This window comes from Arvicola amphibius, chromosome 13, assembly GCF_903992535.2.
Source record: "Arvicola amphibius chromosome 13, mArvAmp1.2, whole genome shotgun sequence".
Taxonomy (NCBI): Eukaryota; Metazoa; Chordata; class Mammalia; order Rodentia; family Cricetidae; genus Arvicola; species Arvicola amphibius.
The window spans coordinates 60,084,888-60,224,828 of record NC_052059.1 but is presented as its reverse complement, the minus strand read 5'-3'; the positions used below and the strand labels follow the sequence as shown (position 1 = coordinate 60,224,828).

At 49.2% G+C, this 139,941-nt stretch overlaps 5 protein-coding genes across 17 annotated transcripts; 2 read left to right on the top strand and 3 right to left on the bottom strand.

The window, feature by feature from the left end:
• Positions 1 to 10,860: 10,860 nt before the first annotated feature.
• Ngdn (neuroguidin) lies at positions 10,861 to 20,343 on the top strand. 2 transcript variants are annotated; one of them, XM_038310040.1, is made up of 11 exons: positions 10,861 to 10,949; positions 11,484 to 11,543; positions 12,233 to 12,304; positions 17,364 to 17,501; positions 17,733 to 17,817; positions 18,030 to 18,082; positions 18,261 to 18,384; positions 18,558 to 18,726; positions 19,388 to 19,544; positions 19,654 to 19,711; positions 20,195 to 20,343. In XM_038310040.1, exons 1-11 carry the CDS (start codon positions 10,938 to 10,940, stop codon positions 20,212 to 20,214), a joined length of 948 nt encoding a protein of 315 aa, XP_038165968.1. In that variant the 5' UTR covers positions 10,861 to 10,937; the 3' UTR covers positions 20,215 to 20,343. The 2 variants fall into 2 exon arrangements, with proteins under 2 accessions (XP_038165968.1, XP_038165969.1); XM_038310041.1 differs by lacking the exon at positions 10,861 to 10,949 and adding an exon at positions 12,956 to 13,049 and having other exon boundaries at positions 11,483 to 11,543.
• A 36,201-nt stretch (positions 20,344 to 56,544) lies between these two features.
• Zfhx2 (zinc finger homeobox 2) lies at positions 56,545 to 89,788 on the bottom strand. The gene is made up of 10 exons (XM_038310590.1): positions 89,424 to 89,788; positions 68,296 to 70,382; positions 67,667 to 68,184; positions 66,989 to 67,229; positions 65,747 to 65,818; positions 65,330 to 65,388; positions 62,824 to 63,024; positions 62,212 to 62,338; positions 58,588 to 62,064; positions 56,545 to 58,353 (listed from the first exon to the last, which is right to left on the bottom strand). The coding sequence occupies exons 2-10, from the start codon at positions 70,331 to 70,333 to the stop codon at positions 57,386 to 57,388; spliced, it is 7,701 nt and encodes a 2,566-aa protein (XP_038166518.1). The 5' UTR covers positions 70,334 to 70,382; positions 89,424 to 89,788; the 3' UTR covers positions 56,545 to 57,385.
• Positions 89,789 to 92,515: 2,727 nt separating this feature from the next.
• Thtpa (thiamine triphosphatase) lies at positions 92,516 to 96,703 on the top strand. Of its 11 annotated transcripts, none has more exons than XM_038310250.2 (4): positions 92,516 to 92,602; positions 93,046 to 93,101; positions 93,211 to 93,686; positions 95,122 to 96,703. In XM_038310250.2, the coding sequence occupies exons 3-4, from the start codon at positions 93,216 to 93,218 to the stop codon at positions 95,518 to 95,520; spliced, it is 870 nt and encodes a 289-aa protein (XP_038166178.1). In that variant the 5' UTR covers positions 92,516 to 92,602; positions 93,046 to 93,101; positions 93,211 to 93,215; the 3' UTR covers positions 95,521 to 96,703. The 11 variants fall into 11 exon arrangements, with proteins under 11 accessions (XP_038166178.1, XP_038166172.1, XP_038166170.1 ...); XM_038310244.2 differs by having other exon boundaries at positions 92,521 to 92,625; XM_038310242.2 differs by having other exon boundaries at positions 92,522 to 92,625; positions 93,046 to 93,105.
• On the bottom strand, positions 96,695 to 104,292 carry Ap1g2 (adaptor related protein complex 1 subunit gamma 2). 2 transcript variants are annotated; one of them, XM_038310240.1, is made up of 22 exons: positions 104,194 to 104,292; positions 103,620 to 103,821; positions 103,004 to 103,128; positions 102,726 to 102,867; positions 102,515 to 102,611; positions 102,282 to 102,358; positions 102,061 to 102,156; positions 101,461 to 101,541; positions 101,077 to 101,175; positions 100,886 to 100,941; positions 100,617 to 100,730; positions 100,318 to 100,458; positions 100,183 to 100,237; positions 99,980 to 100,102; positions 99,326 to 99,415; positions 99,110 to 99,237; positions 98,779 to 98,883; positions 98,350 to 98,476; positions 98,132 to 98,267; positions 97,378 to 97,541; positions 96,968 to 97,066; positions 96,695 to 96,887 (listed from the first exon to the last, which is right to left on the bottom strand). In XM_038310240.1, the coding sequence occupies exons 2-22, from the start codon at positions 103,818 to 103,820 to the stop codon at positions 96,786 to 96,788; spliced, it is 2,358 nt and encodes a 785-aa protein (XP_038166168.1). In that variant the 5' UTR covers position 103,821; positions 104,194 to 104,292; the 3' UTR covers positions 96,695 to 96,785. The 2 variants fall into 2 exon arrangements, with proteins under 2 accessions (XP_038166168.1, XP_038166169.1); XM_038310241.1 differs by lacking the exons at positions 102,282 to 102,358; positions 103,004 to 103,128; positions 103,620 to 103,821; positions 104,194 to 104,292 and having other exon boundaries at positions 102,726 to 102,768.
• A 1,712-nt stretch (positions 104,293 to 106,004) lies between these two features.
• Positions 106,005 to 112,682, bottom strand: Jph4 (junctophilin 4). The gene is given in 6 exon segments (XM_038310580.2): positions 106,005 to 106,088; positions 106,965 to 107,497; positions 107,779 to 107,897; positions 110,811 to 111,582; positions 112,300 to 112,670; positions 112,672 to 112,682. Coding segments are annotated over 6 exon segments (1,890 nt in total).
• Positions 112,683 to 139,941: the final 27,259 nt, after the last annotated feature.

Genomic DNA, 139,941 nt, shown 5'->3' with positions numbered 1-139,941 from the left:
CTTGCTCTATGGGGGCTGAAAGAGTTTTAAGGTGGGAACGTGGACCTGGAGTTTAAAAGGAGGAGAGACCTTTGAAAGCATTGTGTGGCCAGCTGTGCTCCCAGCAGTGAGAATCAGTATGGCCCAAAATGTGGATGGGGAACGGCACGGTGAGCTAGAAAGGACTCAAGGGAAACCTCTCTTGCTATGTGTTTTTGGAGATGTCAGGAGCAAAGAAAAAGACATGAGGTCCCACAGTCTATGTGAGTACCTCTCTACACAGAGTTAGACACACCTCAGTCAATACAACCTTTTGCAACTCAAATTACAGTCTATGCATAAGCAGTGGGTTCAGAGGGAATAAGGCGTTTGCCCAAAGTCAAGCAGGGAATGTGGCGTTAGGATTCAAGTTCGGGGCCGCTTTGTTCTGGAGTGCTTTTTACTGATCTGCTGTATTTCTCAGACATGCAAAATGGATGCTGTTGTGGGAGCAATGGAGAGTGGCTGCAGCCCTAGACTATGGCAGGCAGTGTGATAGTTTGAAAGCACAGCTTGAGGGGCTTGCTGGTACTGAGAGGGGAGAGGCTAGAGGCAAGGAGACTTCAGCAGAGGTTAAAGCTGCCATCACAGTTGAGAGGTAGGAAAAGGAAGTGAGCAGACTGGGAGGCATTCCCACGGAGGGGATAAGATGCCCTTCTACAGACTGGCTCTGGGAAGCTGGGAAGGAGAGATCACGACTGTGGGACGTCAGCAAAATCTGGGTACAAAGGAAGCAAGTCTCCAGACCGGCAGGGTAGAGACTCGGTGTGAGTGAGCAAGGCGAGAATTGTGGGCTGGCAGGGAGGGCTGGTGGGTGAGAACCGGCAACCTTATAGGACTGTAAGATGCCATGAGCTTGGAGACCAGAGGAAAGACTGGAGAGACAGCATGGCCCAAGAAAGGAGGAAAGGAAAGAAGCTCACAGAGAACGGAAGATGGCCCAGTGAGCAAAAGTGCTTACCATGATGTCTGATGACCTCCGCTTGACCCCAGAACCCACGCTAAGAAGCTGGGTGTGGGCTAGAGATGGCTCCATGGTACTCTTGCCGAGGACTCAGGTTCAGCTCCCAGCGCCCACATGGCCACTCACAACCATTGATAGCTTCATTTCCAGCCACCATCACTGTCTTCTGGCTTTCACGGGCACTCATGCCTGCGGTGCACTGACATATGTGCAGGACACACACACACAGCCCTAACATAAAAGTAAATCTTTAAGGGGCTGGAGAGATGGCTCAGTGGTTAAGAGCATTGCCTGCTCTTCTAAAGGTCCTGAGTTCAATTCCCAGCAACCGCAGGGTGGCTCACAATCATCTGTAATGAGATCTGGTGCCATCTTCTGGCCTGCAGGCATACATTCAGACAGAATACTGAGAATACTGTATACATAATAAATACATCTTTTTTAATATTTATTTATTTATTATATATACAATATTCTGTTTGTTAATTAATGCTCTTAACCTCAGAGCCATCTCTCTAGCCCCTAAATAAATAAATCTTTTTTTTTTGTTTTGTTTTGTTTTGTTTTGTTTTGTTTTTCGAGACAGGGTTTCTCTGTGGCTTTGGAGCCTGTCCTGGAACTAGCTCTTGTAGACCAGGCTGGTCTCGAACTCACAGAGATCCGCCTGCCTCTGCCTCCCGAGTGCTGGGATTAAAGGCGTGCGCCACCACCGCCCAGCTAAATAAATCTTAAAAAAAATAAATTTTTAAAAAAATGCTGGGTGTGGTAACAAACATATGTTAATTCCAGCAGGCCTATTGCAAAATGGGAAGAGAAGACAGGAGAATTATTGGGACCAGGCAGACTGGAAAATGCAATAGAGCAGAAAAAAAGGCCTTGCCTCAAAATTATGTGGAAGAAAGGAACCAATTCTGAAAAGTTGTGCTCTGCCCTCCATAGGTGTACTGTGGCATGAGAATGTTTATACACATGCTTGTGCACACACACACACACACACACACACACACTAAAGCTTAGAATGCTTAACACACGTCATACATGTACACACACACTAAAGACTGAGTGTTTACACATGTCATATATGTGCACACACTAAAGATTAGAGTATTTACACGTGTCTTGTATGTACAAACACACACATTAAAGATTAGAATGTTTACACATGTTATGTACACACATGCACCACACACACGAAAGATCGGGAAGAGAAAAAAAAAAGAGCCAAAGAGAATAAGGAGAGAGAAGTTTCCTAGAAATCCCAGAAGTATTTCAAGAGGAGCAGGTGGCCGGCAGTGTCAGATTCCAAAGAAAGGCCAAGTGACCGAAGGACAGAGAAGAGAACTGGGTTCATCTTCAGGAAGCAGCTTCCGGCCAGCCACAGGGCAGAGCCTGCTGCTGGGATTTAATTAAGAAAAAGGATGGGGTAGATGAGGTTAATAAGGAGAAGGATAGGAAGTGTGGGCCGTGGGGGTTACGCCTTCCAGCTGAGTAATTTGGCAATGGAAAGAATGAGACTAAACATCGACCAAAGGGAAGCAGGCCAGACTGCATGGTTTATTTTGTTGAAGATAAGGCAGCCCTGAGCACGTGGAGTAGGAGGTGAAGAACCTTGTCCTTGCTTTGTTCTCTGTTCCCTTTTGTCTTCTCTGGTACTGTTTTCTCATTTCCAGCTCTCTTTCTGGAACCTAGGAGGGTGACTTGTAACTACTCAGAGAACACAAGCTGGACTTGCAGATGCAAAGGCCCTGGGGCTCCTTCCTGACTTCCACAGGTCCATGGAAGGGAGCTTGCTGCAGCCCTCACTCTGTCTTCGGCTCTCACTGATCTCACTGATCAACTACCTCAGCCCCCAGAGCTCTTTGCTCTCAAGGCAGAGTGGGAAGTACATAGAGGTCTGGAAATAAGTTGTGCCCAGAGGCCCAGGGTTAGCCTTTGCTCAGGCTTTGTTGTCTGTGAATTATTCTAGAATTACAATGTTCATAGGTCTAGAAGTTCAGCCTATAGCCCAGGCCTGGAATGACTTCCTTATCTCTGGGATGGGCCCTTGCTGTTCTCTAAGAACTTGATAGAATGTTCTCTGGTGTTCCTGTACTGCACAAACATCTAGCCCACCACTGAGAGTCCATATTTCTGAACAAGAATTAGAAACAGAGTCACATATACCGGCTTTTCTGAGCATAGGAGAAGACAGTAAGTCACTCCCTGATCTGAGGCTCCCAGGTCACATTTGGAAGAAGGGACCTTAGAGTCTGGCTGCTGTTTCCTCGTGGATGCCTCCCTTTCAGGAGCTGCGGGCAGCCTAGAATTAGAGAGACACCTGGACCTGTGGACAGACAGAACTCAGAGCCGGGCAGACTCCCTGAAGTTTGAAGAGATGAGGCTTTATAAAGGGGCTCAGAACTCACTAGGCTAGAAGAGCTGACCCATTCTGAGCAAGAAGAAAGAGAAAGGAGGAGAATATGGTGGTTGCTTTTTCTGGAGAGTGGGAGAGAGGAGCAGATGATGCCTTTGTTGTTGTTGTTGCTAAATTGTAAGGGTGGGGCAGCCAAAGGTAAGCCCAACTGGGGTCTAAGATAGGCCAAGACTGTAGAGAGAATGTCAGAGTTTTGCCACTGTATGTGTTTGTCACAGAGGAGGTGACCTTCCCCAAGGGCAGTGCCTCATGGTGGAGAGAAACCAGGACTAAGGGTTGGGCTTGTGCAAGGGGCCCGTGCTGGGCCCCTCATCTGTGAGATTACAGTCTTGGCTGCCAAGAGCAACTCTGTGGGGGTGGAGTGAAACAAAGCAAAGGCCCTTTTGTGGTGCTGGGTTTCTAAGAATAGCCATGGCTGGGCTCCACAAGGCACCTCCACAGCCAGCCATGTCCCGAGCCTTGTGCTCAAAGGTGTTCCTATCATGGCACCGATTGCGAGATGCTGAGGAAGTGGAGCTGATGAACCCCACCTCAGACTCTGCTACCTGTGTTTAGCCAGCTCTGCTGTGACAGGAGGCAGAGGAGAGAAAGAGTGGGCACGAAGTTGGCACACACGTGTTCGGGAGGGCCACAAAGGTCGGAGCCACAGCTGGAAACGGTGATGCTCCCAGGAGGAAAGAAGGTGGAACCGAAGGAGCCGGAATTGGTCGGACGTGGGAGCAAGAGCCACCAGGAATGGGAAGACTTGTGGGAAGCAGTGGAAGGAAGTGCATGAAGGAAGAAAAGCAGAGAAGTGGGTTCAGGAGACCAGACACGGAAAGAAAACTTGGGGTGGAGGGCCAGGAGCCCATGGGGGTGGAGCAGATAAGGACGAAGCGACAGTGGTCCTCAGACACACAGGACCAGGGGGTGGCACAGCTCTTAGGGAAGCTTGGGAAAGGCTCTTGAAGGCCATTCCTGTGAGATAACGCTGCACTTCAAATCCTTTCCTAATCTCCCCGCCTATTATTAGCCCGGAGCCCTCCCGGCAGAGCAGCCACAGGCCCCTGGGTGCTGTCCTTTCCCCCACGCCCTTGGCTAGAATTAGCAGTTGTGTTGTGAGCATGAATGCAAGGTCGTTCTGGCTTCTGGGTAGAGGGTAGAGAGATGGTGGGAGGGGTTGGAAGGTCACTGAACACCCCTCTGGACATGGCAACACCCCACATGAAGAGGGGTAGAGGTTCAGGCCTATACCGAGTCCTCATATCAGTAAATAAACCCATCTTCAATGTGGTAACAGTGTTGGGGGCAGCCTCTAATCGGCAAGATGACTGGAACCCTAAGCAGGGAAGCAGCAGTGCAGAAGCGGCTTTGCTGGAGGGCGGGGGAGGGGGGCTCCTGGCAGGTGAGCCTGAGGAGGGGTCTTTAAGGGACTGGGTGTCCCCAGCTGCTGGCCAGTGCTGTGACAAAGACCCAGGACAGTGACTTCTGTGTCAAGTCTTGGGGCCTAAACTCTACAGGACTAGATCCCGTAAGATTAGACAGACAAGGGGCAGCAGTCTGCATGTCTTCCGGGTAGGATTAGACGGGGAGCAGTAGGCTGCACGTCTTCCGGGCAGGCATGGGACTTGCTGAGTTTCCCTCAGAGGTACTCTTGTCTTTGTCCATTTTGCTCCTTTTGTGTTTTCCCTCTTGCCTTTGGTACCCTCGAGTGTTGCTCACTGTTTTGGGGTGGGGGGGGGGTAGTTTGTTTTTTAATAAAAAAAAGATGTTGCTTGTATTTTATTTGGAGCTCTGACAAATCTCAGTAAAATAAATGCATGATGAATAAGGTACCAAAGAAGGCCAGCAGCTGCTGTCCTTGTGACACTGCAAGCTGCTGCCTGATGGGACATAGATGGGATTCCCCAGACTTTATCTGGGATTGGATGGAGAGGGCACAGCTTGCATTTCCTTGTCTTTCCCTTGGTCTTCATTTCTCCTCTGTCTCTCCCTTCTTCCTTCCTTCACACCTTCGTTACTTTTTCTCAGATCATAAAACCAGTGCTCATTTTCAAAGTGAATGGATTTCTATGATGCAGAGAAGTTAAGCCTTTCCACTGTGCCATTCCAAAGGAGGCGTGGTTAGCAGTTCAGTGTATCCGTCTGAACCTGATGTCTCATTGATTTGTTTTCAGTTGGGGTCTCATTGTGTTACCCAGGCTGGCCTTGAGTTCCTGCCTCAAGAGATCTCGAATCAGCCTCCAAAGTAGCTGGACCTACAGACATGTGCCACCCTGTATGGCATGAGATGGCTATTAACTAGAAGAAACAAAAGTAAAAGTTCTTTTTGGTTTTTGAGGGGCTTCTCCTGTCATGATGCTCCGGGAAGATATGTAATAGTCACTTGCATTTGAGCAGTGGCCAAAGATCCAAAGACTCAAGGACAATCAGTTCTCAGAACAGAATCAAACTGGGCAGTGGTGATGCACTTGGGAGGCAGAGGCAGGTGGATCTCTGTGAGTCTGGGGCCAGCCTGGTCTACAGAGCAAGTTCCAGGACAGCTAGGGCTCCACAGTAACACGCTGGGATGAAGCTTGACTGTTTACACTGTGTCACTCTGGGAACTTCCTGAGCTCTAGGCTGTCTCCATGGCAAGTATGGATTCCTCTAGTTAGCATCTAAAGGTATTCCTTACGTTGACAGGTTGCATCCTGTCCCCTTTTCCACCTGCAGATTGGATCTGACTACAGCAATACCAGTGCTAGCTTGGGCTCCCCCATACCCTGGTTACAACAGAACTTCTGCCTGCCTCTCCAGGCCCAGGTCCATGGCTCATCATTAAAGTGGCTTCCGGTCTGCTACCACCAATCCGTGGAAACTGATAAGAGCTCAGCTCTGCTCAGTCACACTATTTCTGTGTCTCCAGGGTTTTTCAAGAGAGGCACACCTGAGAGGAACGCTGGAGAGCATCACCTGTCCCTTTAGTGACTGTTAGATGTAGATAGGTGTGTACACAACCTTACAGTCTCTCAATCACCAGTCCCACGCTGCTACAACCGTACACTTTGTATAACTTCAAATGTTGCACTAGGAACTACAAAAAGAGGATTGAGAGAAGGGGCTCCATGCTGGGTGTAGCTCAGTGGACCAAGCATGAGGGCTAGACTTTGAATCCCCAGAACCTATGTAAAAGCAGGCAGATGTAGTGGCCCGTGTGTCACTACAGAGTTTGAAAGCCCAGGACAGGGGATTCCTGGAGCAAGCTGGCTATTTGTATCAAGATGCTGCAAATGAGCTCTGGGCTCAATTAAGAGACCCTGCCTCAGTGAACATGGATAGAGAGCAGCTAGGAAACAGTCCAGATGTCAACCTCAGGTCTGTGCATACCCCTGTGCAAAAGTGCTCATATACTCACACACACACACACACAAACACACACACACACCACAGACATACACACACACACACCACAGACACACACACACACACACCACACACACACACACCACACACACACCACAGACATATACACACTGGGGAAAATGGGAAAGTACTAATAAAAAGTGGTTCTGGAAACTGTGACTCTTTGTCAAGACACAGAAAGAGATGAAGAAACTGAGGAACCCTCTATTCCAGTGTATGTTTTTATAAGAAACTTGTTTTTGAGCAGGGTGGTGGTGACGCATGCCTTTAATCCCAGCACTCAGAAGGCAGAGGCAGGTGGACCTCTGTGAGTTCGAGGCTACCCTGGCCTACAGAGTGAGTTTCAGAATAACTAGGACTGTTACACAGAGAAACCCTGTCTCAAAAAATCAAACCAAAACAAACCAAAAAAAGAAAGAAAGAAAGAAAAAGAAAGAGAAGAAAAAAAAGAAAGAAGAAGAAAAAGAAAAACTTGTTTTTAAAAAGGGAAGCTGGAGAGGTGGCAGAGTGGCTAGATCACTGGCAGCTCTTCCAGAGAAGCCAGGTTTGATTCCTGGCACTAGTGTGGCAGCTCACAACCATCTGTAAGTCCAGTTCAAGGAAATCTGACGCCTTCTCTGTCCTCCACAGGCAGTGAATGCACCTAGTACACAGACATCCATGCAGGCAAAACTCCCATACATGTAAAATAAATATGTAAATAAAAATAAAATCTTTAAAACAAATAAGAATTTTTTTCTTAAAGACACAGATAAAACCAAAGTGAGAGGACGGGTCTGGGTGTGATGGTGTGTGCCAATAATCCTGGTTTTCAGGAGGTAGAAACCGAAGGGAAAAGATCCAGAATTCAAGATCAGTTTAGGCAGAAATAAAGAAAAAAATAAAAGGATGAAGAAAAATAAACCATACTAACGCTGACCAAAACAGAGATAGAGTAACCATGTTGATTTTAGACCACAGGAACCTTGAAGGAAAGGAAACTCTCCGGGCTAAAGAGTGGCATTCGACAAAGACAAAGAGGTCAGTTTCCCCAGAAGACACACTGCCTCTTGCTCTTGGCAACTGCAGCCCTAGGAAACAGCCTCACCTGCGCTACACATCCTGCTAGGCTGATGAACTGATCAGAAGTTCCGTGTTTGGGGAGAGTTTGGAATGCTGCAGGTCTAGAGCCGACTTATCTTGCCTATCATTAGCCCTATTAATAGCCATTCATAGGCCACTTCTGAGTCTGGTCTAGCATCCTTATGACTCTCAGGTGACATCTTTTGGAATACAGTTTCCACCAACCCAGAGCTGAGACTATCAGCTAGCATCTGCCGCCCACGCTGAGGCTTCTTTCTGGGCCTGCCTACCCTGGGGTCTTAGCAATGGACTTAAGAGTGTCCTGATTTGTGATTTCCTTTTGTTCTGTCATTATAACAATTTCATCAAACTATTATTGTGTTGAAACACAGTATTGGGGTAACTTGAATCCATGTTCCCAGCTCAGTCACTCATAATGGTTCCAGAACGAACCATCCCTTATTCCCTTTGACGTGAGTGTTAGCACCTAACAAGAAAAGGTCAAAATATATAATGCTAAAACTTCCAGAAATTCAAGGAGATCTAAATAAATCCACAATCACTATCATAGTTGATGATTTCAACTTCCCTCTACTAAATGATCGATCTCAGAAGCGGAAAGTCTCAAAGACATAATTAAACCCAAAAGATATCAATCAATTGGATCTAACTGGTTGGTAAAAATACTTTTTCCAACCAGGTGGTGGCGGTGCATTACTTTAATTCCAACTCTTAGGAGTTCAAGGTCAACCTGGTCTACAGAGCTAGTTTCAGTACAGCCAGGGTTACACAGAGAAACTTTGTCTCAAAAAATCAAAACCAAATAAGCCCAAAACAAAACAAAGTCAAAAATCAAAAACAACCAAACAAACAAAATAAGCAAAACTGAATAAACTCAGCATGTTGCATTTATAGATACATATGTATCTATCTATACACTTGTATCTGTACCTATGTATAGATACATACATAGCTCTGTGTGTGCAGAACAATAACAAAGAAGAAAGCATGAAGTTGAGTTAGAGAGGGGAGGACTCAAGAGGAACTGGAGGAAGGAAAAGGTGGGGAAGAAATTATGTAAATATGTACACATACGAAATTTTCAAAAATGATAAAGAAATGCTAACAATTAAAATCACAAGTAAATTTAAATTCTTAAAACATGTGTCCTTGCTCAGTATATACTTGGAAATTTTATGAGTACTTACTAGGGTATGGAGCTGTTGAAAGAAACAAAAGACAAAAAAACTTCAACTCTCATGACCCTGTGTTTCTTGCTTGCTAGTTGAATCTGAGATAATTTTATAAAGATTTATTGCATTCTTAACGCTAATGTTTCTTGTGACACACAGGCGCTTGGTATCTTAATGACAAAAATAAGGTAGTATTATTTATTTTCTTGGATATTGCAATAGTTTGTTAATAACACATATGAGCAAACTTCAAGCTTCAAATAAAGCAAAATCTTAACTTACGTTGCAAAGGAACGTTTTATATGTCAGTCGGGTTGTTTCACAAGCAAATCCTGATTGACATATAAAAAGTGCTGGCAAGCTGACTCCAGGTCAAGGCTCTTGCCCACTACTCTGACCAACTGAATTCTATTTCCAGGACCATATGGTGGAAGGAGATCCAACTCCCATTCGCTATCTTCCAAAGACCTCCCCATGCGCACCACACAAGTACAATAAACAAATCCATTTTCGAAAAGACAGAACAATACAAAAACTCTTAATTTGACTAAGTAGGCTGTTACAGTGCTAGAGCCTCCCAGGGAACCTTAAACTGTAATTAATATCAGAGGCAAATCCTCTGTCCCATTTGATGAAATTCCCAAATGTGGAAACAAGGATATTCCTTCCATCCAGAATGAGAAACACAAGAGGACTATTCTTTTTTGATTAAAAAAAAAAAATCACTTATGTGTGCTCAGTGTGTGTGTGTGTGTGTGTGTGTGTGTGTGTGTGTAAGGAAGGGTCTAAGATTCCCCTGGAACTGGAGTTACAGGTAGTTGTGAGCTGCCTGATGTGGAATGGAACTCTGGTCCTCTGCAAGAATAGTATGTTCTCTTAACCATTGAGCGAGGGCTCTGGCCCTGTGTTGTTGTTTGAGAACAAGGCCTCACAATGCAGACCAAACTGGCTTCGAATCCACGGAGATTTGTCTGTTGACTAACAGAGAGCTGGGATTAAAGGTGACAGCCCCACCTCAGACTAGATTTCCAGTCCGAGGTCTGCTTTTCAGTTTTGATGGAAAAATTCAAGGCCAGCACCTCCCTTCTCGTACCTTATCCTGAGAGGGGAGGGAGAGCGCATGTTGGAAGATACTGAGAAAAGATGAGGGGGACAAAGGAAATATGCGCAGCCTGGGTTTGAACCAATTCCTGCAGTGGACTAGTGGAGCCCGGAGGAAGGAAGGCTTTCAGATTGACCGGTTTCCCTAAGTGCATGGCGCACTGCAGCCTTTGCGCAGCGTCCTGCGTACACACGGAGAGGACCGGCCAGAGATGCGGCCGGCAGTCTGAACCATGGCTCCGGGCTCCTCTATCCCAGCCGTACAATTCATGGACGAAAAGGGCTTCATTGTCGTACAAGGACGATCACAGACGCAGGAAAGGGACACTTGCAAGTTCAGGGGGCAACGGCGGCCGCCGCCGGGCAAAGCCGCAGACCGCCACCCAGTGGCCCTTCTGGGTACTACACGGAAAACGCCGCGGAAAGACTGGCACTGCGGCATCTGGGAGCCAATCAGCTCTCGGGTCGCTCAGCTAGCTTCTTTTTTCCATTAGTTGTTTTAGCTGTCAATCAATCATTTACGCAATCTTTATTGGAGGTGGCTTCAATCATTCTCGGTAAACCACGAATCACATGTTTCTGTCCCAGCCTATCTTTGGCGCCTTTAACTCGCCTCTGCGTCTGACGAGTTTAGTCAGTTTTAGCCCATTGGTTAGATGAAGTCCTGCCGGTCTGTTTAGCGGAAATGAAAAATCTCCTATTTCCATTGGCTGAAATTTACAAGCAGTGGTTGTCTATCAAATTTATGAACTCACGGTAGCACCCAGGAAGTTCGGCCCCGGAAAGGGTGGGCTTTGCAAAGATGGCGGCTCCGGTGAGTTCTGTCTCCTTACTTCTTCCCGTAGCTACTGTGGGCGCTTCTTTTCTCCCGCTTCTGGTCGAGGCAAACCGTTGTCACCGTGCAAGAGTGGTGATGGGGATTGTCTCAGGGATGTGCTCGCCCTGACACAGCAGTGTTCTAAGTCAGATGAGAGAGAGGCGGGGTGGATGCTGCATGTTGGCTGGTTCCGGAAAAGAAGCTAACACAAAATTATCCTTCAAAATGAGCTTTATTGACCATGGCAGGGCCGGGATCCCACTTTGTGGTGGGAGAATGTTACGAGAACATTAGGATAGCGGTCATGTACAATAAAGCATCCGTGAGGTTTAGCTCTGAAGTCTTCGGTCTTCCAGTAAAGGGGAGTGTGGCGGGAGGACTGGCTTTGAGCCGAGGCTGCCTGTACCCGGGAAGAACGGCTCAACGTCTCAAACATATTGATGGAAAGGAGGGAATTTAGTAGGCAGTGCGTTCTGCCATCTCATCGCCTAAAGTAAGAACTTCCTTTTCCTGTCTCCTATCTATCTGTAGGAAGTGCTGGAGTCAGACGTATCAAGTTCGGTGACACTTTTGAAAAACCTCCAGGAGCAGGTGAGTTGTGTCTCCTTTTAAAATAAAAATTACTTGGGGATTAGCTGTGTCTTTGTATATCTGATCCACACACATTGATGATTTAGGGACAGATATTTGAATACTACATAAGTACATTAAGTGTCAAATAAAGGTCTTTCAAGGTAATTCATTTCTGCACCCAGAGAAGTACAGGAATTTTTTTTTAAGTTATACCCAAACTCCTGTTAAACAACACACACACACACTCACTAAGAAAACAGATATTGCCAGTGGCGACATATCACTCTAAGTGCCACTTACTGTAAATGCCTTTACATAGTTTGATGTTTTGTAAGTTCTGTTAGTGCAGATAGAATTACATTCCTCAGCCTTCGTGGATGATGGCCCACGCCTCTAAACTCGGCACTCAGGGGCAGAGGCAGGTGGATCATGGTGAGTTCGAGGACAGCCTGGTCTGTAAAGTGGGTTCTAAGACAGCCAGGGCTGCACAGAGAAACCCTGTCTTAATAAAGAGATTACGCTCACCTTCTTCTCTCCTCATCCCCTTCTTTGGTTTCTTAACGATCCCCTCTCCCAGCTTTAGAAAGCAATATGAAGCTTTCCTTTAGAGAATGCTAGAAACCCTGTGTTGAGCACCAACATTTCAGATAAAGCTTAGGTGGCATTTATCCTTCACAGCTATTTGAATTTCATTTGATTAATTCCAGGTAATGGCTGTAACTGCACAGGTACAAGCCCTGACAAAAAAAGTTCAAGCTGGAGCATATTCTACAGAGAAGGTAAGAGTTATTGAAGAGGGGCTGGGGCGGCGGCTCAGGGGCTATGACAGCTCGCCACTCTTCCCAGCATTCAAGTTGTGTAGCTCAGAGCTCCAGCTCCAGGGAAGCCCCTATGTCTTTTAGCCTCCAAAGGCACCCTACACATGTGGCATGTACACACACACACACACACACGTCTTTTTTTAAAAAGGTACTTGAAGAGGGAGTACCCCTCATATGTGCGCGGTTTTTTTTTGTTTGTTTGTTTTGTTTGTTTTTTCTGAAGATTTGTTGTGTGGCATGTGTCCTAAGTGTTAGGACTTCATATAAGAGGAGTAATGTGTGGCTTCCATGCGTGTACGAATGCACAGCAGAGAACCAGATGTGAGTGTGGCATGGGGATGTGCCAGCCAAGCAGAGTCCAGAAAGGTATCTTAGAGTAGCAGGATTTTGAAGGATAAATATGAGTCAGGGATACTCACGATTGCAGTGTTCTGGGGAGTAAATGGTTTTGTAGATGGACATACAGTGTGTGTGTGTGTATGTGTGTGTGTGTGTGTGTGTGTGTGCGCGCGCGGGGGGGTGGGTGGATAAGAAGTCTGACTGGAGTAGTCACTCGGGGAACCGTGTTGGATGACTGAGACGTTGCTCTTTTGTTTCTTATAATATTAGGTTACTGACTGGGGCATGATGGCTTTGTATACAGATGTCCCCAGTTTCACTTTCTGTGATTTCAGTTACATGAAATTCACTGCAGTCTGAAAATGTAAGTGTAAAATTTCAGTTACACCTCTTAAGTTTTATTTTATTTTATTTATTTTGGATTTTCGAGGCAGGGTTTTGCTTTAACTTTGGAGCCTGTCCTGGAACTAGCTCTTGTGACCAGGCTGGCCTTGAACTCACAAAGATCCACCTGCCTCTGTCTACCAAGTGCTGGGCTTAAAGGTGCGCACCACCACCGCCTGGCACCTCTTAAATTGTAAATAACTTATTTTTAATATATAGTTAACAATTATTAATATTGCTAGTTATTGTTAATCTCTTACTCTATGTTTGTAAGTTAAAATTTATCATTGGCATGAGTGTTAGGAAGAACAGTGTGTCTGATTCAGGTCTCTGCCATTGCAAGCATCCATTTGTTTAGGCAGGACCTTGCTATGAAACACAGGCTGGCTTTGAACTCATGACCTTCCACCTTTCAAATGCTAGGGTTGTAGGGTCCCTGATGTGTAGTAAAATAGCTGGTTTTCAAATTAAAATTTCAAGAGGAAGAAATCAGAATTTTATAGTACTCTATTGGTGTCAGCAGAGGGTGATGCTCAGCGTCTTTACGTGTTTGAACTGGGCAGGTGCGCTGTCTATTCTGTTTCATTTGGGCTCTTGATAGGGTCTCGCCGTGGTGACGGTGCTTAGATGAGCCCAATTCGTGTTCTCACTGTTTTTTCCTGGGTACGATTCTTTGTTGTGTTTTGGTGCTAGCTAGGCTTCTAGCATACTTCAGTATGTATTTGTTTATTTGTATTAACTTAGCTTTTATGACCAGTACATTTATAAAGTTCCTTACAGGTTATAGAATACTTTCATGTTATCTTATTTGTTTCAAGATTTTTCTTAGGGCCAGACAGAAATACTGTTTTTTATTTACTTTGAGGAGAATACAGTCTCAAGTTCAAGTGACTTAACCAATGTTTGACTACCAAATGCATAAGTCAGAATTTAAACTCAGCTTGTGAGCTTTTAAATTTATTACCCATCCACTGGTGCACACTAGAACTGGTGTGAAGAGCCTGTCCTCTGATGCACACTAGGGCTGGTGTGAAGAGCCCGTCCTCTGACACACACACTGGGGCTGGTGTGAAGAGCTCGTCCTCTGACACACACACTGGGGCTGGCGTGAAGAGCCCGTCCTCTGACACACACACTGGGGCTGGTGTGAAGAGCCCGTCCTCTGACACACATACTGGGGCTGGTGTGAAGAGCCCGTCCTCTGACACACACACTGGGGCTGGTGTGAAGAGCCCGTCCTCTGACACACACTGGGGCTGGTGTGAAGAGCCCGTCCTCTGACACACACAGTGGGGCTGGTGTGAAGAACCCGTCCTCTGATGTGCACACTAGGGCTGGTGTGAAGAGCTAAGTTTGTTGTTTAAAGGGCACCCAGGACTCGGGCTTTGGATTCACACTGAATATGACAAACAGGTACTCTTGCTATGTAATTTTGGTCAAAGCATTTAACCTGTCAGAAGTAAATTTTCCCAGGTCTTGGACTGTCATTATCATTTCTATGCAAGGGTAAGACCTTGTCTTATTTAATAGCCACAAATGTAAATGTATTTAATAACCATGCTTGTCCATATTACTATATTTTGTTGGAAAATCAACATGTTTGCTTTTTTAACTATAAATATAAAACATTTGGGATTAGAGATTGAATTGTTCCACATTGTAGATAAGCACTCTATTGCTGGCTACAGCTTCCAGCCCCATAACACAGTTTTAATATGGGGAACTTTGGAAGATATAAAATTTAGCACAAAAAAAGAAAGATATTTTAATGATTTTCAATTTGTGTGCATTTGTGTTTTGCCTGCATGTATGTCGGTGTGGTGGTGTCTGATCCCCTGCAGCTGGAGATACAGACCGTTTGAGCAGCCATATGGGTGCTGGTAATTAAACCCAGGTCCTCTGGAAGTGCAGCCAGTGCTCTTAACCCAACTGCTGAGCTATCTCTCCAGTCCCCCTTCCCAAAAAAATATTTTTTAAAAGCAGTATAATTACCTTTTTGAGATAACAAATAGGGTATGTGCTTGGTTTATTTTTCTTTCTTCTTTTTTGTTTTGTTTTGGGGGTTTTGTTTTGGTTTTTCAAGACAGGGTTTCTCTGTGTAGCTCTGGCTGTCCTGGAACTTGCCCTGTAGAGCAGGGTGGCCTTGAACTCAAAGACTCCCCTGTCCTTGCCTTCTCAAGTGCTGGGATTAAAGACTTGTGCACCCTCCACCCCCACTCTTTCTGGATTTTTGAGATGGTCTCTCAAGTAGCCTAGGCTGGCCTGGAATTTGCTGTGATGCTGGTCTTGAACTCCTGAAGTTCCTGCTTCCACTTTCCAGGTGTTGGAATTACCCGTGCAGTGCTGCACCCAGGTTTTGTTTCCTTTAATAGAGTAATCTATGCTTGTTGAGAAGGTACCTTTTCATAGTACAAGCACTCCATTTATTATCCTCATCTCTCTAAACTTTTTTTAGTGCATAAAAAATGCACACAGCCGGCAAGATGGCTGAGGAGTAACAGCAGCTGTGCACAAACTTGATGGCTCCTTCCTGAAGCCCACCTAATGATGGAAGGAGAAAATTGACTCCACAAGCTGTCCTCTGACCTCCATGCATGTGGGGTTGGATGCATGTGCTCACATATGCATACACATTCTACATAATAATTTTTTAAAAAAATTATGTGTAGGGCTGGAGAGGTGGCTCAGTGGTTAAGAGCATTGCCTGCTCTTCCTAAAGGTCCTGAGTTCAATTCCCAGCAACCACATGGTGGCTCACAACCATCTGAAATGAGATCTGATGCCCTCTTCTGGCCTGCAGGCAGACAGACAGAATATTGTATACATAATAAATAAATAAATAAATAAATAAATAAATAAATAAATAAATAAATAAATAAAATTATGTGTATATGCACCACACAACCCCACTTGGAGCCATATTATAACCACTTTTTACAACTTTTGTTGACGTTGATTTAGTTCCATGACAGTGTATATAAACCATTTGTCTTATCCGTTTTGTATTGGGGATAAAATCGGTAATTATTTTGGATAATTTAAAAATCAGTATTATATAGAGGCTTTTTTGGTTCACACGGGAGGGTCTGTCAGTGAGATGAGGCGAGGGTTCTGCTGAAGTGCAGAACACAGTGGTCCTTTTTCCCAGAGAATCATGTGGACTCAGGCGTCAGCAGCCATGAGCCTGCAGCTTTGAACAGCTTCTTCTCAGGTAGCCAGCCCTTATCCTGGGGCTGCACCTTGGAGCTCGCAGCGTGCCCTGAGACCGTGTGCCATCTTGTCCCCCTGTGGTCTGCAGTCTTCTGCACAGCACCAGGCTTTATCCTTTCTCCCTCGGTTTCCTCTTGCTGCGTTTTGCCCCTACTCTCAGAGTGTGTTGGAGTAAAGTAGGGGTTTCTAGGACAGTAGCTCGCTGGGACTTTGACAGTTGAACTGAGGTGGCTGCTGAGTGACTGATAGCGTTTGCATTGTGGATTCATGTGCCAGGGATGGGATAAGGTGGCACAAGACTTCATTACCACGGTAAAGCAATACACAATTTAAAGCATGAGTTGTAGTGGGTGTGGTGGCTCAAACACCTTCCCAGCACTTGGGAGCTGAAGCAGAGGGCTTGTGATTTCAGCGTCATCATTGGCTACACACAGAGTTCCAAGCCAGCCTGGGATTGTCGGAGACCTGAAATAATCACACAGAAACTGTATTAATTAAAGCACTGCTTGGCCAGTCACTTAAGCATATTGCTAGCTAGCTCTTATATCTTAAATTAACTCATTTCCATTATTGTGTATTTTACCACGAGGCTCGTAGTTTACTGGTAAGGTCCTGGGCATCTGTCTCCTTCAGCTACATGGCGTCTCTGACTTCATCTCCTCTCTCCTCCTCTGTCTGCTTGGAATTTCAGCCTTGCCCTATTCTACACTGCAATAGGCACAAAACAGCTTCTCTCTTAACCAGTGTTATTCACGGCATACAGAAGGGACTCCCACATCAAGCCTGGGATACATGGAATGGATCTTGATAGCTCTGACTGCCTTTGAACTTGTGGCAGTCTTGCTTCAACTCCCCATGTGCTGAGCTATAGGCATGAGCCTTATACTCACCTAGCATTTGGACTGCAGCTCCCGGGGTGACCCAGAAATTGCAGATGAGAAGGAACACATTTCACATACTTACATGGACTAACTGGGAAAAATTTGGGCTTGGAAAAACATTATCCTGATATTTGCCCTGGGTGCTCCTCCTGATTCTTTGGTTAAAACTAAGAGTCTGCCTCTTACTGTTTTGTTTGAGTTAGGGTCTGAGCTTTTTGGAAGTGAAAGACCAACTGCTGCTCATGTACCTAATGGATCTGAGCCACCTCATCCTGGACAAAGCCTCGGGAGGATCGCTGCAGGGACATCCCGCAGTTTTGAGGCTGGTGGAAATCCGCACGGTATGAGCCTTTTGCATGTTGGAGTCTCGTTTCTAAGCCCTGCTCCAGGGCTGTCACCTTCACGCTCACATAAGTGAGTGTTCTCCTGTTTAACTAAGGAAAGGGTGCTCTTGTCTGCATCTGCTCCACCTTGTGAATGTTTTTGTTGCCTTTTCTGGAACATCAGATGGACCCTGGTGTGTACCTCAGTTAGGGGAGAAAATGTAATCTTTATAAATTCCTATATTGTAGGTTTTAGAAAAAATTCGCCCCTTGGACCAAAAATTGAAGTATCAGATTGACAAACTGGTCAAGACTGCGGTGACAGGCAGCCTCAGTAAGTGGGCGGGCCGCCTGAAGGGTGGGCGGGCCGCCTGAAGGGTGGGCGGGCCGTCTGAAGGGTGGGCGGGCCGCCTGAAGGGTGGGCGGGCCGTCTGAAGGGTGGGCGGGCCGTCTGAAGGGTGGGCGGGCCGTCTGAAGGGTGGGCGGGCCGTCTGAAGGGTGGGGTCATTATGAAGCGCCAGATCTTACCAACTCTTCCTCTTTCAGGTGAAAGTGACCCACTTCGATTTAAACCCCATCCCAGCAATATGATAAGCAAGGTAAGGTTTCTATCCTCCTGACCCTGGTGACCCTGGTCTTCTAGGATGCTTGACTGAGTCTCCTTTCCCTTGTTCATGGTTCCATCTTCTTAGGGGGCGCTCCAGCGGTGACCTTTTCTTCTCACTTGTCTGATTAAGACTTCTGGTTTGTAGAAACGTTTCCCTTCTTCTTTTATAGTTGAGCTCTGAGGATGAAGAGGAGGATGGCGCAGAGGAGGGCGAGTCTGAGGCTTCAGGGAAGAAGTCTGTGAAGGGCTCATCCAAGAAATATGTCCCACCACGCCTGGTCCCAGTGCATTATGGTATGAGTTGTGGCTGTGGCCTCCCTGGTGGGAGTTTTTTTTTTGTTTTGTTTTGTTTTGTTTTGTTTTTGGTTTTTCGAGACAGGGTTTCTCTGTGGCTTTGGAGCCTGTCCTGGAACTAGCTCTTGTTCCCTGCGCTGACTCGAGAATAACCCTGTGGACTCTTGTCTCAGATGAAACAGAAGCAGAACGCGAGCAGAAGCGCCTGGACCGGGCCAAGAGGCGAGCGCTGAGCAGCTCTGTGATCCGCGAGCTGAAGGAGCAGTACTCAGACGCCCCCGAGGAAATCCGTGACTCCCGGCATCCTCATGTCACTCGCCAGAGTCAGGAGGATCAGCACAGGTCTGAGCTCTGGCCTTGGGGATTCTTTCAAGTCTGGCACAGGAGCACAGCGCTGTATAGAAAGTGGAGTGAGAGCTTGTGGTGGCGGTTGAAGATGGATGAGTTTGGAGCACAAATAAGAGCTGGGGGAAAAGCTGGTTTTGTTTTAATTATTAAAATCGTTTCATTTCCGACTGCCTGCTTAGGCTCCAGCAAATGCTGTATAGAGAAGAATGTGTTCCTTCTCATGGTAGGGCTTTAATAGGCTCCTTGTCGCCAGTCACTGTTCTTACCTTGCAATAGAAAGCAGTAAAGACAGATTTTGTGTTGGTACTGAAGTCTTCTGTACATTTAGGAAAACAGAAAAACAACTAACCTGAATGCAGGCTCATTAGCTTTGAGCAGGTAGCGTCTTTGTAGCTGATGGTTTCTACAATAGAGCCCTTACAGGGAGGCCTGTTTCACAGCGCCGAGATGTGAGGATTTTCCCTGATAAGTCATTGTGTGGTTGGGCTGTGGGAGGATCCAGCAGAGAGCGTTTCAGTGAGAAGTTTGGTACTAAGCATGCCACAATCCTCCTTAGCTAAATACTGTATGATCTGTGAATGTCCTGAGGACTCTAAGTGAGAATGAGTAGATACTGGGGCCAGGTCATGTCTGAACCTTCTGGAAACTCTGGCAGGATTAACTATGAAGAGAGCATGATGGTGCGTTTAAGTGTGAGCAAGCGCGAGAAAGGACGACGAAAGCGAGCGAGTGTTATGAGCTCGCAGCTTCATTCCCTCACACACTTCAGCGACATCAGTGCTTTGACAGAAGGGGCCCCCCATCTTGACGAGGTGAGACTGGGGCCCGGTGGTGGCAGGCAGCTGTGTGGGGCTTTGTGCAGTGAACTTGAGAGGGGCTGGTGCTGAAGAACTACCCTTTCTTCACTCTGCTTATCTCCAGAGCCAGGGTCCTGTCAAAAAGCGGAAGAAGATGCCAAAGAAAGGCCGGAAGAAGAAAGGTCAGTGAGCTGGAATCCCACCTCTCAGGAGTTGTCATCTCGGGTCTCTCCTATTTCTTCCATACTAGTCATTGCTCTTTAGGTGGGCTTTTGTTTATTTATTTTCCCAATCTTGAAATCCATGTCACTCACAAGGGTCTCTGTCTCTGGATTATATCTCTGTGACCCCACAGCTCACATCCAGGTGTCTGTAAATAGACATATAAAACATCACCTGGCCGGGCGGTGGTGGCATTCGCCTTTAATCCCAGCACTTGGGAGGCAGAGGCAGGGTTTGAGGCCAGCCTGTTCTACAGAGTGAGTTCCAGGACAGCCAGGGCTACACAGAGACCCTGTCTGGGGTGGGGTGGAGGGACGTGAAGGGACTGCTCACCTTAACTGTGTTCCTGCTGTGAGTCCTAGGCAGATGGAGAGTGCTGCCCCTTTCCCGGCCTCCAGCGCTCCAACTGTCCCTTGTCATTCACGCTTTTCCTTCCATTTCAGGCTTCCGGAGGCGCCGGTGACATGCTTCTGCACTCTGTCAGCCCGGGTGCTCCACCATATGCAAATGGCCTTGGAAATGTGGATAGATCTTTACTAAATAAAATTGCTTTACTTTTAAATAAAAGCCCTCTTTGCCATGTGTTGTATGACTGGAATTGCGGGTGTGGTTCTTCCAGTGAGCAGCAGCGGGAAAGCAAAGATGTTCTGGGGGACATGTGAGAAGTTTGCTTTGCCTCCTTTGGTAGTATATGTTTCCTAGAAATGGGGAACTGATTATTTTACAAAAACAGTGGTAGAATACCACAATCAGCTCTCCCTAATCCACCTTCCTGCACGATTTGGTAAGTCTAGAAATCTAAAGTAACATTGGTTTTAGGTTTTATTGATCTATCCATCTTGGCCACCAGGTGGCACTAGTGGCTCAGAAAACCTGTGTTTGCTTGATAAACTGAAAGGCCATCTAGGTTGACTCCCTGTCAGCAAGAGTTCTATGTGTCCCCGTTTTTGTGGATGCTTCTTTCTAAAATCTCGTGCCCAGAAGAGCTGATCTTTGCTCGGTTTTGAGATGAATTTGTAGCTGAAGTGGTGGATGAAGAGTCGGTGTAGTCTTGTGGTCTAGCCTCTGCCTCTCCTTCCTCAGTTTACCTGGGTCAGGAAAGTCCAGCCCTTTGCAGGAGAATGTCAGCAAGTAGGGAACGGAATTCCTAGTGTGACAGCCAGGAGAATGAATAACGTACAGGACGTGGAGCCATCTTGGGCTCAGATCTGTGCTCTCGGTGGGAGCTTCCAGAAACCTTGAGTGATGTAAGCTAACATTTAAAGTGAGAAGCTGGGTCTATAGTTCTAATTTACTGGAGTTTTAAAGACTGGGTCTCAGGAACATCTGATACTAGTTTCTGCTTTCCGTGACAGGCATCATGGGTAGGAATATAATTTGGGTCATTACATCACTAAAACTTTAATGAATTTTTTTCTTTTGTGTTTTGTGTTTTGTTCTTCAAGGCAGGGTTTCTGTATGTAGCCTTGGCTGTTCTGGAACCCACTCTGTAGACCAGGCTAGACTCAGTGATCCTAAGTGCTGGTATCACCTTTGAGTGAGCTCTTTTTTACACAGATTCAAACTCACATACCCCAGGGTGGCCAGGAACTCAGAGATCCGTCTACCTCTGTCTTCTGAGTGCTAGAATTAAAGGCATGCATCACCATTGCCTTGCTTGAATTCAGATCTCTCCTGGTCATCCTGATTGAAGCAAGAATCAGCCGACTATAAGCTGTAGAAATTAATAGGCTGGATCGATGGTTACTCTATTCCCTGTGATCATGGTCATGTGACTTAATATCTTGGTCCTTAGTTTTTCTAAGCTAGGAATGTAAGTATGCTCTAGCCTAGGGCTACACCTCAGTGGTAGAGCAATTATATTGAAGCCGTAGGTTCAACCCCCAGTATTGGGGGTGGGGAGGAAACTGGGGAGATGGCTCGTTGGGTAAGAGTACATGCTATGTGGGCACGAACTTGACTTCAAGACCCCAACACCCACAAAAAAAAAGTCAGGGGTTAAGGGCTGGCAAGAAGACTTAGTGGGTTCCTAAGGACCTGAACTTTATCCCTAGGACCCAGAGGAGAACTGAACTGATTCTTAAAAATTGTTCTCTAAGCTTCACAGGCCCGTGTCCTCTCCCCACAGAATTTGAAAATAAGAATAAGTTAGGTATGGCTGTACATACCAGTAAGCTCCCCAGCACCAGCAGGCAGAGACAGGAGGATGGATGAGGCTTGCTGACTGCCAGCTTAGCTCCAAGTCCTATAGACTTCAGAGGAGTAATGTGGAGGGTCACAGAAGAACAGAGCACATTTGGTTTCTGGTGTGCACATGTTTGCACACACCATATGCAAACAATTAAAAATATATATACCTGAATCCTTTAAGAGTCCCTCTGTATCAAGGAGTCCTGAGTTTTTGTGGCTTACCCCTGGATGGCTAGCTTCTGGGGCAGCTTAGTTCCTGTCTAGTCTGAGGGAGCCTGTGTGTTCTGAGACCTTATACTAATATTTGCTCAAGCAAGTCTAAGCAAAGAGTCACAAGGGCAGATTTAGAGCTTGTGCCTTTCCTGCTGAACAACCTAGACAAGTTAGCTCAAGTATACTTTGGAAGCCAGATGAGGTGGCACATGCCTGTGTGTCCAGACTCTCAGGAAGGAGGCAGGGGCAGAAGGAATGCGAGACTAAGGTCTGCCTGCACTACACAGTGAGTTCAAAGCCAGCCTGGGAAACGGCCAGAGCCTGGCTTTAACTCGGAGATGGTACAGCACTTGTTCAGCATATATACAAGACCCTGGTTTCGTCCCTAGTGCCACGGGGTGCAGTGCGGCGTAACAAAGATGCTTTGGTTAGAGCCGTCACATTTATCCAGTAATCGGTGAACTCTAATTTTGCTCTTTTGGGACAGGATCCCAAGATGGTCTATGCTGGTCTTGATTTCGTTACTATTGAGGACAACCTTGAGCTCTTGATTTTCTGCCTCCGCCGCTTTAGTGCTGGGATCATAGGCAAGCAGCACCATGCTTGGCTGCTGTTTCTAATTTATTAAAAGATTACTTATTGCCCCATTTCTGCTAGAGGTCTTTTCCTTCAGAGACTACAGTCTGTGTACTCTAGGTCTTCTTGGTATACCAGTCAGTAAACAGAACAAGCCTCAGTCTTTGTGGGCCTTATTATTATTCTAAATGAGTCTTTAGTTCCGGGATGTTCTTTCTGGCCTTTTGGCACTACTAGAAAAAACTTTCAACAATTTTTTGGCATTTTTTCCTGAGGGGATATATATATATATATATATATATATATATATATATATATATATATATATAATGATTTATTTATCTTTATTTTATGAGCATTGGTGTGAAGGTGTCAGATCCCCTGGAACTGGATTTTCAGACAGTTGTGAGCTGCCATGTGGGTGCTGGCAATTGAACCCGGGTCCTCTGGAAGAGCAGTTAGTGCTCTTCACCGCTGAGCAATTTCTCCAGCCCTCCTGAGGATATTTGTATCAGCATCATTAGGTTATGTCATTTGATGGGATTTTATGTAGATGTCAATGTAAACCGCCTAAGTGGGGTTAATTTTACTGGGGTGGGGAAGAAGCATCCTCCTCATTGCTAGAGCCTGCTCTCCCTAACTTTCAGAAGAGCCCATGATCCTTTAGTCCCCATGGGACATTTTGAGAGCCGCTGTTAACATAGTGGAACCACAGAATTAAGGATCAGAGCTGCAAGGTTTAGGCCTGTTCTCTTCACTTCTGTTCTATATTTCTGTTTTCTGTTCAGGCTGAATTCTTTTTCTTTCTTTTTTTTTTTTTTTTTTTTTAACCTGGCAAACTAATGTAGCTTCTCCCTTAGTTTTTTCATCTTAGGGAGTAGGGAAAAAGAGAGTTTGACAAAAATCCCATTTTTATCCTCCAGATCTTTGTTTGTTAGGGATTTATGGAGGTTTGGGGGAAATAGCTATCAAAGGTTACCAAGTCTTTCTGGATACCTTCTTTGGAAAATGAAGTTTGTCAGATGAGGAAGGGACGATCGGGTTGCGGCAGACCAGGTTTCAGCACCGCGGAGAGCTCAAGCTGCCCTCATCCCTTGCCTTGGGGCGTGGAAGGCACAAAACTAACCCTTAGAATGGCACGGGGTAGGGTGTCTTCGGCGCTGTGTCTCCTCATCTCCACTTTTGACTGGTACAGATTGAATGAGGCATGACGCAGTCTCAAATGTCCCTGCGATCGGTTTGCTCTGTAAATACCAGATTCCTGCCAATGCGATGAAGGGCTAGTGAAATACTACCTTTTGCTCAGAGCTAACCTCATTTATATTGTTATGCACAATATTTTTACCATTGCCTGAGAAAAATTCTACCCCTACTTTCCTTACAGGTCCTCGAGGAGACAAGGCCGTTTTCATTCCTTGGCCCTCTTGCTGCCTGTGCGTGCAGAAAGGCTTGCGCTGGCTCCCTGCCCAGTCTTGCTTTTGTGTTCCTTTGATCTCATTGTTCCGAGGGTCTCAGAAAAGCCCCAAGAGCCATGCCTTTGCATGTTTAAGCTATTGATGCCCTGTGAGAAGTGTATTAAAGGCCCATCTTGAACAAATTTGGGTCAATAGGTGGCAGTAGTCACTGAGTCCTGAGGCCCTGACACCCCTTGAAAGACAAGCAAATTTGATAGCCCTTATATTTAAGGATGTGATAAAGGAAGTCACATTGAAATAAAAATGGAGAGGAAAGCAGTCCCTTACAGTGAGGTCCAGGAAATGCTGAAATAGGCTAGATGACTTCTGAGGAGTGTTGTGTTGGGGGAGAATTGAGTTCAGCTAGTAAAGGGTAGGAAAAGCCTGGGCTTTGGGATTAGGGGAGCAGGTCTAAGATGTGGGTGTTCGGGTTTCTCCCCGCTGGGATGAGGCGGTCGTAAATGAGGACCAGAGCCGAAAGGATAGAGTAGTGCGGGGAACTAGAGGGAGGGAGAGGGCGGGGGAGCTGTGTGAAGGGACGGTGGAAGGGTGGGCTGTGGAGGACTGCAGTTGGAGGGGGAGGGGAGACCGCTGCAGTATGGAATCTGTCTAATGGGGGAGGGGAGGGGAGGGGAAGATATTGGTCTTTGCTGCAGCTGCATTGGCTCCCCTCCCCCACCCTTCCCAAGGAGCCAGAGCAGTGCTGGCAAATCTGTCTTCATGTATTTATTATTATTAAAAATGTGACGGCTCCTTCCTCGCTGGAAGCACAACAAATACTGCTGATCCCATTCCCGCCCCCCCCCCCCCCGTACAGCTTTTGCACCCTCTCTCTCCCATCTCTCCCTGTCCTCCACCTTGGTTTTTCCGACTGGTGGGTGGGGGAACCCTTCCTTTCCTTTTCAAAGCTTGGTGGCTCCCTGGGGCTTTCTAATGGTGGTTGAGAGCTTCAAGGCAACGCTGGGTTGGGAGAGGGAGGAGGGGGGCAGCTGAGTGAGGGGCATCCATTGCCCAGGGAGGGAGCTGTGTTCTTCGCTGTCCAGTGAGGAAAGGGACTTACTTGGGAACACAGATAAGACCCTTTGGCCAGCCAGTGAAGGGAGAATCAGACACGTGTTTGCCATAGTTGGCATCCCACCCCTTTTAGACCTTTCTATTTCAACCACCTGCTTTCTGAGAGGGAAATCTCCCTGGGCTGGGGAAATCAGTTCTCTCCTTTCCCTGGGCCGCCTCTCCAGCTTCTCTCTTCCCACAAGAGAAACACGCAGTTTGTTCCCTCTCCCCACCTGCGCCCAGACTCCTGTGTCCAGGTAGGGGGCCTCTTTGTTGCTATCGTAACCCTCCACTGGACCCATAGGTGGCGCTACTGTTGCTCCACCGGCAAGGCCCTCCTCACCGTATCCTCCCTTCCACCAGTAGCTCCCCCCCCAGCCCTCTACTGCCTGATTGTTATTCTACCAACGTCTCCTTTACTGTTCTCTTCCTTAAATTAATTTTGTACGCCCCCCCCACGGTGCCATCTTCTTACCCTCCCCCACTCAGCCGTCTTACATTCTCTGTCCTTACTCCTCCCGTGCCATCTTCTTATCCTCCCCCCAGTCAGCTACCCCCCCAGTGCCATCATCTTCTCTCCCCCCAACTCAGCCGTCTTGCATTCTCTGTCCTCGCCCCCTCCCCCGCTGGCTTTCTCTGTCCTCTTTCCGTCTGGCTGCAGGAGCCCCATCTCACTCCCCTAATCTGCAATCTACACTCCACCTCACCTCTCTTCCTCCTCCTTATCTCTTAGGCCCAGGGCATCCAACCGATGGCTCTCCCATTGTGAGGGAGCTATAGAGGAGAGTGGCTTAGGAGGGAACAGGGGAGGAAAACCAAGGGGTCAGCCTTGAAGATTAGGTTGAGAAAATCATGACTCCCTATGATAAATGGATGGAGATGAGGGAGGACAGGTCCCCTTCCAGATGTATTCAGTTCCTGGATGTGGGTAGTGGACGTTTTAGCTGGCAGAAAGTCCCAGGTATACAGAATTAGGTTCCAAATGACGAGGGAAGGGAAATAGGGAGGATTCGGATACAGGCCAGCAAGGTGGCCCAGTTGGAAAGGACTTGGCTCGCAACCCTGATAGCTTGAGGTTGAGCCCTGGAACCACTTTCGGGGAGAAGGACTGAACTGACTTTACAGAGCTGTCCTCTGACCTTCACGTGTGTGCTGTGGCATGTGCACACCTCCGCACACATGGTAAAAATAATGTTTTAAAAGAATTAAGATATTAAGGGCCCTTTTCATTCAGAACCTTTGAATTTGGATTGTTTAGGAGGGCTGTAATTTTGGGTTTGTTATCCATTCTATAAAACTGGAGAGATTCTAGGCTCTAAAGCCTGTGTGGCCTCAGGAACATCCGGTTACTGAACTTTGGAGTCCTCAGAAGGCGCCTGTGAGGGAAGCCATGACAACCCGAACGATGGGCACTTGGCTCTTTGATCTCTGCCCGGTATGAACCTGGCTGAATGACATGGGCCCACTCCTGCAGTCTGCTTTTTCTAGCCCATATCTCTCCTTTGCCCAGCTGAATTTATGTGCACCCCATTCAGCTCTCTATTGTTTTACTTTCCCACAGTAAACCCTAAACTTATCAGACTATTAATCCAGCTCTTCCTCATCTTCCTATCTGGAGAACTCTCATTGGCTAGTACCCTAAATGCCTCAGCTCAGACAGAGCTGTTGTTTATTATAAAGTTATCCAGTTTCTCAGATGGCTAATTTTCTTCTTATCAGATCTTCCATTGTGAACCAATAGCTTCCTAGTCACTCCTTGGACAGTACTGTCTTTGTGCAAGCCCTAGGAATTGCCCACAGCATGGACTGTGGTCTTTTCCTGTGATGGTGAGAGGAAGTCCTTCTTAGTTTGAGTGGCAGTTCTGGGATGACTGCTTCTGTTCTCAGATGTGTGAGTCCAAGCTACGTGCTGAACTAAGAAGAAAGGCCGAAAGCCACAGCACTGGGAAGATCTATAGTGCACAGAGGGGTTAGAGCACCACATGTTTGGTTTTATTATTTGAGCCTTGGAAGTTCTGGGCTCTTCTTGCTTCCTGCCAGTCCCGCCTTCCTCAGGTATACTGATTGAGGTCTTCCTCAGCTGCCCCAACTTCTCTTGTTCTATTTGGATACTCTAAGTTGGCATTGTAGTCTTCTGTAACAGAGATCCCTGTTAAGGTGTCTGTTCTCTCTCTCTCTCTCTCTCTCTCTCTCTCTCTCTCTCTCTCTCTCTCTCTCTCTCTCTCTCTCTCTGATTCACTTTGTTGCTCTTGCAAGCCTAGTTTGCTAATGAAAGACCCCTGGAGTTGGGAGACTCTCACTCAGGTCTTGGGATAACATGACCCCCCAAGAACTCATGAGAGACCATCCTTGCTGTAATCGCATGAAGTTTATTGGCAGGAACCAGCACGCTGGGGTTGAGACTGATACCCCACGCAGGGGTAGAGGAGTTGGACCCAGAGTAGCTGGGAGAAGGGGTATTTAAGGGAAGAAACCACAACCCAAAGTGGGTAGGGAGAGCGTCATTGGAAGATTCCGAAAATACCAGTGATAATCACAAGGGGGTAACTCCCCGTTTCTCAAGATTGTTCTCAAGATTATAATCTAACTTTGTGGTCAGCCAGTTCCTGGAACAAAGTCACTGAACCAGCTAACCTAGATTTTTGGCTCTACTCTTCCTGCTAGGGGGTCTGGATTTATCCTGGTCTTTCACTATGTAGATCATGCTAGCCTTGAACTCACAGAGATCTGCCTGCCTCTGCCTACCTTTGCCTCCTGAGTGCTGGGATTTAAGGCATGTGCCACCATACCAAGCAATGTCTTTCTCTTAAAGCAAAGCAAAGCAAAGATCATTAAAATTTTTGTTGCAATGAATGATAGAGACTTTTCAACTTTAGAGCATTCTGGAACAGTTATTTCAGTTTTAATAACTTCTCTACGTGCTTTGGGTAACTAGAAACTGAGTGGAATTTGTTTTCCTCCGCTCCTTGGCCACACAGCTGAGCTGGCATCTGCTCCTAGTCCTCTGGTCTCTAAGTCTGTTTTCCTTTACTCCGTAGAAACCAATATGTTCATTTCATCCTCTTGGTCACTGAAAGCCTTGCAAATAGCAGCATGATCAAGATGTCATACAAATGTGTGTGTGTGTCTCCACGAGCTAATCTAACTGTTATAGAAAGCATCATTGTGGCCATGTTATTAAACATTCTTATGTTTTTTTTTATTACTAGTTAAAACCCAGCATACAATATAGACTTAGGAAGCACTTGTGTGTTTCTTAGTCAGTTTCTCTGACTAAGCCAGTGGTAGCTTGCTGGGAACTGCGTTGTTAACCCCACGGGTGAGCTCTGGAGAGCAGAGAGCACCCCTGCATTCTTACTTCCTCTCTTCTGATTTTGATCTGCTCACTGCTGGCTCTTATAGGAAGCCCTAGGTGGCAAAGAGATCAAACCAAAATTCCTACTCAGAAGACCCTGTCTCTTCAGTACAGAGACTTCCTCTGCTGCTGCGTTTAGCTGTGTGACAGTTAACAAGAGGAAACCTTCGTCTGGTGTCAGTCCTCAGTGTCCTTTCGATGAGTCTCAGGTGATCTGTCTCCCAAGGCTTTGAGTCCCGTTTCTTGAATCCAATCTGCTACCCAAGTATCATCAGGTGTTATTTGGGACCAAGTACTTCCGCTTCCTTACCCATCAAACTCTCAGATCAATTCCCTAAGGTTGTGTTTCCCTCCAGAGGATCAGGGGACACCTGGAGAGCCAGGGGTTGCTGCTAAGAATCTCATTGCTCCTGGAGGCAGACTCTGCCTTGTCCTTTCACTGGGAAGCTTCCCTCGATGGCATTTGACAGATTCTTGGTTTGCTAGAAATGCCCAGTATCTAGTAAGATCCTTGAGTTGAGTGCCCAGTCTCCTGCAGTTTGATTGGCTCCCTGCAGGCTCTGCCTCTGCCCTCTTCCAGCAGCGCTGCCTCCCCCGGGGCCTGGCATGGAAGTCCCCTGCACAGATAGCCCATTCCTCTATAGATCTTGGCAAAGAAAGCCTGACTCTGCCCCAACGACCCCTTCCTTCTCTATTAGTTCTTCTTTACCTCCCCCACTTCTGCCTTCTCTATACCCTTCATTTTTCTTTCTTTAAATCTCTCCCCTTTGCATCTATCTATCCATTGTTGCCCGTCCATACCCTCTCCCTCCCACTCCCACCCATTCTTCACCAGCTGCCCTCTACATTGCCCACCCATGCTGAGGAATCAGCATGGTTCAGAAAGAACGACAGAAAAGCTTCCCGACTGCCAAAGTAAACGATCCCTTTCCTCCATGGGACCAGTGGCTGTGTTTTTCATCTTGTCTTCTTTGGTCCTTGGGTGCTAGCAACCCCCAAGATGCTGTTAATCTTCTGAACAGGCCTTGCTCTTGACTACTTCCAGTGTTGAAGAAGACAGGCTGACTTGGCTCGGAGGCCCTTCATTAGCTCTTCCTGCATGTGGGGCTGTCTGTGTGCACCCTTCGGGTCTCTCCTAGCACAAAGCAACAGCAGGACTGAATGAGTCTGTCAGTGGAGGCCCCACCAGACATGCCCCTTATTTTTGCTCCTCCCCACTTGCTATATGAGTAGCTGGGGGTGGTGGAGGAGGGCAGTGGCATGGTGCCAGCCAACCCAGAGCCATCTGCAGTGCCTTCTGCACGGAAGTAGGATCCATCTCTCCTACCCTCCTCCTCTTCTACTCTGGTTCTCCCATTTTAATTAGCTGCTGAATTAATTAAATCCCATGTGCTGATTAACATTCCAGCAGGAAAGAATACAATGGGAACACTAACGAAGACTCCTTGTCCATTCAGGCAAAGAGATTCAAGGATGAGAAGCCAGGGGTGGAGAGAGACTAAAGGGTAGACCAGGAAACCAATTTAAAGAGTGGACTGAAACTCGAGTCGTGTGAAAAGACAGGAGAATTCATGGACATTGTTCGAAAGGAAAATAATACACATTGTTAGCAGCGCAGACGTGAGAGTCCCTGGAAGCCTCCAAAGGTCAGGAGGCAGAGCTGTGACTGAGCATCAGCATGAACTGACAGCCTGGGCTAAGGATCGGAGCTAAGGTCGGAGAACGCTAGCTGGCTGCCTTGATCTCTTCTCAGAAAGTAGGTTTAGTGTTCAGAGAACTGCTTTAGGCTGGAAATGGAAGGTGAAGTTCCCCTTTGCAAGACAGTGGGGCACTCTACTGAAAGAGCTTTTTAGGAGTCTCTTTCGATCTGCTCAGAATGGTTAAGGTTTGTTCAAGGCAAGAAGAATGGATTCTTGAGAAGAATTTTCCTAGATGGGCAAATACTGGCTTTGTATTATATATTGTATTCTAGAGGACTCAGGAAAATGGAGAATGGGAAAATTCAGGATTTGCCTTTAGTCTTTCTGTTGTATCCAGGGTGTGCTTTGAGCTTGGTCTGGATTTGAGCATGTCAAATTTTAGGGCTGAATCCTCTCTTCAAACCAGATAATCCTTTCCCGAGAGGGTTAGAGCGCTGGTTCCCAGTATGGACTCCAGAAGATTGGTTGCCTAGTGGCTGGCATGCCCTTAAGGGAGGAACAGCCGGAGTTCCAGCCTCTTGGGGCCTGACTGGTCTGAACGGCACAGAGGCCTGAACTAGGGTCCCCACTGTGGCCCAGTCTGGAGAGGGTAGCGACAGGACTGGAGAGATGGCTCCCATCTGCGTCACAGGCCAGAGTTCGGATCCCAGCACACACAATATCTGCAGTTCTAGCTCCAAGAGGTCCAGCACCTTATCCTGGCCTCCAGAGGCAGACACACATACCCATTTACTCATTTACTTACTTACTTTTGGTCTTTTGAGACAGGGTTTCTCTATGCAACAGTCCCAGCTGTCCTGGAATTCCCTCTTGTACACCAGGCTGGCCTCAAACTCAGAGAGATCCGTGTGCCTCTGCCTCCCTAGTGCTGGGATTAAAGGCGTGCGCCATCACCGCCCGGCTCACATTTTATTTTAAGTGTTTCAAGTGTGGACAACTTATTTGTCTTTGCTTTTCTCTTCTAAGAAATAAAATTATATTCAATACAAATCTGAATTTCCCCTGCCTGGCCCATTTCTCATCTAAACCTGAGACCTGGGTGACTTCCTGATGGCTGCTGTCTAACCTTTCTCGGGGTTATACCTGTGCCTTTAGCTACCATTCACATGGTCAGATGGCATTCTCCACCACTGTCCATGCTGCAGCAGCCTCTTGGAGAAGGGCTGTCTATTAGCTGTGGGAACAGAGTATCATTAACCCTTCCAGCACTGCACTGGATGTTGGTCTAGTTTCCCTCACCTGAGACTTGAGTGCTCCAGATCAGGCTGAAAAAGGCACAAACCAAAGAGCAGCAGCTCTGTAGGAAATCCCGTGTCAATTGCTGCCGCTGCTTCTTTTTATCGCCTTTTCCTCAGACGTGGACGGCTGGCCGCTTGAAGTCAGAAACCTGCTTCCTTAGAAAGATACAAATTGGTCGGGTATGACGGTATATGCCTTTCATCCCAGGTGGAGCTCTGTGAGTTCAAGGCCAGCTTGGTCTACAAAGAGAATGCCAGGCCAGTCAGAGCTACACAGTGAGACCTCAAAAAACAAAGAACGAAACAAACAAACAAAAAAAAAAAGCAAGCAAGCACACAAAACATAAATAGCAGTACCCTAATGATTAGATACTAGCCACAAGTTAGTAAATGTATTGGCTGCTATACAACCCCACATGAGGCTGGCACCACTGCTCTAGAAATTGTGGTAAATAGCTTCTGAGGAGAGTTTGTTTGCTGGGCTAGGTTTTGTTTTTGTCCTGTGCTGGGGATCAAACCCACAGCCTTGTGTACTCTAAGCAGATGCTCTACCCTTGAGCTGAACCTGCATTCCCCACCTTGGCCTTGCTTAATTTTTTAATGGCGTAAAAGTATGGTGATATATAAGGTATAATTGTGTTGAGTGAATTCAGCAAGTAGGGAAATACTTCTCCTAAAGAGGGACAGACAGGCCTGAGGAGACGGGGAGTGGGTGGAGAGGAGGACAGGCCTGAAGTGATGGGGAGTGGGTGGAAAGGGGAGCACTATCTGCGTGGCCCAGTTTCCTCGGGCTTTCACTTCAGGGCAGGCTTTTGCTGTCTGGTCAGGGCATCTTCTGAAGTGAGTTCTGCCTTCGCTCTGTTGGGAACGTGGGAGTGGGTGCTGCACCCTACTTTCCTTTTCAGTTTCTGCCATCTTACACTCTGAATTTATGATTAGGACATGGGCACAGATGGCCTTTAATTCATTTAGCATGCTGTTCTTTCCTATACTGTTAAAAAGGTAAGATTAAAAAACATACTTCATAGGCTGAGGCAAGATTACCAGAAATTTGAAGCCAGCTGGAGCCTCATGTGAGGCCTTGTCTCAAAAAAAAAAAAAAAGGAAAAGAAACCCCAAAATAAACATGTAAAAATAAGCTATTTTGAATGAACATATATTATTTAATCAGGAATATATAATGATTACACATTTATTTATTTATTAGACATTAGAATGTTTGGTTTTGTTGTTGGTCGATTGTTTTCAGATAGGGTCTCACTATGTAGGCCAGGCTGGCTTGAACTCAAATCTTGCCTAAGTCTCCCACCTGACTGAGTCTGACTTATTTCTAGTTTTTTTTAATTGTTGTTTGGCTAGAATTTTTTTCTGTCTGTGATGAACATGTGCATCTTTATGTGTAAACTTTTTCAGTGTCCTGAACTGGGATTTCTGATGTGTGGATTGACAGCAGCATACTGACCTGGGAAGGGGGGCTGGGGGGTGGCTTCCTAGTATTAGTTTTGAATAAATGCAAATCTTAGACACTACAAAGGGAGTACACTGAATCTCTTTTGTGAGTTTCCCCCCATTCTCTGTAGAGTTCCCTGCATGTCTATACATATGCGTTTTTATACAGAAAGAGGCTGAGCTCACTCTCTCAAAGCTGTGATCCAGTCTAGAGTAGATTTGGGAATATTGTTATGAGATAGATTCATAACAATAGTGTTAGGATATTATTATTATCCACAAGAGAAGACCGTTCAGACACGGGTTCAAGCCAATATAGGTATTTTATTAGCCAAAAAATTTTATTAGGGTGTTCGGGACCCCAGTGCAGTCTGAGCCTTTCTCAGGGTGAGCAAAACCACTTCCTGGGTTGAGAGACTTCAGTCAGCAAGAACAGTTATCCAGAATCGGGGCTACAGAAGCCACAAAGTGAGGCCTTTCCACTTAGGGACTTTCCTAGAGTATGGACTTTGATGGATGAGGTCTTTGTTCTCACCTGGCAGGTGGTGATGTCTCAGTGCTGGCTCTTAGGTCGGAATGCTCCCTCAGCACCTCTAACATGGCACCAGCTGTGCCATGCTCAATGGCACCTCAGTGACCCTAACACGGCACCAGGAAGCCTGGCACAGTGTCTTTTCCAGGACTTGAGAAACATTTGGTTAGAGGAGCTCTTAGGATCCTTTTCAACTCTAACAGTTAATGACTAAAATTTACAGAACTGGTAATGTAAGAAAGAATAAGTAGCCAGGCCTAGTGACGCACACTTTTAATCCCAGCACCCGGGAGGCAGAGGCAGGCAGATCTCTGAATTCAAGGCCAGCCTGGGCTATAGAACAAGTTCCAGGACATCCAGAGCTACACAGAGAAACCCTGTCTTGAAAAACCCAAACAAGAAAAAGGGAAAAAAGAGAGAATAAGAAGACGGAGACTAAATTACCATTAAATATAACAATGTGGTCCCCAGATTTGTTTTTTGGGGTTGTATATGTGTGTGCACATGTGCAAATATGTGTGCTCAGATTGGTAATAATCTCAGCACCAGGAGGCAGAAGGAAGGACGTTGCTGGGAGTCTGAGCCCAGTTCAGGCTACATGGGTGGTTCTGTGGTAGCCTGAGCTACTGTGTGAGTCCTTGCCTCAGAAATTTAAAGGAAAAGCAGCCCAGAGCATTGGCAGAGAAAGGCAGTTTGGAGAGTGTATACACTGGTGCCGCAGGGCAGTTTCGGAGAGCTGAGAAGAGTGACCCGGGGGCTCAACCGCTGCTGCATAGTTCACACAGAAGGCAAGCTATAGGCTGCCACAGCCAGAGCCTTCATTCCCGTTAGCAGAAAGGGAAGTGGCCAAGTCTGAGGTCACAGAGCTCGGGACACAAGGAGCAGCCAGGCCAAGGACTGAAGTTTTTAAGTTTTTAGTCTAGTTTCCTTCAGGCCACTTAACAATGTAGTTGGCTTTAATTTTTAAGTTATTTTACATGCTATAGACACATAAGTGTTTGTGTGGGTGCAGGTGCCCACAGAGATCAGAGGGGCTGGATCCCCAGGACTTGAAGGTCCTGGCGGTTGTGATCCAGCTGATACGGATGCTTGAAATCAAACTCCAGCTCTCTGGAAAATCAGTGAGTGCTCCTAACCGTGCCATCTCTCCACCCCGGTTGGCCTTCCCTTCCCGTTTCTTTCTTTCTTTCTTCCTTCCTTCCATCCTTCCTTCCTTCCTTCCTTCCTTTCTTTCCTTCTTTTTTTCTTTCCTTCATTTTGTTCTTGCTTGTTTTTCTTTTGGTTTTTTGGTTTGCTTGTTTGTTTTGATTTTTTTTTTTTTTTTTTAGAAAGGATTTCTCGGTGTGTCTCTGACTGTCCTGGAACTTGCTCTGTAGACCAGGCTGGCCTCAACCTCAGAGATCAGCCTGCCTCTGCCCAGCCCCTTCCCCAAGTGCTAGGATTAAAGGCGTGCACCAACCATGATTCGTCATTTTGTTTTGTTTTAATCCTTTCCTATTCTTTATTTTATTTTTCCCTATTTAGTAAAAACAAAAACCCAGCAACTACTATGACCTGATGGTGCATACCTATAATTCCGACCCTTGGGAAACTGAGGCATGCTGATGAGAAAATGTAATTCTCACCTCAAAGAGGATGAAAGACTTTTTTTTTTTCCTGAAGCTAAATATGTGACCATATTCTGGGAGCACAGATTTTTTTTTTAGGTCACCCCAAATTCCATGTTTTACTATGGAGGCTACTAATAGAACAAAGAAAGTCATAAATCAAGACACTTTCATATGTGTCGGTGGAGACATGAGAAAGGTGGGGACCCTCTGATAAAAGCCTCAGATGGTGTCTGATAACATTCTTAGCCTTGGGGTTGGGGGTCCATGCTGGTCTGGTCAATAAAGACATTCCAAAGAGAAGCCAGAGCTCTATGTGTGATTTCCAAGTGATTTACCCAGTGGGCACAAAGCTGTCTGTCAGCGACAGGAGGCCAGGGAATGACTATTAAGAGGGCTAAAAGTGGCCCAGGATCTTTTCTCTCTGGACTTGCAACATCCCCAGCTCTCTGAAGTCATTGAGATTCTAATCAGTCAATCAGCCTTGTGTGGTCAGAAGGTGCAGCTCCCTCCTGGGAATGCTCTGCGGGCAGGAGAATCTACATTGACAAGGTTCAGGCTAGCCTGGGACACATAGTGAAGCCCTGTCTCTAAAACGAGAAAGTTAGGGGCTGGCGAGATGGCTCAGCAGTTGAGGGTCCTACTGCTCTTTCTGGGTTCAGTTCCCAGCACCCACGTGGTGTCTCACGACTGTTGGTACCTCCACTTTCAGGGAATCCGGGATCTGATGCCCTCTTCTGTCCTCCACTGGGCACCAGACATGCACATGGTACACTCGTGTGCAGGCAGAACACCCACACGCTAAAGTGAAAGCAATAAATCCTATTTTAGAAAGGAAACAGGTTTTGCTTGTTTGTTTGCTTGTTTTCAGAGTGGAAATAAAAGAAGGAAAAACCTTGCCTCCGGCCCCACCACTCCTTTACACGCCCCGCCTTTTCCTTTCTTTAGGGAGGTCCTTGAAATAGGAACTCTACCGGTGCACAGGCAGGAGGAAACACTCAGGAGAGGAGACCTGATGGACTAGTTTACCCATTTGGCTCCAGCTCTGATGCCAAGTGGTAAAGAAAGCATTTTGAATTCCTTGCCTTGAGGCAGGAGAGATGGCTCAGAGGTTAAGAGCCCTGGCTGCTCTCTCCCCAGCACATACATGGAAGCTTGAATCCTCTGTACCTGTGGATCCAGATAACCTGACACCCTGCCCTCTTCTGACTTCCCAAAGGTGCCAGCCATACATGTGCTACACACGAGAACATTTGGGCAAAATGCTCATACATAGAAAATAAATACAATTCTTTTTTTTTTTTTTTTTTTTTTTTTTTTTTTTTTTCATGGTTTATTTTTTTTATATTTAAAAATTTCCATCTCCTTCCCTCCTCCTCCCCCCTCCCTCCCCTCCTTCTCCCCTTTCTCTCCCCTCCTTCTCCCCCTTCCCTCTCCTCCCCTCCACCCATACCTCCCCTCCCTCCCTCTCAAGGCCAAGGAGCCATCAGGGTTCCCATTCTTAAAACAAAACTCCTTGCCGGGCGGTGGTGGCGCATGCCTTTAATCCCAGCACTTGGGAGGCAGAGGCAGGCGGATCTCTGTGAGTTCGAGTCCAGCCTGGTCTACAAGAGCTAGTTCCAGGCCAGGCTCTAAAAAAGCTGCAGAGAAACCCTGTCTCGAAAAACCAAAAAAATAAAAAATAAAAAAATAAAACAAAACTCCTTTCCTGACCTTAAATGCCTACAGTCAAGGTTTGGGCAAAGCTTGTAGCCATTAAAGGACAAAGGATGTACAGGTTAGTAATCACTCTGAAACCACTTGGACTCAGGAATTTAGATACCCAATCCCCTCACTCCAGCGTGCATGCATGTGTGTGTGCGTGCGTGCGTGTATACATGCGTATGTGCGTTCTGGGGATTAAACTCATCAGGCTTGGCCTACAGGTGCCTTTACCTGCTGAATGAATAAAAGGGTTTTCTTATTCAGTGGAATTAAAATAGAGGTCACAAAACATAGCCATGCCCTGAGTCAGTAACCTGTGTGGGGAGAACTAGAAGAGTCATGCAATCTTCAGCCTTTCCTGGAGACCTCCTGTTGGCCTCCTTTCTTGAAATTATTTTCCCATGGTTTCTTCTGTTACTAACACCTTTGTCTTTGTGTCTCTCTTTCTTCCTAGGTTCTCCTTCAGCTGAAGTTCCTTAGATACTTTTTTTTAAGTACTGAGTATCAAATCTAGTGCATTGTAGGCATGTACTCTACCTGCAAAAAAAAAGTCCTCAGGCCTCTTTACTTCATTAAATTACCTAAGGGCTTGGAGAGGCGACTCAGTGGTTAAGAGCAACTGGTTGTTCCAGAGGACCTGGGTTTAATTCACAGCGCCAATATGGCTGCTTACAACTGTCTGCAACTCCAGGCCTAGGGTACAGGGCACTGCTGCCTGGCCTCCATGGCCACTGCATGCATGTGGTACACAAACACACATCCAAACAAAACACTCACACATATAAGTTAAAAATAAGTCTTTTCTAAAAGATACCCAAGAGGGCCTTGAATTCACTCTGTAGTTCAGACAAGTCTTGACCATGCAATCTTCCTGCCTCAACCTCCCCAATAGCTGGGTTTACAAGCCTGAGCCACCAGACCTGGATGATTTTGTTTTGTTTGGTGTTTTATTTATTTATTTTTGGTTTTTCAAGACAGGGTTTCTTTGTAGCTTTTGGGCCTGCCCTGGAACTCACTCTGTAGACCAGGCTGCCTCCCAAGTGCTGAGATTAAAGGCGCATACCCATATACCACTACCGCCTGGCTTGGTTTGGTGTTTTTGACACATGATCTATGTCATCTTGGATGGCCTAGAACTTTACCTCTGCCTCCCCAGTGCTGGGAATTAAGGCATGTACCACCATGCCCCACAAACCTGGCTGGTTCTGGTTCCCAGGCTCATCTAGAACTCATCATGTAGTCCAGGTTGGCCTCAGGCCTGTGATCCTCTGTCCTCTGATGCCTTAAGCCCCTAGACTGTCCCTCACTTCTTTTCTCCCATAGTGACATCTCACTGAGTAATATTATGTATTTCTATAGGTTTTTTAAAAACGACTTATTTTTATCCATGAATATGTGTGTACAAGTGTCTCTGTGAGTGTATGCCGTGTGTGTGTGTGTGTGTGTGTGTGTGTGTATGTGTGTGTGTGTGTGTGTGTGTGTGTGTGTGACTACCAACAGAGGTCAGAAAAGGGTGTTGAATCCCCAGGAGCTGGAGGTTGTGGATACGAGCCTCCTGATGTGGTGCTGGGGTTTGAACTTGGGTCCTCTGGAAGAGCGGTATGTGTTCTTAACCACACAAGCCATCTCTCCAACCTCCACTTCTTCAGTTTTAATGATTTCCCAACAACTCCTAAGATTCTATCGGCTCAGATCTCTTCCTTGAGCTTCCAATATGTCCATCTGCTTCGTGGTTGCTTGCACTTGGGCAATTCAAACACACGTTATCTTAACGTTTTCACGGCCAACTCCACTGTTTTCTTGCGGGACCCACTTCTAGTCTCCTTTGCTAGGCGGCCCATTGTCTTCCTGACGCCTCCAAGCGTAGACCATCATTCGGATTTTTTCTACTTACCCCTTAACATACAAAGCTAAGGAAAGTTACCATTATCATTGTTTCTTTCTTTTTTTAAAATTTATTTATTTATTATGTATACAGTATTCTACCTGCATGTATGCCTGCAGGCTGGAAGACGGTATCAGATCTCCTAACAGATGGTTGTGAGCCGCTATGTGGTTGCTGGGAATTGAACTCAGGACCTCTGGAAGGGCAATCAGTGCTCTTTCCCCTATGCCAGGTGTCATAGTAGCTCATGGAGGCAGCGGCTGTGTGAGAGAGGCTGACGCTCTGCCCATACTGCAGATAGAGAAACCAAGGTAAGAAGAGGTTCTTAGAGAAACAGTTGAGATTCAGACCATGCCGCTCGGGCCCCAGAGCTCACTATTTTAACTTATTTTTTTTTTTTTTTTGAGACAGGTTATCTTGTAGCTCAGGCCATCACAAACTCTATCTTCGTGCCGTAGCCTCCAACGTGTTGATATCGCAGGCACGTGTCATTAGGTGTGGAAAAACTCACTCTCATTTTCAAGATTTATTTTCATTTATATTGTTTTTTAATATTTATTTATTTATTATGTATACAATATTCTGCAGGCCAGAAGAGGGCAGCAGACCTCATTACAGATGGTAGTGAGCCACCATGTGGTTGCAGGGAATTGAACTCAGGACCTCGGGAAGAACACCCAGTGCTCTTAACCACTGAGCCATCTCTCCAGCCCTCATTTATATTGTTTTTTAATCTTATGTGTATAAGTGTTTTGTCTGATGTATGTATATGAGCCATGTGTGTGCCTGGTGCCTTCAGAGGCCAAAGGTGGGGTGTCAGGTCCCCTGGAACTGGAGTTGTGGATGCTGTGTAGGTGCTGAGATTTAAAGCTGGGTCCTGTGCAGCCGCAACAGCAGCAAGTGTTGCTAACCACTGAGCAGTCTCGACAGTCCCCAGCTCTTTTCTTTTTTTTTTTTTGATTTATTTATTTATTATGTATACAACATTCTGCCTCCATGTTTGCCCGCACGCTAGGAGAAGGCGCCGGATCTCATTACAGATGGTTATGAGCCACCATGTGGTTGCTGGGAATTGAACTCAGGAACTCGGGAAGAACAGCCAGTGCTCTTAACCACTGAGCGATCTCTCCAGCCCCCCCCCCCAGCTCTTTTCTTAATGTGCTATATGTACAATTATCTTTTCTGACCTGTCTCCTGAATGTCGTTTCCTTATTCTTTCTGCTGCATAGCAACAGCTTGCTTTTAGCTTTGTGTGTGTGTGTGATCGCTCCTTTGCAGACCTAGTGTAATTCCTTCCCCTATGTAGACACTTATTAAATGTGCATGGAATGACTGTGATACAAACACAAGACCAACTGGACTGGGAGCAGTCTAGGTTAGAGCATCTAGTGTAGGCCACTGGGCTACCACCTTCCCCGGGGGCCTCAAGAGCTTCCGGTTCATCTACCTGAGCAGGTGCATCAGCCCTGCTGACCTCACAATACTCCTTTCTGCTCTTGGAGCAGTGCGGGAGCTCAAGATCCTGCCCAGTCCTGGAGCTAGTCTTGGATTTGCTACCCAGAACAGCAAAGATTCTGTTTATAGACCCAGAATGAGCAAGCAATATAGTTAAGAGTACCTGGCATGGTGCTGCAGACCTGTTAATTCCAACACTTGATAGGCTGAGGCAAGGGGATCTTGAATTTGTGCTAGCCTGGGAGACATATTGAGTACCTGTCTCTAAACAAGCAAACAAGCAAAATTGGGCTCTGAAGCTCAGGCCGCCTAGTCAGAATCCTAGGTATTTCTCTCAGAGGTAAACTCTCGGCCTCAATTTCTCCATCTGTAATATGGGCAGAAGAGTAGCCCCCGTTTCACAGGGCGGTTGACTAGATTAGTTAGCGTGTTCCTGCTGTCGATGAAATGTGAAGGAAAAGGCAGTCGCTACCGTGATTTCTCATGCTGAAGGAAATGAAGCTGGTCTTTGGACACTGCCGGCGACAGGCAGTTATGAAGAGGCAGCTGGGCTCCTTTCCGACCTCTGGTCCTGGGACCTGGCCTTGCTGGTTTCACACCTGAGGGGCTCAGCCATCTCTCTGTGTGGAATGAGCAGGAACACAGGACAAAAGGAGGTCTTCCTGTGTAGCTCTGCCTGCAAGCTTACAGAGCCCGTGTGTGCTGGTAGGCATTGGAACACCTTGATGACCCTGTCTCCTCTGACTTGTTTCCGTTCTTCTAGGCCTCCGTCCTAGAAAGTCCTAGAGACTCTCCACTGACTGAGATCTGATTGATGGATGCGTGTTGTTCTGTTGCTTTGAGAACATCTTCCTAGAAAGGAGCTGTTGACTAGTGTAACAGCAAGCTCCAGGGTTGAAATACTGGATCCCTCTAGCTTTGTCGGGAGGAGAGTCTGTGCGATGCCTGACACTTGGAGAGCTTCCAGCAGAGGCCAGGCCCAGCTCGTTTTCCTCATTTATGCCGGTTTCTTCATATACAATGAATGGAAGAAGGTAACTTCCACTATTTCAGGCATGCTGTTTTTGTGTTGTTGAGACAGGGCTTCTCTGTGTAGCCCTGGCTGTCCTGAAACTCACTCATAGACCAGGCTGGCCTTGAACTCAGAACTCAGAGATCCACCTACCTCTGCCTCCCAAGTGCTGAGATTAAAGGTGTGTGTCACCACCACCCAGCTTTCAAATAATTCTTAAAAAAACTGATATAGATGTGAATAATTTGCATTGGTATGGATCTTGGTTTGTTGATACAAATTTAAGGTCAATTTATATATATATATATATATATATATATATATATATATATATATATATATTTCTGCTCTTGATTAAAATATTGTGTTTGTGTAGTTTATTTAAAAATGTAATGTATAATTAAGAAATATAGGTTAATAGATAGTCATCTATAATAGTCAAGATTGTAGTCATGTTAGTTAGGTTTTCTAGATATATAGAGATATATTTCAGTTATTAGGTATTCCTCAAATCTTTCAGAGACCTTCAGAATATGGCATTTAAATGTTTTAAAACTTTAGGACTTCGAGACCAGCCTGGTCTACAAGAGCTAGCTCCAGGACAGGCTCTAAAGCTGCAGAGAAACCCTGTCTTGAAAAACCAAAAAAAAAAAAAAAAAAAAATTAGGACTTTTCATGACAGTGAGACACATCTACTCCTGGCAGTACCAATTACTTCAAGAGGAAGATGGGCATTGAAGAGACTCCATATGGAGTTGGTTAGCCATTTGGGCAAGAAACTGCTCTTGCCTGGACTGCTTCATGGTATGCTATAAAAACTGTATGCGCAAAACCCACAGAGAAATACTGCTAAACTTGCCTAAAGGTGAGACGGTCCTTCAGGATTCCTGCTTCATGAAAGAGTCTGTGAGACATTCTACAGGATACATTCTCTCCATTCTCCAGCACCTGCTGTTGGCCATATGTTTGAAGCCTCAATGAAGACAGGAGGGTGGGGGACTTCTAGCCACCCACCTTTCTGGAAAACAGAACCCTGAGCCATACCTCATCTCTCTCTTTGCTCCCAATCCCAGATAGTGAACTAAATAGACTGTCTGCCCAAGCAGACACATTACAGTCTGGGGTCTGTTCATTCAGTAAATACTTGTTGGTACCTCCTGTGCAACACTGTTGCTGGCGCTTAGGGTGGGTTACACCAGCAAGCAAAGCCAAAATTCTCACCCTTGTAGTGTGCCTGCCACAGGTGAAACAGGAGGCAGATCGCAAACATAATGATCAAGTTATGTGATATGTCAAGAGGTAATATATGTAATGCGAATTTGGAGCAGATTGCTGTATTAAATAGAGAGATAAGAATAGGCCTCAACCAATGTATTGGGCAGGGTTCTCTAGAGTACAGAATTTATAGAATGAATCTTTCTTTCTTATACATATATGAACGGGATTTATTAGACAGTCTTACAGGCTATGGTCCAACTAATCCAACAATGGCTGGCTATGAACTCCACAAGTTGCTCAGTCCACAAGGCTCGATGCCTTGGTTGGTCTTCAGTAGATGCTGGAATCCTAAATTAGAAGGCTCCAGTACCAGTGAAAGAATAGACTTGCTATCAAAGCAAGAGCAAGCAGGCAAAGAGCAAAGCTTCCTTCTTCCATGGCCTTATATATATAGGCTTCCAGCGGAAGGAGTGGTCCAGATTAAAGGTGTGTCTTCCTAACTCAAGATCTGGGTCAAAGCCGGCTTCCTACTTCAGAGGTCTGGACTAGAGTGGAGAAGTAGATTTACCTACTTCAAACCAAGTCAAAAAAAAAAAAAAAAAAGGAAAAAAGAAAAGAAAAGAAAGAAAAAAGATTACTGGTGTGCCCTCCATTTCTGAATTATATTTCATTCCAAATGTTCTTCCAAAAGTTGACCACGAAGAAAAGCTGTCACGGCCAACCAAGAGCAGGAAGGCAGTTGGCTGGCTGTATAGTTAGTTATATGGGAAATGCCCAGAGAATAGCTAGTGCAAAAACCCTAACATAGGGTGCCCATCTGGGTGTGAGGGTGAAAGCAGGTAGTTCATGCTGGGGATCTCTAGAAGTGATGGGCACTGAGTACTTCCTGCTCATCACTCCCAGTGGCCATCCATCCCTGGCCAGCCTCCCCCTCTTCTTCGCCACTGACAGTAGGAGGCTTAGAGAATACTTGTTAGGCAGAGGGCCGGTTCCAGAAGAGAATGTATACAGTGTATCCATACTGAATTTTGTTAGCGGACTGCCACCGTGGCAGGAAGCTGGCCGGGTTTGGCTGTGTTCATCGGTAACTCAGTTGTCATCAGCTGTCCCGTAGCCCTGTGCTGCCTCTGCTGCTGCAGCTGGCACAGTGCTGAGGTGTCAGAGAGAGAAGCAGGCTCTGGAAGGGAAAGTGAGCTGGGTTGGACCATGATTCTAGCAAGCTGGGCTTTTCCTTCTCAGTGACGGGAGAAGGCATAATTCAGCAAAGATAGCTTTCTTTTAAAAACTGTGGGAGAGAAGCCTTGTCTAAACCAAACAAAACAAGAAAAGAATAAAACAAAACAAAACAAAACAAACCTATGTTCTGAGGGCTGGGCTGTGGTTTTTGGTAGAGCCCTTGACTATCATGCTCTTCACCATTGTGTGTGTGTGTGTGTGTGTAGACCAGATAAGAACATTGGGTATCTACTCTGTCACTTATGACCTTATTCTGTCAAGTGTCGAGACAGGGTCTCTCACTGAATGGGCTAGCATCCAGCAAACCCAGGGGTCCTTCTGTCTCTGCCCACCCACAAGGCTGGGGTGAAAGGTGTGTGTGGCCATGCCTAGCTTCATCTATGGTGACAGAAATAGGAAGCAGAGTCTCATGCTTGTGCAGCAAGTGCTTACCCATCCAGCTGTCTCTGCAGCTCTCCTGTTGTTTTTTTTGGGGGGGGGGAGTTAATAAGGGTTTGAATATTCTAAAGCAAAAGGAAGACTTCTTTTTCCTTCCTTCCTTCCCTCCTTAGAAAAAAGAAAGCCAGACGCACCTTGGGTGTACAGATGTGGGGCTCCTCAAAAAGAGTTGCAGAAAGTGGGGAGTCTCAAGAGGGAGGCTTGGTTTTCTTTCTGTTGTTCTTGCTAGCATGCTCGGGGCTACTAGCATAGAGATGCCGAGGGAGAGAGTGAAAACCGTGTGTATTTGTGTGTGCTCAGAACAAACAACTGTATCCTAGGAAATGTCTAGGTGTTTTCTCTCTCACTTTCTCTGATTGGAAAAGGAACTTTACTTTGTCCCCTTTATCCACGAGTGGGCAAAAAAAAAAAAAGATGGCAGTAGGGAAGTGGGTCTCCGAGAGAGTGATGTTCAGAAGTTCATGGAGGCCTGGTTTAGAGTCTCTTCACGCCAGTGGGTCACACGTCCGAGCTAATGTGAGACAAGGTTTCACTGTGTAGTCCTGCCTGTCCTGGAACTCACTCTGTAGACCAGGCTGGCCTTGAACTCACAGAGATCCGCCCACCTCTGCCTCCCAAGAGTTGAGACAAAAAGTGTGTGCCACCACCACCCAGTCATAAGATGAGACATTTTATCTTGGCCCTGGAGGAATGGCTCTGTGGGTTAGAGCACTTACTGCATTTGCAGAGGACCCAGGTTTGAGTCTCGGCATATATGTGTAGCTCACAACTGTTTGTAGCATGTACACACCACACCACACACACACACACACACACACACACACACACACACACGCAGAGTGGGGGGAGAGAGAGAGGGGAAGAGGGGGAGGGGAAGAGGGAGGGGGAGAGGGAGATTATCCTGAGGTAGAGGTTAAGGGCCTCAGGGATGGGGCAAACCTAATACAGAAGGGGAACTCTCTAGGAATGTCCCTGGAGGTGCTTGAGTCTCGAAACGGCATGGGATTGAGGCTCTGATAGAAGAGGAAGCCAGATTCATAGCATAGCAGAGCTGTGTAATATGAGAACAGTCCAGAAGAGAGGGCAAAGGCAGCTAGAACAAGGTTCTGGACCAGGACATTCAGAAGAGTTGGGGGCAACTGTGTGCTGCGTAGCTCCTGTGATGACTCACTTCCCTACAGGGTGCGGGGTAGTCTCCTGAGGCTCCCAGATGCTGCAGGGCCCAATGGCAGGAGAAGGCCAGGGCAGGAGTGGGAAGACCAGACCAGTAACAGGAGGATGTGTCAAGCTCCATAGAAGCCATGTGTGACTGACAAATCCTCTTCGGGCCTTGTCACAGGAGTGCTGAGATTACTGACATGCCAGAGTCCCAGGTGACTTGCAGTTAGACTTGATGGTTGCTAAGGAGTCTGTCCAAAAGTATTGGTCTGTCTGTGTGTGATCATCTTATCTCAACTTGAGTTATCAGAGAAGAAGGAGCCTCAACTGAGAAAATGCCTCCATAAAATTGGTTTTAGAAGCCAGGCTGTAGTGACGTGTGCCTTTAATCCCAGCACTTGAAAGACAGAGGCAGGCGGATCTCCATGAGTTCAAGGCCATTCTGGTCTACAGAGCAATTTCCAGGACAGTCAGAACTGTTATTCAAAGAAAAACAAAATCAACAAAAATAAAAGCAAAGCAAAGCAAACAGCACCCTCTATAGCCTCTGCATCAGCTCCTGCCTCCAGGTTCCTGCCCTGTTTGAGTTCCTGCCCTGACTTCCTTTGACAATGAACTGCGATGTGGAAGTGTCAGTCAAATAAACCTTCCCTGCCCAAGTTTCTTTGGTTATGGTATTTTATTACAGCAATAGTGACCCTGAGACACGGTGACTCTACAGAGCGATAGGCTTCTCTCCTGGGAGCTGGCTTCATACTTCTGCTTCATATCTGGACATCGGAGCTCTGTGCTGTTCTTCTGTGGACTCGTAGATTCCCCTTCACCAGTCTGGGTGTGGTGGCCCACTTTTAATCCCAGCACTAGGGTGGCAGAGGCTGGTGGATCTCTGTGGGTTTGAGGTCAGCCTGGTCTACATAATTACTTCCAGGAGAGCCAGGGCTACATGGTCAGTCCTTGTCTCAAAAACAAACAAACAAACAAACAAACAAACAAACAAACAAACAAAATCCTCTTTCCTTGAGACGATGGGTCTGTCTGCCAGCTTCTAGACCAAAGCTTCCCCCGATCATCTGGTGCAGGGCTTTCCACTAAGCAGAGAACATTGTGTGAAGAAAGGAAAATGAAGGGCTGCAGGTTGAGCCCATAGTGGAGCATTGGTCTAACTCACACAAGGTCCTGGGTTCCATCTTTTAATCTTAGTGCTCAGGAGAATAGCTGCTCGTTTAAGGACAACCTGGGCTATGCACTGCGTTTGGGGCCAGCCTGGGCTCCATAGCAAGACCCTGTCTCAGGAAAACAAAACAGAGGGTCACTGACCTGGTTCAGCACATAAAGTTACCTGCTGTCAAACCTGACAGCGAAGTTCTACCCCAGGGAACTGCGGTGGAAGAGAACTGGTTTCCACAAGTCGTTCTCTGGTCTCTAAACATGCTCCGCAGCGTACATGTGCCCCTGATAATAAATTAAACACGCACATGACTCCATGGCCTAATGAGTTTGAGAACAGGTAGGCTAAGCAGCGCTAACAGTTTAACAGTTGTTTTCTTTGTTTTAAATGTAATGTTGAATTTTTTAAAGATTTATTTATTTTTATGTGTATGAGTGTTTTGCCTGCATGTATGTATGTGTGCCAAGTGTGTGTCTAGTGCCTGTGGTGTCCAGAAGAGGATGGGTTCCACATGGGCCTTGAGGAGAATCTGCTAACCAGGTCTGCGGGCCAAGGACAGGCAGACATGCCATAGCTGTTGACTCACAGTGCCGGAGTTGGCTTTCTTTCTTTCTTTTTATAGAGGGAACCTTTATTTATTTACTTTTACTACACTTATTTATTTGTGTGCATGCATGCACACGTGTGTGGGCATGTATGCTATGGTGTGTGTGTGTGAAGGCCAGAGGACACCTCCCACCGTGGGGTCCTCAGATTTTGAACTCTGGCGGCTATGTTTGGCACCAAGTGCCTTTGTCCACTGAGCCATGCCATTGGCAGAGTCCCCCATTCCAGTCTCTGAGCTGGCCTACGAGGAGACGGAGGTAAGTTGATCACCTGTGTCTCACTTGGGTGCAAAGGCTGCATCTCTCTAGGTGTTTAACACCCGGCTTTCCATGCCAGTGCCCTCCACCTGCAACCCTGCCCGGTCTGTCCCCACGCCGCATTCCTTCTGTCTGTCTCCTCTGTGTTCTCTCTGCCTCCGGATCCACTTGTCATCTCATCCCCTCTGCCCCTAGCCTGGCAGCCTGCCCTGTAGGAATGTTAATTAGTATTCACGATTTAATTAATTCAGTAGCTAATTAATGATTGGGGACTGGGGGGTGGGGAGCTAGGATGCTGGGGGGTTGTGAGCTGAAGGTGGCAGAGAGAAGTAGCCGGAGCTGCAGAAGGCATCGCAGATGGCAGTGTAGTGGCTGGCACAGTGCCCACTGCCATGGATGCAAGCACACTTGCACGCACGCACACGTACACACACAAAACCGGAAAGGGTGATCGAGGAATAAAATCAAAAGCAGGGAGAGAAGGGCACAGGGGCCCTGGAAACCAGGGCTGGGGGGCTGGGGGTGGGGAAGACTCTAGATATATTTGAATCTACTCCGGAAGTAGAAGAGTAGGGAAAAAAGAAACAACCACAGGCGCAGAATGAAGAGAGCTCTCCCGGTACCCCACCCCACCCCCACCCCACCCCACCCCAGCCACCCCCTCCTCCCTGGCATGGGATTCATGGGCACCAGCTGAGGACAGGGTCCCCTCCCTTTGCCTGCCACATAAATATTGGCAACGAGAACCCAGACTCTGAAGGACAGGACATTCCAAAGAAAATAGTTTTCATTTTAACTTGCCTTTTAATGTATATATATATATGTGTGTGTGTGTGTGTGTGCATATATATATGTGTGTGTATGACATATATATTATATATATTTAAATTGCACCTGTTTTGGCATGAGGGTGAAGGCGAGTGAAAGAAGGTGGCCGAGCCAGGAGGAGAGACAACACAGATGGCTTGGTGGTGGTATGGTGTGGTGAGTTGTGGGAAGGAAGAAGGGGGTGGTACCGAGGTTGGGATGGGTGGAACGAGGACCCTGTCTTCCTCTTTTCATTTTACTATGGTTGAAGGAGAAAGAGAAAGAAAGAGAAGAGAGAAAGGGGGTGGGGAGAGAAGCGAGACAGATGGCAGAGTGGAGAGGCGGCAGCCAGTGCCGGCACTGCCCAGCTTGGGCGGACCCAGCTCTCCCCCCAACCCCGCCTGCCAGCTCTCCAAATGCCACCCTTCCCCCATCTTCCCCTCTCCCCATCCCCCCAGCTTGGCACTGATCTCAGGGAGAGAGAGGGAGGGAGACTGGGCAAAGAGCATCTGTTCCCTCCATTCTCCTAGCTCCATCGGCTGCCAACCTAGGGCCATCGCCTGCCTCCATCACCCCTTCGCCTGCCTGCCTACCACCCAATCCCAAATGGGTACTGGATCAGGTGCCGAATCTGGCTGCCTCCTCGGGTACCAGTCACTGCATTGCTGTGTGTCTGCCACCGCTGCCTGGCACTCATGGGGCCGTGTGTGTGTGTATGTGTGTGTGTGCGCGCATGTACATGTACGCATATGCGTGTGTTGTATGTGAGCCTCCTGGGCATGGGTGGGGGTTGGCATTGCAGTTGCCACTGTAGCATCCAACTAGACGGACAGAAGGACGGAGTGGAAGGAGGGGAGAGGTGTGGGACCTTGGAGGAAAGGAGAGGGTGCATGAGTTGCTTCATGCTGTCTGAATGCAGGCATTGGCACTGCAGCTGCCACCCTTGTGCCCATGGAGATGGGAGGGGATGAATGGAGGGGGCAGTGACAGGAGTCCTTGTGCTCTGGGAGGAAGGTGCGGCACACAAGAGCTGTTGGCATCACAACTGTTGGGCTTGTGCCCAGGTCTGGGGTTATGGGGACCAGACGGGCGAGGCGGTAGAGAGGGGATTGCTGCCGCCGCTGTCCCTCCAGGATGAGCTCTGAGAAGTGTTCAGACTGTGAAGGAGTTCTCTCTGTTCCAGTCTGGGGAGTGAGGTGAAGAGAGTAGATGAGGAAGAGCCAAGAAAGAATGGGAGAGGCAGGAGGAGGCTGTGCCACTACTACCCAGGGAAAACTTGTTTGGGCTGGCAGTGTGGCCTTTTGAGAGAACATTGGGGAAGACAGCAAGGAAGCTGGCACTGCCCATGGAGCCTGGCATGGCTCTGGTGTTGTCAGTGCCCTCTCTGATTTGGTTGAGGGAGTTGCTGTGCCAGGAGTTAGGTGGAGAGATAAAGGATGATTTCTTTGGGAGAATAGACTCCTTTCTGCCAGGCCCTCCTTCCCATTCCCTCTTAGGCATGGAGAGCTGGATGGCAGATGGAGTACCCCGTGAGGACACAATGGAAGAAGCCTGCCATGGCTAAGACCCCCAAGGAAGAAGAGTGGTGAGCTCTGCTGGCCTCCAGCCATTCCCCTGTGGAAGCTGGCCGTATCCTCTAGCCTGGTCTGTATGTACCATTATTACAGGTGTTCATGGAGGGAAGGGGTTGCATGTGACACTGGGCTGTGTGATGGGAAGGGCAGCCTTTTGTGGCTCCCATTTGTACTGTCCACTCTTACAAGTGTGGCGGATTTTTCTCGCTGGTGCCTCCCTCTCCTTCCCCTCTCTCTGCCTCCCCTGTCTTTCATCATCCCCATCTGGGTCCTACTGCTTGGCACCCAACCAAGTAGATGCTGCCACAATTGGCAGTATTGCATTGGCATGTGACCAGTGACTCAGAGTCTGGCACTGCGGCAAACCCAAAGCTGCCAAACTTGTTCAAGATACCGCTTGGCGGCAATGAGGGAGAGGGGCCGTGTGCATGGCAGTGCCAGGCTGGGTGGAGCTCCATGTTGGGAAACGGCATATGAGGTGCCCTTCCCAGACGGACTGAAGCCCCATTCGCTACTTCTCACCTCTGCTGTTCTCTGAACATGACTCTCATGTCTTTCTACCTTCACTAACCCCAAGAAGGGGATGTAAATGGCATTATACTGTTTTTGGGCAGCTAGGCAAAGGAATCTAGAGCACAGAGGGACGAGGACATTGTCTACAGCCACACCTGAAGCCAGTGGCTGTGTACTTCTCTGGGCAGCTAGGACAGGAAAAAAAAAGGCAGGGTAAAAAGGCCTGGACAGAGACTTGGCTGCTAAGTGGTTACTCAGACAGTCCCAAAAAGAGTGGAAGGAGACCTCAGGCTTCGCTGTTAGGGAGTGGCTGGGTTTTACCTGTGCATTTCCTGCTGATCTGTGGTTGAGATGAACTAGTCCCCTGTCCTTTGAAAGAATGAGAAGCACTCTAGAACTGGAGAGGTGAGACATAGGTAGACAGGATACCTGGGACTTCTACAGAGACTGAGATTTTATGTTTAGGGATTTCCCAGTGGTACCCCAAATAGGACCAGACTAACTTCTGTCTTTGAAATCTACTCTTGGAAGGAGGCCAGGGCCCAGCAATGGCAGCGAGAGAGAAGGCATTGCTTTGAAGGACAATCTCCAGCACTTGTGGTGACATGCTCTAGCCCCTGAAAATTTTAACTTTAAGCTGCCCTATGCAAGAGTCTTCAGTAGCACTGGACTTCCCCAATTCCTGGGTAGGCAGAGGCTATAGGCCATCATTCTGGACGATCTGGAGAAAAATGTGGCTTTGGGTAAAGTCAGAGAGACTAGCTGGCTCTAAGAGATAAGGCCTGCTCATAGGAAGTCCGTCCTGGGCGGAGTTGCGCTGGGCTGGGGGAGGTCTGATCTCGACATCTCTGGAAGTGGACAGCTGTTTCAGAAGAAGCAGGGTTTCCACAGGAGAAGAGAAAGCAGGAGGTCTGCGGTCAGCACGGTGAGTGGACAGTGCTTAAGAACTGTTTTCTGCTGTTAAGACAGAAGCCGCCGTAAGCACACGATACCATCAGATTCTAGCAGACTGGAAGGTTGAAGGTGTTTGTCCAGGTAATGAAGATGATATAGCTGAGGAGGAGAAAATCGAATTGGGCAAAGCTTAGTGGTAGAGTGCTTGCCTAGCATGTGTGAGGCCTTAGGCTCAATCTCCAGCACTGAAGGGGAAAAATCTGAAGGGATGGTAGTCGCTCTGTGGGAGCCTCCGGCATGGCAGAGTTGTTCTGGGGACTGGAGAACTGGGACTGAGCGCGCTAGGACAGCATCTCTTAGCCAGCAGCAAAGATCATTTCAGCAGGAGTTTCTGATTCACTTGGCATGGCGATGGGGTTCAGAAATGTACACGTAACTATGACTTGTGGTACTATGACTTGTGCGTGATAGGCGAACACTCTATCATTGAGTTAGGTCCCCTTTTAGCTTTTTATTTTGAGATGGGGTCTTGCTAAGCTCGAGGCTGGCCTCAAACTAACTCTGTAGTCCAGGCTATCTTGACTATGTGAACCTCCTGACTCAGCCACTCTAGAAGGTGGGATTATGGGCTTGTACCCCTAGACTAATCTTAGGATATATTTTAAACAAACACTCAGGTAACCATGGTGTAGGTGGATAAACTACGGGACAGACTGTTCAATGACTTGGCATCCATCTTGGAGGGCAGTCAGTCTCATTTGAATTTTTCTTGTCTTTGAACCTCTGCTTTTCCTTGAACACCGTTCATGGCAAACCGGTGATATATATGGTGTGGAATATGTGCCTATTCGTGCTGAGTGAGGGTAGCTGGCAAACGGCAGAGTTGTGAGGTCCAGTAAGGACGTGTAACTTGTTAGCACGGTGACTGCAATCGACAGAAGTTATTACGGAAGACCCCTGCCCCCACCTTGATAACATTTTCAAAGCCCCACTTCCTTCTCCTCCCAGTTCTAAGTACTGGCTGCCATATGTTTCCATTGAGAACCATGAGATCAGAGCACTGACTGATGTTCATTGTGTCCCCATGAGATCTGTATGGATTTTGTGGGGGGAGAGAGGTCCTGCTCCTCACCTGTCTTTTGGAGACCTGGGTTGTGATGGAGGAGTCAGCAGGGTACAAGGCTGGGCCCACGGCAGTATTGGCAAAGCCCCACATCTTGCAGACAAGTGCCGCTGCCGCCGCCTGAGTCTTTGCTGGGATATGCCCAGTGTGGGCCTTCTTCGGGTTCAGCGAAGACGTTGTGCAGGCTTTGGTATTGTTGGAAAAAAACCATAGATGCACAGATATGAGCAAAGTGAGCTCCTACTGACTGCCTGTTTTTGAAGGTTTTTGTAGGGAAGGCTCTGGATGGCTGGGTAAGGCTGTATTGCTTTCCCCACTCTCCTCGACAGGCCCAGCCTCTTTCTGTTCTACCTAGGAACACTCAGCCTGCTTCTCCACTAACTTCTGGTCAGACCCCTCTGTCACTTTGACGGGGAGTTTCTGGAAACCCATTTCATACTGTCAGGGAATGTTATCTAATTTCTGTTTGTGTTTTGCTTAGAGAATTAGCTGGCTCCTTCTATGTCAAGGAGAGGCACAGGGTGGTCGCACAATTGGGTCACCTAGTTTGTTTTGTCACTCGATGTCATGTGTTTGCGAAGTGTGGTGTCTTCCCCTGGGCCTAGTAGCACAGGCCTGTAACCTCGGCTGAGGCAGGAAGATCTGGACTTAAGAGCTGTTTGAGCTATAGAGCAAGTGCTCTCAATTCAAATTCATCTCAAAAGAATGAAGTTATTAAAAATTAAAAAAGAAAAAAGGGGTCAGCTGTGCTCGCCTGTAATTCAGGCATGGAGGCCAGAAGACCCAGAGTTTCAGGTCATCCTGAGCTACACAGGGAGTTAGTCTAACCTAGTCTACATGAGACCCTATATTTAAAAAAAAAGTGGGGGTGGTGGTGTGTGAAGTGGAGGGGTGTGGTTTAGTGGAAGAGTTCCTGCTTCACATTCCTGGGGCCCTGGATTTGATCCCTACTTCCACAAAAGGTGTAGGCTCTTCCAAGAGGCGTGTTCTCTTGCGTTGTTCTTCTCTTCTTCGAACTTAGCAGACTTGGTCTAGCCTTCCTCAATGGCCCCTCTCAGAGTTTCCTTTCGTCTTTTCATATTGTATCCACGCTCCTCCTGTAGGCTCTGTTCCTGCGGCTACTGCCCTTATGCCGTGGTGACTGCTGCCATAGTACTGTGGTCTTCCTTCCTAATTCAGTCTCCTAGAAACGGTGGCCTTATAGCACCATGTTTCTGACCAGGTTTTGAGATGCATTCCCCGACTTGTCAATTCCAGGCCTTCCTGTAACAGAGCCCCAGCCCAGTCCACCCGATTTCAGGTTGATTTCGGAAAGTTTTCCAAAGTTTCCTTGACTTCACATCAACTTCTCCCAGCTGCAGATGACGATCATTTCTGGCCTTTCCCTCATGAGTTAATGGTTTCAATGCTAATGGACACTGGGTACATTTTTCCTGAGACTTCCTCTTTTGTGAGCTTTTTCCATGTCTATTAACATGAGGATAATTAGCACACATGAAGTGTTTAGAGGCAAGAGCCCTTCTGCTAGCCTACAACCTCAATTCCTAGAAAGTACTGCTTCTTAATGACATGAAGGTTATCTTGGGGCATGTTGTTGTTCAAGTGTAAGCCTCTCTATGTGTATGTGTGTGTGTGTGTGTGTGTGCAAGCGTGCTCATCTCTCTGCAGACCTCGATTGAGGTCCTTCTGCGCATGGACTTGTTTTGTTGGTGGGGTTCTATACACAGAACTCTGCTTCCATTTCATATGTAAATTGTTATTCTGGCTTTTTGAGACAGGGTCTCACTTCATAGCCCTAATTGGCCTGGAATCCTATTTGTACACCAGGCTGATCTTGGGCTCATAGAGATCCATCTGCCTCTGTCTCCTGAGTGCTGGGACAAAAGGTGTCCTCTACCACACCCAGTCTCTTATGCGAATATTTTTATAGGGATGATAAACCAGATGGCAGGGTGATGAGAACTCGGTGATCCTGTCTCACACTAAGGAACAGAAAGAAAGCAGCAGCCGGTGCTATCACGCCTAGATACCGGCTTTTGCTTCTGTAAGTTTACCGCAGGGCTAGAGGTTTCAGGGAAGAACCAGTTTTTTGATAATTTGGCTGCATATCTGTACTATCTGGCTACTAAGGCTTCAGATTTTTCATGTTCATCCAGCAAACCTTGCTTTTTTTTTTTCTGGTTGAGGACTGAGTACCTTGAGCAAAGACGGGCAAGATCATTTGTACCTCCTGCCTCCCAGCAATGACCCTGGAGTAAAAAGGGACCTGGGTTTGGTGTTTCTTTAGAATTGTGTATGTTAGAAATCTGGAGCCATGGTGGACCCGGCTTATGAGGCCCTAGTTCAAGCTTGCTTAGCAGACAGGCAGATGCATTTGTCGGTATTGCCTTGCTTGCCTTTCACAAGATCCTGCTGACTTGATGGTCACCTCCAGTATTCTTCAGACACCAGGCCCCCTGGTGCATACTGGTGTGTAGTAAAGGGGTAGTTTGCAGTTGGTGTGGCCAGAGGAAAGGGCCGAGAAAGACTGCAGACTGGTGCACCCTGGGGATCCTGGTGACTGGCCTATCAACAGCTCCAAGGTTCCTGGGAAAGTGCAGTTACTCAGTAAATTTGTGTCTACTGCTGTGACTACGTGGTGTGTCCCAGGCCACCGTGTTTAGGTGTAAGAAGGCACAAGGAGAAGGAGTTTCTGGCAACAGTAACCCTTGGTAAAACCATTCATAGTTCAAACTTCCTCCAACCTAAACCAGGCTAGAATGCACGACAGGACACCTCTAATTATCCCAAGGCAGAGGTTTACCAAGATTTTCTTTAAAGTTCCTTCTTTTTCTTTTCTTTCTTTTTCTTTTTTATCTTTTATACACAAGTCACATTCCCAGAAAGCAGAGATAAAAAAAACAAAAACAAAACAAAAATCCAAAAAATCCTTTTTCCTCATACACATGCTGCTAAGAAAATACTTTTATACATAGAATTTCAACAAGTGAGAGAGAAGACTGGGGGTGGGTGTGTGTGGCTGTGAGAGAGATACTGGCGGCAGGGACCAGTGGCAGCAGGCGCCAGACCACCACAGGCTAATTTTTCTAGGAACTGCCATTTTTGGTATTAACAGAACTGGTTTCATCCTACCCTCACCTGACTGGAGCTAAGAGTGTCTTAGCTTTCAAAGTGAATGACACAGGAGTTGAAGAATCAGAATATGTGAGAACTAAGGATTTAAGCTGACCCTGCCTACATCTCCCTTTCTGCACATAAACCATTGCTTACTGTTGCTGTGTTGCTGGGGGACCCTGCAAAAGCTTAGTTCTAGGGCGGGCGGACACATATCAGATGGATAAATGATGTATGAAGCCTGGAGGGACTCCTCAGAGTTAAGGGGAGAGACGAAACAGCTGGAGGATGTAGGAGATTTTGCAGGCTTTTCTTTGCTAAAACAAAATATCTAGCATATCTGTGCCATTCGGGTTAGATTTGGGAATTGCCAAAATTACCCCCTGGTGGTCACACACGAAGTAAGACTGGGTGTGGGAAGTGTCCCCGAGGACACTGCCCTCCTGTTGTATCCCCTGGAGAGTATGCTGTGCTTTGGGGACTCCACTTCGTACACATCTTCTCACAGGGCCTTCTGCCCCGCAGACAGGCAGACTCTGAGCAACACCTCCAGTGGGTGCTGACTAATGGGGGGGCCCGACTGAGCTGGAGGAGCAAGGGAGAAGGCGGAGGACTAAGGGGAGGAAAAGCAGATGGGGAGCAGGGGAGCCTGCAAAGGCAAAGGAGGTTCCAGACGATCAGAAACATGCCAGGGGAGGAAGATGGAAAGGAGAGAAAAGGGACAGGCAAAAGGATGTACATCCTGACTTCAGAAACCAGGACTGCCCCCACCCCCTGCCATGCTCATCTTCCTGCCATGCTCATCTTCAGAAGCCAGGACTGCCCCCACCCCCTGCCATGCTCATCTTCCTGGGGTGGCCACGACTCCTACACTGACAATGAGACATAGGTGTCCTGACACACGTTCACCTCAGGGGACAGGGCTCATCTCTGTGTTCCTAGCCCTGTTGAAGCCGGGTACAGCCAGGGGAAGGCTACACTGCCTCTGGTCCGGCAGATCCAGTAAAGACTTAGAGGCATTAGTGCTCAGACTGCAAGAAACTCTCAAATGGGGAGGGAAGGAAGACACAAACAGTAAAACAAAACATAAACAAATGAAACAACAGCAACAAAAAACCAAAAACCAAAAAAAAAAAAAAAACCCAAAAAACCAAAAACCAAATCACTTGTTTGATGGGAGTTTTCTCTCTCTCTCTCTCTCTCTCTCTGTATGTTTTTGTTTTTCTTTACTTCATTCCTCTGGTCTCTCCATCTCTCTCGTGCATGTGCACACTCTCTCTTGCGCTTGTTTATTTGGTGTGTTTCAGTTTTGTTTTTGTTTTTTTTTTTTAAAAAGAACTTTGGATTTGCCATGGGTGGGCAGTGTGATCCCCGGAGGCTGGACTGCCCTCGGCAGGGCTAGGGCACGGGGCAGGCCCACAGCTGCTGAGAGGATCTTTGTGTTTAAAGCCTTTGAGAAAAAGCTACTGCAGTTTCCAGGGTATGGGGTGAGGGTGGGTAGAGGGGTCCCTAGCAGCGGCTTCCCCAGGAGTCCGGGCCGCCAGGGTTCCATCAGGTGAGGAGAGGGTCAGGAGGGAGGGCAATGGGGAGAGTGAACAGGGGTGCTTCTCCCCCTGACAGCCTCCAGTTTGGTTAGTTTTATGGGCTCCCTGCCCATCCTAGGCTCCAACCTTAGGAACCAAGTGGGTTTTTGGAGTTTGTGAGCAGTCTGTGCTCTGGACAAGGGGCAAGAAGAGGGGGGCGGCTAAGTTGATTTTTTTTCCACCGCCCTTCTGTCTTGGGTTTCCATTTTCTTCTTCTTTTCTTTCTTTTGGCATTTTCTCAGTCAGTATAACAGTATGGAAAAGGGATGTGTTTACAGGGGAAGAGGGCTGGGAATTCAATGGGGAAGAGGGAGCACGAAGTAGACATGTATGACAAGGTGGGGTGCATCTGCAAGGGGGTCAGACTGTCTGTGGGATGGGGAGGAGGCAGGACTCTGCTGGAGGTGGGGTGTGTGATGCCCACTGAAGGTGGGAATTGACAACTCCCATGAGGTGGGCAGAGCTGACGGTTGGGGTGAGGGAACCCTAAGGCCCTCTCTTGCCCCATCTTGGTTTATCTGTTTATAAAGCTAGAAGTGTAGAGGTAGTAGTAGTTTTTGGGTTGGGGTCCGTGTGAGGTAATCTTGCTTCCTCTTTGGCAAAAGCCACAGCAGCCGGGACAGCAGTGGCGCTGTTGGTAACGGTGATGGGAGGGCCTCCTGGGGGCGGGGCTGCCTTGCGCCTGTGGGCTGAGGAGCGCAGATGGGAGGCCAGGGCTTCACGCCCACTCAGCAACACCTCACAGGCCAGGCAGTGGTAGGTGCAGATAGGCACCCGCAATGGGGGAGGCATGGAACCCCCAGAACCCCGCCCAAAGAAGCAGAAGGATCTCTGGTGGGCAGTAGCTGGGGCCTCGCTGTCAAATGCCATCTTGCATTGACGGCACAAGTAGCGGTGAGTAACATCCACCGTGGAGATGCCAGCGCTGCCTGTCAGCAGCTCGTCAGCCTCACTGCTGTCCCCTTCCCCAGGAGCCGGCAGCTCAGGAGGCTTTGGGGGTGCTGTGGCTGTAGGCTCAGGGGCTTGGGGTGGTGGCTGGAGGAGGGCATTGGGGAGCAGCCCAATGAGGGTCTGAGGTATCACCGGGTTCATGGGAAATAGCCCCTTCTTCATGCCGTAAAGCTGTTGGAAGTAGGCCCCTTGTAACTGAGGGCCAAAGACAGCTGGTGGTGCTGCCCCGCCTGCAGGGGGCAAGGGGAACGGCAGGAACTGGCCCCCCAACAGGGCTGGGACAGTGGCCTTCAACGCTTTCAGGTTCTTGAGGGCATCAGTGGAGGAGTTGGAAAGGGTTGCAACTGGCTTTCGCTCACCAGAGACTTTGTCTCCTGAGGGCTCAGTAGCTGGGCCAGGGGTAGGGTCAGTAGAGCTGTTGGTTTGGTTGGACACAGGTCTCTGAGGTAAGGGGCGGCCTGGACCAGCAGTCTGGACCACTGTGGTAGCAGGCAGGACTGAAGAGGCGAGGCCAAGGAGGCCTGAGGAGGCTGCAGGGCCTAGGAAGATGAAAGGGGGTGATGAAGGGTTAATCTTTTCCGACCTCCTGCTCCAGACTACTGTAACTGCCATCACCTGTCCCCCTACCCAGCGGCCATAACTCTCTACTCTGCTTTTTCCCAGAGCCTGCAGCAAGATAACTGTGTGGGGAGAGCCAGGCAGAAAGGAGGGGCTTACAGTTAGAGCGCCGCCCTCTCTCTCAAGTCCAGTTCCTCCCAGCCTCCCCAGCTCACCTGAATTGAAAGAAGCCATGCTTCCAAGTGGTGGCTGGGCCAGAGTTGGGCCCGGCAAGAGGACAGGAGCCAGGCGAGGCAGGGTCGCGGAAGGCCCCAGGGGCACAGAGGCAGGTGTGGTGGCGGGCGGCCCGGGTGGCCCTTTGGGAGCCAGTGGGGCCTCGGGTGCTGGGGCTAAGTCGTAGCACTTGCTTTCATTCTTCAGCTGGGCTCGGACGGCCTCCTTAAGCTTGGCCAGGTGCTGACGAGAAAAGAGGTGGCCTCGACAAGAGACATAGAAGTCATACTTGACATCACAGTAGGGGCAGTCCGTGCGCTGGGCTGCCAACGCGCCCTCGCTGCTGCTCCCGCTCCCTGCAAGTGCTGTCCCCTGCAGTTTGGCTTTCTTTTCCTTGGCCCGAGCATTTTGGAACCAGACCTGAATGACTCTCTTGGGCAGTCCAATTTCCTCCCCCAGCACCTCACACTCCTGCATAGTAGGGGTGCGGTAGGCTTCGTAGCAGGCTTTCATGATCTTCAGCTGCAGGCTGCTCATCTGGGTCCTGTATCGCCGCTGCCCCATTCCATCTGGAACTCCAGATCCACTTCCTGGTGCCCCACTGGTCCCTCCAGCCCCCGGGGACTCTGGTTCAGCCAGGCTGGAAGTAGATGAATCACTCAGGTCTCCTGCAGACGGACTGCAAGCCTCACTTTCTGGAGACGCTTTAGACGGTTCCTCTGGGCCCTCGTCCTCACTGAGAGCGGGAACTGGGAGGGCTACAGGGGGCTCTGGTGTTGGTACAGTGGCCTCTTTCCCAGGTGTCCCAGGTGGCAGGAATGATAGAGGCCCAGCTGCGGGGGTGACTGTGGGGTAGGGGAAAGCAGGGGCTTCTCTCTTTGGGGCTTCCTTCCCAGGATCATCTTCTGTCTTGCTCAGCAGGAGGTTGAATTTGGGGAAGGGTGCTGGGGTGGGTGTAACAGTGGGTTTCACCGCTGGCCCTGTTACTCCCCCTGGGGTGCTTCGAAACTGGCCTTTCCTCTCTCTGGCTCTGGTATTCTGGAACCAGACCTGCACTACTCGTTTCTTGAGCCCCACCTCCTCAGAGATGCAGTCCAGCATCTTACGCGTGGGGTTGGAGTCCTGCATGTACCAACGGTACAGGATCTCCAACTGCTCAGGCAGGATGGTCGTGCGTAAGCGCTTGTCTTTGGGGGGTTCACCCTCTCCTCCACCCCCTGCTTCACTGCCTGTGGGAGACAGACTGCCATCGTCATGCTTCCGCTTGAGAGGTGTCCCTGTCACTGATGAGGTGCCTGATACTACGGGGTTCCGCTCCCCGAACACCAGCAGTGGCAGATCGAGGAGCTGTGGAGGAGCGCTAGGCTGCGCACATGGTGGGAAATGCAGTCTGTGGTGAGCAGTCAGGAGGTCCTGGCTGGGGAAGGAAACGGCACACTGGTCACAGGTGTGGGTGGCAGGGGATGGGGGTGCCTTCCCTTCAGGCTCTTTGCCTTCAGGCCTTGTTGGCTCAACTTGGCTTGGATCCTCTACATCTGCATGTTCTGGTGATGGGCCACCTTGCCTAGCAGCAGGTTCGGGGTTCTGCTCTTCCGCCTCTTCTTCTTCTACCTCTTCTTCCTCTTCCCCTCTCTCTGCCTCCTCCTCTTCCTCAGGAGGCTGGTCATCATAGCACTTCTTGAGGTGCCGAACTAACTCAAAAACACAGGCAAAGGTGGTATGGCAGCGCCTACAGCCGGAGGTTCCCCCAGAAGCCCCCCCAGCAGTCACAGACCCGCCCTCACAGGCATTTTTGCGGGCTTTCTGGCGGGCGTTCTGGAACCACACAACCACTACACGGCTAGCCAGACCCAAGAGATTTGCGAGTCGCTCCACCTCTCCATCCTTGGGGTAGGCGCTGGTCTCAAAGAAGGACTGCAGAGCTTGGGTCTGGAATTCAGTGAACTTGGTTCTGGAGAAGCGGCGGCCTGCAGGCACTGTGGGAGGAAGACTGCCTCGAGAGCCGTCATCTTCCTCCAGGGGCCAGTGTCCTCCTGCCAGGCTTCGTTCCTCAGAAGCGTGGATCCCTGCTACTTCAGGTTCTGGGATCATGAAAGGTGGGCCTACCTGGGGAGGTGACTCCAGGGACCCATTTGGAGGTTTGGGGGGCTCTACTGGGGGTGGATACAGGCTGTCATAGCTCTTCCGAAACTGAGCAGCGTAACGGCTCAGAGCCTCGAAGGGCAGAAAGCGGCGGTGAACGTGTTCCTCGTGACTCTTGAGGATAAGCATGTTGGAGAAGAGTTTTCCACAGGCCCCACAGGCCAGCTTGTCTCCGCCCCCCAGAGACTCTGGGGGAGGAGGTGTTGGGGGAGGGGGCACTGCCTGCTTCCCTTCATTGTACTGAATGACTAACTCAAAGCCGAAATTTTCTAGAAGGGCTTTGGCTGCTGTGCGGGCAGCTTCGTTGGGCGATGTGTGGGGTGGTGAAGAGGGTCCTGCTTCATTCCCCTCTTCAGCTATGAGGGGCCGCTCCCATTCCTGCTCAGGCAGCTCAGCCTTGGGGGGTGCGGGAAGAGGAGGTGGGGTGGCAGCCGGTAGGGACAGCATGGGTGTAGGACTGGCTAGTGCCAGCTTGGGCCCCACTTTGAGGTCATGGAGGTAGAAGGGCAGCAGCAGCTGCTGCTGCTGGAGCTTGAGCAGTGATTCTGGAACCAGAGGGAAGGGGGGCAGGACTGGGGGCGTGAAGAGGGGGGCTGGGAACCGGTGCAGGTCCAAGGGAGGGGGTGGTGGAGACAGGAAGGGCAGTCCAGACATGAAGCCACTGGGGTCGGGGCCTTTCTTCTCAGTGCCCACCTCACCCTCAGTCTCGCCTTCCTTGAGTTCTTCTTGGCTGCGCTCCGGTCCTTCAGCCTTGGCATCAGTCTTGGCCCCCCTTGAGCGAGTCTGGTGCAGAACTGATCGCATATGAATCTCCAGTGTGGAGCTCTGGTTGTAGGACACTCGGCAGACCGTGCACTTGAAGGGCTTGTCTGATGTAGTGCTGGTGGGTGGTGGGATGCCAGCCTCTCCTCGGGCAGGACATGATGGGTCAATGGCAGCCTTCTTCATCTTATGAAGGTGGGAGACGGAATTATAATGAACCAAGAGGATGTTCTTCTGGGTGAAGGACTCCTTACACACAGTACACTTATAGGGGCGAGCAGGGTCAAGAAATTTGTCCAGGGCAAAGTTGGTGGTCTTCCGATAGGTCAGAGGGTGGCGAGAGTCAGCTGGGGATGGCTCTGCAGAGCGGGGCTCCCCCATGGCTCCTTCTTCCTCTTCAGCCATAGCAGGTGGAGCAGCCACTTCTTCAATCTGGGCATCAAGCTGAGGGACCGGAGATGAGACCGGAGAAGAGGGCTGCTCAGGGCTTCCTGAGGGCTTCTCTGGGCCCTCGACTGGTGCCGGGAGAGGTTCGGGAGGATCTGGGCTGGCCTCTGGGGTCAGGTTAGAGCTCTCTACAGGAGACAAATGGAGTAAGAACTGTGTTCAAGCTGAGCTACAACCGTTGGATATTCCAAGCCACTGACTTGATGCCAATTGTCTTCAGACCCCTTTGATCCCTTTTTCTGCCATTTTGGGAGGTTTGCTGAACCCTTCCTTACCTGCTACCTGGTCTCTGCTGGGAGTGGGCTCTGGGCCAGGAGTGGGGCGTTCTAGGCCATCCTCCACAGGGGTTGGTGTGAGTCCAGGCAGAATTTTGGTTGCAAAGGTCATCTCTACGGTTGTGGCCTGTAATGTAGGAAATCCTGGTGGTTTTTCAACATTATCCACTGCTCCCCACTGCTATTCCTGATCCATTTATTCTGATCCGTATCTGTGCCAAGCTCTCTTCCCCCAGATCCAATCTCCTGTCTAGACAAATCTCTCCCCCCCAAAAATTGATGCTCTTCTTTGGCTGAGAGACTGGGTAGCTAGCTGCCCTAACTCCCGTCCCCGGGCCCAAAGTATCTTACCTCAAGACTACCTAGTTTTAACAACTCTTTTCAGGGTTTAGTGGAAGTGAGAGTAATACATAGTTGTCTTGCCTAGGAGTAAAGTCAACTAGGTGCTAAGAGCCACGCCACCAACTTTATTTTCCCATGTCAACTCTTTTAGAACGCAATTTTCTTCACATCCTACCCCCAGCACATTGGCCTGGATATTGCTGCCTCTTCCTCTCTTCCCACACTGCCCTGACAGGACCTTAAGACCATTTCCCCTCGGCCTGCACTCACCACAAGCAGCAGCTTCTCAACACACTCGGGCACCACGTTGTGAAGGTGGCTGAGGTGGAAGTGTAGGGCAGGCCGGCCCATCAGCTGTTCCTGGCATAGTGGGCACCTGTACTTGGGCTGCACGGCATGCTGGGAGAGGGTATGAACCCTCACCTGGTCAGACTCTGGGCTCAGGAAGCTGCAGTATGGACAGCAGTATACCTGGGGAATACATATGGGTGGTGGAGGAGTCAGGGAGGGGGACCCACTAGTTCACAGTCACTAGGATTCAGTGCAACACTCTCCCCATCTCCGTACTCAGGGGACAACCAGTCCTGGAGGCTGGCAATTGCACTGGGCTAGGACAAAGGCCTAGCCTAGGTTGCTATTTTGACCCTCTTCTCTGTCAGCTCCCCTCCTTCCACCCCGGGTTCTGCCTTCTTTCTGGTGTGTCTTTCCCCATGTCTGGATATCCTCGCCAATCTTCCAGCTGACAGATGGCCTGATACTAGCCTCTGCCCTGAGTTTGGCTCTCACCCCTACCCCACTGCCTGTCTTTTCTGTGAAATACCTCCTTTCCTCTGAACACTTTCAGACCTGGACGTCCCTTACCCCAGCCTATTTTGCTTCTTCCAGGTTCTGAACATCTACAGAGGGATCCTATCTCTTTACCCTGAAGCTGACTCCTCTCTTTCAGACTCAGCTGCACCCCATTCTCTTTCCCTTTCACCACTTCTTTTTGTTTGCTTGGTTTTGGTTTTCTTTTGTTTGTTTGTTTGTTTTGAGACAGGGTTTCTCTGTGTAGCCTTGGCTGTCCTGGAACTTGCTCTGTAGACCAGGCTGGACTCAAATGCAGAGTTTCACCTGTTTCTGTGTTGGAATTAAGGATGTGCGCCACCAGGGCTGGAGAGATGGCTCAGAGGTTAAGAGCATTGCCTGCTCTTCCAAAGGTCCTGAGTTCAATTCCCAGCAACCACATGGTGGCTCACAACCATCTGTAATGAGGTCTGGTGCCCTCTTCTGGCCAGCAGGAATACACACTGACAGAATATTGTATACATAATAAATAAATAAATATTTAAAAAAAAAAAAAAAAGGATGTGTGCCACCACTGCCCAGCTCACTACCTCTTCTTCTTTGGTTTTTTTTTTTGTTTGTTTTGTTTTGTTTTGTTTTTTGTTTTGTTTTTTGAGATAGGGTTTCTTTGTATAGGCCTTGCTGTCTTGGAGTTCATTCTGTAGATCAGGCTGGCCTCGAAATCACAGAGATACAACTGCCTCTATCTCCCAAGTGCTGGGATTAAAGGTGTGCCACCTTATTTATGTACACTGGTGTTTCACCTTCATGCATGTTTGTATGAGGGTGTCAGATCCCCTGCAACTGGGGTTCTAGAGAGTTGTACCATGTGGGTGCTGGGAATTGAACCTGGGTTCTTTGGAAGAGCAGCCAGTGCTCTTAACTGCTTGAGCCAGCTCTCCAGCCACAGGCTGGCCCAGGGAAATTCTGGTCTGTTGCTCAGCACATCGTGGCCTAGACCTTCGGAGAGATGGAGGCACTAGAGGCCTGCTGTCACCTGAATGGGCATTTTGCCTGCTGCCCCAGACCAAGCTTCTCTCTCTGTCCCACCTCCTCCTGCTGCTCTCCACTTTCCTAGGCCTACACCCAGGCACTCATATTAATGAACCAAGCCTCAGGACAGGTCCTGTAACACACAGGCTGCAAGGAGGAGTTGGGAGGAAGAGAAACTAAAAACTGAGGTATCCCTATATGCTGCAGTGGAGTCTGGGGAGCTGTGAGACCCAGGATGGCATGCAAGACCACAGACTTGGAATCTCCTCAGAACCGACACAGAGATCACAAGGCCAGATTGCTCCTGAGTCCTTTCATGTCCAGGTCCTGAAGCTCAGAGGCTTGTGGGACTTCCTGTCAATGAGCGGTTTGTTGTGTGCCTCTACTCTTAGGAAGGGGGTGCCAGGACGGTTCTTTCCAGCTTACGGCTCCCTGCAGGAAGGAACATCCTCCCAGTTGTCCTATGGGACTGCTCCTGTGTTCTGCATTGCTCTTCCCACCCCACAAGGCTTCCCTCCCCGTCTCCTGCATCCTTCCAGTTGCTCCTACTTTTCCTCAAGTTCCTGCCATTCCTTCCTGTCACACCCTCTGTGTTCACCCTCACAGGCAGGTTTCTGCCTTACGTGCTGAACATACAGAACTGGCCCTCGGTAGAAGTTCCCATGTGAGGTTCTGAAATAAAACAGCCACAAGCGCAATAGAAGCCTTTAGAACAGCGGTTCTCAGCCTTCCCAATGCTGCGATAGTTAATACAGGTCCTCATGCTATGGTTTGCCCCCGACCATAAAACGATTTCTGTTTTACACCATAGCTGTGATTTTGCTACCGTAATGAGTAATAATGGCCTCAGGTGACCCAAGGGGTGGCAACCCACAGGTTGAGAACCACTGCTTTAGAGTACAAGATCTCAGAAAAGCCAGGCCCCCACCTTCATCATCCCAGTTACCCCAGTTCTGACCGTGATCTGGTTGGCACTGTTTGTGGAAGGACCAGTTCTGTCCTCTGTCATTCCAGAAGCTGAGGGTGAGAGGAGAGGAGGTTAAAGGACCCCTTTAGTCCTCCCCCTTCCTGCATAGACCCTACCACCATAGAGCTTTCAGGGTAGGGAGCGGGCTTCAGAGAATGGAGAATGGGCAAGAAACTCAGCAGTCGGGAGAGGCCTGGCAGGGAGGGCTTCTGGGTTAGCCAGGGCTGGGTCTTCCTAAGGGGCAGGGAGATGCCTGGGCCACCACAGCCTGTTTGCCCTTTCTTTCCTCTGATCAATTTTGCTCCTTCTGGGAAGCAGGTCTTTTGGGGTGCCTGGGCTTCTGAAGGACTCCATGAACATCCCAGGATGCACAGCAAACTGGATGGGGGAGACGGGTCAGAGGCTCACCCAGTTGTTCTGTCTTGTTCTGGGCATCTTTCTCAGAGGTGGGCGGCTTAGGTAAGGGGGTGTCAGTCTTCCCTGTGTGGGGTGGAGACAGAGTCAGCACAACGCCGTGAACACTGGGGAAGGAGGGAGGACTCAGGGCAGGGGAAGCAGGACAAGCAGCCAGTGGGTGAAGAAATGGATGAGTAAATCAGGAGGCAGGAAAGGATAAAAAGCCGCCAGGAGAAACAGCGGAACAGCAGGGCAAGCCTAACAACCCATCTCTAGCAACAAGCCCCACAACAGGACTGGACTAAACTTGGCCTCCTGGCCTGCCTGACCCTGGAAAGGGGAAACCCCAAAAATGTAGTGGGAGGGGCCCTGCAAATGCTGAATGAAGCGGCGGCGGCTGTAGTGACCAGGAGCCATGGGCAAGGACATTACCACTCAAGTAAGAACTGACAGATGTGTAGGAATTTATTTTCGGTGGCAGCCTAATTAAAGTGTTAAAAGTTCCTTAACTCCATTCAGCCTTGCGCCAGAATCGTTAGCTATTGATCTGGGCCCCTCCAGCACTTAACTCCAGCCAGCGTATTGGCAATTCAATTAGCACCAGTCAATGCTGCCTGTTCCTGGTTCCTGCTGCCCTGCCCTCGCCCTCACCCACCGCTGGCCTCTCCAAAGCCCAGATGCCCATGCCCACCTCTGACAGCCCCTTCCAGGCTCTTCTCCTGCACCCTCTGGATCAATGGCGCCTGGCTGGCTGTCCCCGGCCTCTGCTGGAACAACCTCTGCTGCCTAAGGGGGTCTCTAAGCCCAGCCTTGGGGCTGAAGACCTCCTAGGAGACAGGAAGAGGCTGGGAAACTTGTTGGGGCCTCTTCCCATCCCTGTTGCCTTTGGACCATGCCCACAGTGCCCCTTTCCTTCCAACAAGACTGGCCTAGCATGAAATATACTTTAGATTTTTCTCTTTGCCTACCATCCCGCACAACCAATAGAGCCACTAGTCGCGACTCAGAAGCACTGCGTCATTTCCTCCTCCTTCCTGGCCTTCACTCAGCAAATCTCTGCCATTCTCTCCATCCTCCAGTAGTCTCTTGCTCCCCTCCTTGCTGGGAAACCCCTGCTCCTGGCACCCCCATCCCTTCCTCCTCGCTGTTGGTGGCTCACAGGCCCCTTGCTGCTTCCTCTGTCACGGCTGCTATGGCCCTGCTTCTGCCCAGCCTCTGCCCAGCCTCTGTCCTTTTCTGTTCCCTCTTCCTCACCAGGAGTTCGGAGCCGCCCATGGCTGAAGCTCAGGATATTCTGAAGAGCCGAGAGGCCTTCTTCAGCGCTTGGGCCATTTTGTAGCAGCTGCAGACGCCTCTGGGCCTGGGCATCGCGGTGGGCGGGTGTGCGCAGGTGTTGTAGCACGGCCAGGCGGGAAGGTGTGTCCCAGGCACACAGCAGACAGCGGTAAAGCCCCAGCTCTGGCCCTGCCTCTGCTCCCTCCATATCCAGGAGAAACTAGAACCGTGGAAGAGGCCGGCTCAGATGTAGAAGGAACACCTCCAGATCTCTGGGGACGCTCCCTCCTCGGACCGTCTTCCTGGCTAACCTCCCTCTCCCCTTCTTGGCCACCTATGTCACTGCTTTCCTTCTCTTTCTCCCACCAATCCTGGGTTCCCGAGTATGCGACTGCGGTCTGCTTCTGCCTCTTGGACTTGTGGGTAACATGATGGGCTGGACTGAGATGGGCCTACATGCCAGAAAAGCTGAATAAAGTCTGTTTTCCTCCTCATGGTCCACTGTCCTTTGGTCTTTCTCCAAGGTCTGCCCAACACTTTGCTACCCTAGTACCTACACGGCCCCGCCCTTCATGTCCATCACCCAGGGTTCCCCCACCACTTCTCTATTCTGCACCTCCTTCCACCCTGGTCCCCCTCCCTCTGCCTGAACTTCACCTTGTAGATCTGGCTGTTTTCTTCATGGGCTGACCCCCGGGCGTGCAGCTGCATCTTCTCCTTGCTGTTGGACTCAAAGTCACAGATGTTGCAGCGCAGGTGGAGCGGGGAGACAGAACCGTAAGAAGCCCCGTCCCCCAGGGGCAGTGGGGAAGGGGTGCCCATGGCTCCACCCCCCTCCCTAAGGTGGGCTGCCAGCTGGTACTTCTGTGTGTGTTTGTCAGTCTTGAGGTGGAGCTGGAAGTTGGCCTTGAGCTGGGTGCCGTAGCAGCAAAGTTTGCAGCGGTGGGTGTCACCGGCCACCTCCTTCCACTCGGCCTCTGGGAGGCTCCGGCCTATGCTGCAGTGGTAAAGCAGCAGCTCCAGGCTGTCTGTGCTGAACGCCTGGCACACCAGGCAGCGGAACACCTTCAGGGGTGGGCTGTCATCTGGGGATGGTGGGGCGGGCAGGCCGTCGGAGGAGGAGCCCAGGAGCTGACTTGGTGGCAGATGGGTCTCAGGGGAGAGGCTGCCAGGGGCTAGGGGACAGAGACAGGTTAGTGACTAAGGAAGAGCGAGTGGGAGGCACTAGAGAGAGCCATGAAGGTGAGCAGGGAGCAGCTGGAGCGAGCGGGAGTCCGGGAACTTACCAGTGGCGGGGAACTTTCGGGCAGGTGCTCCAAGGTGGTGGAGACCATTGAGGAGCAGCTGGGCTTCTAGGGGCTTGTCTGGCCTCAGCCCAGGCCCAGGCAGAGGCGTCTGAGGCTGTCCTAGGGCCTGGGACCCAAAGTACTGGAAGAGTTCGGGGGGGTTGGTGGGGGTAGTTCCCGGTGGGGGAGGAGGTCCTGGCCCCACCAGCCCTGGCGGCAGGCCGAGCGGCAGCCCCTGGTGCAACATGAGGACGTTCTGCATGTGTTTCTCGGAAGTCATGTGGATGCGCAGGTTTCGGGAGATGTTGGTTTCGTAGCTGCACACCTTGCACTGCCAGGATGATTTGGCTTTGGGCTCTTTATCCCCTACAGAGGGGGGCGGGAGGGACGCCTCTGGGGGACTTCCCTGCCCACCAGGTCCTGCCTGGAAGCCCTGCAGGTTGGCCAGGTGCTTGTCAGACTGCATGTGGATGCTGAGGTTGCCTTTGGTGGTGGTGGAGTAGTTGCAGACGTCGCAGCGGTAAGGCTTGTAGCCGCAGTTGTAGCTCTCTCCGCGAGCGAGGCGGGGATGGGCGCCCCCGGCGCTGCAGTAGTTGCAGTGACTGTTGCTCTCCGGATGCTTCTCCCGCATGTGCACGTCTAGGGTCTGCTGGTACTTGTAGTGCCAGTTGCACTTGGGACACTTGAGAGTCTTGCAGGAATTGCGTGAGTGTAGCAGGGACATGTGGCTGGACAGGCTGAGGCCCTGGAAGGCTGCAGGGGCCGGAGTGTAGTCATCAATCAGGCGGCAGGACTGAGGGGGGTCACTGGCGTCTTCAGGAGAGCCTACCGGAGCTGGGAGCGTGGCTGCCTCCTTGGAGGTGGGTGAGCTTTGGTTGAGTGGGAGGCAGAGCCCTCCATCCTCCTCCTGCCCCTCGGGGAACCACTCTGGCCCTGCCTCGCCTCTTGATACTGGCGATTCTTTGGCTTGGGTTGGGCTGGGGTCCCAGTTGGTTAGGGCTGTGGATGGGGATGGTGGACTGAGGGCCATAACTTCTTCGGTGGGGAGAATGAGGGCCTGAATGTCTGCCTCTGGGGGGCCATCCTCAGTCTGGGATCCGTTTGTCACCGCGGTCACTGTGCTGTTGTCAGGGACTTTGGGAGAAGGGCAAGCAAGAAGTTTTGGTTCCAGAAAGCTTAGGAAGGCCACGCCGCCTTCATCACCTTCCTGAAGTATGGCCGGGCTGCCCAGCAGGCCCTGGTGGTGGGCAGGGGTCAGCTTCACTCCATGAGAATGTGTGTGACCTATGAAAGCCCGGAGCTGGCTGAAACCCAGGCGGCACAGAAGGCAGATCCAGAACAGTGCCCTGTGGTCTCCCCATTGGCTCCCCATAGGGCCATCTTTGGGATCTTCGGATGGGTTTGGAACCAGCTGGTAGCTCCAGAAGGATCCATCCCTTCCCTCACAGGCAGCCAGAGATGGCACTGAGGTATCATGGGACAGAATTTGGTCAGAAGAGCTAAAGCCTTGGGTTGGGTCAAAGCCATGTTGGATGTGAAGGGTGGTAAGGTGTGAGGAGGGAAAATGGGCAAGGAGGGGCAGGCTGGGCTCTTCCTGGATGCTTGCCTCATCCCAGGGGAAGCCCTTTGGTAACAAGAGTTCACTGCCACCTGAACAAGAGTTCACTGACAGCTTGGCCAGTAGGTAGGCCTTACCCCCAGCTGCAAAGAATAAGTGGTTGCTTAGGTCCAAAGGAAGGATCGTTTCCTCCTCCTCCTCCTCCTTTTCCACCCCGAGGTCCTTTGGTGGGATGTGACCACAGCCAGGCTCTCCTTGGGGATCTCTAATCTCCTTTGGTGGAACAAGGCCACAGCCTGACTCCAGACGCTCTGCCCCTGGTTCTGAGGACCTTACACTTTCAGAGGTGGCAGGGGCATCAGGGGGATCTTTGGTGACAGGATCAGAGGTGCTAGAGGAGGTGTCCGGAGGTGGGGACGGAGCATCATGCCCAGGGGAAGGAACAGCACTGGAGGAAGAGGCCGAGTTAAGGGTAGCCATGGTAGACGGAGGTCTGCTGAGGGTTCATTTCAGCGTGACAGCCAGGACCCTGCAGGAGGCACGGAGAGAGCAATGTCATGAGATCAGGTTCCCCAAGGCTGAATGTCTGGACTCCCTAGTCCTGTCATGCTCCCGGAGCACCAGACTCAGGTGCCCTCAGGCCAACTTGAAGTCTAACAGGCCTAAAAATTAACGTGTCTAAAATTAGAACTCACTATTGATTTCAGAACTGGCTCTTCTTCTCTGTCTTGCAACCTCAAAGCTGGTACCACTCATCCTTCTGCTTAGGTATGTCCACCCCATCTGCAAATTTCAACAGCGAGCTCCGGGATGCGTCAGACCCTGGCCCCCACCATCTTTCTCCACGGCGCCATCTTGGCCCACGCCACTGTTACCTTTCTACGCTGATCTAACAGGGGGACTGCTCATTTCCACCCCTGCCTTCTCAATCTAGTGTCTCCCTCTAACAGCCATTGCTTCATCTTTAACTGCGAGACCCGCCAAACGTTTGTGAGGGACCCTTCCTCCGCCACCGCTCAAGTCAGGGGCAGTCTCGGTTTCATTTGTCTCCTCACCAATTTCCCACTTTTCAAAATGTGTGTTTGTTTGTTTTTTGAGACAGGGTTTCTCTGTGTAGTTCTGGAGCCTGTCCTGGAACTCACTCTGTAGACCAGGCTGGTCTGGAACTCTGCCTCCGGAGTGCTGGGGTGAAAGGCATGCACCACCACCGCCTGGCTCAGATGTTTTACAATAAACTTTAGGTTATAATTTTCTTTTCTTTTTCCTTTCCTTTCCTGTTTTTCTTTTTAGACAGGCTCTCATGTAACCCAGGCTGATCTTGGACTTGTGATTCTTTTCCACCTCTACTGGGATTACAGGTGTGCACCACCACGCCCAATTCATGCAGTCCTGGGGATTGAACCAGGGCTTTGTGAATTCTAGGAAAACACTCTATCAATTGAGCTATGTCCTTAGCCCTCTCACATAGTTGTCTCAGAAAATTACTTGTGTGTGCGTGTGCGTGTGCTATGGCACACATGTGGAGATGAGAAAACAGCTCTTCTCTACTGTGTGGGTCCTGGGGTTGGAACTCGGGCTGTCATGTTGGGCAGCAACCACCTTTACCCAGTGAGCCAGCTTGTCCGCCCTTTTACTTGTCTTTAAAACATGTAAATCATACTCCATTCTACTTAAAAATCCATCTGTGGTTTCTCATTGCACTCAATAAAATGCAGACCCTTCCCATGCTCTGCAAAGTCCTACCTGCCAGAAAGTCCACTTCTACCGTCTCCCCCAAGCTGCCTTGTTTTAGACCACTGGCCAGCCAGCCAGCCTTCCCGCCTCTCTCTCTCTCCACTACACCCTCTCCCTCTCTTTCTTGGTCCTTCTTTGTCCAAGAGCCTTTGTGAAAAACGTTTCCCGACTTCCTTACTTCCCTTCCGGAGGGTTGGTTCCATGAGGGATTCTATCGGCTTTCTATTTCTCTATGATTACACAGACACAGTCTGGTTCTCATATAGCCCAGACTAGCCTTACATTCAAGTGGCTGAGAATAACTCTGAATCCTCCTACCTCGACTGCCCAAGTGCTGGGGCTACAGGCATGTGCCATCATGCTAATAAATATCTTTGAAATGAATGAATGAATGAATGAATGAATGAACCCTGAGAAAACCCTTCAGGGCTCTTCTCACTTTCCCTAGCACACATCTTTCTCCAGTGCATTCCAGATCTAGACGGGCTGGGACACGCTGAGGCAGAGGAATTTCCTTGGCTCCTTGGGAGACAGTAGCTCCTTTGTAGCTCTCTCCTCTCCAAATTGGAAGTAAACATGTTAGTAGCAAGTCCTCGTAATCATGGTCCTACAGCAGCTATGTAAGACTTTACAGCATCAGTTTGGTACCAGCTAAAGACACGCACCAGTATCTTACCTCATCTCACAGTTAAAGACGAGGAAGCCAAGAAATCCTCAAAGTTTAAAGGCGTCACTGATAGTAACCAGGCTCCAAAATGGTGGGAACAACTTAGCCGCTAGAATGATGGTCTAGCACGCAGGAAGTCCTGGGCTCAATTCCCGGCTCAGGATCAATGGGGTTAGGTTCATGCTTATAGTCCCACTGCTCTGGCAGTAGAGGCAGGCGGATCAGAAGTCCTGGCTACATTGTGAGTTCAAGACCAGCGTAGGATACATGAGACACTGTCCATTCCCCAGCCTCCATAAAAGAAAAAAAAATGGTGCGTGTGTATGTAGACATAAAACAGGTAGAATTAGCAGTCTCCAAGGAGCTAGGCATTAGGAATTGTGGATAAGGTCATGGAGGCTCCTTCCTACCTTCCTCCAAATGAACAGTTCCCTAAGCGTCCACCTAACTCCTCTCCCACATCTGTAAGAGGCAATGTCTCATATTCAGTCCGCACCGCTTCAGAGAAAGGGTGAGGAGGTGGCCTCTTTTCCTTGAGTCATCTTTAACCCCCATCTCCAGGCTCCCAGATTTGATATGGGGCCTTGGTCCAGGTGCCATGCTGCCTTGAAGCCTATTTTCCACTTCCCTTCTCCAACTGGGAGTCCAGCTAGGTACAAGAGTCAGAACCTTCAAGGAATGCTCTTGGGGCAGGATTAGTATGCTAATGAGATGCAAATAAGTACCTGGTAAAAGAGGAGAGATATCAAAAGGGAAGTGAAGAAACGGGGTGGGGTGTAGATTTCTAGTTAAGTAGGAGCCCTGGCGTTGCTGGAGAAAGGCATTCTTCCTAAGGACCCTTAGTGGGACAGAGGAAGGTAAGTCTGTTGGTTTGCGAGGGCTTAGTCACTTCCACAGGTTGGACCCCACCACATTTCACTACCCGACCTGACAGGAGAGCTGAGGGGTATCATGGTGGGTGCTGTGCGCTCTTGCTTTGGCAGCAGGACGGCCCTGCTTACAAGTATTCGCTCCCTCTCGGCTCTCACTCACAACGTTACTTCAGGCGCTGGAGTAGGTCCCAGGATCCCTCTCTCTCCGGCGCTCACCTCTGGAAAAGGCCCACTGACTGCTAAGGACAAATCAGAGGGGCTCTCAGCTTTTGGCCAGCTTCTGGGTGAGACCCGCTAGGGCAGGTCAGCTGGCGGCTGTTTAAAATTGCAAATCTCTCCCCTACCTTCCAACCTACCCCTCCTCTACAGAAGAAGAATTTCAATTGCAAATTTATTTCTGCCTCACACATCCTACCTATCCTCCTCCCTCCCCCTTTCCTCAGTGTTTCTCCCACCACACATTATCAGACTGTTGTGGTCAGGGTGCCCCCCAACTTCTAATCCTTCCATTTCCCTCTCTTTTATCTCCCATCTCCTCTTTCTGGGGCTCCAGGTCCCTGTTTTCCTTTTTCTCTTTTTTTTCTTTTTCTTTTCCCCTTCTTGCCTTGAATTGGATTTGGTACGGAAGCCTCTAAAAGCCCACCTAACCTGCTACCCTCGGGCCAAGATTCGTGTTCACTCTGTCCCTCAGCCATTGGCCATTTCTTCCCGGGGTTCCCAGCATTTCTTAGGAGCAGCTCTCCTGTGGGGCGAGCCTCACAGGAGGGTGAAGGAAGAAGGCAACTGTCCCAGACCCGACACGACGGCTCAGAAGGAATGGGAGAGAAGGCGGCTGTGTTCTGGAGGCCGGGGACAGGGGAGGAAAGGGCCGCGCCTCTGCAGAGCAGAACAGAGGGGCTGCCGAGGAGGCAGCGGCGGCAGTGTGATTAGAGCAGAGATTGATGTGAAGGGGCGCCACAGACGGCAGAGAGAGTCAATAAAACGAGAGGATCACATTAGAGGCGACAGAGAGAGCTTTAAATTACAAGGCTGCTGCCACCACGGGGGTGGGGTGGGGGGTGGAAGGAGGGAGCCCTGGAGCCAAGGGAGGGTGGAGAGTTCTGAGGGCGTAGTTGCCCAGAAAGATGGATCACAAGCTCTAAAATGGCCCTCCCTCCGTCTTGGGAGTTCCCTTGTGGTCCTACCTCTTTAATGCTCCAAGCCCCTCACCAGGTTGAGGTGGAGAGCAAGGGATGAGCCCCAAAGGAATTGTTACCTCCCGGTCCACCTGGTTTTTCGGTCTGCCGGTTCCTTGGGAAGGAAAGCATCATAATGCCTTCAAAGCAAGGCAGGAGCTGGGCGGTGGTGGCACACACCTTTAATCCCAGCTGAGGCAGGCAGATCTCTGTAGTTTGCGGCCAGCCTGGTCTACAGAGTGAGTTCCAGGACAGCCAAGGCTACACAGAGACCCTGTCTCGAAAAACCAACCAACCAAACAAACAAACAAAAAAAGGAAGACAAAAAAGCACGGCAGGAATTAATGTTCCCCAAACGCAAGGCAGTCGCAATTACTGACCTAAAGGGGGAAGGCAGAAGGAGAGAGAGATGGGGCTGGGAGGGCGGGGGTAGCACGTCTCACATTAGGACCCAGAGAGCGGAAGTGAGGCCAGGAGGCAGAAACAGAAAGGCTTAAATTTGAAGTTGCAGAGAACAAGAGGAAGATCTTTAAGGCGAAACTCTGAGACCCCCGCAACTGGAGACCCCTCGAGAATTACTAGTGCTGAGGGTGGGGCGCGGTCCAGTACTGAAATGCAGTCAGAGAAAGGAGAGACTCAGCCCTCACTGACAGGCCAGGGAGCCCAGGCAAGCCGACAGAATTGGGTGCGACTAGGAGGAAAAGAAACACCACTGCTCCCTAGTGGTCACAGAGGGAACATCACCAAGCCTAAGCAAAGCCTGCCCCTCTCCATTTCCTCAGGCTCATTAAAGGACAAAAGGTTTTGTGGAAAAGCCTGTCAGGGAAGCAGTATTACACTTGCTTAAAATCTGCATACCATGATTTTCACATCAGTTTTCCAAACATTTTTGTCTTCGGTTACCCTTCCCTTAGAGTCAATTCATGAAGTGTGTGTGTGTGTGTGTGTGTTGTGCGTGTCCAAGCTGGCTACTTTTTGGTGTGTGGTGCTGAAGGACACACACATACACACACACACACACACAGACACACACACACACACACGGCAACAGCTCAAGCACTGACATATTTACAGTTTAAGGTGGAAGAGCATGGGCTAAGATCCACGCAGACCGCAATCCAGCTGGTTCCACCACTCACTAGCTATCAGCCTTGGTGAGCTGCTTATCCAGACTGTTTCCTCATGTGGGAAAAGGGGAGTAATGTCCAGAAAAGGCAACGTGAAGTGTGCATGGCCTGGGTGTCAGTGAGGTCTGTTCTTTACCTTCTGTGGTGGCTGTCTCTTCCCCTGGGATAGAGCACAGGTCTGAGGTAAGGCTGACATCCCTTCTGCTGTGTCTCTTTAGCAGGTTGGCCGGGTGGGCAGGATTCAAACCCAGGCTCCCAGCCTTACACTTCACTTTTTCCCTCCTTTCCTTTCCTTTCCTTTCCTTTCCTTTCCTTTCCTTTCCTTTCCTTTCCTTTCCTTTCCTTTCCTTCCTCCCTCCCTCCCTCCCTCCCTCCCTCCCTCCTTCCTTTTGAGACAGGATTTTGCTCTAGAGCCCAGGCCGGCAGTGGACTCCTGTCCTCGGCTCCGGTGGGAGCTCCTGTGCAGCTCTTGCCTGGCTGCAGGGTCTAGAGCTCCTCATCTCAGAGCAGGAAGAGGAAGCTTGCCTAAACTCACCCTCTGGCTAGGTGAAGCAGCTAATGCTGAGGTCTGAACTTTTGTTTGCATTTATTGATTTTTATTGAGCTCTACATTTTTCTCTGCTCCCCTCCCTGCCTCTCCCCTCCCCTTCAACCCTCACCCAAAGTCCCCATGCTCCCAATTTACTCAGGAGATCTTGTCTTTATTCTACTTCCCATGTAGATTAGATCTATGTATGTCTGTCTCTCTTAAGGTCCTCATTGTTGTCTAGGTTCTCTGGGACTGTGATTTGTAGGCTGGTTTTCTTTGCTTTATGTTTAAAAACCACTTATGAGTGAGCACATATAATAATTGTCTTCCTGGGTCTGGGTTACCTCGCTCAATATGATGTTTTCTAGCTCCATCCATTTGCCTGCAAATTTCAAGATGTAGTTATTTTTTCCCTGCATTTACTTTTTAATGGATTCCTTTATTTACTTATTTATTTATTTTTTATTTTTCAAGGCAGGGTGTCTCTGTGTAACAACACCGGCAGTCCTGGAACTCACTTTGTAGACCGGACTGGCCTCAAACTCAGAGATCTGCCTGCCTCTGCTTCCCAAGTGCTGGGATTAAAGGTGTGTGTGACCACTGCTGGCCCTACATTCCTTTATTTTTGTGGCTATAGGCACTGAATCTAGGGCCTCGAGAAGGAAGCGCGCTCCCACTGAGCTGCATATGCAGACCTTTTATTTTAAAGGTTTGTTTTTATTAGTTTTAATTCTGTACATGTGTGTGCCCACGTGTGTGAGTGTAGGTGCTGGTGGAGACCAAAGACATGGGATCCCCTTTAGATTTGGAGTTACAGGCAATTGTGAGTCTGCAGACATAGGTGATGGGAACTGGGTCCTCTCCAAAAGCAGTAAGTGCTTAGTACTCTCAATTGCTGAGCCATTCCCTCCTTTTTTTTTTTTCTGAAACATGGTTTCATCATATAGCCCTGGAACTCTCTCTAAAGACCAGGCTGTCCTCAAGTACTAGAATTAAATGTGTGTACCATCATGCCCAGCCAACCCCTCTTTGATTTTTATTATTTTTTAAAAGGAAATTTCAATTTTTAAATATATTCTTTATGTTCTGTCTCAGCTTTATTATTATTATTATTATTTATTTTATGTATATTGGTGTCTTGCCTGCATGTATATCTGTGTGAGGGTGTCGGGTCCCCTGGAACTGGAGTTATAGACAGTTGTAAGCTGCCATGTGGGTGCTGGGAATTGAATCTGGGTCCTCTGGAAAAGCAGTCAGTGCTCTTAACCATTGAGCCATCTCTCTAGCCCCTGAAATTTCAATCTTCTACAAATATTTTTTTATTTACTCTGTGTGTGTATGTCTGTGTCTCAGTGTATCTATGTATGTGCGTGTATCTGTGTCTGTGTTTCTGTGTGTGTGTGTGTGTGTGTGTGTAGATGCAGGCAACCAATGTGGGTCAACAAACCTGGCAACAGGTGCCTTTATGCACTGAACCGCACTACTTGCTGGCCCTCTTTATTTTCTGAGACAAGATCTGACTAGGTTGCTCTGGGTGGTCTTGAATTCACTCTGTGGCCCAGGCAAGCCCCAAACTGTGCTCCTCCCAAGCACAGAGATCACAGGCCTGGATCAGGCAAGGCCCAGCTTCCACCACATTTAAAATGATAATTCCTCTTTCCCAATCATACCTTGAATTTAGAAGGGAAATGAAAGTGCACTATCCCAGCTTCCATTCTGATTCTATCCACCTTCCCACTGATCGCCCATCCTCATGAATATTTAAAAAGTGCTTACTTTGTGTAAGAGAGAATCGAGTGCAGAGGAAAGTGAAGTAAGCAGACAAGGCCACCAAGGCCAAGGTGGGGGGGGGGGGAAAGAGATGAGCTGCAGGTTGATTTGCATATGCAAATACTGCCCTAGTGTGAGGAAGGCTACTGGGAGGCTCTTGTGTACCTAGCAAGAAGCTTAAGGGTGGGTTTGAGGGAAGCCAGGAGAAAAGGGGAAGACTTGGAGGAAGATGGAGGCGGGTGGGAAGGCGACAGGGGTGGAAGACCAGCTGCGGGCTGGTTTTCTGAGGTGTGTTCACCTCTAGTAGGGGTGAGTATCCAGGAGAAGAGCATGCCAACTGGGTGGTAGATGTCCTAGGACAGGGCATGGGGCCGCTCTGGTGCACAGGTCTGTATTTATGTCTATGTATGTGTACGTCTGTGTGTGAGGTGGTAGATGTCCTAGGACAGGGCATGGGGCCGCTCTGGTGCACAGGTCTGTATTTATGTCTATGTGTGTGTCTGTGTGTGAGGTGGTAGATGTCCTAGGACAGGGCATGGGTGCTCTGGTGCACAGGTCTGTATTTATGTCTATGTGTGTGTCTGTGTGTGAGGTGGTAGATGTCCTAGGACAGGGCATGGGGCCGCTCTGGTGCACAGGTCTGTATTTATGTCTATGTGTGTGTCTGTGTGTGAGATTGCTGGGGGAGCGAAAGTGTCAGTTCCCCCAGGGGCTGGAGATGGAGGCGGCTGGCAGCTGCACCAAGGCAGAGACTAGGAACTGAACTCCGGAAGAACTATTACTTATTAGCTTCTGTGCCTTCTCTCGACTCCCTCTGTGTGCGACTCAGAAGGCCACATGTTCCGCATGCCTCAAGCTTGGAAGGCAACACGAAGCCTGCTCAGAAAGAACCCTCTCATAGGAGCACTTAGAAGTGAGGACGCAGAGGCTGGTGACCTTAAATTTAGACTCACCACCATGCTTGATCCAGGCATGAGGTAACTCTGAAAGATTCTTTGAGTTTGGAAGACTATCACTGTAAGGTCTCTTCAAGTTTTTCTGGTTCTTCAATTTGATGTGAGCTTGTGTGTGGCTAACATAGTTTGTGAGGATGTGATTGTTATAGTAATGGAATACTCAGATGAACATTTCCCCAGTCTCAGAAACGAACCATAAATTAACATATGTGTCTGAGGAAAATATTACAAGGTTTTTATCAAGAACAGTCACCTGTCAGATGCAGAGGAAGCAAGATGAGAATTTTGCACTGAGAAAAGGTACTAACTAAGCCATGTGGCAAAACATAGACAAGAATTATGGGTTAATTTAAGTTGTAAGAGCTAGTTAATAATAAGCCTGAGCTAAGAGACCAAACAATTCATAATTAATATAAGCCTCTATGTGTTTCTCTGGGACTGAACAGCTGCGGGACCAGGCAGGACAGAAACTTCTGTCTACATTTGTGTTATGTAATAATGTCATTTAAATACTACTATAACAGCCTTGCCTGTCACCCCAGCTACTCAGAAGACTGAGACAGAAAGATCATAAGTTTGAACCTGTCTGGGCAAAAACTGGGACCCTATCTCAAAATAAAAAAGTGCCAAGCATGGTGGTGTGCGCCTGTAATCCCAGCACTCAGGAGTCAGAAATAAAAGGAAGAGGAGTTCAAGGCCAACCTTGGCTACACAGTTACATAGAAGCCTGGCTCAAAACACCAAAATAAATGCATAAATAAAGAGTATGCACAAAAGGCAGCTATAGGAGGAAGCAGCTCAGTGGTAAAACACTCGCCTGACATGGACGAGGACCTGGTTCAATCCCAACCACTACTAAATAAAAGAATAAATAAGTAGATCATATTACAACTACTACTACAGTTTGGATATCTCTATTCTAAACATCCAAAGTAGGGGTGGGTATATAATATAGGGGGGGTGCTTGCCTTATATGCATGGGGTCTTGGGTAACAGTCAGCAATGAATGACACAAACAAATCAAACTCTCCTGGGCTTGGCCAGCCTGAGCTGGATTGTGAGCTTGGGTCTAGCCTAGGGTTAAGGCTTTGTCTCAAACAAATAAGAAACCAAAAGAGGAAGTCCAAAATGTTTTAAATGAGTTTTTGAGCAGCGCTATGATTCTAGTACCGCCTACACCTACAGTATGTGTATGGATCACGGGCATAACACAGGGACACTCAAGTGCTGTGGAGAACTTCCCTCTTCCTTCTGGGGCTGGGGAGCCGGCCAAGGGGTTAAGAACCCCCTCTGTCCTTGCAGAGGGTCCCAGCATCCACACAGCTGCGTCAATCCTCTGTAACTAGCTCCAGGGGCTCCAATACCAGCATCCACACCCACGTGCACACAGGCATACAGATGGCTATGAGTTCAATGATAGTCTGGTTTAGACCAGCTAGGGCTACGAGAGAACCTATCTCGAAAAACAAAAAGATGAAACAAACTTCCAAAACCTTAAAAACAAAACAAAACAAAACAAAACAAAAACAAAAACAAATTTCCCCCTGGCTAATGTTAGGCACTGGCAGGCTTGCAGGGCTCTAAGACGGACTCCACCTCCCATTACCTTAGGAAAGGGTGGAGGCAGCAAAACTTTGTTAAAGACCACACAGGAAAGCGACTTCTTGTTCAGAGGAATGGAATCTGGGCTCTTCCTCTGGCCCTGGGTGGAGACTAGACATTCTGATTTGCCTTAAATATTAGAACATTGCATACTTTTGCCCTCTCCCTCAAATCCAACTTAGCCTGTCAATCACTTGACCAGGATCCCAACCGTTAGGAGAGCGGATTCACCTGAAGACAAGCTAAGGAAACGGGAGAACTAATTATCCCTTCTAGGCACAACCTTACTTGTAAGCCCCAGAAGCCCCTCCTTTAATGCAGCTGCTTACAGATATTCACTGATGAGCCCGACTGCATTCCTGAGTTCTGGCTCAAAAGTCTAACTTTTCCTTTTTATTTCTTCTTTGGACACCTGCCAACATCCTAAGAGGGCTTGCTCTAACTCCGGGCTTTCCCACTGTTTTCTCTGAAGTCCTCCAACGTCCCCAGTGGCTTGCAGACCTACAGCTGGTCTATAAACCCAAAAGGCACGCTGCTCTTCTTTCCCACCTCCTTTCTCTTAAAGCTCCCAGATTTCCAGCTTGCCTGTCCTCTCATTTTTCTCTCACATTTGAATGAAATGGCCTCAAGCTTTCTTTTAAGACCATTTTGATTTATTTTCCTTTTTGGGCTTTTTGAGACATGGTTTCTCTGTGTAACAGCCCTGGCTATTCTGGAACTCACTTTGTAGACCAGGCTGGCCTCAAACTCCCAGAGATCCACCTGCCTCTGCCTCCGGAGGGCTGAGATTAAAGGCAAGCTCCAACACTGCCCAGCTTATTATTTTTTTTTCCAAAGGCAGAATCTCAAAGCTTTAGTTGACCTGGAACTCCATAGGTAGATCAGGCTGGCCTTGAATTCATGGAGATCCAGCCTGCCTCTGCCTCCTGAGGGCTGGGATTAAAAGGAGTGTGCCAACACACCCAGCTTTGCTTTTAAATTCTTCTGTCAGTAATATCAAGAACCCATCAGTGACACTGTTTTCAAGTTTAGACTGCGGTGCACTGTCTCTCTTGAATTGAGGATGCTCCACCTGTAGCTGTGGTAATTACAATGCTGACATCTTTAGCATAGGGTCTGGCATATGCTAAACAAGCACACAGCCACTAAGATACACTCCTACTCACAACAGCCAACATCTTTAAATGTTTGCTGCGCGACAGGGACTATGTGGCGCCCTGGCAGGCATCACAACCCTGACCGTCCACTACTGTCTGACAGCAGCACAGACACCTCTTCGTCCCAGTCCACAAACACAGACACAAACTGAGAGGTCAGTGATTTTTAAAGTCTCTTTTAGAAAGCAGAATCGAGGGCCAGCAAGATGGCTCAGCGGGTAATGGCATGTGATGCCAAATCTCATGACCCAAGTTCGGTCCTCGGGACCCATATGGTGGAGAGAGAGAACAGATGATTTCAGTGTGTGTTTGTGTGTGTGCACCCCCTTGTGTGCTTATATACATACACACAAATGTTTTTTGTATGTATACATATATACAAATAAATGTATATTTTCTTTTTAAAGGAAGGAGCCAGCATGGTGGCACACACCGTTAATCCTGGCATCCTAACACTAGGGAGGCAGAGGCAGGTGTATCACTGTGAGTTTGAAGCTAGCCAGAGTTACATAGTGAGGCCATTTCAATGATGATAATGATGATGATTACGATGATGATGATGATGATAATGATATAAAATAATAAAGTAGGCTATACTTGGACCTTGGGTGGCCTGGCCACAGGGCCTCTGCTCTTGGCTAGCATGCAGTCTGAAAAGGCCTTTTTTGTTTGTTTTCCTCTGTGTAACAGCCATGACTGTCCTGGAACTAGCTCTGCAGACCAGGCTGGCCTCAGACTCACAGAGATCCGCCTGCCTCTGCCCCCGGAGCGCTGGGATCAAAGGCGTGCGCCACCACTGGCACTGGCCTGTGTGAACTGTTCCACTGCCCTGGTGCATTTGCTGTTGCTCCTCTTTGGGCCTGAGGGTGCAGGGTGGTCACTCTGTCTGTACAGGAAGCTGGGGCTAGGGGAGGGCTCTTTGAATGATGTCTATTTATGTTTCTTTAAATTCAAAGATGGAGAGATGGCTCATCCGATGGTACATGCTAGACAGCCTGAGTTCAATCCCAAGAAACTACACAAAGATGAAAGGAGAAAACTGACTGCAGTCGACCTCTGACCTCCATATACACACAAGAAAAGATAATTTTCAACAAGTGAAAAGTCTACACGTGTATCCATATTAGCACATGAACTCCATCAAGCAGAATGATGTTACTTAAAAACAAAAAACAAAAAAAAAAAAAAACCAAAAAAAGCAGACTTGGGGCTGAAAGTGTAGGAGTGGCAATACCCCCTTTGTAGTCAGACACCTGGTATTGGATTCTGGTTCTAGTCTGTGGTATGAAAAGGACCCAGCCGTGTGGCCTAAAGCCACACGTGCTATGAGGAATGGCAAGTGGTATGTCATGTAGTTTTGTCCCCCTTTAAGACTACCACTTTGGGTGTGATCGATCAGTAAAATAGCTCTCTAGGCACTCTCTAGGCACATACCTTATTTCCTGATGGGGGAATATTGGAAATTATTGCTCTTTGACTGTGTGTGTGTGGCAGGTGGGGTAGGTGGCCTAGGTGTAGGCCTACTGGGGCGCCTCTTTGGGGGCTAGTGAATGTGCTAACTTCAGGCAGGCATGCCCTAAAGTGTGGGGCTCACAGGGCTGTTGGCCCTAGCTTTCCGTTCTGCATCGTGTGGTATGCTGTGTGTGTGTGTGTGTGTGTGTGTGTGTGTGCCTGCAAGTGCTTGGTGGCCGGCTGGCGGCTGGCGCAGAGTGTTTGGGGTGGTGGTAATTACTTGGATGGCCCATCCCTAATGAGTGTGATCTCGTTACACTCTCGCAGCTTCTAATGGAGCTAACCTCATTTCACAGCCATTAGAGATGGAGACGAGGCCCCGCCCACTGGCCCCACCAGCTGCAGCTTTCACAGCTCTGGCCGGGCTAGTCCCTCCTGCTTGCCACCACAGTCCACCTCTCTGGTTGCCCTTTCCCCGGCTTCCTTCAGGCCTATTGTTCTCTCCTCTGTCCATCTCTCTCCTCTCTCCTTGCTTCTTATGTTTCTCTGCTGTCTCCCTTTGCCTTCAGCTCTGGGTTGCGTTACTTCCATTCAGGGCCTTCCGTACGGTGCCTGTCCTTCACATTTCCTTCTCTCTGTCCTCTTTGGCACCCTTCCCTTGCCCTTCACCTCTGATGTCCTTCTCCTCCCCCACACCGCCCTGTCTGGCCAAATCTCCAGGGGAAACCAGCAAAGACAAACAAACAGCAGCGACTTCATTATATTGGTTAATTTCCCACTTCAGTTCCTCCCATAAGGGTCATCACCAGCACGGCTCGAACTCAGGACTGACCTGGAGCTGAGTTAAGGCCCTCCCCCTCCTCTTGGGCTGTCTGGCTTGCATGAGAGGGGTGGGGAAGGGTTCAGACTATCCGCTCGCTCTGAGGTTCTGTTTCTGTCCACACAACCCTCCCCCTCTCATCTCAAAGTCATGTCTTCCATCTTTATCCCACTCTTAGGGCCCAGGCTGTCCAGAACTTTTAAAAGAGTCTCAGGCTGGCCTCAAACTCCCTGCTGTAGCCGGTGACCTTGAACTCTGAGCCCTGCTTCCACTCACAAGTGCTGAGACACAGGCCCGAGTGGCATGCGTCATGGTGGCCACTGTGACTGACTGCTTTTTCTTATCTGCTCTTTTCTTTCACCCTCTCCAGCACATTTCAGTTCCTAAGGCACCAGGATATATCTCTGGGTTTGTAGAAACCACAGAGTCTGAAGAAGCCAGAGGTGGAAGAAGAGTATCTGTGACCTGAGCGGGCCCGGTTTCCAAACACGGATGAAGTAGCTATAAAGCAGGGAAGAGGCCTGGGACAGAAGAGGGGAGACTGGATGAGAGGATTGGAGGGAAGGGGCAGAGGGCCTTTGGCTTGAATAGCCAACAAGGACACTTTTGAGTATGGAAGGAATTGACTCCATGTTTTTCCTCTGACGAAACAATCCAATCCTCTGCCTTCCTTCATTGAGAAGCCAGATGACTGGCAACCAAGGCTTGACCTCTCACTCGAGCCCAGAGAAGGAGAGGGTGAGCGGCGTTAGCTGAGACTAGAGGCTGCGCTGGGGAAATGTCCACACTTACACTACAAACGTATGGCTCACAGCCATGCAGCCCCACCAGCTTGGCGCTTGCGTGCTACAGACCCTCTATGCGCACACCCTGAACGATATGGTCTCCTCATGGTGCACGCCCCCAGGCATACATCATTTTGGTGGATGGCTCTGTTGCGAATTCCAAGGCCTGAACTTTAGTTCTGAACCAATCCTGTATTCCTGCTCAAACACAAGAGGAAACTCCAGTACGCTGAGGGGTGCTGAGCTGCCTTCACGGGACATGGAAAGGAAAGAAGCTGCGCACCATGCTGCTTGCTTGTAACCCTGGGACTTGGGAGGGAGAGGCAGTAAAGAGCAGGAATGCGAGGTCAGCCACTGATATGTAGTGAGTTTGAGGACTACATGAGCCCCCCCCAAAAAAGATAAAGAATCTAGGACTCAGGAGGCTGCAGTAGGAGTATCCCTGTCAGTGAAGGCCAGCCTGGTTTTTGTTGCAAGTGCCAGGATAGTTACAACTAGACAGCAGAGCCTTGTCTCAAGAAAAAGCTAAAAAAAGAAAGAAGACTTCCCCATCCCACCAGTAAAGCGTAACACAGGAGTGGATCCACCGTCTGGACATGATCTCTTTCACCCGCCTCCCAGCCAGGGGTGGGTGGAAAAGGGATTGGTAGGCAGTGAGTTCACCGAGGCTTCCCAGAGAGCACAGGGGCCCTGGGAAAGCGGGTGGTGGGATGCCCGGAGCTTAGTGTGAGGAGTCTGAGAAGAAAGATGGAAAAATCAATGAAATGAGTTTCTAACAGTGAGGTAAAGGACCGCCGTGTCGACAGCTTGTCACCTGCTGCAAAATATGAGCTGCCCAAGTCTGGGGCGGCTGCTGACAGCACACATAGCTGCCACTGTCCTCCCCCTTCACTGCCACCCCCGACCTCCACCCCTTCTGCTGCCAGGGCTTGCTTATTATAAACCAGACTCTCTCTTCCTTGTCTTTTCTGTCAGCTTTCTTATCTCATTCAGGGTCTTCTGCCTCTTTCGTGCAGGAACAGCACAGGTCCTAAGGCCCTGGTTTGAGGCCCCTTTCTCCTAGAAGGCTTCTTTCTGCAGCTTCTGACACTCAAAGTGAGCTCTGTATCTCACGATTTTTCCCAACAATCAGCAGTCAGATGTTAAGGTATTTTCCTACAGGGTTGTTTACACCAAGGTTTGGGCAGCAGTTCATGCCTATCTCTTATCTTCTGACCCACTTGGCCAGTGTTCATGTCCTTGTAACCCCTGTAAGACAGGTGTCTAAGGTGAGTCTGTACTGATTTATGAACTTTTGTGGTCATCGTGTGTGCATGTGTCTGAGTATGGCTGATTTTGTTTTAGCCTCATGACAGGGAATGGGGTGAAGATGCTACTTCGTATTTGCCTGCTCTTTGAAAAACACCCCTGGGCCTTTTCTGGAATCTGCCTCTTTGTCCTCTGTATCCTCCCTGGGCTCCTTGGATGGCTCATTCCCGTTATCTTTATAGACTTCCCAGATCCGCCTTGAGAGTTAGTTTGGCTGCCTTCAGCCCTGAACACCGCCCCGCTTTGGGCTGCTGGCCTTTCCCCATTTCTGATTTCCTGACTTGGCTATGTATGTAGACGGAGGCCTAGGAGACAGGACGGGAGTCAGGACAACTCTCAGACTCTAAACATTTGTTCAACAGGTGTTTATGAGTACCTGTGTGGCAGATACTACGAAATGTTACAAAGCAATTAGAAACCAGAGGTAGGTATGGTGGCTCAGACCCAAAATGTTAGAACCTAGGAGACTGTAGCAGGAGAATCTCAAGTTCCAAGTCAGCCTGGGCTACAGAGTGAGACCTTGTCTCAACCCTCCAACCACTCTCCCCCCATTCTACGCAGGCCTGTTTACACTCTGCTCTGGTCTTCTGAATTTCCAGCTTTGGCTTTCCCTCCTAAACCCTACACCAGTTCCCCGTGATGCTTTCAGCAGCTCTCCTTCTGGCTCACAAAGCCTTCTTTCCTGCTCTGTGGCTGTCATTTTTAGTTCTCTTCCTTTTTTGCCTGCCTCTCTATCCTACCATTTCAACCTCGATGCCCACTGCCTCTTGAGGTCACTTCCTCTTGCTTCTTTCTGTCAGGATTTAGCGAGCCTCAGACACTCACAAAATAGTTTGTGACAATTGTCCTGAGCTAAGAATAGCTACCTCCAGAGAAGCAAAGTCACTGCTACAGACAAGAGTCCTGCAGACATGATTCTATCCAGACCCCAGTGCCACATGTGATGCAGAGGGGCAAGTTGTCCCTATATGGGTCTCAATACGGCAACACCAGCTGCCTCTGACATCATGGAGGAGGGACCCTGTCAGGTTGCCAAGGCAACCCAGCAATTTATGACATCAGAGGCTTGAAGTCTTCGGTTCTCAGGGGGCTGGGAAGATTCAAGTTCCTGTCATCTGAAGTAAATGGGAATTCTGCTCTTTCATCTCTTTGCTATGTTCTCCTGGCTTGGCAATAAAATAAAGAGTGACTGATGGGGCTGACGGAATGAATGCTGGCGAGATTCTCTGTCTCTCTTCATCTCTGTGATTTTTTTCTCCACACAAGCATCTCTCTTTCAGGGCCCAGTGGTAGGCTGCGGAGCCATTTTTTCCAAATTGCTCACCCCCTGCAGGGCTCCCTCTTTGCCTTGGTCTTGCGCACTGGAGGCGTTTGTCTCCTTTGATGCCCCACTCCTTCCTCTTCTCCCTTTCCAGGGCTCTGCGCAGCTCTGATCTGCTCCAGCACGCCTGCCTTCGCCACCCCTCTACCTTCTTTGTACCATACTCTGTGCCACCACATCTTACTCCTCAATTCCTCCCTCCCCCCACTCCACCACTAGACTCCTTTCATATTGCTTTTGTTGACCCCTCCTTAGGAACACTCTATCATCTTTCTTTTTCCTCCTGTACAGCTATCCACTCACTTATTTATTTAATTATCTCAGTTTTTCATTAATCGCTTCTCAGTTCCTCCCTTTTCCTCCTCATCCCGTATAGATTTCTTCATTTCCTCTGGCCATGCATTTCTTTAACCCATGTGTTCTCCCACGTCCATCAGCTGCCCATATCTAACTCATCTTTTTATCCTTTTAAGCGGCTGGAGTCTGGAAAAAACAATGATGGGTTTAAACCCACGAGAAACTCTCCAAGTCCCCTGTCCACGTTTACCACCCTTTAGATGGAATGAACATGGCCCTTGCATAAGGGAGGTTTTCTGAAAATAATAAAACCTGTCTCATAAAGAATGTTGCTAAGTCCAAAGAGAATAATAGCAGCATCCCATGAGAAAAATGAACTAAAAAGTGAAGAAAAGGCCACTGATATCTAGAAGGAACTGAAGGACGGGGGCAGTCAGGTGGGGTGGAGCTAAAGAACATCCCCTTACAAAATTAAAGTTGACAGTTAGCTGACATAATGGAGCTGATTGATGGAGGAGTTACACGCCCCTGGAAGCCCATTAAATTGATTTCTTGGCCTTTTTATGTTCCTTCACAAAACATAACCCCCATCTCTCAGTCGGCCCTTTGCTCATGGCATCTGCTGCTGCTAGGGTTAAAACGCTGGGTGACAGGATAAGGGATAAAAAACAACAAACAACCAAACAAAACCCAACTTTGGTAGACTAAGGAGAACAGGGAACAAAGATGGAGACTGTGCAAGGGAGTTCATCAGATAACAGGCTATGACAACAGGGCGAGACAAACTGGGGATAAAAATATATATATACAATGGTAGAGTGGGGGAAGGGAGGAAAATGAAGTCAGCAAGGAGGCTTGTGGTGGAAAGGCAGAGGACACACTGGAGACCCAAAGGCACATGGCAAACGAGGTGATCAACAATGCCAGAAGTTCCAACGCTTCCCTGCTGAAGGCGAGCAGAAAGCTGTCATGCCCACGCTGAAAGGGCACTGGAGTCATCAGGGGTAGACACATTCCCTCCATCCCCTACTTTTCAGGACCCCCAACCGAAGACTACCACAATCATGGCTGATAAGCAAACTCCAAAGTAGCTGGAAAGGCCACCGTCGTGCAGACCCTGAAGGAGAGCCGTGGATGGCCGACCAGTCAGTCTAGGTGTGACACATAGGGACAGGGGTATGTGGTAAGGATCACTCGGATGAGAAGTGTCACAGTCAAGACAGTAACACACGGAACTGAATATAGATGGGGTGGGGAGCCAAGTGAAAAATGGCACAACCACAGATCAGTGGGGACGCAGGCACAGTGAGAAGCGTGGTCCAGAGCTCAAAAAATGATGAGGGGCATAGGAGAGCGGATGGCGAGTCGGGGTAGCAGGAGAAGCAGGGCAGGCACGCTTCACTGTGAATGGGGCTCCCCTCACCTACTTCAGGCAAAAATGAGCATTAAAGGTATCCACTCCCCCTTCCACCCAGCACCCCGGCGCGCTAGCCCATCCATCAGCCTTCCCGCCCGGGTTTCTCCCCCATCCCGCAGCCAGCTGAGCTCCTCTGCGCCGCAGGCCCCTCCCGGCTATAGCTCAGAGCCCTTGCACTCACCCAGCCTCCCATTCCCTCCAGGAACCCCGCTCCTGGTACAGCTCGGCGCGGTACGTCTAGGCTCTCGCTACCCTCTGTCTGTCCCGCTGGCCCATATCTTTCTCTTCTCCATTTCTCCACCCCTACCTCTCTTCCCCATTCCGGCTCGCACGCCCTTTCTCCCCCACACTCCTGTCCTCTTCGTCCCGGCTGTCTGTCCGTCCGCGTCCCCTCCCCCAGCCCCTTCCCGTCCCTCTCCGTCCCCTCCAGGAGCAGTCTCCCAGAGCCTCCTCTCTCCACGATCTCGAGATTCGGAAGAGCATGGAAGGGAAGGAGAGTGAGAGGCAGAGGAAGAAAAAAAAAGGAAAAGGAAAAAAAAAAAAAAAACCAACCCAGCAGCATCGGAAATCGATGCACTTACACCTCAGCTGGAAGCAGGGACGGGAGTCGAACCGCGGCCGCCAAGCAGCGCGAGGCGGGGAGGGGAGGGGGCGGCTCTTGGAAGGGACTTCTCCGATGTGTTGATTCCTTTTTGCCCCTCCTCCTCCCTCCCTTCAGCGCTCGCTCCGGGGCGTCGGGGACGGAGATGGAAAAATAAATAAATTCACGGCGGTGAGGGAAGTGAAAGAAAATAATCAATGCTATTTGGCTGCGGCTGAAGTGTTTTCCCGGCTTCGTGAGTGGGTTTCCATTGATTCACCCTGGGCACTGGCTTGCTCCCTGTCTCCTCCTCCTCCTCGCCCTCCTCCTTCTAGCCCTCACTCCTCCGCCTCATTCACTGGCTGGAGCCGAGGCGTCCCACACAATGGAATAATCAATACCCAGGCGCCCGGGGCAGCCCCACTGAGCAGGTGCAGCGACCCGCCCGCCGCACTGCATGCCGGGAGCTGTAGTCTACAGGCCTCCGCCCTCTATAGACGGCTAGCGCCAAGTCAGCCTCCGTCCCAGGAGGCAAAGACCTGAGCAGGGGCCAGGATCTTAGGGGCGGGGCCAGCCAACCTTGCCACCCGACTTCCGCCTTGACTCCGGTGCTGGGTCTACCTTATTCCTGCAGAAAGGGCACGCGCGTTCCTTTAAACACTCGTCCCCTCCTCTTTTATCCTGCTTACACAAGCCATAAGTGTGTTGTTTTAAATCACTGTTAGAGCAAGCTGTTTTCTGTAAGCTGCCCAGAACCGTCGGAGATCCGTCATTGTTTCATCCCTTTCTAGCCGTATCGTTTCCCTTTTGACTATGAGAACCTTCTCTTTTATAACAATTACTTTGACGTCTCCCAGGGTGGCTGTCTTCTCAACTCAGTTGCACTCCCCCGATTGGGTAGGGAGAGGGGAGGCTCTGGTTCCTTCTCTTCAGCTTGTCAGCTCATCAGTTTCTAAGATTCTAAAACACAGTATACAGGAGTTCATTTTATAGTAGAGGAAACCAAGTCTTACCAGTTCAAGATTTCATGGCCAAAAAACAATAGTACCATTATGCAAACGTCAGTGGTCTGATTCCAGAGCCTAAACTAGCTGATAGGGCATATTTTTCTTAAAGGACAACAATAGCAGAAACTCCTGAAATTGAGGGTGGGAAAGAAACCATTATCTTGAGTTTCTACCGTGTAACAGTTGAGTTTGTTAATGAATCTTCAATCCTCTTTTAATTGTGAGGCAGAACACTGAAAAAGCAGACTTGGGGAGGTGGAGTAGCATGTCCAAGGGCAATGGTCTACGAAGTGAAGCAGAATCGACCTTGAGTTTTGCTGGAGTCCAGTAAACAACAGATGAGCTTCAAGCTAAAGAGAAGAGTTGGGGTCTGGGGGTGTTTCCTTCCCACTCAGTTCTTTACTTTTCAGTTTTGTTGACCCAGAAAACACTGATATTTTCTGTATTCTATAAGATCCAACCCAGAAGTAGCAGTTTGTGTAATGCTATCCCATGTTCAAAATGCCATGCTTGTAAACCACGGACCTTCCCATAATTCCTCCCCGGTTGTTATAGAGACATAAGGGAGCAGGTGTTGCACTTGACACCATGGAAGCAAGTCGAGAAGTTAGCAGTGTCTTCGCTCAGAGGCAGAGACAAAATTAAGGTCTACAAATACAGTACAGGATTAGGGTAAGGTTAAGGACCCGTCTCGCTTCCGAGAGCAAACAGAGAGTAATTCCCATGTCTGTCTGTGTTTATTTTTGTTTTTGTGTTTGTCTTTTCCAGAGAAGGTCTTGGCCTTAGCCCAGCATGGCCTGGAAATCAGTCTGTAGCTCAGACTCACCTCAAGCTGTGATCCTTTTGCCTCAGCCGTCCCAGATGCTGGCTTACAGATATGTGCCTGTACAGATGTGTGTGCTCAAGACTGCTGGAAACGGACAGCTTAGCCTGGCACTCACTCATGGCTTTTTTTCAGGCTGCCACTCAACCGTACTTCAAGCCATAGTCTGCTTTGATACTGACTAGGTGCTCTGGCTAGCTCTTGGTCCTTTTATTCAGGCAGTTAATTCTACCCAGGTCTCCAACAATCAAAATCCTATTACATTCTCTTCTTCTTCTTCTCCTTCTTCTCCTCCTCTTCTAGAATTAATTTAAAAAAAAAATTCAGTGTGGGCTGGAGAGATGGCTCAGCGGTTAAGAGCACTGACTGCTCTTCCAGAAGACACGGGTTCAATTCCCAGCACCCACATGGCATCGCACAACTGTCTGAAGATCCAGTTCCAGGGGATCTGACACCTTCACACCAGTGCACATAAAAAATAAAGTTAAATAAACCATAAGAAATATTTTTTTAAAAAAATTCAGCGTTTTGTCTGTAGTACCCAAGGAGTCCAGAAGAGGGCGTCAGATCCCCCTCTAACTGTGTTACAGGGGCTGTGATCCCCCATATAAGTGCTAGGACGGTAATTCCAGCCCTCTATTAAGAAAACCAAGTGTACTTAAGTGCTGAACCATCGCTCCAGCTCCTCCATCACATCTCTAATTCACATTCAAAATATCACTTCCTCCGCTGATAGAAAGTTTCCCACTCTCCTTTATCCTAATCATTCGTACCATTTTGTATTAGATCCCTTCTAAAATGTCAGGATAGAGGTAGGGCATGGTGGCTCACACATGTAACCCAACACTCACCTCTAAGGGGGATCAGGAGTTCCAGGCTAGTCTGGGCTACATGAGCTCCTTGTGTCAAATAATAAAATAAAATTATAAAAACATCCCAGGTGGCTAAACTGAATTACTCCACTCACGCGTCAGACCATTACCACTGACCAGCCCTTAGTGGGCAGCCATAAACTGCAGTATCTGAGTAGCTGTGTCTCATCGGGCCCACCCACAGTCTGCGTTGGGAGGGGTTGGGGTCTGGAGCCTAAGCTCCTTGCATTCTCCTCTTCACGTTTGCCAACCCCCAATCCCCTCCTGTTAAGCTTCAGGTAGAGCCCCGCTGGTTAACACTAATTGCATGTTTCTGATCACCATAGCGACGGGTGGGCATGAAAGGTGAGGTGGCCCTTGGAACTACATCTCCCATCATGCATCAGGCCCAGGGTGCCAGGCTCACGCTGAGGCTCGAGATCTTGGCCCATGCCCCGGTTCCAGGAAGGATCCAGGATGAGCAGCGGGCTAGAGGATGGTCTCGCTCCTCTTGCCTACCGGGTTGGGTCCCACGTAACCTAACAGACCTCTCGGGCTTAGCTTGTTATTGGCACCTCTACACCGGTCTAATATGGCCGCTGGTGCTAGGTCCGGACCCGCGCGTAAAGAGCCAGGGCCAAGGTCCGGAGCCGGAGACTGCTCCCGGCATTCCTCGCGGGTGTACCGTGGGTTCCCTTCCCCCATTTCCGGGTCCCAGGAGAGGGGGACCCTGGGGTCTTGAAGAGAGTTCTGAGGTTCAGCTGGTCGGTGCTGTGCGAAGAATGACAGGACACTCCAAGCACTGAACCACTGGCCTGGGTGGCAAGGTGTAGAGAGAAGATGTGGAAGGGTCATCAGCATCAGGGCCTGCTTTCTAGCGAGCCTTTGGGTTTTAGACATTATCAGTACTAGGATTTAACTGGAGACCTGTTATCATTGCAGCACGCTGAAATCTCGAAGTAGAACCCTGTGTCGCTGAGGCAGAGCTCTGAGACAGTGTATGTGCGTGCCTCTTAAATTCATCCAGGACTAAGGTGGGGGGGTGGTCTCTGCTGACTATTCGTACCCTTGAGCACGCAGTGAATTCTTTGCCAACCTGTGTTGCAGGTAACATGGCCCAGGGCTTGATTGAAGTGGAGCGAAAGTTTACTCCAGGGCCTGACACGGAAGAAAGGCTGCAGGAGTTGGGGGGCACCCTGAAGCACCGGGTCACTTTCCAAGACACCTACTATGATACTTCTGAGCTAAGCCTTATGCGATCTGATCACTGGCTGCGACAACGAGAAGGTAGTGGATGGGAGCTCAAATGCCCTGGAGTAACAGGTATTTCAGGATCCCACAACGAGTATGTGGAGCTCACATCGGAATCTGCCATTGTGGCTCAGTTATTTGAACTGCTCGGGGCTGAGGAGCCTGGGACTGCAGGTGTGGCTGCTGTCTTGGGTTCCCTGAAGCTGCAGGAAGTAGCTAGTTTCGTGACTACTCGAAGTTCCTGGATGCTGGCCTTAAATGGAGCCAGTGAAGAGGAGCCGAAGCTCAGAGTGGATTTGGATTCAACAGACTTCGGCTATGCTGTGGGTGAGGTAGAGGTCATGGTGCGGGAGAAGGCTCAGGTACCAGCTGCTCTAGAGAAGATCTTCAGCTTCAGCACCCTGCTTGGTGAGGGAGACAGGCTCTTTGATGCCGCCCCTGCTTCTCATTTAACCTCATTGGAGACCACTTCCCCCGCCCCGGCCTCCAAGCCATAGAGTAGTGGGGAGTCAGAATCATTTTTTTAATTAATTAATTTATGGTGTGCACAGTGTTCAGCCTCATTGTATGCCTGCAGGCCAGAAGAGGGCACAAGATCTCATTACATCATGGTTGTGAGCCACCATGTGGTTGCTGGGAATTGAACTCAGGACCTCTGGAAGATCAGCCAGTGCCCTTAACCTCTGAGCCATCTCTCCAGCCCCAGAATCATTTTTATAAGGGAACTTTTTTTTTGTGGCAACTTTCTCAAAGGTCCAGTTTGTTTTCACATCTGTAAAATGGCTTTCTATTCCATAGTAGCTAATTTGGATTTAATTCTTGTCTCCAGTCTTTATCCTCATTATCACCTCATTTAATTCTTCTAGTTCTGTGTATCAGGTCTCTGCTGTGATCCTTTCCATAAACTTCCATTTTCTCTTTGAACTTCCTACGTCCTCATTATCCCCTTGGCTTTTTCTTCCGTCCTCTGTGTAGCCCAGGTAAGGCCTTAACCTTGTGATCCACCCCAGTGCTGGGATTGCAGGTGGAGGTAGCCACACCCTCTGGACTGTGCTTTTGGCTTGGAATAAAGACAAGAACATTATATTTGTGTGGGGCGGGAGGGGGGATACTTTGGCAGATTTTTCTGTTTCCATGTTTAGCTCTGACACAGACAGCTGGGCCCCACACTTCAGGGTTTGTGCACCCCACAGGTCCCGACAGCCCTAGGGAACTGAACCTCCTTAGAAACCACACATGGCACATGGCATTAGTTTCCAGCTGTGGGTCAGCATGCCGATGCCCATTCACAACACTGGCAGCCAGTGGTTAGAAAGGAGATGCTGTGAACGCCACTTCACAGTTCCTGTTCTTTATTTTCCATAGCGTTTGGTTCTCTTCTGTACTTCCCTGCATGTGCTTCATCATCAAGCTAGCGAGCTCAGGCTTGCCTACATGGGCGTGACTCTTGATTGGGAGAGAGGGGTGATATGTGAAATGGCTTGGCTCCCCTGTCTTGGTGGCACAGGGTGCCTCCCCAGCATTTCTCATGGCTGGAGAGGCTCAGGCATGGCTTTCCAGCCACACAACCGAGTAAATCTTTGGGTTCACCCCTCTGCAGTCCACCTGCGGAGTGGGTGACTTAGAGAGGCTGCTTGGGTGGCATCTGGGTTCTTAGTACTGTTTTGCAAACTTTGGAGTCCTCACTGGGTGGGCAGGGAGCAAAGCGAAAGCGTGTACAGTGAGTGGTTGCATCTGTTTCTTCCCTCGCTGTCCCCTTGCCTGCAGGAGTGCCAGCACGGGAGACGGCACCTGCCAAGCTCATGGTATACCTACAGCGCTTCAGGCCTCTGGACTATCAGCGCCTGCTCGAGGCAAACAGTGGCAGTGAAGCCACTGGGGACTCGACATCCTGACAGTTCCTGGGAGCCGGGTTCACTCTCTGTAAGGCAAGGGACCTCTCCGAAGCTGCCATCCACACCTGGACCCACCGTGCCCTTCCCTTCCAACAGGGCCACTTTTGTCTCCAGTTCCGCCCGGTCTTTCACCCATCCTCAGCTGCCCTCTTTTGAGCCCTCCCTCACTGTTTCCCTCATCCGTCAGATGCAATCTGTGGGCCGCCCCTCTCCCCTGGCCGCTAAGCAGCCTCCATTGATTTCCGCTCGTGTTTATAGGATTTCCACTTAGCTGTGATCAGTAGTTAAGCACAGGAAAATCCCTTGCCACCCCCCTCCCGTGGTCGATGCCATTGATTCTGCCAGCAGCACTGAAGCCGCCTTACAGCTGAGTTAGAGAAGTGGGAAGCAGCAGGGATTCCCCTGCCTTGGGGGGTAGGGAATAGCAACAAGGCAGGGAAACGGCTGGGAACTTCTGTTAGAGATCTGGAACTCTGCTGGGTCTGCCACTGTGCCCAGAGGGTAGAGTGCCCTAGGAGGCAGTTTAGAGACAAATTTGCTCTCCAACCCAGAGACGGGGAGAAAAAGAAATCATTGTTGAGATAGGTTCCTGGGGTTTCAGGAAGTCATACATCCTGTGGAGAAGGCTCTACCCTTGCTCCTACACATTTGCTTTCTCACTAGGTCAAAACATGCTTTTCTGCCCTGCTCAGGTTTCATAGGCTTTCAGTCTCAGACTGTGGTGACAAACACAGGGCCAGAGTGCCACCTGCTGTTAGCCCTCAGAGCTTTTTGTTCCCAGCTGAGGGTGCAGACAGATTTCAGGTGAGCTGAGGCAGTTAGGAGGCAACGTTTTAACAACCTAGAACTCCACTTGGCTTGAGATGTGCACACATCTCATCTAATAGTGGATGCACTTGGCACCCTAGGATCGTGACTAAGTCCCCACATCCTTCTTACGGCGCACCTAGGACCCCCACTGCACTCTACTGAGTGGCATGTGTGTCCTACTTCAAACAATGGAGTAAGTCTCTCCTCCCCCAGCAGCCATCAAAAACTCCCCTTTGCGGACAGTTTTCATTCAAACATTTTAGAACATATGGGAGCTGATTGGGCCTAGATGGGTTCTGAGTGCAAGCAGAGTAAGGGAGACTGTGTCCTTTGGGTGAACTTTTAAGGAGAATCCCCTATTTATCATCCTGTGCCTATGAAGAATGAGCATATGATTAAAAAAACAGATGCATCATGGGAAGGGTCATGCACAGTGAAAAGCTTACAGAATCCAAGCCTGTCAATCAAAATAAAGAACCACTCATATTATGCCACTTAGCAATGAACTCCTTCCCCTAAGACCCCATTAAAGAAGCACCAGGCAATAACCCTGGGCCCTCGAGTACTGTGGACATTGCTCTTCGCAATGTATTTATGATTTGTACCACCACCGCTTTTGAATAAAGTTTCCTTGCTATTTGCAATTTATGAGTGCCTTTATTTCCATTCCTTGAATAAGATACCAAGAGCCTGGCAACACGCAGGTCAGACACAGACCACAGCAAGTTACTGCCACGTTTCCACAGGCAAGTTATCCACCTCAAAGACCTCCTGTACCGGCTGGCCAAAGTGGTTGTAGGTGAGGCGTAGCTTTAGTCGCAGCGTTGCCTACAAACAAAGCAGAGACCAGGGAGGGTTAGGGCCCTGATTGTCCCCATGTCTCCTGTCCACAGGGTCTGACAACTCACCTTGTTAGGATTGAGGATTCTGAAGAGCTGGGTGATAGGAAGGCCACCCTGAGCTGGAATTGTGTCCCCACTGGGGGCCTGTAGCTGCAGCTGGAAACTCTGAAAATGGGAGGTGTGGGCAGAGCGTAGTACGACCTCTGGGGGGGCTCGGGCAGTCCTCCACGCTCAGTGGCTCCCCAACTGACCACATCACCCCTTTCTGGCTTCACTCTGCCTCCCACTGACCTCTACTACTCTCTGGTCTTTTCTCCTAGAATGCTGTACCACCTCTGAACCCTAAGTTTTTCTTCTTTCTTTTTGACAAAGTAGCCCAACTTGGCCTCAAACCGTGATTCCCCTGCCTCAACTTCCCAAGCTCTAGAATTATAGGCATGAGCTACCACACATGGCTGAACCCTATTTTTCCAAACCTTGGGCACAGCTGCTTGGCAAACAAAGTGGGTAACATCCTCCCTTGAGGAGTTGGTGGTGGTGGCAGTGACTAAGAGCAAGGCTGGGGTTTCCAGGGGCCGCACGAAGGACAGGTCCAGTCGGACGCCTTCACGATCAAACACTCTGAGACTAGGGATGGGAGCTGGAGAAGGGAGAGAGGCAGCTCAGTGCTCAGGCTTAACATAGCACAGCTATCGGCTCACCCGATCAAAATGGAGCAAGCGAATCTTGGCTCTGCACTGCCCCATTTCTAATGAGAAGCTACACAAGCTGAGGTGAGAGCCGACCATCTAGTGTGGGGACGGGGATACAACACGACAACAAAATGCAAGATGATCATCGCCATGATGTTAGAGACAAGAAGTCAAAAGCAACTGAGGAGAACTAAGTTAAGCAGGGGAGAGAGGATGAGGTGGTTGGCATTTAGCTGAAGCCCGAAGAGTGAGCGTGAGCTAGTCATTTGAGGTGCTGAGGAAAGCATAAAATGTCAAGTGTTTGAGGTGGAAGAATGTGGGGGTTGAAGGGGCCAGTGGAGTGGGTAGTGGGATATGATGCAGCCTGGAGCGGAAATAGGCCTGCAGCCTGAGGTAAGAAATACAACAAAGGTCGTTACAGAGAACCAAGAAAGGATGAAACCTTTGTCTACTGAGATGGTGTCTCTGTCCTTGGCTCAGACAGAGAGTGTCACATTTTCAGCTACCCTCTCTAATGTACTCCCTTTGCTGAGCTTACCAGGGGCTGGAGGTGCACAGGGAAGGTCCAGGAGGTGGACCAAGGTCTCCCCGGGGGAAGGATCGAGAGGAGGAAGGTGCTGAGCATGCTCAGGAGTGTCATCCAGGAGATCGAGCAGATCCAAGAGCTTAGTGGCCTGGGAAAAAGGGCCGGAGGGTCATGGCAGGGCGTGGACACCCACAGAAGTCCTCTTTACTCAGGTCTTCCAGCCTCCTCACCTGGGGCTCTGTAGGGACAGGGGCTGATGCTTCTAAGAGCTGGGCCCCGGCTTTGCTTTCCTTTCCTTCTTCATCAACGTGAGGGTCACTGCGCACCACGAGAGGCATCTTTTCCAGGATGGCAGCCCTGAGAGGATGGAATGCAAGGGTCCCTCTGTGTGAACCCTATGCTTGCACAGAAGCATTTGGGAAAAGGACTGAGAACAGAAGAAGAGGGCTCTGGGCATGCGGGGTCACATGCAGGGTTGCATGCAGGGTTGAAAGTGCCATTCTGGTTTCCTAAGACAGTGCACTGTTGCTGGTCTCTAGACAACCGATGAGGACTGGGAACGAGACCAATGCCAGCGATGGGTGGGAGGTGCTCACCACAGAGAGCAAGGCAATCTAGAAGGGAACACTCGGGGAGCATGGAGTTTGAAGCTCGCATACCTCATGTGGTCATATTTCTGGAAGAGCATGTTATACTCCACAGCTCGCTGCTGAAGCTCTATGTCCACACAGCTCCCATAGATGGAGACCACCTGGCGGATACGACTGGGCCACAACGTGGCCTGTGAGAAGCAATGGCAGTCGGCTTGCTCTTCCCCTCCAGGACGAGAGGGAAAGCGGAAGCCTCACAGAGTAAGGAGACATCTAATATATGTGGCTCAAAAGCAAATTCCTAAGGACTAGGGGGCCGGAGAGAGGGGCCTGTGCTTGGAGAGTTCAAGGACTAGTAGCCACCAGGAAGGGACATCTTTCAAGGCCTGGGACTTCTTACTTGTTACCTCCCGGGAGCCGGGTACTGAGCTTCATGAGGGCTGTGAGAGCATAGGCTCGGGTGGCTGGCAGGGACAGATGGGACTGCAGCACTTTCTCCAGCAGCGCCAGCACCTCTTCCTCTTCCACCTTCAGGAGTGGACAACAGGTCATGGCCACAGGCCACGTCTGTCCTGACGGGTCCTTTCCAGTGTACCTCCCACTCCTCAGCTCTCACCTGAAAAGGTTCCGTTTCCTCACAGTTACCCTCCAGTAGGAGGTCCCCATACTCGCCGATGCACCAGGCTGCCACCTGAGCCAGTGGTTGCTGCGTGGGGAAAGAGACACGGCTGAGCTAGCTGGGGGCCTCCTCTCTTCTAGACCCTACAGTGTCCTTTCATGGGGTTGGCAGGGAAGGGTTAAGTTTGTTAGCAGGCTGTCTTGGCATTTTGGTTCCTACTGCCCTCTGGTGGGCAAGTACCAAAACTACATGGCCTGGTCACATGACGGAGCCCTGAGAGGCTCTTTCGTAAGAAAACTGGGATGCTTTCTGTCCACTCTATTTAAGTTGACAGACGGGAGTTATAGATATCAGCTGGCACCTGTTAATCCACTCAGCATTGAAGGTAATAACAGAAATGAAAGTATGCGCCAAGCCTTAATACATCTCTTTTGCTCCTGAAGACTGCCTGGGGGGTCGGCATTCTAGAACGTTGAGGAAGAAAGTTGTATCTGGAGTTGCAGTCGGTAGGCACCAGGGCCAGGACAGAAGCCTAAGCGAGGGGTGGGCTTTGTCCTCGACCAGCTTCTGGCTGCTACGCTAGGGGGAAAACCACTCAAATCCTAGTGCTGGAAAGGCTGGTGAGCCGGAGCTGGGGAAGGGGAGTGAGACCTGGGAGATGTCTTCCGCTAAGGCACTGTAGAGGCGGCACACAGAGTAGGCGTGAAGCTCCTGGGCCTCCCCAATCAGCTGGGTCAGGTTGGCCACTGCGTCATCCCTCACATAGGTGCCTGCCTGGAGACGGGGAGATGTGGCCAAGTCAGAGCAGTGAGCTCTGCCCGCTCCTCCCCAACTCCCCGACTACCCCATCTCACCGTGGTCAGCACGTGCAGGATGGTGTCTATGTGCCACCGCTTGCTTGGAGCAAACCTAGGGGACGTGACTCATCAGTTATCTCAGCATCCGTCCCCAGGCCGCACCCTCTGACTCCTAGACACTTGTCATCTCACCTCTCCGCTGCCAATAGGATGCCGGAAGCACAATCAGCCCGAAGATCAGGGGGGCAGGATTCCAGAAAGGCCTGCAGCTCCCGCATCATGGCTCGCACGTTGGAGCTGTTCACCAGGGCCAGGCTCAGCTCCAGGGCCCTCCTGGCAGGAGAGAGGCGTCCAGGCAGATGGCCCAGGTTACCCCGCTCCAGCATCCACTGACCTCAGGCATCTTGTCCTTTAGTTCTCGCTCCAGCTGCTTTGCACGTCGCCCACCAGGTACTGTGTCCTCTGCTCTGTCCCCTTCTCGCTCTGCTTACCTGCTGAGGGAGGCATCTGTTTCCTGGAGACATTCTACCACGGTGGACCGATGACGCTGCACAGCACTGTGGTCGGACTGTACCAGCTGAAGCAACGACGTTAGTGCCACATACCTGGTCAGAGTAAGAGAGACCATGCCATATGAGGCCATCTGCCTGGACACCCTGTGCTGCTCAGGTACAGGTTAAGAGTTAGGTTGGCCAAGATGGAGAACGCAGAAGGCCAGATGTGCAGTGTGATAGTCTAGCCAGATACCGGGGGTTGTTACCTAATATTCTTGTCATTGTTGAGCAAGAAACGGCCAAGAATGTTAACAGCTAGAACCTATGGGAAGAAGAAGGTGGAGGCAGTCAGAGAAGAAGCCACTGGTTCAGTGGGATCTCCTCCATGATGGGCGTGACCAGGACCAGCTGGGCAGGCGGCGCCACAGCTGGAGAGCACATGGGGATGTAACGGTACCCGGAGGCCCGCTGCAGAGTGGATGTCCATGATGGTCAGCACTGTCTCCAACAGGACGGCATTGCCTGCATTGCGACTGGTGTCTGTGTTGGTGGCCACCTGTGTGGATGGTGGGAGAGGCAATATCAGCACAGGGCTCGAGTTGTCCTGTGATTTCTAGAATCCTTCGGCCCCTACCCAAGTTCCCCGGACTCCATTGTGTTAGGACCAGCCTACACACTGGGACGATAGTGTAGCGACACACTCTATCCTTCCTTCATGGAATTCATTGGTTTCAGGGGGACAGAAAGGCAATTAGATGATCTCTGCATGATAAAAGGTCATGTGAGGAAGTTCAGGGCGGAGGGACCCTAAGAAACCACATGCCTACAGGGTGCCTCTCACCTGGGCCAGCAGGTCATTCATGGTCTCACTGCTGTCTTCATGGTTCCGTCCCAGGATCCGAAGGAGACGAAGTATCTGGACCTGAGATTGGATGAGAGGGGTTTCGAGGATAATGCCATGAGTCTGTGGGCTACATGGTGAGGGCTCTGACTCCCCCCACTTCCCACCCCTCCCTCTCACCTCCACAGATCCCTTGGCCCCTGGCAGGAGGTGGAGTTGTGTAGAGGTAGGGGAGTTTGGAACAGGCCTTTTTTGATTTGTTTTTCAAGACATGGTTTCTCTGCGCAGCCTTGGCTATTCTGAAATTTGTTTTATAGACCAGGCTGGCCTTGAACTTGCATAGATGCCTCTGCCTCTGCCTCCCAAGTGCTGGAACTAAAGGCATGTGCCACCACACCTGGCTTTGGAGCCAAACTGGTTACCAAACTGGATCTTCTGACTCTTCGGTAATCACCTTCCATTCCCTACCCCCAGTCCTAGGGTGACTAGAGCAGTCCTGAGCTTGTCACTTGGACTGTGCCAAAACGGGACGTGACTACTGGCCATGGTGTTCCTGTGAAGTCTTTCCTGTTCTGGGGATACAAGTGAGCCTCAGCCTACCTGTAAGAAGGGATCGCTGACACCAGAGATGCTGTGCTCTGTTGAGTATCCTGTTGTCACCAGAGTCCGGAGGATCTGTACCAGCTGGGGTACTACCTGGAAGGAGAAGCACACAGGCAGCCTTGTCCGGGCATGCCTCTTCTCTTCTCAACCATCAGTCCCGATTCTTCACCCACCACCCGCGTTGGCCTGCCCCACGGCCTGCCCCTTCACTAGCCCACCTTGCGAAAGTGCCTGAGGGCTGCAGGGCTTCTCTCACAGAGCTCCGTGATCAGCGTGATGGTGCCCAGCAGGATGCCTGGGGTCAGGGCGGGGCAGTGAACGGTGGGCCAGGCCATGGGACAGTTTGTGTGTGTGCACCACCCTTGTCCAGGGAGTGGGTTTTCCTGATTTGCTTTTCACATCATTTCAGAGCCAGACCAGAAGTGGATGGTGGAGGGCCTTGTGCTCTTACCATGATGGCGCTCACGCAGCAGTTTGGCACAAGGTGGGAGGAAGATGTTGGAGAGTTCGGGATCCTTCCGGATCATGTGCACGGCGGCCAAAACAGCCTGCGGAAATCAAGGGCCTCAGATAGGGTCACCGAATTAGATGCCACACTTCTCCCACAGGGCAGATTGGGAACACCTTGTGGAGAGGCAAATGCCTAGCGGTCTGCATCCCACCTTTTTCCGCACGTAGGGGCTGGGCTGCAGGAGCAGCTTCTCCACCTCAGTGGCGAGGTCCCGGCACATCTCAGCGGAGCCCATGGCGCTCAGAGTGCACAGGGCCAGACCCTGAACTGCCTGAATCCCTTGGCTCAGGTCACTGTAGGGTTCGGAAGGATGGCCAGTCAAGCAGAAGAAAACTAGTTCTTCCCAGTACTGGTAGCAGGCAGCCCTCAGGATTTTGCAGTTCCCACTCTCCCAACGCCCTGATTTCAAGTGCCCCAGAACCCTCTCACTTCTTAATGCTGTTGGTAATGAGCAGATGGGCATCGTGCCTCTCATCCAATAGGAGCATCGCCCCCAGGTAGCCCACCCTCTTGTCTATGAATCTGGGGGAGGCAATCAGTTTCAGGCACTCCATCTACAGGGGAGGAAGCAGACCGGGAGGGAAGGGTAGTGTGAAACCACAGCACTAATTTCCCAGCTATACCCTTCTTAAGGCCAGATTAACTTGGAGGAATCATATTCCATCATGCTCTCTTTAACCAGAAACTTTAGTGGAGATGCAGACGATGGCAGGCAGGTTTCGGGGACCTGTGTAGGAGTGAGGTAGGGAGAGCATGGGAAGGTGCTAAGAACGGGGTTGGCTAAGGAATCACCACTAGGGTAATGGACAAAAGGCTCAGAAACTAAAGGATTTAGCTGGGCGGAATGAGGCATGCCTGAAATCCCAACACTGAAACGGAGGTAGGGATTTTTGCCAGTTCTAAGGCCAGCCTGGGCTACATAGAGAACCTTTCACAAAACAGTACAAAAAAAAAAAAAACCTGGAGAAACACAAATGGGGTACAGATACGCAAAGGGGCCCACTGGTCATCTTCCTCAAATCCTGGAGCTATCTCAGGCCCGTACCTGTCCAAAGTGGGCGGGGTAGCCCAACATATGGACGTAGAGCAGTTTGGCCAGCTGGCGATGCCTCTGCAGGGGATCCCCATCGCGGAAGGAGGCCCGAATTTGAGCACACTCCTTCTGGATCACTTCCCGTTCCTGGGCCTGAGTCTTGGCCCCGCGTATCTCTTCGATTAGGTCCTGAAGTTTCAACGAAGGCACCATCCTGAGGGCAGACCCCGGGAGTGGAAAGGCTTTAACATGTTCCAGCCAGGTAGCCAGAATCGCCCTGTGCCAAGTTCTTTAAGAGCTTGTGTCCCACAACCACCGTAAAACTGTGCCCACTTTTACCTCCCACCTGGATCTGAGAGCCACCATCCCGCCTCGCAAGGACATTCCCACTACGCAGGCGTCCTTGCCCCACCCCGTGTCTGTTTTTACTGCGCTTGCGCTAAAGCCTAGTGCATTTCTCGCTTTCCTTCCCGGACTGATTTTTCATTTCTAGTTTTTCCTTCTGGATCCCTGCACTATTTCCTTTGCGAGATTTCTTGCTCCCCTTCTATCTCAGGTGGCATCAGTTTCCCGGTCCCAACCTCACCTGGCTTCGGTGTCAACTCTGCTTCTCTCCCCCCCACCCAGCACTTCCTGGTACGAAACAGAGCTGGGGATGGTGCTTGGTCCGGGTCCTTCCTTCTTCCCCGCCTCTACTACGGGACCCCGCCCCTCTAGGGCCGCCCAACCGTGCTTTCTTGAGATTTCTGACCTCTGGCCTCAGTCTTTGGCACTTTGGGAAAGGAGCCTAGAACGATTACAGCACCCGTGGCTCCTCAGGCCTCCTTTTTCACCCACCCTACTAGGTGACACTCAAGAGAGCTTGAATTTGAAATCATCGCACCCCACAGAGATGACAGTCCCCCCTTTTTGGAACTTTTTTATTAATATACTTTTTTTTTGTTAAATTTCTTTGTATTTTTTTTTTCCTGCAAGACTTGGTGTTGGCGGCACTGTTGTATAACGTCAATCCCAAATTCCATGAAAGAGAAATCAGAAGTAAAGGTTGAGAAGGGAGGAAGGAGGAAGGCAGGCCAAGGAGTAAACAGAGGTTGTCTAGAAAAATAAGAAGAGTGTGTGTGGTGGGCATTCCTGGGCAAGGCCATTCCTTGAGGAAGGGGTTGGCAGGCAGCTTGCCTCTGCCTCATGCAGGGAAGGAAAGTTCCCCTGGGCTCTACCGTTACCTCGTGTAGAGCTTTCTGTCCCCAGAGGAAAAGCTAGTAACAGGGATCAGCCATTTCTCAAACAGGGCTCTTCACCCACTTCTCACCTGGGGTTGACGTCCACCTCTGCCCTGCCTGGGAAGTGTGGAAGACATCAGCTTCCTTTGGCTGTCTTTTGTTTTCCCACCTCACAGGACTCTGAGGTGATGGGGTGGGAACAGCTAGACTTGTTGCAGCTTCTGCTGCCCTTTGGCTCTTATCTTACTTGTCTTCAGCCTCCGGAAGTGCTCCCCACAACTGCCAGTACTGAGGAGCGGAGTCCTCGCTTGCTCTAGTGCCTCTAACCCTCTGCAGAAGTGCCTTCTTCAGGCCCCTTGGGAGTTTAATCAAAGGCCACAAGTGAGTCCAGACCAACCAAATAAATTTTAGGGGGCAGAAAAGGGTAGAGAGGTGAGTGACAGAGTCTGAGAGGAGTGGGCTGGGTGCACCAAATATTTTTTTTTTTGTTGCTTTTCACATTGCTCTTGGCATGACATGCCATCCTTGGGGGTTGGAAGAGGGACTGGCTGAGGAGGAACGGAGAGGGAGCTTTGAGGGAGTTTCCTGTAGCTCACTCCCCTTTTCTCCCTGGGGCAAGGATCAAGTTAGGCAAGAACTTAGCTGGGTTCTGGAAGGTCTGAGTGGAGGCTTCTCTTCTTACAGTTTTCCATTTGGGCCAGTAGGCCCCAAGTGACTCAGCCAGTGCCTTGTCTGGCATACAGTCACCTCTTATTGTCTTCCTCCCCTCCCCTCAGATTCCAGGAGACTCCTCAGGATACCAAACCCCCACCCTTGGTGAAGTTTTGACTTAAAGAAAAGGTTGGGGAGGATATGGGGGCAATGGTCTGACTTAGATTTGTGTGTCTCAGAGAAGAGAGCCAACTCTGCAGCTCTGAGGGAGAACAGCCCTTCATATGTAAACAATCTAGAGAGAGAAGGGGTTGGGTGGGAGAGAAAACGAGGAAGATCAGAGACAGGTCCAGAATAAATGAGACCATCTCAAAGAAGAGAAGGAACTGAGAAGCAAGAGACAAAAAGAAAGGGGCACAGAAAAAAGGAAAGAGAGAGAAAACACAAGTAGGAGGGGAAAGAGAAAAAGGCAGGTCAAAGTGGGTGGAGAGGCAGGCAACCAAAGCCAGGAGGCCAGGACGTCGCCTCAGGTGAGGAGCTGGGAGAACAGGAACGCCAGGCTGAGGTCCAGCAAGGCCACGGCTCCCACCACCAGGGGGTTGGCAGCTCCCTAAAGAGACAGAGGGTGAAGTCAGTTCAGTCCTTGCAGCCAAGTGCTAGGTCCCACCTCCCTGTCCTGGCTTTAGTAACAAAACCGAAGGGTCCCAGAATCCTCTCTGCACAGGTAGGAGTGGAAGAGTCCACCCTCATTTCAGATCATGAAGCACCTCCCTTCTTCCTACACAGGGCCCTGGCCTCACACTCTGAAGATAGACAGCACTGCCTCCTCCCACCCACCACCACTCTCCCCCATCCCCAGCACATCATGTGGGCAAAGCAGAAGGTGCCTGGCCTTAGTAGCAGACATTGGCAGCAGCAGCCAGTACTGCAGTAAGGCAGAGGGAGGATGTGGTTGCTAGGAGATGGGAGAAGGCCTGGAATCCAATCAGAGCAGAGGGTTCTGGAGAAACTCTCCGCCTCTCCCAATTTTCTGCCTCTCCCCCCATTCCCTTCTTCCCAGGAGAGGGAGGGTGAGTGAGGGTTGGGAGGAACAATTTTTTCCTATTTCTGGGCACCAAAGAGAGAAAGTATGGAGGTGGGGGTGGGGGTGGAGCAGGAAACCGGGGCTGGAAATCATATGGAAGGAGAGCAGGAAAAAGTGGTCTGATTCCACCACTAATTCTTTAGTTTGTAGCTAGGGGTAGGTTACTTAAGTGCCTGGGATCTGAGAAGTGCCCCCTGAGAAGGCTGGACTTGAAGGTCTCCAAGGTTCCTCTGAGCTGGAAAGTTACCCCCTCCTTTTTTTTATAGAGTGGGATATGGTCCAAGACTGGCCAGGCAGAGAGGAAGCTGAGGGAAATTGAAGTCCCTCAGGGGGATTATACAGAAGTCTGGAAGGGGTGAGAGGCAGGGCTTTGCAACTAAGAGGGCATAAAGGGGGGCTCACCGGCTGGGCAGGCCTCTCGGTGGCAGCAGGCTCCTCAAACTCTTCCATCAGGCACCCAGCATCAGGACCCCTTGAAGACAGGCCCCTCAAAACTGGTGTGGTGGCAGGCTCAGACTCTGAGCCTCCTGGGGCCCTCAGTTGGGGCAAGGACTCTTCATCTTCCCCCTCCTCCTCTCGAAGGCTTCCTGAACTGTCACTGCAGCCTCCGAGAAGCGGGGAACCATCTCTGGGTCCTGGACCCTGCATCCCGGCCTCATCCTCAGCCTCATAGCCGGCTAGTTCTTCTGCCTGCTCCGGAGGACCTCCCCACTCCTCGGGCCAAGCTTTAGGACTGGAGAAGGGACCCCAGTCCCCTCTAGGAGGCAGTGGGCTCCGGCAGGCAGGGGCTCGCCAAGGTTGGTGGGAGTGGGCGGGGCTGCTGGGCAGTTCCGGAGAGCCCTCTGAGGGAGTCAGTCCATTCTCGTATACCCCAGGGCTGTCCTCATCCAAAGGCTCCGTGTCAGAACCGCCTGAATCATGTCTGGGTCTGCGGCCTGGGCAGGAACAGCCAGGAATCAGTGGGGTTTAACTGGCCAGGAGCCAGCGACACTTGCAGCTTATTCCTTGATTAGCACCTTCCAGGATTCTGGTTACCTCCAGGCTCGGAGTTTCTCATCACCAGACCCCAAACCCTCCATTACCTCGCCTCATACATGCGCAGTTCCACCTCCATCCCTTTGTCTTTTCCACCCCCAGATCTCCGTGTCCCCCACCTGCAAGTGCCTCCCCAGCTCCCCAAGGAACTCTGCCCTCCCACAGGATACCCACACCTCACCTGGGGCCTCTAACATGGGTTGTAGGTCCTGGGCTATCAGTTTGGCCATTCGCGCTGCCTCCACAGCCTTCTCGGCGACGCTGCTGGCTGCCACTGCTTTTAGGAGGGCGTCGGCTGCCCTGTTGGGTCCCAGGGACAGGGACTTGTCTGACTTCCCGCCACATCACTTTATCCATGCTCTGATGCTCCAGCCCCTTCCCCTCTCCCGACCACATCACATCTGCCTGATTTGAGCTGTCTCTGGAGTCCTCATCTCCCTGCACAAAGCCGGCTGCGGCTGAGGCCGGGACAACTCCCCGACTTGTTTCTAGGCTTAGTTCTGGGCTGTATACTGTCATCACACCCTCTCCTCACACGCCCTTCTACCCTCCCTTCTACCCTTAGGTCCTGTAGTAACACTTCACTCTTCCAGCTGCAGGGCCAGCTCCCCTCCTCCCAGCTCTGTCACCCACTGCTGGCCTGCTCCTGCTTAATGAGCCTTTGCTTTCTTGGCAACTGCTCTGCAGCCCTGTTGCTGCTTGCTTTGTCGTTGGTACCTATGGATCCTACCAACCCCTCCAGCCCCCTAGGGTCAAACACTTTTCTGTGGGTGTAAGGCACTGTCTGGTACCCTTATCCTGCTCTAATAGTGATGATGCCCTAGTTCAACCACCCTTTTGTCCCGTCCATTTCACACTGCAAGCCGCTTTATTTAACCCTACTTCAACCAGTCTTGATTTCGTTTGGCCTAATCTGTTGTCACAGCCTTCTCCTCTGTTCCTGGTGATGCCTCTGCCCACCCCAGTGCATCTCTGAGATCTAGAACTCTCTCTAACAGCCGGATCGCCTTTCCCTGCCAGGGTACCCGCTGTCTCACTTTCGCAGTTCTGCCCATGTAAATCCAGTCCGCCTTCTGTGCCCCACTTGCTGTCCTAGCCTGCTCCTCCTTGTGTTCAGTTCACTTTATTGTCAGCCCTCACTCCCTCACTGATTCTAGTTCTCTGTTTCCAGATGCTTCCTCAAGTTCCACTCCATCCCACCCTCTGCTGTTGGGTGGTTTAGAGTCCTCCAGCTGCTTCTGTAATCCAGACTGAAATGAGGCACAAAGGAGCAGAAATGATCAGATGGACTTGCTATGTAAGGGTCTGACTCTTTTTGGTCATGGGCCTTCTTAAAATCCATCTAAGAAAGGCAGTTTGTGTCTGGTGGTTGGTGGCATTCACTATACTTCTAGGTGAACTTCCTACTGTGTACCTTGGGCATATAGTCGGCTTCCCTCCTTCAAAGCTGGTGGGCTAAGGACTTCAGAGCCTGCTGGGAGGGACATAAGATAACCCTGTTGTATTCGGGGTTTTGAGGATGTTTATGACTAATCCTGTCCTGGAACTGAGCTGGGTTCTGAGCGGCTCTGAGGTTCACCCTTGGGTTGTACTGAGTTATGCTGATGGCCACAAACATGACAATAACCTGTGGCTTTTGACATGGAGGGTGTGGATTATCAAGTCTCGGCAGTCGACTTAGCCTATGCTCAGGCATCAGGCCAGACTCAAGCTACCTGGCAGATGTACCTGCTGCTGAGGCTCTACTGTTACCATGACAGCCAGCAGCCAATCAGGGTTGCCAGGCCTGTTGCTCGGGAGACCAGCCAGCTTCTTCCCACTGCCTGATCTTCTAGTTAGTGAGATCAGTTTTTTCCCCACTGCACATGCCTCCACCCTACCGAGCCCAAAATGTTTCATGATGCTCTGATCTCCCTCTGTCCTGGCTTTCGCCCCTAGGTTCTAGTGCCCATACGCTCAGACACATCTACAGATGCACATTCTCTGTCCCAGTCATCTACCCAGGACATTCACACATGTTCATACTTAATCATATTCACACATGTGCGCATCAACAACAACCTGCCCATTACATAATTAAAAAACTCATTGATACATATTTGGGCATATCCTGATCATTGGCCCTCTGAAGTGTCCTCATTCTCTTTAAAGGAGACAATACATACAAACTCAAATGGGTGTGAGCCATATAAAGCAAGGGTCTCTGAGTTTCATTCCAAATGAATTTTGGTTATTCTTAGGTCTGTGTTATCTAATTCAGTGGTCAGAATCCATAGAACTATTAAGCACTCAAAATGTGACTGGTCTCAAACAGAGCGAAAAAGACATGCAACATTTTAATGAATCCAGAAGGAATGCAAATTATAATTGGTTAAAGGATAAAATTTTTGGAAATACTGCTTAAATACAAATATATTATTGAAATTTACTTAACTTGTAACTTGTCTCTTTTTAATCTTTTTTCTTTTTCTTTTTTTGAGACAGGGTCTCTTTGTGTAGGCCTGGTTGTTCTGTAACTATCTCTGAAGACCAGCCTCAGACTCAGTGATCCACCTGCCTCTGCTTCCTGAACACTGGGATTACAGGCCTGAGCCACCACAGGTGGCTTATGTTATATTCTTCTTGGTCATTACTGCTTTAGATAACAAAGGTCTGATGCATGGAAATGTACTCTGATTTACTGAAAGAAAAGTCTTCTTTAGAGGCAAGACTCCTCCCTTCAAACCGAAGCAGAAGGAGGCAGAGAAAGACAAGCTGGTAGAGACTAGATTTCAGCTGTAAAAACTAGACCTACGCCAGGGCCAAGGCTGAAATAAAGTCAGCCTGGGAGCTAGTGAGGAAGGGACCCAGGTGTTCTGTCCAGGATGGATGCTCCCGGTCTGAGGTCTGAAGGCTGGGTGAGCTGAGCAACAGGAAGACCAGGGAGGTTTCCGGGCCTGCACAAAGTAGTGTCCACTGTCCCAGCTACACCAAAGGCACACGTCTCCACAAAATACACTGCGGTGCAGTCTTACTACCTCCCTCCAACACTCAGCCACCCAAAGTTACACCCACATCCGCCTACAGCCTCAGGTCTAAACATGCCAGCTCCATAGGCCTACTCATGCTTCCCCACCAGGCTGTAGGCCTTGGTTTTAGCTCTCTTTTAAGCATAGCACCCAGAGGGTCCTCTCCTCTTAAAACCCTGTTCTGCTCTATGTACCAGATGCCCACCTGGCAGCAGCGATTTCCTGGCGTTGGCGGGCAGCACTCACAGCTCGACGGGCACCTTCGACAGCCCTGTCCACCTTCTCCTTGATTTTGCCCCGTCTAAGGGCCAGAGGCAGGAGGCTGCGGACACGCCCCCCGTGCACCAGCCGGTTGCGCTTGTACTTGCCCTCCTCGCGGGAGCCATCCGGCCGGGTGGTGCGTCCATATCCGTGCCTTCGGTTGCCCAGCCACTCGCCTTCATAGCGCAGCCCGTTGGATCTCTGGCTCACTCCATAGCCACTGCGCCGGTCTGCACGCCACTCACCAGCGTACACCTCAGTGGCTGAGCCCTCGATGAGGGCGGGTGGCGCTGGGATAGGGGGCCCGCTGGCCTCAGAGCCCGGGGGTCCTGTACTGCCAACTTCGCTGCTCACCTCGCTGCGTAGAGACCCCCTCTTGCTGCCCAGGGAGCTGCGGCGCCCACCAGCCCGGAGCCCGCTGAGCAGCAGTGACCGGCGGAAGAATCCACCTGCTGCTGGAATGCGCTTACGGGAGGACGCCCCATCGGTGTCCCCTGGCCCCGCCAGCACAAAGCCACCTCGAGAGCCAGAGGCTGGGCTGCCTCCTTCATCTCCTGGTAGGGGTAGGGGCGGAGGTGGCGTCGGGGGGTCGCTGTGGCCCGAGTCCAGGGAGGTGCGGCGGGGTGAGCGCAGAAGCGCCGCCTGGTGGTAGGGTACACTCTGGCGCACCCCGTAGCCGTGGCGCTTCCCGGCCTGCCACTGGCCTTGGTAGGTGCCTGTGGATGTATAGGAGTTAAAAGAGTCAGAACATTTCACTGGGCTCCCAGACCCAGCAGTCCGTGGTCCCAAAGCCCTTGGAAGCCCAAGCGACAAGTGAAAGGGAAGTAGTTAGCGTGGAGGTCTGGGAAGGGACAGGCTAGGCTTCGCTTGGTAAGTGTGGAAGAGCAGATGAAGACATGTAGGTAGCATAAAATACGTGGATTTTGGCAGTGTCAGTGGACTGGGGAAAGGCAGAGAAACCAGCAGGCTGGAGTGTATGAAGGACAGGTGGCCCAGAGGCTGTGATGCACAGGCTGACAGGTGGTGGTGAGTAAAAAACGGCACGTGACAGACAAACAGGAAGGCAGAGCACAAACTGACTGGAAGAATACGTTAGGTGGAGAGGGGTCAGGCAGGTAGAGAGGGTAAGTGGAAGGGGCAGGCAGATTGGGGTGAGGGAGAAGCATGCAGGAGACTGTCAAATGAGGAAGTATGACTTTGGTGGTGATGGGAGAGTCAGGAAGATGGGGGCTGGGGGGGATGGTGTGGTGTGAGGGACACTCGGGAACACTGGAAACAGAAGGCTGGCGCACCGCACGCATATGGCTAGGGATGGAGGATGGAGGAAGGGAATAGCAGGGCGTGGAGGGCGGAAGGCTGGGGAAGGCACACGCGCCGCAGGCCGGCGGGAGGCGCACGCGGACGGGCAGACAGTAGTGGGCCGGGCCCCGCACCTCCGTCGGAGTAGGTCTCGGTGCCGTAGCCGTCCTGGAAGCCGTCCTTCCAGAGCCCGGCGTAGCGCAGGCCGGACACGCTCTCCCACACGCCGCTGCGCCCCTTCAGCCCGCCCAGCCACTCGCCGCGGTAGGTCCAGCGGCTCTTGCGCTCCACGCCCAGCCCTTCGCGCTTGCCCTGCTGCCAGTGGCCCTGGTAGCTGTGTCCGCCGGGCCCCGTGAAGACACCCAACGACTCGAAGCCGTGCGCCCAGCAGCCGCTGTACTCTCCCTGGGCGCCGGGCCCGGTGCACACGCCGTAGCCATGTGCCCGCCCCGCCTCCCAGCCCCCCACGTAGCAGCCCCCGTCGTCAAAGTCGAACTTGCCCCCGGGGGACATGCATGTAGTTGGCGCGGCCTCAGCCCCCCGGCGACTTAGCGCATCCTGGGGCTGGAGAGCCGGCTGGGGGCCTGGGGGCCGGGCGAGGCCTGGGGGCGGGGGCAGTTAGACCGGGGCTGGGCGGAGGGGCCCCAGCGCGGGCAGGCAGGGCCGGACCCTCATCCTGAATGGCTGCGGAGAAAGAGGGGTGCAAGTAGAGATCGAGGCAAGTGGAGAGCCTGCCGCTCCCCTGCCGGTGGCTCTAGGGCATCAGCACCGCCCTCCAGCCCTCCTCCCATCCCCCCTGGGTAGCATCTTTCAGCAGCTCCCAAGCACTGAAAGCAAGGGGGCTTTCCCATCCCTCCCAACTTGAAGAGGGTGCCTCCCGGGACTTGGGGTCCCAGTCCCGATCCCGAGCCCTATTTCTCCAACCTAGAACCCCAGAGTATGGCGTGTGCATGGCAGTTGGAGGTGGGGGACTTGGGAGGGGCCTGGGCAGGGTCTCCCGACGACACCTGCTTTCCTTGGCTATATGGACCCCTCTGCCTTGATTCTTTGGCTTCGCTAGCAAACCCGGGTGCGGGGGAGGCGGAGGTAAAAATGTAGCTGGAAATCCGGACCCAGGTGGGCCGATGGTAGAATGGGGATGGGGGGGGGGGGACGATGAGGGTAGGGGTGAGCAGACTGGCGAAAGGGAGGGGACAGGTTACTCACCATGTGGGCTGGGGCTCAGGCTGCCTCCCGGGCGCAGTTTCCATGGCAGGGTCCCTCCACTCACACCTCACCCGGACAAGCCAAACCCCCTTCCCTTCCGGAAAGACTGCCACAACCAGAGAAGGAAGGTGGGGGAGCTTTGGGAGAGTCCCCTCTCTTCGGCTGAAGGTGCAGGCTAGTGTTGGGGGTGAGGTAGTGGCAGGGTGGGGGTGAGAATGAATGTAGAGGGGAAAATCTGCCTTGAACGGAGACAGCAAAGAGGAGCTGGGAGCTGGATGGGAAAGAGGAGGGGGCTAGCAAGAGGGGGTGTTTTTATTTTTTTCTTCTTATGGTTGGGAGAGGGAAAAAAAATCAAAATTGCAATTCCATCCCAGCACAAATCAATGTTTGCTCCAAAGCATCAAGGGGGAGGCTGGGCCAGGCAGATTTAAAGGGGCAGAGAGGAGCAGAGCGGAGAGGGTGGGGAGAAGATTCAGTGGCAATGATGGGGGGTGGGTGGGTGGAGAGAGGATGCCCAGGCAGAAAAAAATGGGGGCTCACTACTCCTGAGGTGAGGAAGAAGGCAGGTGGAGAGGAGAATGGGAGGCTCCGAGACCCCCACGGTGGAAAGAAACCCTGGCTTGCAGGCAAGGAGTGGAGTGAGGCGGAGGGGAGGGGAGAGGAGCTAGGGGGAGGAGTCGGCGCTTTAGATGGGGAGGCAGGGGGAGGCCAGAGCCAGGTGGGGGAGGAGAGATGCTGGGGAGACCGGGAGGGCGAGAGGGATATAAAGAATGAGGTGCAGGGGTGATAAGGCGGGGAGGAGAGATGGGGGAATACACCCGGCACGGAAGACCTAGTCCAATGCTGATGAGAGATGGCTAGGGAGAGAATAAGGGGAGGACGATTGGAGGGGAACAGAAACAGATAGGGAGCCGACGAGAGCGAGCGGAATCAGGGTTGGGATGGGAGGGAGAAAGCTCTGCAGAGAAAGGGCAGGCATGGGAATAGAAATCCATCCTGGCAGGAAGAGCCCAGACTGAAGCAGGAGGCCCGGAAGTGGTGTTTGTGGGGACCCTGGAGAGAGGGATGAACCGGCCAGCTGCTTGGCCCCAAGCCAGGAAGCATTTGAGCTTGGATATGGATACCTCTGTCCATTCATCTCAAATTCCTCTTCAAGGTTGCACCCACCCTCTCACAGTTTCTGAGGCAGCTAGAAACGGGGGCCCTGCCAGGAAGCCTGGCCACGCGAATACGCATTATCCCCTGTCTTCACCAACTGTCTCTGTCTGGTTGTCCCTCTGAAGGAAGTGTCGATATTTTAGTGTGTGTGTGGGTCAAGTTTGAGGAGGCCATCAACATCTTGGGGTTCTGGAGTCTTCTATTTTGCAGCATAGAAGTGAGGATACATAGGTTGCTTGAGCAGGCTCTCGCTGTGGCCCTTCAGCCTGTCCACTCATCCGAGTGACAGTATAACTAGACCATACCGGTACTGACAGTCTGCGGGCGCAATCGCCTTTCCCACCCTCCTCAGCTTCCCCCAGGCTGCCTCCAGTTCTATGCCTGCCCTTAAGCATTTTAGGGGAGGAGGCACTATCCAGTCATACAGTGGGAGCAACCAATTGTATGCAGTTATTTTTCTTTTCCCATAGGGTCTGGTCCCTGTTGTCCACTCTCGGCCCCACACCTTTATATAAAGAGGACTAAAGCCCAGGAGGAGAAGTCACACACCCGGCTCCACCCAGCAGAGGTGGCAGAGCTAGAATGGGAACACCAGACTTCAGCTGTTTCCTTTTCATGGTGCTGGGAATTGAATCCCTGGTCTTCGAGAAAACATGTGCTGTATCACTGGACTCTAGCTAGCTTGGGATTATTTGAGCCTTTCAGTTTCTCCCAGGAATCTGTGCTTGAGGATATCCCCTAAGGTCAAGGGTTACACTGGGTAAAAATAAAGAGTGCAAAGATGGGAATAAATAAATAGGGATTTCTCTTTTTGCATTGTGATTCTTTTGTTTGTTTGTTTGTTTTTCTGAGACAGGTTTTTTTTTTTTGTTTTTTTGTTTTTTGTTTTTTTTTTGTGAAACATTCCTGGCTGTCTTGGAACTCACTCTGAAAACCAGTCTGGAATCAAGCTTACAGAAAACTACCTGCCTCTGGCTCTTGAGTGCTGGGATTAAAGGCATGTGCCACCACCGCCCAACATGCATTGTGTTTTTCTTATGTATTTTTTGTGGTGTGTGTGTGTGTGTGTGTGTGTGTGTGTGTGAGAGAGAGAGAGAGAGAGAGAGAGAGAGAGAGAGAGAGAGAGGGAGAGAGAGGGAGAGAGATCAGAGAACAAGTTCTTCGGAAGTCACTGTCTCCTGTTTTGTTGAGACAGCTCTTGTTTCTGCTTTGCAGTGTACTCCAGGCTTGCTGGCCAGAGCCTTCAATGTATTTTCCCGCCTCTACCTCCCTCTGAGGAACCTTAGGCTTGTAGATGAGGGTCATTGCGTCTGATTTTACCTTGGTTCCATGGCTTGAACTCAGGTTGTAGAATCAATCAATCAATCAATCAATCAATCGTGTGGCAAGCTGCTGAGCCATTTCCCTGACTCACGCTGTGTTTCTCTAAAAGTTTAAGCCTCCAGGGAAGGGAAAACTTTTGATTATTTTTTGGTTTTTGAGATAGGGTCTCATTATGCAGCCCAGGTCCATAGCATTCATTATTCTCCTGCTTGAGCCTCCTGAGTGCTGGGATTACATGCAATGACACTACACCCAGTAGAGACCACATCTTTAAAGAGAACAAAACAGGGCAGTAGCAGGTAGTGGGGGTGCTAGCTTAGTAGTAGAGCTTGTGCCTCACATGAGCAAGGCCCTGAGTTCATCCCCAGCACCCAAACCAAACAATAACAACAATGAGAAAACCCAGGGCAGCTATAGGTCCTCTTGACACATGATAGTCAGTTTATTCATTCATTCATTTCTCATTAAGCATCTACATATTTACCATGCACTTGGAGGCTCATGCCCAGGAGCTAGCGAGCCAGTGGTCTGTGCTGTAGACTCCTTCAGTTAGTGGAGGAAACAGCTGTCAAGAGCATCTAGTGTAGTGAGGACCATGGCAAGTTCATAGGGTGGGAGGAGGACTTAGAGATGGAACCTAATTTAGGTTTTCTCCCCAGGAAAGAGGAATTTAAGACAGATCCGACACAAGGGGGTTCTGAGGCGGGCATGGCGGCACTGCCTATGCTAGATTTCCAGTCCTTTCTCCACAGCGTCTTCTTCCAAAGCTTCCCTCTCTCCTCGAGAAAAGGGGAGCTGTACTTCGTTGTTTAGTTTTTAAACTTTGATTATTTTATGGGTATGGGTATCTTGTGTGAATGTATGTCTGTGCACCATGTGCCCGTGGGGGCCAGAAGAGGGCATTGGTTTGTATCCCCTGGCAGTGGAGTTACAGACAGCTGTGAGCTGCTATGTGGGTGCTGAAAGTCAAACCTGGATCCTCTGGAAGAGCAGCCAATGCTCTTAACTGCTGAGCTATCTCTTTGCCCTTATCTATCTATCTATCTATCTATCTATCTATCTATCTATCTATCTATCTATCTATCTATCTTATTATTTGTTGAAGTGCTAGCGGCCAAATCCATGATCTTACCCATGAGGTTTTCTTGCTTCCCCTCCCCTCCTTCCTCCTTCTCTTCTCTCCTCTCCCTCCTTCCCACTTGATGAAATAGGGTCTCACTCTGAAGCTCAGACTGTCCTCAGATATGGGATGCATCCTCTGCATAGCCTCTCAGATGCTGGGATCAAAGACATATTCCTTCAGATCTTGTTTTGTTTTAGATTTATTTTTTGACTGGGTCTCACTCAGGCTGTCCTTGAGCTGCTGACATCTCTAGATCCCACCCGTTCCCTTTCCTGCTGGAGAAAGGGCGTCAGGGGTAAGTAGACGTTGGGAACAAGGCCTTATTGACAGGGTAGCTGTAAACCTATTCCAAGATACAAATTAAGGCACAGAATTTGGCGAAGTCCTGGGAAAATCTGGGAAGGGATACCCTGAAATGTATGGGACACACAGTCCTGCCTCCACCCCCTGTTTCCCTGATGGAGCTAGCCTTCTCGCCTGTCACTGCAGTCAACTCTTTCAGAACAGGGACACTTGTTATTTTTATTGTTTTTTTTTTTTTTCTCCTAGAGAGTGAACTGGTTTGCTTTGTCACAGTTTACAAATGTGAAAGTGTCACGGAGAAGGAACTGATGTGAGCTGGAGCTAGGTTCTAGGCTTGGCACCTCCATCCGCATTAGCTCATCCAAACCTCACACCAATGGTAACCGAGCAGTCTAGGCTGGGAGCCAGAGCTGGGCTTCAGAAACAGACAAAGCCGAGCACTTTACCTGGTGTTTCTGAGCTACCGCTGGCCTCTAAAGAGGAGACATTGCGCTTTAGCAAGGGTTGAAATGACTGTATATGAACAGTATGTATGATACTATGTGGAGATAAAACCATAAAACCATTTAGTATAGTGCCCTCCCAGGGCATGCTAAATGCCCAACAAATAGTGGTTTGAAAACTAACGTGGCATTGCTTCATTTTTATAGGGACTGAATCTGGATCTAGGTGTTATTTAACGTGCTAATATGCAGCAGCCCTCGGAATCTAGCACGTGTCAGGTTACCGAGTTAGTATGTGTGTTCCTCATTGCTAAGACAAAGTACATAATGGAAGAAGGGTTTATTTCCTGCATCACGGTCTGAGGGTGCAAGTCCACCACTGTGGGGAAGGCTTGCCGGCAGAGCGCGAGGAGGCTCTGGGATTAGCTGGGATGCAGAGAAAATGACCAACTGAGGCTGCTCCGGTCCCTTCCTCCAACACACAAGCCTGTGTGTGTGTTGTTGTGTTATATTTATAAGCTTGTATCATATTTGTTCACTTGTCTTTACATTATAAACATATTTTTCTGTCATTAAAATATCCTTGAATCTTGAATGGCTGCCAGTCTTTGACTGGGTATGCTCAAGCTCTCTGGCCTATCGTAGAAGAACATTTTTTAAAAAAGATTTATTTATTTATTGTGTATACAGTGTTTTGTCTGCATGTATGCCACCAGACCAGAAGAGGGCACCAGATCTCATTATAGATGGTTGTGAGCCACCATGTGGTTGCTGGGAATTGAACTCAGGTCCTCTGGAAGAGCAGGCAGTGCTCCTAACCTCTGAGCCATTTTTCCAGCCCTAGAAGAGCATTTTTATGTTATTTGCAGTTTCTTTCTTTCTTCTTTTGTGTTTTTTCAAGAGAGTCTCACTATGTAACTCTGGCTGTCCTTGAACTCACAAAGATCCGCTTGCCTCTGCCTCCCAAGTGCTGCGATCAAAGGTGTGCATATCGTATCTGGTTCCATATTAGTTTTTAATAGCAGAAACATGCAAATATGGGTGTGGTGGACACATCTTCAGTCCCGGCATTCATGAGGCAGAGGCGCATCACTGTGTTCAAGATACGTCTTGTCTACTAGTAAATTCCAGGACAGCCAGGACTACATAGAGAGACCGTCTCAAAAACAGACGACAACAACCTGACCCCCCCAAAAACCAACAAAACAAACAAAAACCCAAAGTTAATGTTTGTATAGAAATCTTTCCACTTGTGACAATTTCTTCAAACATTTTACCATGGAAATTAAAAAAAATTAAATTTATTTGTTATCGTGTATATGTGCATGTGTGTGTCATGCATGGCACTTCTGAAGGTTAGAAGACAACTCTGTGGAGTTGATTTTCTTTTCACTGTAGGTTCGGGGCCCAAACTCCACCTCCAGCCCTTAGGCGTGCGTGCGTGACAAATGCTTCTTCTACCTGCTGAGCCTTCTCACAGGTACTGTCATGGCAAGCTTCAAACACACACCAGGAAGACAAATGAATGAAGGAACTTCCAGGAATTCCCCCTACCAATGGCATCAATAATTTACTTTGGCAAGCAATTACTCTTGCTTAACTTTGTTTTCTCTTCTCTGATTTCAAATTTCAGACATATGTTACCCTAGTCTATTGGTTGTTTAGCTATTTTTGAGGCAGGTTTTCTACCTTTGTACCTCAATTGGCCTTGACTGGCCTCAGCTTCCTGAACAGTGAGGGACGTGTACAAACCACCAGGTCCCGCCAGGTCCTGCTTTGATATAGAATTTGCTCCTCCCCCCTCCCCCCCCGTCCCACCCACTGGAGATGGAACCCCAAACCATGCGCAAGCCAGGCAAGCACTCTACCACTGAGATAGAACTCCAGCTTGAAGACATTTTTTTTTTTTTTGAGACAGAGTTTCTCTGTGGAACAGCCCTGGCTGTCCTAGAACTCGCTCTGTAGACCAGGCTGTTCTCGAACTCACAGAGATCTGCCTGCCTCTGCCTCCCAAGTTCTGGGATTAAAGGCGTGTGCCACCACTGTCCGGTGAAGACGGATTCTTAACTGTACAATTACTGCATTCTGGGCTAGAAATCCTTTTTTTTTTTTTTTTTTTTTTTTTAAATTCTTTTTAAAGAGTTTGGCTTTATTTTGCCAGGAACACTTCTAGAAAGGTTGTGTGAATTTGTGCTCTCAGCAATTGTGCATGAGAGTGCTGGTCTGTTTTTTCTTCACCTTGGCCAATACTGACTGTGTATTGTAACACGTATGTACACATGTACATACATTTACACGCTTGCAATGTCTTCAAGCGCGCTCACACACACACATCTTTTACTGCCAGGCTTCTACTGAGAAGGAGTCTGATGACCACAGTGAGTCAGACTCTCCAGAAGAGGCCACAGGAGACATGTCATTCTTAGGGATCCCAGCTGGGGTCCATGCAGGTGGGTGAGGACTATTTTCCCTGCTGTTCTAGAACCAGGTAGGTATAGTTCTTAGCTCAGAGAAGAGCTTGAATCCTGAAAGTCCCCTGCCTCACCTAAAAGGCAGCCACCAGGGGTCAGGATGGGGCTAGAGATTCTGCTGCTGGGATAGGGTAGGAATGGCCTGCAGCCAGACACTGCAGTTCCTCTGTCTGGCCACTGCTGGCTGGTGGCATAGCTAAACCTCTGCTCCCAGATTATGATTCCAGAATGTTCTGCAAAGATGTCCTTCTCTGGTTGTACCAGTTTTTCTCAGCTGGCTGAAAAGAGAGATTCTGAGAAGCCCACATTCATGCTCTGGGTGTGTTCCTCAGAGTGACTTTCTTTCTAACCTGAGTGGCTAAAATCTGTATCAAATATCTTTAATAAACCCTGACTCTGCTTATCAGAAAAAAAATTAAAAAAGAACAAAAGGGCTATGGGCTAGCAGAAACCATATTGCCAAGAGAACTGCATCGTGCTTTCTCTCTCTCTCTCTCTCTTTTTTTTTTTTTTGGTTTTTTTCGAGACAGGGTTTCTCTGCAGCTTTTTTAGAGCCTGTCCTGGAACTAGCTCTTGTAGACCAGGCTGGCCTCGAACTCACAGAGATTCGCCTGCCTCTGCCTCCCGAGTGCTGGGATTAAAGGCGTGCGCCACCACCGCCCGGCTTTCGTGCTTTCTCTTTATATGTGTCTCTGTGGGACTGAGAACAGAAATTTTAACTTGACATCCCTGAGCTGAGAGAGCTAAGGATGGCTCCTACCAACCCTTTCAATTTTTGTGAATGGTGCATGCATTTAAGTGCTCTCTGGGGAGAGAACAACAGCTTTTAGGAGTTTTGTGCCTCAGGCAGTCCAGTATTTTCTGATACCCCTCCGAAGTCTCTTGGCTTCCTTTAGCAATTGTGAAGCAGCTACGGGTCTGGAATATGGTGTTCTTGGTGACCAGGCTAAGGGGCTGGACTCTTCTCGCCATCCAGGGGAGCTAAGAAAGAGCTTGGATTTCCCTGGGATGGCTGGCACGAGGGAGGGCCATTCATTGGGGGTTAGGATGGATTGGATACCCATATACCCATATAGCCATGTACCCATGTACCCAAGGCAAATTAAATAGCTGGGGTGGGTAGCGGAGGATCAGTGAAAGAAGGCTGATCCCGGGCTATGATCTCAGAGCCTGTACCTTTGAGCCCTGAGTGGTAGGCAAAGTGCCAGAGGCAGCAGCCAATGAGGCTCCTCACTGCCAGGATACTGTTTTAAAGCTTGCTTTACTGTGACTCCATTTAAGTCTTTCACCCAGGGCAATCATGGGTGGGAGGTGGCATTAGTTGCCACAATACAAGTTTGCTTTGTGAAAGAAAGAGGTTCTGGGGACCTAGAGAGCCTGAAGATCAAGTCCAGGGTTCAGTATATCAGAAATGATGGGAAAATCCCAAACACTGCCAATTCCAACAGGGATGCTTCCTTTCATTCTGGAATAGAGGTTTGTATTTGTACACAAAGGTAAAAGAGAGATACAGTGTATCGTGATCATTCTCCAAAGCCCTTGGCAGCTGCATAGGATGAAGGAAGTGGCCAGAAGAGGACTGGTGTTAATGCTGCAATTACACAAGGCTGAGCCGGGGAGAGGGCTCTCTGTGTGAGCAGGTGACCTGAGTACCCGGTCTAAAGACTGAAGGAGTGAACTGACGTCACTAGGTTGCCCTCTGACCTCCACACAGGTGCTACTGCATGCATTTCCCACCCCTTATCATGTACACATAACAGGAAAAACATTCAAAAAAAAAATCTAAAAACTACAATCATCCAGGTACAAACTTCAGGAAATGAGAGTCAGACTTGGGATCACAGTTTCGCATGCTTCAGTGGGACTCGTCGCTCACCCATCTTCTTTCCCCGTGGTGGTGGGGATTTCACCTTTTGCAGCAGTAACTGCTGCTCCTCGCAGGGTTTCCTTGTTAGATAGAAAATAAACAGGTGTTAAGACTGATTGCCATCTCGTTGACTTGCCAATGAAAATAGAAAAACCTGGGGGAAAAGTGACATTTTCGAAGAAAAATGGGAGCAACTGTTTGAAGTGATATGCCAAGAATAAATGCAGTACAGGCATCATGCCTGTAATTCCAATACTTAGGAGGTGGAGGCGGGAGGAACAGGAGGTCAAGACTGGCCTCCACTACTCAAGAGTTTGAGGCTAGGGAGCTACAGGAGACCCTGTCTCAAACAAACCAACCCAAACTTAGGTGAATCTATTTCTAGGTAAAGAAGCTTCTCCTTCTGCCCCACGGGTCAGTAGGTGTACCCCTTTTCCTCGCTTTGCCCTTATGTGATGCCTCCTTCCAGACAGAGCAAATGTAGACTCAGTTCCCACTGTTCACACACCAAGTCCTCCTGTGCAAGGCTGCCCTTGGCCTGGATTTGCCTCTGAACAAGAGGTAAGGATGTTCACATAACGAGGTCAGCTCTGTCCTCCCACTTGAAAAATGAAATCTTTGCATAAGCACATGAACCGTCCATCAGACTTCCCAGCATCCCCCATAGGTGATGTAGGATGAGAGTGGGGAATAAAAAGGCTGTGGTCCATTTTACTCTTCCGTGAGGACCAAGAAGCCAGGATCCCCAACTGTTCCATTTCATGGGACATAGAGAAGGCTTCACACTTGGCAACTCTTGCTTCATGCGGTAAGCAGCTCCGCCGGTGGAGGGGTCTCTAATAGGCCATAAATGCCACTGCCAGGAGAAAATATACCTCATGTCTTCATGCCAGTACTGTGGGTGCCAAAGACTCCTTATCCCTGACAAGTTTCTATGAGACGCTGTTGCTGCAGGGCCAGGGAGTAAGGGCTGAGTCATGTCCACAGAGAAGTTTCCTTTTCACAAAAGCCTGTGGTTAAGCCACAACACATACACAGAGCCTTATTTGTGGGAGATTCCCCCAAACCTTGTCTTTGGTTTGACAGCGTATCTCGGGGCTCTAATCATACACTTAGCTTTCTCTTCACTATCACAGACTTGTGTTGCTCATATCTGCCCAACCTTAGCCCTTTGCTGCAGCAGCTGGACAGGCAAGATGCTCTCTCACCCAGTCAGGAATGTCTTCCTCTCCTCAGCTCTGGATCCTGGGAGCTTCCCTGGGCCTGAGCAACACCTAGGCAGGAACTGCAGAGGTACTTTGTGAGCATGGCTTCAAGATCACGGACTGCCGGCTTTTCTGTGATCTTGTGGCTCTGCTGCATCTCTAGATGCAGGCTCTAGAGCAGTGGTTCTCAACCTTCCTAATGCTGCACCCCCTTCATACAGTTCCTCATGTGGTGGTGACCCCCCACCATAAAGTTATTTTCATAACTACTTCAGAACTATAATTGCTACTGCTATGAATCGTAACGCTGATATCTATGTTTTCAGATGGTCTTAGGTGACCCCTGTGAAAGGGTCATTCAACCCCCCCAGGAGTTGAGACCCACAGGTTGAGAACCGCTGCTCTAGCCCACAGGGTCCGTCATACCATTGGCCAGACCGGTTTTACTCTCCCCCTGCTGACGAGGGTGTTTTGCCAGCTCTCTTCCTGCTTGGCCAATATCCTGCATTTCTGGGCAGGAGCTATTCTGACAATGTTCAGAGTGATCTTGGGTATTTATCCCAAGATACGTGGTGTGTGTCTGATACCTCCCTCCTGTCCATGGGGATGGGCTTCTCTTATTCGGCTGCCATGGGAGTTCCTTCTGACAAACCACAGGAAAAAGAGAACACTTTGCACTAACGTTTTGTGTTAATTCCTGTACCTCCCTAGACAAAAATCTCAGGGCAAGGCCGAGGAGACAGTGTGGCCCTGTTTTCTAGTGGACAGCGAGCTTGTTAAGAGTAAAGGCTTTGACCCTTGTTCCACAGACGGCAGTGCTGGTGCTGAGTGAGGCACCCACTGTGAAAGGGGACTGTTTCATCTTTAATAAATTCAGCATTAGATTAAGCACATTTGGAGGCCAAGTGACTCATTTCTATTTCTGGCCTTCAGACATCGATGACAGTAGTGACCTCAGACTATGGGCAGGAAGGATTGCTTGAGAGTTGGCAACAGTGGAATTATTTCCTCCTCAGGAGGCTCCTGAACGACTTCAATAATTATCATTATTGGTACTTTTACAATTAAAAATTTTCCTTTGTTTTTGTTCTATGTGTATGGGTGTTTTGCCTGAATGCATGTCTGTACACCACACGCCTGTGGAGCCCAGAAGAAGGTATTGGATCCCCTGGCACTGGAGTTACAGACAGTTGTGAGCCATGTGAGGGTACTGGGAACCAAACCTTGGTCCTCTGGAAAAGTAGCCAGTGCTCTTAATTGCTGAGCCATTTATTTATTTATTTATTTATTTATTTATTTATTTATTTATTCATTCATTCATTCATTCATTCATTCATTTATTTATTTATTTTTATTGCTTTATAAATAATACCATTCAAAATTTCCATCTCCTCCCATTTCCCTTCTGCTCCCTCACTCACCCCCTCCCCATCCAGTCCTAAGGCTTCCCAGCCTTATTTATTAGCATTTTTGAGATAGAGTTTCATTCCAGGAAGCCCAGGTTGTTCTCAAATTCGATCTGTAGCTGAGAATGACTTTGAACTTCAGAGCTTCCTGCCTCCACCTCCAAGCGCTGAGATTATAGATGTTACCATGACACCTGGTGCCAGGAATTGAATTCATGGTTTTGTATGTTCTAACCAAGTGATCCCCCAGTGCAGCCACATCTCCACTCCACCCCCGCCCCCCACCTCTGGGCAACTTTAGAAGAACTTTGGACGGGGTTCACATTGAGTGAGATAACACATGAGTGACAGGAGCCCTCTGGTCCCTTCCTGCGGTTCTGGGCTTTTGTCCTCGAACGTTTTGTTACATCTTCAGCAGTTCCTGGGTCACTCTCCCGGCAGCACCTGCACTCTCCCCTCTAGACGTTTGTGGTCCAGCTGCTGCTGAGGAGTTGCCTGGACTACATCCGATGTTGCCTGTGGTCGTGTGCTTCTATCCCATCCTTCCCCACTGAAATGTGGAGCCCAAGCAAATACCACCATGATGCATACAAACCTAAAGGCTGTGATCCCCTTCCTGGGCCCCTCTGTACTGCCAGAGCGTAGGTATTAGAAGCTGACTTTTCTGAATTTGTTTTGAAATCCAAAGCTCAGGCTATTTCGACCAAATTACCACACCAAAAAAAGAGGGACAGAGGAACGGAGAAGAGAGCTTGGGGTCATCCTGAAACTGGACTCCAACTCAAGGCGTGGGCCAGAGGGAGGGACTTGTTGATGGATGGTGCCTGAGGTTGCTGTCCTGCCCAGTCCCGCAGCAGTTCAGTCCCAAAGAAACACACAGAGGTCCACATTAATCATAAACTGGTTGTCCCATTAGCTCAGGCTTCTTATTAATGCTTACATCCTACATTAACCCATAATTCTTTTTTTAAAGAATTATTTATTTATTATATATACAGTATTCTCAGTATTCTGTCTGCATGTATGCCTGCAGGCCAGAAGAGGGCATCAGATCTCATTACAGATGGTTGTGAGCCACCATGTGGTTGCTGGAATTGAACTCAGGACCTTTGGAAGAGCAGTGCTCTTAACCACTGAGCCATCTCTCCAACCCCTAACCCATAATTCTTGTCTGTGTCAACCACATTGCTTGGTACCTTTTATCAGGGAGGCATTCTCATCTTGCTTCCTCTGCATCTGGGTGACGACTGCAGACTGAGTCTTTCCTCTTCCCCAAATTCTCCTGTTCTCATTGCCCCACCTCTACTTAATGCCTGGTCATCCCACCTATACTTCCTGCCTAGCTATTAGCCAATCAGCATTTTATTAAAAATACAAGTGACAGAGTACAAGACCATTGTCCCACAGCACTCCCCTTTCCCCCCCTCCAAAACAACTCTGAATTGAATCTCCTCTGTTTAGAATGACTGGGGGACTGGGCTGAACAGAAGTCTCTGTTGACAGATGGGAGCTGGCAAAGAGGCCCAGATATATCCAGGTAGGGACAAGCCTCCAATACTGAAAGACTTGCCAGTCTGGGCCAGATTCAATCTCTCTGGGACAGCACTCATGCTAACTAAATATTAATATCATGTTGTAGTAGGGAAGCAGGTACCACAGCAGGGGACCTGGATCACCCAAAGCAGGCAGAAACAAGAACAACCTTGTAGGTTGTTAGGCAAGCAACCCATCTTCATGATATAACTGTCTTTATAAGCACAACTTTGGTGCTTGGCCAGAGTTTTAACAACAGTTTCCTCACAGGTCTCTAGGGCACCTTGTAACTCATAGGATATTCTTCCCAGTACATGCGAGCAGGCTTAGGTCAACCAGGCTCAGTCAACTTGTAGCGTGTCTTTGAAGCTGTATAACCATTCCAGGACTCAGTTTCCTTATCATTGAAAACGGGTACAACTTACTTTGCAGATAACTAAGAGAATCAGATTATGTTATACATATATCTAAGTATATATGAAAAAAAAACATAACTTCCACTGCGTGGAGAAGCTCAAAAGCCAGATAATCCTGGAATTCAGTACTGTGGGCATCTGACACACAGAGATTGGGACTCTGATTTTGTGCCATGCTTGGCGAATATCAGACTCCTGGGCATGTTTGTGATACTTTTTGTGTGTTGGGCAGCCCAGGCTGCATGCAGGCTCCCTGGAGAAGCCAAGGTGGCAGGAGCGAGAGGCAGCTGGTTACACTTCATCCACAGTCAGGAAGCAGAGGGAGAGGGATGCTGTGTGCAGCTCACTTTCTCGTTCTGATGCGGTCCAAGGTCCAGTACATGAAATAGTGGTGCTCTGTCTGACCGTAACTGACCAGATAAAGACAAGTCCTGGTAGGCATGGCCAGAGGCTAACCTTGTCTGAACATCCCCTCAGGGCTATGTGTCTTCTAGGTGATTCCAGATCTTGTCGTGTTGACAACTAAGCCTAACCATTCCAGGACAGTCCCAGAGCCCTCTGCAAGGTCTGCCATCAGGCAAGGGCAGTGGCAGGGGCCTGCAGGCATGCTGCTGCTCATCTCATGAGCGGCTGTAAGCAGAGTGATGGTCTTCTCTTCTGGACCCTCCAGGGCAGAAGGCTCCAGTGTTATAGACCCCCTGAGCTGTTGAATCTTTTCATCCATGTTAAGCTAAAAGAATCAGGCATCTCCAGTTCACTCAGCCAGCTTGAAAAATAGTTTATATATTTGTTTTTGAAAGATTTATTTTTGTTTTGTTGGCATGTGTGTCTGTGTACCACGTCCATGTAATGCCCGAGGACACCAGACAAGGCCTATGGAACCCCTAAAACTGGAGTTATAAGGGTTTGTGAGCCCTATGTGGATGTTAGGAATCAAACCCAGGTCCTCTGCACGAGCAGCCAGTGCACTTAACTGTTGAGTTGCCTCTTCGGCTCCCTAATTTGTTTTATTTTTATTTATTTATTTATTTTAAAAAGATTTATTTATTTATTATGTATATAGTGTTTTGTCTGCATGTTTGCTTGCATGCCAGAAGAAGGCACCAGATCTCATTATAGACAGTTGTGAGTCACCATGTGGTTGCTGGGAATTGAACTCAGGAACTCTGGAAGAGCAACCAGTGCTTTTAACCTCTGAGCCATCTCTCCAGCCCCTTACTTTTATTTTTTTGTTTTTTTGAGACAAGATTTCTCTGTGTAACAGTCCTGGCTGTCCTGAGACTCACTTTGTAGACCAGGCTGGCCTTGAACTCACTGAGATCTACTTGCCTCTGCCTCCTAAGTGCTGGGATTAAAGGTGTGCACTACTACTGCCCAGAGATTTGTTTTATTTTAGATAATGTGTATGTGTGTATATATACCACATGTTCAGGTGCCCGAGGAAGCCAGAGGCAATGGATGCTCTGGAGCTGGAGCTATGGGTGGTTATGGGCCTTCTGACCTGATGTTGGTGCTGGAAATTGAACTCAGGTTCACAGGAAGAGTAACGTCCTCTCTGAACTGCTGAGTCAGCGCTCTAGCCCCCATAGTAGAGCATCTTTTGACTCACATATCAGCCAACCAATCAAATAAACTGTTAGCACTTCTATTATTTTTTCATTCTTTGAGAATAACAAACGTAAACAATGATTATATTCATCCTATTTTCTCCCCCCACATCCTCTAGAAGCCATCAACACATTATAGTGATGTTTTGTTTATGTTTTCTTAAAAGATTTATTTATTTATTATGTATACAGTGTTCTGCCTGCGTGTCAGAAGAGGGCACCAGATTTCATCACAGATGGCTATGAGCCACCATATGGTTGCTGGGAATTGAACTCAGGACCTCTGGAAGAGCAGTTAGTACTCTTAACCATTGAGCCATCTCTCCAGCCCTTCATTTATGTTTTAACAAAGAAAGATCACCTGAAAATCAGAGTGCAGAGCTAAGTCACTGGAGGCCAGGGAGTATGGCATACACGTTTAATCCCAGGATTCAGGAGACAGAGGCAGAGGGATCTCTGTTAGTTTAAGGTCACCCAGGGTTACACAAGATTAAATCCATCTAAAAGAGAAACAGAGCTCACACAAAGGTGATCCCAGCACTTGGGATCACACACCTTTAATCCCAGCACTAGGGAGGTGGAGACAGGAGTGATATGGTTGGGTGGAGAGAGGACTATAAGGCGGGAGGAGACAGGGGCTCAATGCAGTCTGAGGTTTGGTGGAGACAGTTGGAGTCTGGAGATGCAGTCTGAGGACAGGATCGCCCCTTCAGCCTTGGTAAGAGCATTGGTAGAACTCTTATGTGACTGGTCTCTCTGCTTCTCTGATCTTCAGCATTAACCCTTATATCTGACTCTGGGTTTTTATTATTAAGACCAACTAGAATTTGTGCTACAGAGCTAGCCATGGGGACCAAGCACTCCTTCATAGCCTCTGCATCAGCTCCTGCCTCGAGGTTCCTTCCCTGTTTGAGATCCTGTCCTGGCTTCCTCCAGTGATGGACAGCAACATGGAAGTGTAACCCAAATAAACCCTTTCCTTCCCAAGCTGCTCTGGTCATGGAGTTTCATCACAGCAGCAGTGACCCTACTGAGACAATCTCTTGTACATGAAGTTTTGTCTCAGCTTCTGATGACCCAACCTGTGGTGGCTTGAAAGAAAATAACCCCCCAAAGGGAGTGGCACTACAAGGAGGTGTGGCCTTGTTGAAGGAAGTATGTCACAGTGGAGGCGGGCTCTGTGGTCCCTTTTGCTCAAGCTTCACTCAGTGTGGTAGCTGACTTCCTGTTGCCTGAAAGATGCAGCACTCTCAGCTCCAGCGCCATGTCTGCCCGCACACTGCCCATGCTCCCATCATGATAACAACGGACTGAACCTCTGAAACTGTAAGTGAGCATCCCAATGAAATGTTTTCTTTATAGGAGTTGCCATGGTTATGGTGTCTCTTTACAGCAATAAAAACCCAACTAAGACGTAACCCAAGACACTACTGTAACAGAGACTTGAATAAAACAGTGGAGGGTCTCATATGACATCTTCATTATTCTAAAGAATCCAGAATGTCATATTATAGCCCACCATCCTTAATATGTGTCTTTCTCTAGAGGTCAAAGAGGAAGCACCGTCACATTCCAGCCAGTCAAGGGAGATAAAGAAAGGAAAGGGCATGCTTTTCCCATTTAAGAACACTTCCAGGAAGTTGCACACCCTACTTCTCCATATTTTATACAGAACTTGGCTATATTGCCATTCCTAGTTGCAAAGGAGGCTGGGAAATAGAGGTTTTGTTTTGGTTGATCAAGTGTACAACTAAAACTATAACTGAAGAAGAAAATGGAACACATATTTGGAGACGATTTAGTCTTGGCTGCATCCTCCTCCTTAGCTCTAGACACATCTTTAGAACTCAGTACAAATGGTCCATTCTGCTCACACCCATCGTAGACCTCAGGGCTATATTACCAGCTCCCCAGAGAGTGAGCGCCAGCTCCGTGATGGCCTTGGCTACCCCAGGGCAATGAAGCTGTTCTGTTTTGCTTTTAACAGCTTCATATGTATTTTCTCTAGAGTCATGAGTTCCTTTAGAGCACAGGGTGAGCCCCAAGGAATTTCTGATGTAAAACTTTAACTCTGCCAGCCCCATTTATCTGAGAGCATTGGGTCAGAGCCTGACCAACCTGGCTCAAAGGCAGGTTTCTCTCTAAACCAGCCATGCAAGAGTTTACAAATATTTACGACTGTGCTCCGTCATCCAGACACTGTTACAAATGCTAGAAACATGACAGCAACAAGCAGGCTCTTAATGGCTGTAAAGCATGATGACTAAAATCTGGGGATGTAGCTCAGTGCTAGATTAAGCTACTCTGCTCTTTAAAATAAAAAAAAAACCCAAACTATTCATACAAGTGCTTTTGCCTGTACGTATGTCTGTGTATCCCATGGGTGCTGTGTGCATGGAGGCCAGGAGGGGGCATTGGACCCTTTCAAACTGCAGTTTTGGTTAGTTGTGAACTACCGTGCAGATGCTTGGAACCGAACCTAGGTCTTCCTTCAGAACAACAAGTGCTCTTAACAATTGAGCTATTAGCTGTGGGGTAACCATTTTGTATGCTGTGTGTAAGTTTTATTCCCATTGGTTAATAAAATAACAGATTTGGCCTATAGCAAGACAGGTTAGAGCCAGGCAGGAAATCCAAGTAGAAATGCAGGGAGAAAAAGGGTAGAGTCAGGGAAGATGGCAGTCAGCTGCCAGCCCAGAGCAGTCAGGGAAGATGGCAGTCAGCTGCCAGCCCAGAGCAGTCAGGGAAGATGGCAGTCAGCTGCCAGCCCAGAGCAGTCAGGGAAGATGGCAGTCAGCTGCCAGCCCAGAGCAGTCAGGAAAGATGGCAGTCAGCTGCCAGCAGAACAAGATATATTAGAACAAGACTTGTGGCAAAACACAGATGAATAGGAATGGGTTAATTTAGGTTGTGAGAGCTAGTTAGTAATAAGCCTGAGTAATAGGTCAATCTGTTTGTAATTAGGAAAGCATCTGAGTGATTATTTTAAAAGTGGTTGCGGGACCAGGTGGGACAAAAAGCCTCCATTTCAAGCTATCTCTCCAGCCTGCTCCTCTGGTTTTGAGTGCAGTATTTCAGGACTGTGGTGAAGACTGAATGCATTTGCATGTGCAAAGTACTCAAAACAGTGACTGGATTCAAGTAAGAGCTCAATAAGTGTGAGTTATTATTATTATTATTATTATTATTATTATTTTGGTTTTTCGAGACAGGGTTTCCCTGTAGTTTCTAGAGCCTGTCCTGGAACCAGCTCTTGTAGACCAGGCTGGCCTTGAACTCAGAGATACGCCTGCCTCTGCCTCCTGAGTGCTGGGATTAAAGGCGTGCGCCACCACCGCCTGACAAGTCATTATTATTAATGGAGGGAGCTTTCATTTTTGTGGGGGAGAGAATAGCTGAGTCAGTGAGAGAGAAAAAGTTCCATGAAGAAAACGAAAGAGCAAGGCAGGAGTGGGGCTCCCGAGGCTCTGCCACACACCCCGAGGTTCAGGCAAACCTCTGTGAGGAGGCGATGTCTGGTGTCCACAGAGTCTTTGTGGGGAAGAGCCATCAGGAAACAAAGGACACAGAGGCTGTGAAGGCAGGCCTGAACTGGCAGGCAGGGACAACGGAAGGTGGCAGGGTGGATCTTGCTGCCCTCCCCTGTGGATGGAGAGGCTTGACACTGTGCTAACAGATGAGCCGTGGCGGTAGAGATGGGGAGACAGATTTCCTTGCAGTTTTTGTTCATTTTTCTCTTTTGAGACAGTCTGCTGCAGCCCAGGCAGGTTGTGAACTTGCTCTGAACTTAGGATCCTCCTGCCTCCACCTCCTGAGTGCTCGAGGATAGGAATCTATCACCATACCCAATTTAATGTGGTGCGGGGAACTGATTCCAGGGCTTCATGGTTGCTAAGTACTATTTAAAATGGCCCGAGGCAGAAAACCCAGCGTGCGTTTGGGAGTAAAAATCAGTGGGCGGATGGATGGATCAGATGCAGCGATAAAGGGAAGAGAAAACTGACCGGCAGCTCTCAAGTTTTGGTTTCCTGAGATGGGGACAGAGAGAAAGACTTAGGGGGAGTGGGAATTGGAATTCCACTGTTCGTATTCGCTTGAGGAAATCTCTTAAACTTGCCAATATTCAGTGTTCTCATCTAACATGTGAAAATAATGTGTTCGAAAACAGAAGATCAACATGGGTGAGAGAGCAGATGCCCGGGCTCAAGCTCAGCTCTGCCAGTCACTAGCTGTGTGGTTCCCATGCCAGGGACGTCATTTCTCTGTGCCTCACCTTTCTTCCTTGTAATACAAGAACAATCACAGCACTCGCCTTTGAAATGCTTTGCATTACCTATTTGTATTGCTGTTATTAGTGTGTGTGTGTGTTGTCTGCAGAGGTTGGAGGACAATTTTTGGAATTAGCTTTTTTTTCTTCTGAGTTCTGGGTGTTAAACTCAGATTGTCAGGGTGGCTTTGGCCTTTACCCACTTGGACTATCTTGCCAGCCCTCACAGTACCTACCCTTCATAAGTTTATGAAGATCACAAGAACTGATGTTTACAAAATGCTTAAAATACTTCCTAGCACACACACAGAAAGCTTGAGTAATGTTATAGACGTGTATAAACCATTAAGTGGAACTGTACTGAACCTAATGCAAGAACAGTGGTTTGCCTTTTCAATAACCATGGTGAAACAAGAAGGAAATGGGAAGAGGAGGGAAAGAAAGGGAAGAAAGAGGGAAGGGAAGAGCTGGGAAGGGAGGAGAGAAGGGAGACTCGTCTCCCCGGGGACACTGGAGAGATTTGCTTCCTTTTACACAGGAAATGGAAGAAGAGGGGACATGTCTCAACTCATCCCCGATTTATTTTATGAGACTAGTCTTCCTCTGATATTAAACCCAAACAGAGAGTCAGAAACAAAAAAACAACCCAAGATAAAATAAGAGTACAGTCCAAGATTTCTCATGAATACAGACAGAAAATCCTTAAGGTATTGGCAATTAGGACTCAGCAACACATAAGGACCGGGAGATGCCACGACCAACCAAAGACACAACGTTACATCCTTACTCAAACCCCCGTCCATGGACTTTACTGTTTTCCTATGCTTTCTTTTTAAACTTTTATTTTAATCAAAAATTAAAACCTTATTATAAAACATAGCAAATAAAAAGGCAAGCACACACTGAGATTAGCCAGACTCTAAAGACTATACAACTCGATGTACTCCTATAGGGTGAGAAGGAGGTAGTAGGAGACAGGCTGCCTGGGAGCCAGCTCACCTAATCATTTCCCCAGGGGCAGGAAGTGGCATTGCTGAGGTGCAACAAAGGCTTTCTGGTGGCCAGTCATCCATCAGTCCTGCTACGCTTCCTTTTAAATGTCTTAGAATCTCATGTTTTCAGTCTGTGCTGTTTTGGGTTGATTTCCGTGTGTTGTGTGAGGCTTGGGGAGACTGACTCTGTTAACCCTCCTTGGGCGGTGAGCACAGGAGGGCGCAGGAGGAAGTGGGAGGTTGGGAGGGGCCCGGGGATTGGAGGGGAGTTCCGTGTACTAAGTTGTGAAATGAACACCTGCTGATTCTCAGAAAAATAATTTTATGACTAGGCAAACAGCTGTTGAGTCACTAGGTAGGATCAACAGGGACCCAGGTCCTCAGGAAGGAAGGGGATCAGCCAGGTTCCCACGGTCTTTGGTCGCAGCCTTGGAAGCCGTGTTAGGTATTATCAATCTTCACTGTAATTAACTTGCCATTTGCTTGAGGCTTGGCTGTGCTCACCTGGTGGGGCCTGGGGAGGGCGGAGAGGCACTACTATCAGATGTTTGGCGTGCTCCGGGCACACCACAGTGTGCATCACGGCACCTCGGTGGGTGGTATTGCCACCTCCATTTGACAGAAAAGCACACGCATGTCCTGAGAGTCCCAGTGTTCTCATCCTGTGACCACAGTGCTCTATCTGGTTCTGTGGGTCTTGTCACAGTAGGTCTGGCCCAGCCTTTTTGGTAAGGCTTTGATGACCGGCGCAGGTGCGTTCTGATGTCCTCCCATCCAAAGTCAGCTGTTCCTCCGCCCTCTCACCCACAAGTCACAGCCGTACAATACGTACTTATCACCCCCAACTTAGAAAGTTTCCCTTAATATAAAGAGATTGTTTTAGAGGCTGGGTTATGGCTCAGAGACAGAGTATTTGCCTACGATAAGTGAGGTCCTGGGGTTGATCTCTCAAGCACTGAGAACATTATTTTCTTACATTTTAGGTAAAGATGCATGTACAAAGATACATATCACAGCATTTCCCCTGCATATGCGTGCGTGTGGCGCACATATGCTGATAGTGGGTGTCTTCTATAGTAGCTCTCTCTTATATATTAAAGTAAGGTCTCTCCTTTGAGAGCTTGCTAATTTAGTTAGCTCAGCTAGCCAGCTTGCTCCACGAATCCCACACCAAGTGGGCCACACCAGCCTGGCATTTACATCGGTGCTGGGGATCTGAACTCCGAATTCATGCTTACGTGGCAAGCACTTTATCCACCCAGCCATCTCTTCAGCCCCCCCCCCCCAATCAATCATCTATCTCAGTCTATCTCAGTATTAAGAGGAGCAACGATCTGGAGACTAAAGGATGCCCAGTGGACAAGACTACTTCTCCGCTCTTCTAGAAAACCCGGATTTTGCTCCCAGCGCCCATGTCAGGTAAATCACCACCTCCTATCCTTCCATTCCCAGGAGATCAGAGGCTTCTGTTCCCTGCAGGTATCTTTACACATGGTATACACACAGAGAGACACATATGCACACACACAAATAAAATAAGTCTTTGTTGGGAGCATAGCTTGTAGGTCCTTGGGCCCACAGATCTCCATAGAAACCAGAAATGTAAAGGACACAGGGATTGTCTTTCCAAACAGAAAGATGAAAAAACCTGTTCTTCCACCCAGAGAGCTGAGAATTGGAAATGATTAACTGTCTGGTGATCTGTGTTATCTGTTGGGCCAAGCCATATCAAGCTCCTACAACCAGGACTGAAGGAAGCTAGTAATCTAAATGACCCTTATAGCCAGAGGCTCCCCAAGCTCCCACAGCCAGGACCAGAGGTGGCTAATAGCCCAGATGACCTCTGTGCTATCTGTGTGACCGAGACCAGGCCAGACCCTTAGTCTCTTAAGTTAAGTTGGTACAGGTAGCCTATCTCTAGAACCCACCTTCTTGGAGGAAATGGCCTGTACTCTCAGTGGAGTTTCAATGTAATTATGCTTATCTGTACACTGGGAATTGTATTATACCAGCAAATTTTTTTTTTCTAAAATTTTATGGCCTAAATACAGTGGGAATAAACTGCCTATTGTCAGACTCCCCAAAGCCTGATCAAGGTTGACAAAGTCAACCTTGTTTTCATTCTTATCTCTTTGCATGCATGGCTTGCTTCCCTGCCCAGACTCTTGCAAGGACCCCCCTCAAATCTTAAAAAAAAGGAACCCTCTAAGTGCTCATTAATAGAGAAATAGTCACCAGGTGGTGATGGTGCACGCCTAAAATCCCAGCACTTAGGAGGCAGAGGCAGGTGGATCTCTGTGAGCTTAAGGGCAGCCTGGTCTACAGAGCGAGTTCCAGGACAGCCATGGCTATGCAGAGAGACCTTGAAAAACCAGAGAGAGAGAAAGAGAGAGAGAGAGAGAGAGAGAGAGAGAGAGAGAGAGAGAGAGGAGAGAGAGAGAGAGACAGGAGAGAGAAACAGAGAGAGGAGAGAGAGACAGACAGGAGAGAGACAGAGACGGGGTGGGGGAGAAACAATAAACCAGGACCTGTATATATTCTTTTTCTAAATTTTATTTTTATTATTTTTAAGCATGTGTAGGGTTGTGTGTGTCTGAGTGTGTGTGGATGTGTGGGTGCACATGAGTGTGGGTGCCTGTGGAGGTCAGAGGCACTGGGTCCCCTGGAGCTGCGGTTCTAAACCGCTGTGAGCCACTCGTGTGTGTGCTGGAAACCAAATTGAGGCACTCGGGAAGAACTGCAAGTGCTCTTAACCTCGGAGTCATCTCTCCAGCCTCCATATATACTTAAAAAATGATTGGCTACCCCAGGGTGCTTTTGTTCATTTGGACTATATCTATTAACATTTACTGTAATAGAACTTAAAAACTGAGAAATTTAAAATGTTGTTCACTAAAAACAATACACTTATTGTATGCCCACATAAGAAGATTTTAAATGAAAAATAGTTATGTATTCTAAATGGAAAAAATTGTAAGCGTGCATTCATTGCTATGTCACAACTAGTCCATTAATTTGTGACTGCTACCTAAATTGCTTAGGCTGGCCTTGAACTCACTCTGTAGCCTACGTGGTTTTTGAGTTTGGGATGTTCCTGCCTCAGCCTCCAGAGCAGCTGGGATTATAAACTTTTACCATCTAGCCTGGATCATTTTCACAGTTGTATAACAGAAAACAGCTAGACTATCAAACCTAGTTCTGACTTTAATCTGTTATAATGTGCTGATTTTTAAATTCTCTCTCTATATATATGAATATTTTGCTTGCATGTGTGTATGTGCATCTTATATGTGTCTGGTGCACACTGAGGTCAGAGGAGGGAACTGGATCACCTGGAACTGAAGTTATGGATGATGGAAGCTGTCATATCAGTGCTGGGTCTGCAAAAGCAGCCAGTGCTCTTAACCACTGAGCCATCATTCCAGCCTCATAATATATTATTTTATGGGGGAAAACATATGAAGAATGTAAGGCCTCAAACAGAGTGTTAACTTTTTCAGGTAATTATGCACTTACAAGTGTAGCAATGGTTTCATTATGACACACACACACACACACACACACACAGAGTATCTTGATCACAGTCACTGTTTACTGCCCTTTCTTCTGGTTTCCTGCTATTTATCATTAGCCCCCTTCCACTTCCATGCCTTTTTTCTTCTCTTGTTATAATGACCTAATGCATTTTATTTGGGAGTATGGGTGAAAGATTATTACAGGGGCACCTTACCAGAGGCTACAACCCTGAAGAAATGCCTCTCTCACCCCAATAATCTTGGACCTGTGAGGCCTTCCCGTTAGCTACTGCTAACTGCCTATAAATTCTCGGAGAGAGGAGAGTCCTCACAAATCCCTCCCTATTCCATGGCAAGGTGTTGACAGGCCCACGACTGCTGTGGACTCTGCGACGCGCCACCTCATCCTCGGACTCTGCGACATGCCACCTCATCCTCGGACTCTGCAACGCGCCACCTCATCCTCTGGCCCTTACACTCTCTCCACCCTCTTTCCGGCCATGTTTCCTGAGCCTTGGTAGGGGTGCTATGGATGTCCCGTTTATGGCTAAGGGTGCAACAGTCCCTTATTCTCAGCTCTCTGACCAGTTGAGTCTCTGCAGTTACTGCTGCCCACTGCAACATAGAAGCTTCACTATCAAAATTATTTAGAAGGCAGTTTGATGGGCACATCATATCATTTATCAAAACAACAGCCGTGGCTTCCCTGCTAGGGCCCAGGACCGCTTCACCATGGGCTTTTGATGAGGTTTCCGGTATCAGATCTGAACTTTCTCCTGTAAGGTGGGCCTCAATTTAAAGCAGCAAGCCACTGGTTGTCACCCCACCGCAGACTTACACTGTCGCACCACAGGCCCTTCTGGCCTGTTAGGTCAGTGTTGTTGCAATTAAAGTCCACAGCCAAGTAAAACTGTCCAGCTCTCTGAGGGCTAGCCTTCAGGGACAGAGTTTCCAGTTTGCTTCTACCCTGATTCCCCATGTCCTGCGTCTGAGGTTGTGGCACCCTCAGTAACAGGATCTTACCCATCCAGGTCTGATGGGCTAACAACCGCAGTGGCAAATGAATATTGTTGGATACCATGTCAAAACTTGACCATTGGTAGTTTTCAAAAGGTTAATTGCAATGTGGACTCTGAAAGAATACTAATGAATATGTTTGGATTCCGTTATCTTAAAATGCTATTGGTCTGTCATACATTTTGGGTAAATTCATATTTCATACACACATGATTCTATACTGTCACACATTGGTCATCTGAAAAAATTTGCTTCACTGAGGTATGTTGGTCTACATGTTGATACGTTTCCTTGTTCAGTGTTTCAAGAAAAACATGCTTTTTCACATTGATCCCATTAGCAAACTCAGTGTTGGGAAACTGTCAAATTTTTCACAACTTATTTTTTTGCTGGAAAGTTCAGATATTATCCCTGACAGGTACTGTTACAACTATTTTACTCAAAGTGACATTCTGTGCATTTCTGAGGAAATACCCAAATCTGGATAATCACAGCGTGTCATTCTTTTCAATGAAAACAGTCGTAGGTGAACAAACATATAATTGCAAGGGGTTACCTGAGCTGACCTTCGCTCTCCAGCAAGCAGCACACTGGTTCAGGTGCCATTCCTGTCTCTGCACAGAGGACGCTAAAAGTTGTGCTCTCGAGCATCAGAGATAAAGGAAGAACCTAAAAGGCATCCTCTTGGCTGCAGGCTTGTGACAGCGAAGAACAGAATAACTGTGGGGACAGTTTGCTGTATCTGCCTTGTATTCTAAGTACTGACAGCTTTGCCCACTATGGCTTTTGTGTCACCAGTGGGAATATCAAAACCATGGCTTAAGAATCCAAACCAAGGGCTGAAGAGATGGCTCAGAGGTTAAGAGCATTGCCTGCTCTTCTAAAGGTCCTGAGTTCAATTCCCAGCAACCACATGGTGGCTCACAACCACCTGTAATGAGGTCTGGTGCCCTCTTCTGGCCTGCAGACATACACACACAGACAGAATATTGCATACAAGATAAACAAACAAACAAACAAATAAATAAATATTAAAAAAGAATCCAAACCAAATGGTCCAAATGAGAGAGAGAGAAAGAACTGAAAACGCTTGTCCATACAACTTCACTACCACTTGCATTTCTTACCACATCATCTAAATGACAAGCTGGCATCAAAATGTGAAAGGGGCAAATCTCACAGGGCCCTGCCCCTAGTGAAGAGCTACAAGCAATCGGTGAGTGATGAGGGGGAGAATCAGTCTTCTCAGGGACGAGCACCCGGGTAGGTTATCCAGTCCCAAGAGGTCATCCCTAAGCACATGTATACGAGCAGCACTAAATGTACTCTCTCCCCCTCTCTCTGTCTCTCTCTATAGATATAGATATGGAGTTGGAGAGGGAGGGTGAAAAAGATATAAATACAGTACTCATGCCTGAAAATCCCAAAACATTTCAATAAAATGTCCTCAGAAGAGAGATGATGCTTTTTATGAGTAGTTCGTGTTAATTATGAGACTTCGCGAAAGCACACGGTCCCTACGTGTGAGGAAGAGCAGAGAGCAAGGCCAGCTTCGTGCTTGCAGCTGCGTCCCTGATTTGACAAGTGGCTTTGTCCTTGCAAAGTGGCATCCTGTTGCTCCAGACTTCATTCACTGACTGCCTTCAGCGCAGCCAGGGAGGACAGAGATCAAGCCTCGTCATCCCTGAGTCACCGTGGGCTTCCCCAGCTGAGGCAGGGCGATAACTTACCCAGGGAGACGTCCCAGTAGCTTCTTCACTTTTCATCTGAAAAGCTGGCAATTCGTAGCTTTCAAAGGGCGTATCATAGCTACATTTAAGATAGCTGATTCAGAAAATCTCAATGACTGCCTCAAAATGAGGCTGTGGCTTGCCCAGACCTATTCAATATGCATAATAGCACACACGGTTAATACCTACATAAC

Excerpts from the sequence above, each read along its gene's own strand:
- Ngdn (XM_038310040.1), top strand. Across the intron at positions 17,502-17,732 it reads GGCTGGTGGAAATCCGCACG|GTTTTAGAAAAAATTCGCCC; the intron begins GTATGAGCCTTT and ends CCTATATTGTAG. Across the intron at positions 19,712-20,194 it reads GAAAGGCCGGAAGAAGAAAG|GCTTCCGGAGGCGCCGGTGA; the intron begins GTCAGTGAGCTG and ends CTTCCATTTCAG.
- Zfhx2 (XM_038310590.1), bottom strand. The coding sequence starts at position 70,333 with ATGGCTACCCTTAACTCGGCCTCTTCCTCCAGTGCTGTTCCTTCCCCT. Across the intron at positions 63,025-65,329 it reads ACAGTGCCAACCAGATCACG|GTATACTGCTGTCCATACTG; the intron begins GTCAGAACTGGG and ends TGTATTCCCCAG. Across the intron at positions 62,339-62,823 it reads TTGAGAAGCTGCTGCTTGTG|GCCACAACCGTAGAGATGAC; the intron begins GTGAGTGCAGGC and ends CCTACATTACAG.
- Thtpa (XM_038310250.2), top strand. The coding sequence starts at position 93,216 with ATGGCCCAGGGCTTGATTGAAGTGGAGCGAAAGTTTACTCCAGGGCCT. Across the intron at positions 93,687-95,121 it reads TCGGCTATGCTGTGGGTGAG|GAGTGCCAGCACGGGAGACG; the intron begins GTAGAGGTCATG and ends CCTTGCCTGCAG.
- Ap1g2 (XM_038310240.1), bottom strand. The coding sequence starts at position 103,820 with ATGGTGCCTTCGTTGAAACTTCAGGACCTAATCGAAGAGATACGCGGG. Across the intron at positions 100,731-100,885 it reads AACAATGACAAGAATATTAG|GTATGTGGCACTAACGTCGT; the intron begins GTAACAACCCCC and ends TACTCTGACCAG. Across the intron at positions 98,477-98,778 it reads CAGAAATATGACCACATGAG|GGCTGCCATCCTGGAAAAGA; the intron begins GTATGCGAGCTT and ends CCATCCTCTCAG.